This window comes from Rhinolophus sinicus, chromosome 1, assembly GCF_057876585.1.
Source record: "Rhinolophus sinicus isolate RSI-liver-muscle chromosome 1, RSI-T2T, whole genome shotgun sequence".
In the NCBI taxonomy this organism is placed as follows: domain Eukaryota; kingdom Metazoa; phylum Chordata; class Mammalia; order Chiroptera; family Rhinolophidae; genus Rhinolophus; species Rhinolophus sinicus.
In genome coordinates, this window is record NC_142501.1 from 106,254,409 (window position 1) to 106,370,731 (window position 116,323).

At 40.8% G+C, this 116,323-nt stretch overlaps 3 protein-coding genes, 1 long non-coding RNA gene and 1 other non-coding gene across 7 annotated transcripts in view; 2 read left to right on the plus strand and 3 right to left on the minus strand.

The window, feature by feature from the left end:
- The window catches only part of LOC141568457 (uncharacterized), an 18,060-nt gene extending 17,543 nt beyond the window's left edge, over window positions 1-517 (minus strand). Inside the window, exon 1 of the long non-coding RNA XR_012491588.2 lies at window positions 309-517. This is a non-coding gene — a long non-coding RNA (uncharacterized LOC141568457). The remainder of the gene's footprint in view (window positions 1-308) is intronic.
- Window positions 518-38,123: 37,606 nt separating this feature from the next.
- Window positions 38,124-40,960, plus strand: UCN3 (urocortin 3). Its single transcript, XM_019738186.3, has 2 exons — window positions 38,124-38,365; window positions 40,100-40,960. Exon 2 carries the CDS (start codon window positions 40,106-40,108, stop codon window positions 40,586-40,588), a length of 483 nt encoding a protein of 160 aa, XP_019593745.3. The 5' UTR covers window positions 38,124-38,365; window positions 40,100-40,105; the 3' UTR covers window positions 40,589-40,960.
- An 11,310-nt stretch (window positions 40,961-52,270) lies between these two features.
- On the minus strand, window positions 52,271-61,878 carry TUBAL3 (tubulin alpha like 3). Of its 2 annotated transcripts, XM_074325041.2 has the most exons (5): window positions 61,825-61,849; window positions 61,399-61,466; window positions 58,062-58,305; window positions 55,335-55,487; window positions 52,271-53,873 (listed from the first exon to the last, which is right to left on the minus strand). In XM_074325041.2, the coding sequence occupies exons 3-5, from the start codon at window positions 58,162-58,164 to the stop codon at window positions 52,909-52,911; spliced, it is 1,221 nt and encodes a 406-aa protein (XP_074181142.1). In that variant the 5' UTR covers window positions 58,165-58,305; window positions 61,399-61,466; window positions 61,825-61,849; the 3' UTR covers window positions 52,271-52,908. The 2 variants fall into 2 exon arrangements, with proteins under 2 accessions (XP_074181142.1, XP_019593741.2); XM_019738182.3 differs by lacking the exon at window positions 61,399-61,466 and having other exon boundaries at window positions 61,825-61,878.
- Window positions 61,879-68,587: 6,709 nt separating this feature from the next.
- On the plus strand, window positions 68,588-106,343 carry NET1 (neuroepithelial cell transforming 1). Of its 2 annotated transcripts, XM_019738261.3 has the most exons (12): window positions 68,588-68,852; window positions 76,600-76,666; window positions 81,341-81,400; window positions 99,502-99,609; window positions 100,022-100,189; window positions 100,599-100,661; window positions 101,000-101,096; window positions 101,229-101,305; window positions 101,978-102,235; window positions 102,681-102,851; window positions 103,826-104,012; window positions 104,361-106,343. In XM_019738261.3, exons 1-12 carry the CDS (start codon window positions 68,725-68,727, stop codon window positions 104,765-104,767), a joined length of 1,791 nt encoding a protein of 596 aa, XP_019593820.2. In that variant the 5' UTR covers window positions 68,588-68,724; the 3' UTR covers window positions 104,768-106,343. The 2 variants fall into 2 exon arrangements, with proteins under 2 accessions (XP_019593820.2, XP_019593821.2); XM_019738262.3 differs by lacking the exons at window positions 68,588-68,852; window positions 76,600-76,666; window positions 81,341-81,400 and adding an exon at window positions 94,119-94,387.
- TRNAT-GGU (transfer RNA threonine (anticodon GGU)) lies at window positions 96,619-96,692 on the minus strand. The gene has a single exon. It is a non-coding gene; the product is annotated as a tRNA-Thr (tRNA).
- Window positions 106,344-116,323: the final 9,980 nt, after the last annotated feature.

Below are 116,323 nucleotides of genomic sequence, written 5' to 3' on the forward strand. Positions count from 1 at the left end.
CATGCTTTGTCTTCATTCATTCATTCGTTCATTCATTCATTCGGTGAATACCGCATGAGAGCTCTGTGTCAGGCACATAAAGAGGGTGGGGGGAAAAAAGAGAAGGTGGACACGTAGAGCACCTGCCTGCACAGAGGGCTTGTGTACCGGGGGAGACCATGCAGTGTGTGTATGTCTGAATTTAGGGTCCCTAGAAAGACCCAGAAACAGAGAGCTCCATGCAGAAGGTTTGGGGAGAATATTCTTGGAGGATACAGCTGTGAGGAAATGAGGAAGGCAAGATGGAGCTGAGGGAGAAGCAGACCTACAAAGCAGCTGAAGCCTTGGCTATTCCTGTGAAGAGCTCTGGAGTGCGATGGTCCTGCTGAGCTGTCGCAGGTGGAGGCAGGGGGCTGCTGGGTCTTCGGATACCAGCATCAGGGGTCCTGGCCGTGAACGCCTCTGCAGGGTGGGCAATTTCCTGCTTCCAGGGGCAATTCCCAGTGTGGGGCATAGCTGAGAACCATCCTGCCAGCTCAGGATGTCTAGAATTATAGACAAAAGTCATCACACACGGTGGCCTCCCCCTCACACTTCATGAAGAGCAATGGCCCAGGCAAATGGGACGGACTTACCAGGACCTTAGAAAATTCCAATGAGTAGGGCAGCCAACTAGCATATCCCTCCAGGCAAATGAGAAGTCAGATAGCCTGATCTAACGCTTCCCTGGCTCTGAGCGCTTCATCACCCAGCAGAGCAGCTATTGCCTCATGAACCCTCTGGTTGTGACCACTACAGTTAGAAGAGCAAACAGCAGCTGGAGAAGGAAACACCACCTAGTCACCCAAACGGTGAAGATGGGGCCTGCAGTGCCCACAGATGGTACTTACCTGGGCAGCAAGTTGTCAGCTAATCCCACCCAAGTGAGCCTGGTTGAGAGTCCGGCTGTGTGTTAAACCAGCACTCAGGGGAAGGGGAGCCAGACTAACCCGTTTAAGTAGTTAAACCTCTCAATGGCAGCCACCCAGTGCCCCCTTTCTTTTTTCTGCTGAGCAGCAGTCTGAGAATATGATAGAGTCCAAGCAGACTAGTCTGTAGCACCTGAATGTGTGAGGGGAGGGTGCTGGGCGGGGGCGGGGGCGGAGGCGGAGGTGGGGTGCGAGGGTGCAGAGAGAGAGAGCGCTGTGTTCCTATGGCAAATATGTTGGTGAGCAGAGCTAAGTCCCGCGGAAGAACGAGCTGTCAGGGGAAGAGCAGGGGTTAGAAGCGATTCAAAATTTGTCTAGTGCACTCCCTCATTTGATAGAAAAAGACACTAAAACCCAGAGAGAAGAGTTGACTTGCCCAAGGTCACACGGCTAACTTATGACAGAAGTCACATTAAAACTTAGATTTCCTGATTTCCATTCCAAGTTTCTATCCACCTCTTCAAAGAAAATGGAGGAAAAGGAGAGAAGTAGGTGACAAAGCAAGTGAAGAGATAAAACTAGAACTGAAAAGAAAAGGGTGAAAAATTAAACTGGGAAAGAGATACAAACAGGCAAAGAACAAATACTCATAAAAATTGACGCTGATGCTAAAATTCACGTACACAAGAGGAGCACTGAAGCTAAATTCCCAAATTTTCACTTTTATGTTTAAGCAAATGAATACATGATTTGCCACTATTGTAGTGAAGTGGGTCGCTGGGACCAAAAATTAGAGACCAAACAGCTGCCTGGGACCTGGGGCAGGGAGGGATGTCTGCTTGTGCTCACATCTCAGCCCACAGGTGGGGTCAGGAGGGCACAGTCAGAGCTGGTACCGGAACCAGAGAAGGGGAGGGAATCTGACCCCAGGGTCCACATCCCATCCCTCCTCCGTGGTGCTCAATGCCACTGACACTTCTGGCTGTCCCAGACCTGGCGCGGGGGGCGAGGGTGTGAGGTGGCTTCGCTGCCAGGTTATCTCATTTTCCAAACATTAGTGATGAATCTATTTTGGGTTGGCAAGTGAAACAATTACATTCTCGGTGGCAAGTTCACTTAGTGCTAAGTGAAAAATCTGACTCTGCCAGACAAGAGAGACTCGTGTCGTTACTCACATCAGGGTCCCCACAAGCCTGCTGTCGCTGTCCTCACCCACCTCCATTCCTTGAGCTGACTCATTCTTCGTCTCATTTCTCTGTGCAGAGTTTCCGGAAAGGGTGCACTGGGGGTTCAGATGGGAAGGAAAGTCATTTATGTGTTGGTTACCCAGGAAATTTAAAATATGCCATAGGACTAGGGCACAAAGAGTGAATTTGTTTCCTGTGATGTTCCTGGATCCTAAAATTACTGGTGAAATAATGTCAGAAACAGGTTGGTGCAAAAGTAATTGCGGTTTTTGCAATTATTAACCTTTTAAACTGCAGTTACTTTTGCACCAACCTATTAGTAAGGCTGACCGCGCAGAAGTTAACTAGCAGAGCAGGGAGAGGTGGAGGGAGGGTCAAGCATTCGGTGGGGGGGCGGGCGGGGGGGGGGGAGTCAAGGCCTTTGATCTCTTGCATCCCTTGTGAATCTGTTTCTACCTTTCTAAGTTGTTCCAACCTTAAAACCTGAATCCCAGGGGTCTCCCCTGTCATGCTGCCCTTGGCTTGATGATCGAATCCTCTGTGTTCCTGACCCGACGTCCTGTTTCTGTCCTAGGATTCCCCGCCCCACTGCTGATCCAGTAACAGTAACGTCATTCAGTGCTAGGCACAATACTAAGCACTTTATACAAATATCTCATTTAAAAATTCTGGGTCTCTGGCTTCAGTAGTAAATGACCATAGACCCAAGGCCTGCCTCCCCTGGGCAGTTGGGGCTGGTGCAGCGGCTCAAGCAAGGCCTCAGAATCCCCAGGGGACCTTTGGCAAGATATACATACCGGGACCCGTCACAAGCTGAAATAGAACCTATTCCTACGAGTTCCCTGTATGGTCGGAAGGATGCTCCTGGTTAAGAGCTGCAGATCTGGACTCCAGAGAGCACCTGGCTTTGACTGATCCTGTCACACCAGGAAGACACGAAACTCCTTCTCCTGACACGGAGCCCCTGCAGTGGCCCCCATCTGGGTACAGAGTGCATCTAGCTTCTTCCTCAGACCTTCTGCCACACATTTCATTCCAGAGTTTTTAAAAAAGTGATTTGGGTTAAGCATTGGTTCAGGCAATCCCCATCTTGACTGTCCTTCTTAGACTGTGCTCAGAAACCCCTTTGGCAGAGACCATCTGAGTCCCTGGGAGAACTTTTGGGCATGCCACACCCATCACTCAAAAGGTCTTCAAAATAAAAATGCTAATGACAACTGGAAATAGGATTGCTCTGCCCCCAGATTTCATGGTAATAGGAGACAGCTTGTGAATCGTTCACCTAAAGGGCAAGGGGAGGGGAAGTTTGCAGCAAAAGCGAGCGGGAACCCATCACCTGATAACACACCCAACCCACTAGTCTCTTTAATTAAACATTAAATAGGACAGTAATTAAAAATAATAATAACAGCTGGGCTGTGATGCTGGGAAGAATGTATGGGAGCTGAGGAGGTGGTGCCCTTGACCTCATCCACTAGGAGAGCAGGTAGGAGTTCTGTAAATGTGGAAGCCACCCTGAGCAAGGTGTTGAGGGGCAGCAGAGAAAGGGGGCAACTTCCGCTGTTGCCCGAGGCAACAAATGGAGACAAACCTGCTGTAGAGCAGAACAGTCAAGAGCAATCAGGATCTCAAACCAGATAAGTCTGAATTCCAATCGCAATCTCTGCCCTTCCTACCCAGGTGATCTCAGGGAAATACACAGCTCCTTCATCCCTAAACGGGAAGAATCATCGTACCTGTGTCACGGGGCAAACCTTGTGTGTTAATAACCAGACAACTTAGCTTCATTAGCAACTTTAAAAGAATATGTGTAAAACCTTCCCTCAGTGCTTAGCACTGGGTATGAGTGCGACAGATGGTTGACAATGATTACGATAACACAGGTGTCCCTTCCAGATTTCCGCGTCTGAACCCTGATGAAAGCGAGGCTTCATTACTCAGAGCCTCGTTTTCTCCACACACACACGAAAAGGAGAATAATTACCTTTGACCCCAATCCTACTCAGGTCTTTCTTTCTCCAAAGGGTTAAGATATGTAGGGCAATACCCAGGAAAAAAACACCATTGACCTTCAGCCTTAAAAAAGGAGACCCTGCTGTTTGAGACAACATGGATGAACCTGGAGGATGTTATGCTAAGTGAAATAAGCCAGACACAGAAAGTCAAATGCCGCATGATTTCACTCATACGTGGAATCTGAAATAGTTGAACTCATAGAAGCAGAGAGTGGAATGATGGTTGCGGAGAGTGGGAGGTGGGGGTGGGAGATGAAGACATGTTGGTCAAGGGGTACAAAGTTCCCTTATACAACATGAATACATCGGGCAATCTAATGTACAACATGGTGACTACAGGTGAAAACTGTATTGTATACTTCAAATTTGCTAAGAGGGTAAATCTTATGTTCTCACCACATACACAAAAAGGAAATAGTAACTATACGAGGTGATAGATATGTTAATGAGCCTGATTGTGGTGATTATTTCACAACGAATATGTATATCAAATCATCAAATCATACACTTTAAATATATCCAATTTTACCTGCCAATGACACCTCGATAAAAAAAAGATATTGACGGGTGTGAAATGGTATCAGCATTCCTACATTTATGTGACTTCTAGCAACAAGATATGAATCCCAGGGAGCCAGACACACAGAATATAGCACATTTAAAGGACCCAGGAGCCAGAGAGAGGAAGTGGTGAAACATCAGGAGTACATGCCTGATGAGAAATACTGTTGGAAGAGAAAGATGAGCACCTCAATAAAAGCAGGGCGTCTAAGGAAATCAAAGAAAAGCACAAAAAGACTTCCAGGGGCATACCCAAAACCGTGTTTTGAATTTTAAAATTTAGCATAGGAAAGAAGAGGATGGTCCTTCACTGTTGAGACCAAATGTAAGAAATATGGCAAAACAGAGAAGAAATGAAATAAAAATCAGAATGAAAAGGAAGATACTGTCAGGGAGGAAAAACTTTACTCTTCTCAGTTCTCCTGGTTGGTCTAAGAAGTAACTTGACATCAGACAAATTAACAGGAGAAAATCAAATTTAACTTTGTACGTTTGGGGGCTCCATAAGAATATGAGTCCCCCAGGCAGTCAGCTAATTGAGGTTTATATGCCATCCTGAGCTAAGAGGAGGCAAGTGGGGATCTGGAACTTCAAAGGGAAGAAAGACAATTGGGGGGGTGGGATGGGGAAGAGCAAATGTGATCTGCAGAGACAAAGGGACATTGAGAGGAATGTGAGCAAACAGGTCTTGCAGCTTTCCCCAGTCTGCATAGCCCATATTCCTTGTAGGTCACTCTGGTGATAGCTCTATTCTGGGAGCGGACTCTTTATCTAAATTCTTTCAGGCACTTAAAGGGGAGGTAAAAAGAAAAGCTTCTTAAGTCTTCAATTTCTTAAAAATAGTCAGCCTTAAGTAATCTTTATGCCATAGCAACACATTTTGGGATGGCAAATTTTGTTCCCCTACAAAATTTAAAGGACAGTCCAAGAGACCTAATAGTTGATGACTAAGATTTCTAGAAGAAGAAAAAGAAACAGGTTATGAGGGAATCACAGGGGCCACATTTACCCTTCTGCCTTAAGCAACTAGGACACCAGACAAAATACATGACATGTATTACAGACAGTGGCTAACAGACAACACAGGACTGCCAGTTTCACCGGAGGGTGGCAGTTGTAAGACTGTAGATTACTAATAAGTCCCAACTGTCCCCACTTTAGAGCACACATGTCTTAATATTCTGTGTGACAGATGGAAGTACACCTGCAAACCAAAGCACAGGCTAGTCCTGAGGAAAAGCACATATGCAACTGTTTCAATCGAAAACTGAACATATCACTTTTTCCAGGCAGCATTATTTTCACCTGAAAGAACAACTGACAGACAAACTATGGTTGGGTAGATGGCAGACATATTCTCATTGCAAGGAAGACAACTGACAGTATTTGTTGCCAGGGATAAAGTTTGAGCTTTCCAGAGAAAACTATAGTTTCAGAAAACTTGTATTAGCCACTAAGAGCTCACTCAAGAAGAAATAGCTAATGTGACTAGTCCTTTACTGATTAATGAAATTGAATTCATAGCTAAAAATATTCCCACAAAGAAAACTTCAGATCCTGATAGCTTCACTGGTGAATTCTACCAAATATGTAAAGATGAATTAATATTATGTCTATACAAACTCTTCCAGAAAATAGAAGAGAACACATCGCAGCTTCTGTTTGAGCCCAGTATGCTGATACCAAAGCTAACGATATCACAAGAGAAAAAAAAGAAATTACAGAATAGTATCCCTCATGAACACAGATATGAAAGCCCTCAATAATAATATTAGCTAATCAAATCCAATTATGTTAAAGAGGATAGTACATCATGATCAAATGGTATTATATCCCAGAAACCAAGAAAAGATAAAAATAATTTTAAATATGATTGATTCTCATTATTTTGGGGTTTTATGTTCTATAAAGTTGTTGCAAACATTGAATGAGTGGATACTGGACCACTTTCCCAGGGGGAATACAAGGTTAGTTTCCTGCTAGCCTTTGGTCACAGCATCCTCATCACTGATCAATATATAACTTTGTTTTATGTGTGTTTCTGCTTAAGGAGATCTCATTTAATATACATTGATTCATTAATATTGAGCTCATGACCAACAGCACTATGTCATACCTGAATGAAACTCTAACACATGTATTTTGTCCATAAGACACATCTCATCCTTCTTCTGCTTAAACACACTGGACAGCACTTCAGCATTAGGCTGGAGGGGCCATTTTAAACAGTGTAACCACCAACAAGGAGCACAAAAAAGCTAAAAATAGACCGTGAAAAGGACCCTGTTCACAGCATGAGCTGAAACACGAATGCTCAGTTGAGAATGTGTGCACAGGGTGACTCAAATTGTTTTGCCACGATGCGTGTCTGCAGATGACCACAAAGCAAACAAACAAAAAACTCCACAGGTATTGACTCTGAGGTTAAAAATAAATTGTAGCAGGTAGGAAAATTTGCAAAAACAGAACCAGTGAATAACAAGGATAGATTGCAACGGATAGAAAAAAAAAAGTCTGTAAGTTAAAGAAACACCTTAGGCTACGATTAAAGGGCTCACTGAACCCTAGTTTAGATTGATGAGAAAAGACACATAGGTGAGCATATCCCAATAAAGTTCTTAAATTTTCATGATCACGAGAGAAATCTGCGAAATTCCTGGAAAATAACAAGTTGGAGGGTGGGGATCTCACCTGCCATGGACTTCTCAGTGGCTATCCAACAAGCTGGCACATTTCTGCTGAAGTGTGGACCATCCACCAGCAGCAGCTGCATCACTGGGAGCTTCCTGGCAATGCAGAATCTCAGGCCTCACTCTATTCCTACTGGATTAGAATCTGCATTTTAACAAGATTACCCCCTCCGGTGATTAGTAGGCACGTTGAGGGAGAAGATGGTAAGAGAGCATCTAGAGACTTTTGAGACAGGCTGCCACCCGAGTGCCCTTTAAGCAGCCACCATACTATTTGCCTATCAAGATAAAAAGAGAGAGATTTAATGACAGACTCGAACTTAGAAAGTTTACCGCCTCTGGATCCCATCTGAGAAAATATGTGAGAGAAAAAAAACTTGTTAAGCAGTACATGAATTAAAGAGAAAGATTTCAAGATGGGGGAATATGAAGAAGAGGGAAAACAGAGGGAGCCAAGAAACTTACAGGATAATTAAATGTTGGTGGTAAGAAGAGATTCTCTGAGAATGTATAAATGAGAACTTTTATACCAGGAGAGATGTATTAGATGTATTATAAGGGAAATTCTAATAACATGAAGTATGGAAAACTCTGTACTTTCTGCCCAATTTGGTTGTGAGCTTACATTTGCTCCAAAAAATAAGTATATATTTTTTAAAGTTTTCAGGAGGAAAAAACAGTGATTAAAAAAAAAAAATCAGTTTCTACCCATTGCAGAATCCTAGTCATGTCAAAGCAAATAAATGATCACATCAAACAACTGTGAACTTCACTGTTTTTGATTTGGAATTTGACTATAAACAAACAAATAAAACTCTGTGGCCATATTTTTATAAGAGGTTAACTTAAAACTCTAAAATGAGTGAAAGAAGGAGAATATGCGCGCTGTTGCTCTTAGGAGTTTGTGAAGTACGTATGCTTGATAGGGGCTGCTGGAGCTGGGAGGGCCAGGGCTTTCCGCATTCCCGCGTCCAGTACTGGGACGCTGATACCTTCTGAGCAGCCTATGCAGTAAATGAAGGGAGGTCTGCCCCGCCATAAGCTACATATTAAACTGCTAGGTAAACTTACATTTCATATTTAAATAGTTACACTGTTTATAAAAAAGAAAAATGGGGATGGGAGACACTGAAAACCACATACAATCCAATCTCTTCTTTGGAACTTGAAATACTGATTTCTTTTTTCAAACAAAGTGAAGGAAGTGTTACTTTACCCAGTGGGCAGCCAATCTCTGGAACTTGTTTCCCTTGGGGGTGTTATAGGTTGAGAAACACAACGGCTCACATATTTATCCAGTGTCTACTCTGCCAGTGTTACAGTGTCAATAAGATATCCATGATTCCTACTGTATGGAGCTTATATTTCTAAATAGAGTTGAAAGAAAATCATGAATAGAGGTCCACAATTAGCAAAGAAAACAAGGTGATATCTTCCCACAAAACATCTAAGTCAGAAGCTCTGACAGCCTAGCTTATCCTCTTACCGTCCAGAACAACCAGCTTAGAAGATAACAAGACAGCAGTGTTTGTAATTGGAGCCATCCCTGGGCAAGATTGTGAATCTGTTCTGATTTGTCTTGGATTGACTCTTAGCTCCTCTCCTTTCACTCAAATATGCCTTGTCCCACTACCTCCTCGTTTCGCTGTTCCAGACCCCTGCTGGTGATGGCCAAATCACTCTTCCCATAGCACTTGCATCTAAGTCTGAGTTTCTGAAGACTAACAAGCCTCAAGCCTCAGAGCAGAAAATCTCCAATGATTTGATTCCAGACAGCATGGTCCCCAGTGAGAGAGGTGCTTCTGAACTAGGCTCCTAAAGTGGCCGCAGCAGCGTTCACTGCCTTCTCTCAGGTCTCCTATGGTGGGGACGCAAAACAGAGTCCCTGGTCCTGAACCTCATGTGAGATAAGGCCATCTGTCCCAGGACTCCACACTCACTTTATTTTAAGCTCTATTATAAATCCTTCCTATAAAGCCTTGTCCCCTCTCCACACTCACTGAACTAGTACCACTTCCTTCCCCTACTGATGAAAAGTGATGGAGATGGCCAGGAAAACCCATGCCTTAAATGAGTCTTTGTTCCTCAGTGATGAGATTTGACTCTGATTTTATTTCCACGTGCAGAGAACACAGATCAATCAGCAGGCAGGGATTAATACAATTGAAATCCTTGTCTCCTGCCCACGTTCTGATGGGGGCGGGGGGTGGACCAGAAACCAGTAAGGTAGAGAAAACTTTAAATACGTGTCTGTCCAGTCATCCCAGAACAGAGAACAAGAGGTACGTCAGGATGTGCCTTCCTTCTTGCTTTCATCAGAAACCACAGCCCCACCTGGAGATTGATGCCTGCCTTCCCTGAGACATGAGGATGCTGAGACGGATATATGTTCAGTAAGCAGGCCCTCTCACAGCAATCTGCATGCAGCGGGGTCCCCCACCTGCCACCACCCTCAGCTCCAGTGCATCTCCCCACTCCTCTGGCAGAGGTTTTCACCACCTGTCTCACTCCTTTCCCTGCTGTTTGATGCCTTTCCAGTTTGAACCCCAGTTTTCCCCATCTGTCAATTCCTTCTACTCCAACTGTAGCTGGCCCATGAGATTCTGAACTACTGTCTGCTCTGAGGGCCACGGGACCCTCAGCAGTCTTTCCTTTGTGCCTCAGGTGCTGTCTCCACATCCTTTTGCCCATGTCTGTTCATGTGTTGGCCCAACTCTACAGATCAAATAGGGTATCACATGAGAATACACTGGAGAGGTGAGCTGAATTGCCCCAGCCTCATCAGCCGAGCCCCACACTTGTAACTGAGCCCAGTCGGGACCCAAAGGACCACCAGCCCGAATCGCTGACCCACAGAATTGTGAACGGAAGATATGGTTATGATTTTAAGCTGAGTTTGGGGTGTTACATAACACCATTTGTGCAGTCGGTAACTGCTAATATTTACCAATGTGATGATTGCTATTCACCAATGTAACGTTCAATGTTTGAACTAAATTTCCTTCTGCTTGTATGTTCCTTGACCTGTATTCTGTTCTTATTACAGACCTCTGTGCCTTTCATCTCCTTCACAGTAAGTAAGCCACACACCCCAAAGTCTCTTTCCTTTCCCTACCATCTGCTAAAGTAAAAAAGGAGATTAATACACGATTTTGAAAGAATAGTTCAAAGGACTATTGGAAGAAATAGGTTATAAGTAAAAACTAGTTATTGATGACCAAGTGTTTATTGAGTTTCAAATGTGGACTCAACATTTTTGATAGAAACAATCAGGTTATAGAAATACATAACCCACAGTCTTTGGATTCAAATAACTGAAAATCTTAAAATTGAGGAGGATGAGATTATTAGAAAACAATGACGAGCTGATTTGCATGATAAAGGCTAGATACACAATAGGAGTTTGTAGAGGAGAGACTGTGCTAGAAAAGGAGGGAGGCTATTCTTTGAGCAGCAGCAAGGGGGGAGGGCGTTGTTTGGGAAGTGCGGTGGGAACGTCAAGATAAAGGCACAGAAGCGGGAATGAGGACAGTGAGCTGGTGCGAGCCGCAATCAGTGGGAGGCTGTTCCACTAAAGCACGAAGTGCACGTTGCTGAATAGTAAGGACAGACGCTCAGTTGTGAGGCTCAGGTTTCCCTGGGGCGTTGGTGGTACAAGCAGTAGCCGCCAAGATGTTATGCTAGGACACAACTACACTCAGCCTTAGGCATTTATTCCCAAGCCAGTCATTCAAAAGCAGAAAAAAGCTTTATTCAAAAAGGTACTTTGTACCAAGGCAGTCACAGGAGAGGAAAAAAGCTTTAAATACAAAATGCCTACCAGCTGACGAGTGACAAAGCGTGGAGACTTCAAGAAATGTTCTACAGCCATTGTAAAAAGATACATGAAGACTATAGACAAATAATGTAGTAATAAATAGAAACTAAGTTATATGGAATTTATACAAATGAATACAAGCTAAAATCTATATAGTTTATAAATTATGGCATAAGTATTCATATGGGAATATATTAAAAGGATACTTTCATAATTAAAAATAGCTATATATGAGTTTGAGACAAATTTTAATCTTTTAAAATGTTATACAGTTTAAAGGTGATATAATAAAAACTATTTTTTGAATTTAAAATAATGAGTTATATAAAAGAAGTGACATAATGAAAGTGGAAAATTTTAGCCAAACCACTCTGGACAGCTCTGTGTTCATATTTTTGAGTGCTACATAATCATACTAGATCATGATTTGACCCTCCCTCCTCTGTGCCTTTCCTTTTAATTACTTCTGTAACCTTTAATTGCTCTCTTAAACACCTTTAAAATACGCTGATAACACAGGACGCCCCAGAACTGTATCCCTGAGCTGCCATTCCTGGTGATGAGTTTGGAGGCGCTGGTCCCAACCTTCTACTGATTCTCTCTCCTTGTTAGTTTGCAGGATTCAATTTAGAACCTTTCCTCAATTTAGACCTTGCCAGTAAATGGACTTGTGTAAATCTATAATTTTGTGCCTACAATACCGACCCATTAATGCAATGGCAAATAAATTTAGTCAACAGATGAACATTAAATAGCAGGCACCATGTGCTGGACTCTAACCCTATAATTCTTTCTCAACAAGGTTTTGATCCATGTAACTTACAGCCCATCTAACCCACCCATCCTTTCCATTGCCCTGGGACTAGGTTCTGGGGATGGCACACAATTCCACTGCCCTGGGGCACTTATAGTCAAGATAGGAGTGAGCTAAGGGGTGTGCTGGTGTTCCTGTCTGCCCCCTACACCCACACATCGCTCCTCCCCACCCTGTTCTGTGGCCCCAGAGGTCGACCTGTATGCACTCCATCAACAGGCTCCTTTGCCCTGAATCCCAATTGGATTTGGCCAAGGTAGGGCACAAATTCGGTAACACTAGGCAAGTCAGTTAGCTCTCTGAGCCTCATTTGTACCCACTGCATTATGGGATGTTGAATGATCAGGTGAGGGCCTTCATGTATTCACTCGCTCAGCAGTTCGTGTTGAGTGCCTACTGTGAAATTCCATGCAGGACTGGCTTCATGGTTATGTCGTCTGTGCCATTGCACACAGTCCTGCGCTCAAGAGCACCCCACACTTGGTTTAATGCTCTACTGTCACGATCTTGAAAATCTTAAGAATTTTTTTTTTTTTAAACAAGGAGCCCCCTGTTTTCATGTTGCAATTATGTGGCTGTGTCTACTCCTACATGCATTCTTCTAAGAGCTGGGGATACAGCAATGCACAAAACAGACAAAAACCCCTGCTTGCATGAAGCTTTCATTCTGCATCTGTTAATTCTTTTAAGAAATGTTCATTGATCACATACTAAGAACATTTCAGAAGAGAATTGCATAAGCAAACAGCTCAGGTGGAACGATGTTTGCATGTTAAAGTGCAAGAAAAACAGTATGACAGTCTTCTCCCTCTCTTTTCTTTTCTTTTTCTTTTTTGTCTTATGATGCTGAGTATGACCTCCAACATAACATTGAGTACAAGTGGTAATAATAATCATTCTTGTCTTGTTCCTGATTTTAAAGGGAATGCGTCTAATCTTTCTCAATTTAGGCTGGTGATTTTTATAGATTTATTATACCCTTTATTCAGTGAAAGAAATTCCTTTCTAGTCTTAATTTAATATGTTTTTTAATCAAAATTTATGTTAAATATTATTAAATGCTTTCCTATAGCTACTGAGATAATCATATCATTTTATTCTTTAATCTGTGCATGTGATGAATTACATTTAGAGATTATTTTTAAAGATCCAGATATGTTTTGAAGATCTGCAGGATTTGCTGACAGATCAGATGTGAGATGTGAGAGTAAAAGAAGATCAAGTATGATGCCAAAAGCTTTGGCCAAAGCAAGTAAATAAATAAAATTGCCATTTATCCAAACAACGAATGCGAAGGAAGAATGTTTGATTTTTGAGGGGTGGGGAGGGAAGGTTCCAAATCAGAAGCTCAGTTTTGCACAAGTGAAATGTGAGAGGCCTGAAAGTCATCAAATGGAGACGTAGATGAGGCAGCTAGATGTACGGTACAGTGAGGGGACAGTGACAGCCAGAAGATAGGAGCATAGGAATTTGGGAGTGTCAGCCTTTGTGAAAACTGAACTGAAGGAGACATTCTGCAGAACCTACAAATACAGGACAAAACAGATCTCAAAATTACTTGCAAAATGCTTGCCACTTCTCTTATTTAGGAGAAAGCACACATGCAGGCAGAATATCAATCATGTGCTATTATCCATCGGGTCCTCCTGCTCTGGGCTTCAGTGATATTCCTCCCCACACATGTAAGTTTTTCCTGCTAGTAGTAATTCTGCCTGATAAGTGGCCTTCAAGAGTCTATTGAACTGCTCATCACAAGAAAAAGAAATCTGTAACTATGTAGGGTGACGGATGTTAACTAGACTTACTATAGTGATCATTTCACAATATGTACAAATACTGAATCAATATGTTGTACACCCGGAAATAATACAATGTTCCATGACAGTCATATCTCAATTTAAAAAATTTTAAAAAGACTCCATCGATCTGTAAAACGTGATAGAGATGTTGTTATTTGGTAAACATCTTAAACTCTCTCTTTCTCTCTCTCTCTCTCTCTCTCTCTCTCTCTTTCTCACACACACACACACACACACACATATTTTCTGAATGTAAATTTTAGTTAAAATTTATTTTAGAAATGCCTCAGCTTCAGAAGTTCTGCCTTTGAAGTTTTCCAAAGACACTAGTCTGTCTAAAGAGAAGGCATGGACTCTTTAAGTAAAATGGAAGGTGCTAGTATTTGTAAAGTCGAGTGGCCTGTGACTATGGATTTCTCCTTATTACTTATATTGTCTGAGCCAAAGACACTGTCCTCCCATTGTATAGGTTCTTGGATCTAAATTTATACCGTAAAACTGAAGACTGGAAGTGGCCCTGAACGCTTGCACATTGCCCTGTGTCTAAGTAGCACACCAAAGCCACCTCCACCATCACACATGTCCCTGTGGATCGAAAATTACCAGTCATTTCTATCATACAGGTGTGGGACCCACGGTCATGAAAGTTGCCAGGGATAAATAAACTTCTTTAACATTTAGCAGGATTACTTCAACATTAGTCACAGTTGCCCTGCAGTCTTGTCTTCAATATCCTTTTCTTTCCTTTCCTCAAACCCGACAAATTTATTGGATTCCTGATGAGATTACTCTGAATCCCACATCCTCCCTCTGCTCCTCCCAGCCCTGACTGATGTGTGACCTTTTTTGACTGAATTATTGAAATCTGTTAATGGCTTTATTGCTTCTGATTGCCGGCATTTGCCAAATATAATGTGGCATTTATCAAACTCTTGTTAGCCTGGGCAAGAATCACTTCCCGCGTTGATTAAGATCCACAAACTAATTTTCCTTAACTAGCGTCAGCTCAGCGCCAACAGACCTGACTAATAAGCGACTAATGAGTTTGCTATGGAGTTTGTAACAGAAAGAAACACACAGAATTAGTGGGTATTTGGCAAAGTTAAAAGGCCCTGGACTTTCAGAAAAGGATGTCATTTCTATAGAGCTCTGACAAGATTTGGGGCAACAAACCCCACTGGGAGTCCAGAGCACTGTTCTATGTAGGACCTTCCTACAGAAGGGGCTGGGGAGGGGGGGTGGGCAGGATGCAGCTTTACCCCTGAGGGGGGGGGTTCATATCCCCCTTCCCTTAACTTTACCCACTATGTCTGCATCTAAGACAACTTCTAATAAATCCACAGCCCAAAACAAGAAAGGCATTTATGTCAATGTGAAATAGTTGGGAAGTTGACTCATTCCTGCGAGAAACCTCGGGCAGATCCCTTCACTTTATTGCTCAAGTAGTTTCAGAGAGTTTGAGAAACGAGTCCTGCCTTAGAAGTCAGGTTCTTACTAGCTGTCTGGAGAACCACTTAACCTCTTAACCTTGGGTCCAATTACACCTTCAGTAAAATATGTAAGGATAATAAAACTTTTCCTGCTCCCAAGAACAGAGTTTGGTCAGATAAATTCTGCCCAACATCTCCTCCATGAATGAAAGGTGGGGACCCATAGATTTTTACTTGGTTGCTGTCCTAATTCCAGTACTCACCTCTTTCCTCATTTTCAGAAGGTCTCAAGCTTCCTTCCTCGGGAGCTGGAGGGCTTCGATGACACCATGTGGAAAGCGTGGTTTTCATGCACAGCCAGCCAAAGTCCTCCAGATTTGAAAGGGAAATGACCTCTGTGATAAAAAGCAAACCCAAACCCTCCCAGATTTGAACAGAAACATGGGTGGGGGGGGTAGGAGAAGCCCCAGGTGACAGGAAAGCGAGATGACATTGAACTTGCAAGTGCTTGACGCTTTCTTCCCATGGCTCTGCCCTCGCCACAAGGCTTCTCTCACTTTGTCCTTGTCACCACCAACAAAGTTGGCCCCCAAATACACCGTGCTCCTTCTAACATTCACTCATTCACATCCAGTTAGTACTTACTGAGAGCTTCCATCTCCTAAGTACTGGCTTTGAAAAAAAAATAGTTCCTGATGAGCAAACGTAAGATAGCAGAGGAGTAAGCTGGGCAAAGAGATAATTACAGTAAAATGTGGTAAGTGATATGATAGTCCACACAAGGTGATGTGGGAGCATTAAGATGGAAAAGATTAGCCCTGCAGAAAACTTTCATAGAGGAAGTAACTTTTCTACCAGGTCTTAAAGGATGAACTGGAAGGTGCTATGTACTCCCAGCGAACCTGTCAATCTCTCTGGCGTAGCACTGACCACCCTCTGTGTGATCATTAATTAACTGGTCTCCTCGGCCAGACTGTGAACTTCTGGAGAGCAAGTATTGTCTTGTTCATCTTCCTGTTCCCTGCACCCTGCACAGCCCCCGGCACGTGGGAGGACCCCAACCAAAGGGGGTTGGATGAGTGAACAACAAATTAGCAAAATTGCTCATTTCTTCTTCTTCCTCTTCCTCTTCTTCTTCCTCTTCCCCTTCCCTTTCTCCTCCTCCTCCTCCTCCTCCTCCACCTCCTCCTCCTCCTCCTCCTTCTTGCTCTTCTTCTTATTCGCCTAGAAAAACATGACTATTAAAGTAATAAGAGCATGACAGAAAAGCAACTAGAGCAAGACCCAGGGTGCCAGGGGTTTTCAACTGTTTGAGTAAGTTGTGCCCACAGACAGGGGTAGGAGCTGGTGCCGAGGGAAAATATGAGTGAGAGAGATCCTTGGAGAGATGAAGGGACCAGAGCACAGAACTGACCCTTTGGAACAGGGGCTGGGTACCTTTTACTTAGCAATAAGAGTAAACGGGGTAAGAAATGGATAACAAAGTGCTAAGTGTTTGAAACCATTGTGGTGTAACAGCCTGTAAGGGGTAAGGAATTAGGAAATTCACTCTTGTTTCTCTGTGAAGTAAAAGCACTAGCATTTGCTGGGGCAGTAAGGTTGGGTTGTCCTTACCCCGTTTCCTGATTAGATGTGCCTTCTGGCATCTGGGTTCTCAGAGCCAGCCCTTATCCTCTGGATGACTTTTAAAAGCCACCTTGGGGCCGGCCCGGTGGCTCAGGCGGTTAGAGCTCCATGCTCCTAACTCTGAAGGCTGCCGGTTCGATTCCCACATGGGCCAGTGGGCTCTCAACCACAGGGTTGCCAGTTCAACTCCTCAAGTCCTGCAAGGGATGGTGGGCAGCGCCCCCTGCAACAAGGTTGAACACGGCACCTTGAGCTGAGCTGCCGCCGAGCTGCCGCCGAGCTGCTGCCGAGCTCCTGGATGGCTCAGTTGGTTGAGAGTGTCCTCTCAACCACAAGGTTGCCTGTTCGACTCCCGCAAGGGATGGTGGGCTGTGCCCCCTGCAACAAGAAAAAAACGGCAACTGGACCTGGAGCTGAGCTGCGCCCTTCACAACTAAGACTGAAAGGACAACAACTTGACTTGGAAAAAAGGCTTGGAAGTACACACTGTTCACCAATAAAAATCCTGTTCCCCTTCCCCAATAAAATGTTAAAAATAAATAAATAAATAAACACATGGTTTAAAAAAAAAAAGCCACCTTGTTCAAAGAATCAAGTTGACAGAATGTTTTCCATCAAGTCCTTCACAGGGTGACATCTGAAAGGGTTTAAATGTTTGAAAAATGACCATGCCTCCAATCGCAATGGTTTGAGAAGCTGGTCAGCAGGTACAAAAATCGGCTTAGCTAAAGGAAATGTTCTTATTTCCGTTACAAACAAAGTTATCTCTGATTTTCCTGTAGGTTGCCAGCCAGATGTATTTCTTATCTACAGTCAATCAGAGCAGCTCTTTGACAATATAACATAATGTGTGTGCGCACATGTGTGTGTGTGTGTGTGTGTGTGTGTGTGTGTGATTGTGTGATATTCACTCATGGTTATTCGTGACCTCAAATGCCAGATCAGTTCTCTGGATGACAAAGAAGCTTTTCTTAGCTCTCCACTGACCCACTGTCTGATCTACTTCCACTTTGAAGAATGACCATCTTTTTCTGCCTGAGCCATTCTGGATAGGAGGAAATAGATGAACTTCTGACAGGGCTGATCACCAAAGGTCCCGGAGGATAAGAGGCTCGGAGCAGATAGAAAAAGGGGTTAGAGAGCAGAGCCAGAGGCTGGGGAGTTCCAAAAGGGGAGCAAATAATTACTAGTCAGCTCAACTCTCTGATCTTTCTTCTCCCATCTATGCTGAGCCCCGTGGGAGACCCAGGCAGAGCATCTTGTAAAGGCATCTGGAAATGCTGAAGCCCTGAGGACGAATTAGGAGTTTTAGGTCAGTCCCAAGGTGGGAAAACAGTTCAGCTCATATGAGCCCAAGTTAAATGCTTTTATTTTTAGGCTGGGAAGACCAACAGCAAATGGAAATGTTATCTCCCTGAACAGTCTGTGCACCTAATGAAATAATATGATGAAAACAGGTGTTGGACCTTTTAATGCTGTGGCAGGAAATCCATGCACAGAAGTTAACCCAATCTAAGAATCTGGAGAGTGACTAAAAGTCAATCGTAGGGAGAAAAGAGAGAGAAGGCAATGACTCCCCAACATGGGGACTGGCCGTCTGTCTACCCAGCCCCCACGTTGCATCAGTCTCATTCCAGAAGCCAAGTGCCTTTCTGATGCCCCATCTCTATCCCAGGAAAGCAGCCTTACAAATGGCCAAGAAAATGGACGGAAATACACTCTCGGGAACTCTGAAGCAACATATGTGAGGAAGTCCCTTTGGGTACCGGGTCCTTTTCCTTGCCCTCAACTCCTACAAATCTGTTGATGACCAACCAGAGATTTTCTCTTTTTTGTGTGTGTAAAATTCTGTTTAAGTTTTGTTAAATTCCCTTTTAGGTTTCTTCAGTAAACTTCCTTTCTGTGTAAAGGAACTAAAAATCCTAGCTCCTCCCTCCCTCTTTCCCTCCTTCCTTCTTTCCTTCCCTTCTTCCTTCCTTCCTTCTTCCTTCCTTCCTTCCTTCCTTCCTTCCTTCCTTCCTGCCTGCCTGCCTTCCTTTCTTCCTTCCTTCCTTTTTAATGTATTTTGTGCCCACTATGGACCAGGCGTCTTGCCAGCTATTTGCTGGGCACACTCTCCAGACCACTTCTCTCCACCCCTCCACTGATTCATGGCACGTAGACTGAGCCCTTAGATATTCATGGCACTGAGCTATGTACCAGGAACTTGTTCACCCTTCATCCTTACTGAAATGAGTGAAAGCATCTTACCCCATTCCATCCTACCACCTCCTCTCTACCACCCTTTTTTCTCCAACTGGTAATCCATATCCCCAAGTACTCTCTAGACTGTGTGATCAATGGCACCAAGCCCATATAATCATGGCTTCTTTCACTGGTAGACATTTGCTCCTAGGAAGCTGATTCTTTGTACTAGGCTGTAAATCTTCATGCTTTAGCTGTCATACCCAACACTATTTGTAAACCACAGTTAAATGAATGAAAACTATATTTACCCTTTTATAAAACTAGTTTACAAAAACAATTCTTACCCTATTGGAGCTTTTGACACTAAATAATAATGTATAATAATAATAATATCAAACAATTATTGGACACTTCTATGTGTCCAGCATTTTTCTCAACAACCTTATAAAGTAGTTATGGGATTAAAGAAATGGATCTTGTGGGAGAGGTGGAAATTGAGTAGGCAATGTGATATTCAATAAATATTTAGATAAATATTAAGATAGTGATACAATAAATATTTAGATAGTGATTAATCCCATTACGGGAGAGGAGCCTAAGAATGAGTGATCCAACTTTCCAAAGTCGCACAGCCAGCTGGACCAGAGCTAGCACCGGAACTCAGGTTTGTCTGCCTTCCCATCCTATGCACTTCTCCTCTACCACACTAACTCCCTGCTTAGTTTTGGGTGGCAATTTGACCCAAATGTGACTGTTTTCCCCTAACCTCACTCATCACTTCTGTCCCCATCAAACCAAGTGAAAGAAGCCTGTCTGGTTGATGTCTCAAAAGAAGGACCTCTATAGGACCTGGCATGGCCCCTGTGATCAAATCCTTGAGTAATGTAGGCACCAGGCGGTACAGCATCTGCCACAGTCCACCGGCTGCAGCCTGTGAGTGAGGGACTGAGCTGCTGGGGGTATGTCACAGGACTGAGGGCTGGGGTTGATGTTACCACATGTGCTTTGCCGTAAGCATCAGCGGGTAGCTACAGGAGCCACTTGGGAACAATGATGCTTGGAAAGTATTAGCATGTATAATTTTTTAGATTAGTAGCACCATATTATCAATCCAAGTATTTATATGATGGGTTTACTTGGTGGACATAAGCACAATTTCTTCCTTAGGAATCCTGAAACAAAATAAACCCCATGATGCTCATCTTTAAAAGACATAACACTGTCCATTCTCAAAGCTGCTGCCCTAGTTAAGACTCTTATCACCTTTTCTGAAATTCTTATGGTTCTCCTGAGTCTCACTGCTTCCTACTCTCCACTATTAACCCTGACAGAGTCATCTTCCTAAAGCACAGCTATGCCCACACCACAAAGCCTGCTTCTTTCCTGTTAATATACCCTACATTGTAAACTCCTTAGCTGCCATTCAAAAAAGTGGCCTCCACAAAAATGTTCTATCTTTCCAGCCTTATCTACAATCATATCTCTACCCATCCCAACACACCAGCCAAAACACCCTGGGCTTTTGCTCACATTCTTCCCTCTGCTGAGAATATTTCCCACATCTTACACCCACAATCTTTGTCTTTCAAAATTCTGCCCAGATGACAAGGCCTTGCAAAAACACTCTCCACTGTGAAGCTTTTGATAGCTTCTTACTCACGTGATAGTTCCTCCTCTAAGCCTCCATATCACTTTGTTTGGAATTCTCCCGTGATCCTTGATCCTTGTCTTATTAGCTTTGTGACCCTGGGAAAGTCACTTAACCATAAAGCAAGACTAATACCTACTTTCCATGGTTGTTGAGAGGATTAGATAAGAGTAACATAACTTTGAGCAGTGCCTGGTATATAGGAAGCACCCAATCTATGGTAGCTTTTCTGGTGGTTATCTTTTGTCCTCTCTCTCTCTTTCTCTCTCTCTATCTCTCTCTCTCTCTCTCTCTCTCTCTCTCTCTCTCTCTCTCTCTCTCTCACACACACACACACACACACACACACACACACACACACGATATCACCCAAGACCAGTTAATCTTTGTATCCCTTGCAGAGACTGTTACATGGTAAATCCTCAAAAAAAATTGGTTGAATTGAAAACACCAATATCCCACATGGAGATGACAATTCTTAATGTCCAGAGAGAGAACTTTTGAGAAGAGGAATAACTTACTTACCTCATCAACACATCTAGCCTTTGTAAATATATTTCTTTCCTTCTTGCGTAGTTTGTTAATGATAGGAGAGATGATATCTTTCCTAACAAGGAAACCAGCATACAGCCAATTAATATAATAATTGCTCAATTTTTAGAGCATTTAAAAAACTTAATGGTATTTCTTGTGGACTAAATTATGTTATTTCTATTCTCTCCATTTTTCTGTGGGGCATGGAGGACAGTAGAGTGGCTCTATCATATCTGTTTTTGTTCCCGCGCCCTAAAACAAAACCCGGTACAAAACTGTGCTCCAGAAAATGCTTTCGGAACATCGCCGAACCAGATTCTCACTCACATTCTTCAGCGAAGCCCCTAAGGAGGAGAAGCACTAGATAGTCTCGGCACCAGGGATAGCTCAGCCAAGCCCTGACCGGGTCCCTCCCATCTCAATCCTGCCATTACCTGATTACCCTCAGGAGAGTTTGCTCAGGTTTATTTCTGCACAGGCCAATTAGGGTAAAGGTTCTTGGATGTCCTAAAGATGTCAGGCTGTATTAAGACTTGTCCTTAAGGCTCCACAGAACATACTTAGAGGCAGTTCTGTTACTTCGGTGCTCACAGAGCTGCTTTTCTAATCAATGTATCAGAAGCTGATGCTAGGAGGGATATTAAACCATCCATCAAAGGTCTTTGCTTGAGGGACACTCAATCATAATGAACGTATTTGTTAAAAGTGCTTCCTTTTTTAATGCATGATCAAGAAACAAAACAAAAACCAATCACTCTATGCAGAGAGGTGGGAAATCTTAATTGTGTCTGGGATCTGAGTGGAAAAACTGGAAGTCTTCCAGGAGAATTTACAGCCATGGGCCCATATGAGCTTCGATGTCTAAGAATCTTCTGGTGCCCCCAAAGACAGGACAAGAGACTCCTGGGGATGCCCTCACAGGACCCCGGGCTTCCCCTCTTGCAGCAGCTGATCATCTCACTGTCCCTGCACTGCCTCTTTATCCATTTTCAGCCCACACCAGCTCACCCTGCAGGTGATTCAGAATCAGTGGGCCCTAACCTGCATTCTCACATATTGCTGTTAGGAGTAAATTGGTACAGTCACTATAGAAGGGCAGTTGGCCATATGTTTCAAATATTATAACACCTTTTAAAATTAGAAAAGTATAGATCTTTGATCCTACAGTTCTTAGACATCTAACCTAACACTTAATCTGAGAATGGAAGAATGAATAGGAATTATCCATTCTTAGCCGGAAATGAGTTCATCGTTTATTCTGAGAAATGCTGCTCTGAGAGCAAGAATCATGACTGTCCCCTTCCATTTTTAATCTCTAGCATCAAGACTGTCCCTCACACTCACTGGCAGTCAATAAACACTTAAGTGAATAAATGACCATACCAAAAATTCAGATTTTTTTTGATGATATAAAATCTACTTTTAAAACCCCAGCCTGTTCCTTTTCCAAATGGGACAATTAACCAGTTCGATAATTTTGAAATGACAAAGCAGGGCATCTCTGAAGCACTTCCTTTGTTGAAAACGGAAACATATTTATTACTGACATTTAAGTTTTCTCCCACCTACTCCCTTTTTGCAAATATTTCTGAAGAAAATCCACTTCTGGACACATTTATCCTCATTTACATCTAATTCTCCTCAGACTACACTCAGTGGAGGAGTGTCAGAAAAGGTTAGGGCACTGGAGGAATGTGACAACCGAAGAATCAAGCAAATGTAGAGCGTTAATCGACAATTAGTCAGAATGAAGAACGAGACAAAGGAAGCAGATGCTTGTTCTAACATGCGGCAAAGAACTATCCATTGGGACTGATAATTGCAAAAAACAGAGAAAAAGGATTACCTGTGTGGGACTCCAGCTCTATGGACACACACCAAGACAGCAAAAAACTCTAAGGCAACACCTGAACAGGTGATCACAACAAGATGACACTCATTAATAGGGTCAGAACCATATAATTCCCAACTCGCCTGGGGAAATACAGCTTCCTTTCACTCAGCGTCATTCTAGAATAGAATGCTTCTAAAGCTCCTGCTGCCATAAGCAGTACTGTCTATGAATCTAATAAGTAACCATAGCAAGAAATTGGCACTTAAGGGCCATCTGAGAGCCTGTGCCAACCCAGGCATTTAATGAAACCAAATTATCTGAAACAACCTTTCCTTTATGTGCACAAGAGCCTCTCCCCATAGAACACTTGGCTGATACAACCACAGATATGGCTGGTGCTGGACTCCTATAATATCTCCTATCCATAACCACAAATCTCAAAGTTCTTGGTCTCAGGGCTCCTTTACACTCTAAGGAGAATGACAAACAGCTTTTGTTGATGTGAATTACATCTATCAATATTTATCATAATCAACATTAAAACAGGCAAATTTTTAAACTAGGTACTAATTCATTTAAAAATAACAATAGCAAACCTATCACCTGTTAACATAAATAAAAACAACTTGTGGAAAATAACTATATAATCCAAAATAAGAATTAAATTTAGTGAGAAGAGTGTCATTGTTTTATAGTATTGCAAAGCTTTTAAACATTTGAGAAAGTTCTTTTACAAATATTGGATTCAAGTGCTTTGTCAGAAATGTGATTTGTAAATATTTTCTCCTTGTCTGTGTCTTGTCTTTTGATTCTCTTATTAGTGATCTTTGAAAAGTAGGTCTCAATCTTGATGAAGTCTAATTTACCCTTTTGCTCAATGGATCATGCTTTTGGTGTTGTATCTCAGAAATCTTTGCCTATCCCAAAGGCAGGAAAAGTTCTTTCCCATGTTTTCTTCTGGAAGTTTTATAGTCTTAGGTTTTTATCCTCATTTATATTTACAATTTAATAATCATAGACCTAATTTACAATTAGGCCTATGATTCACTTTGAGCTAATTTTTATATATGGAGTTATGTGTGGATTGAGAGTTATTTTGTTGCCTATGAATATCCAATTTTCCAGCACCATTTGTTGAAAAGACTGTCCATTCTGCATTAAAATTGCCTTTGCTCATCTATTGATCATATATGTATGGGTCAATTTCTGGTCTTAATTCTCTTCCATTAATTTATATGTCTATCTTTTCTCTGAAATCATGATCTCTTGATTACTGTAGCTTTATATCAAGCAAAGCCAGTCCTCCAACCTCTCATTTTCAAAGTTGGTTTGGGAATTCTAGCTTCTTAACATTCCATATACATTAGAATTGGTGAATTGGTCCATCAATTTTTTTTTTTTTATCCTGCTGAGGTTTTCATTGCAATTTTGTTGATTCTATAAGTCAGTATGAGGAGAATTACTATTTTACTATATAGTCTTCCAATCCATGAACATGGTATATCTCTACATTTATTTAGGTATTTGAGTTCTTTCATTGGTGTCTTAGTTATCAGCATACAAATCTCACACCTAATTTGTTAGTTTTATGTCTAAGTAGTTTTTATTTCAGGTACTACTTTAAATGGCACTTTTTATTTCAATTTCTAATTGTTCATCACTAATATATAGAAATACAATTAATTTTGTATGTTGACCTTGTATCTTGTGCTTTTACTAAACTAACTGATTGGTTTTAGCTTTTTTTATATAGAATCTTTGGGATTTTTAACACAGAAACCATGTAATTTATGAATATTGTTTTATTCCTTCCTTTACAATGTATGTTTTTATTTCTTTTTCTTGCCTTACTATCGTGGTTATGACTTTTAGTACATGAAATAGGAAGAGTGACAGCAGACAGCCTGTTTTTTTCCCAATCTTAGGGGGAAAACATTCAGTTTTCACCATGAAATACAATGTTAATGTAGATGGCATTTATTAGGTTGAATAAGTTCTCTTGTATTACTAGTTTGTTGAGACTAGTTTTTTCTTAATTATGAATGGATGCTGAATTTTGCCAAAGGTGTCTTCTGTATTATTGAGACGATCATATTGTTTTTCTTCTTTAGTCTGTTGATATGGTTAATTACATTTATTGATTTTTAAATGTTGGACCAGCTGTGCATTCCTAGGGTAAATTCTACTTAGTCATAATGTATTACCCTTTTTTAATATATTGTTAGATTTGATTTGTTAGTATTGGTTTGAGGAATTTTGCATCTATGTTCATGAGGGGTATTGTCTGTAGTTGTCTTTTCTTGTAGGATTTATAGAATGAGTGGGAAGTGGTCCCTCCTCTTCTATACAGGACTTGTGCAGGGTGAGTTAACCAAGGCACCCAAAATGCAATCTTTATAGTAGCAGTCCCTCACCGGTGCTGAACCTGCACTCACATAAGGTTTTTCTTGCCTCACTCTAGTCCCAGCCCTGCTTCTATATTCTGGAATAGTTTGTGTAGTAGTATTATTTCTTTTTTCAGTGTTGATAGCATTTTCCTGTGAAGCTATCCAGGCCTGGAGAACTTTCTTTGTTGGAAGTGTTTTAACTACAAATCAGTTTCCTTACTAGATATAGAAATATTCCAGGTATCTCTTTCTTCTTGAATGAATTGTGGGAGTTTGTGTTGTTCAACAAATTTTTCAATTTCATCTAAGTTGTTGAATTTATGGGCATGCATTTGTTTGTAATATTCATTGTTACACTGAAGGGTCAATAACAATATCCCTTTTTCATTCCTGATATTGGTAATTTGTGTCTTCTCTTTTTTCATGGTCAGTCTAACTAGAGGCTTATCAATTGTGTTATCTTTTAAAAGTACCAGCTTTTATTTTCATTGATTCTCTCTTTTTCTACTCTCAGTTTTATTTATGTATCTTTGCTATATAATCATTTTTGGTTGCTTTGGGTTTAACTTGAATTTGTTTTTCTAGTTTTGTATTTTAAAAAAATGAATAGGAGCATGTCAAAGGACACAGGAACTAGCTTGAAGGGTCACCACTGGACACATTTTGAATAATTTGAGAATAAAAAATATATAGTAATGGATTATAACACATGGAATTTTAAAAATAATTTATGTGTCTGTGGTGATATTCAGACATGAGGGAGGGAGAGGGAGAGAGGGAGGAGGGAAGAGAGAGACAGAGAGAGACAGAGAGAGAGAAAAGATGAGGGATAGGGAATTCTCTGTAGGAGAGTGCCAGTCAATAAATGTAGAAGGAATTATGGAATTTGAAAATCACCATTTGCAATCCCCAATGTTACAATTTATTCAATCAAATGTTGTCAATAAATGCTAAAACCATTGGGTGAAAAGTTATTGGAAAACAGGATATTCACATGCTGTCAAAATATCAACATACAGGTTATCGATTAACTAGAAAGGAGAAAAGTTTTCTTAAAATGGAGAAATCTAACAAAACGATCTTAACTAAGTGATCAAAATTAAAATGAGCTTAATGGAATAAACTGTTATCATACACTTTGTGATGTGATGTAGTAAGAAGTACATAACATCACAAATGTGGTAATCTTGCTAAAAATGCTAAACCTGAATCTAAACATGAGGCAATGAACAAATCCAGAATGTGAGGCATTCTACCAGTTACCTGGCCTGGATTCTTCACACACATACACACACACACACACACACACACACACACACACACACACACAATCACAATGTCAACAATTGGTGAATTTAGGTAAAGCGTACACCAGTGTTCATTAAACTCTTGTGTCTGCTTTTCAGGAGATTAGAAAATTTTTCCAAATAAAATGTTGGGGGTGAAAAACCTGTGCACAGGGAGTCATTTGGGCAACTCACTTAGTTCACAAAGGGGGAAGTGGAGTTACCTTCATGGCAGAGACTGACAAACCGGCCATCTCTTCAATAACAAAGTTTGGATGTTTGAAAATAAGCCTAGGTGAGAAGGATCGGCCAGTGGGCAATGAACAATGAATTATTGCTCGGGGAAATCTCATTTTCACTTCTGAGCTGCTGCAGAAAGACTGTAGAGAGCAAAGGTGTGCTCATTAGCAGTGCAAGTTCAGCCCAGATTTCTCTGCATTCTGTAAGTTAGCGATCTTTTCTGAAAGCACTGGGACCTGAGCGCCTGCCTGCTGCTTACCAAGATGACTTTTCAAACCTCTCTTTCCCACAGGCGAACTGAGGAACCCCGTGAAGCTCCGTGAGCCATGCCCTGATACAGAGTGTGAAATGGGAATAGTAACGTTATTATCCTGCTGACAGAGTGAAAACCTAAGCCTCCGCTGAGCAGAAACAGAAGCAGACTTTTTAAATGCTCGAACATGCAGAGGGCGGGGGAGGCAGCATATAAAATATCTATGCCCTGGCTGTAAATGCATGGAACCCAAGTGTTCCCAGGCTACAAACCCATGCCCGTGCTCTGGTCTGAGTGACTGGTACTTGCGGTGCCACAGGGCTCCCAAGGCCCAACACGCTATTTCTGGGGATGTCTTACGTGAACTACTGAGCAGTATTTTTTATTTTTCCGCTTCCAGCCCCCACCATGATAACATAGACATCCTTCACTAAGCTACAGAACCTAATGGGACTAAAGTGGCATTATTCCCCTCAGCTTTCACTGCGGTGAAGTCAAGCTGGGTTCCACAAAGAATCAAAAAGCCGATGGTTTCTAATCTTCTTGAGAGGCTCACTTCCGGTTCAATCGCCTGAGTCCGCAACCTTGTCTACTTTATTATATTTATTACTTTATTATATTCCTATAATAAAGCCACTTGTTAGCGCTTCCCGTAGCTGCTCTCCTCACCTGGGACTCTGGTTAAAATGCAGATACTAGTTCATTAGGTCTGGAAGCTAAGATTATGCATCTCTAACTACCTCATGGGGGGATGCTGATGCTGCTGGTGCATGGACCACATTTGGAGCAACAAGGCTCCTATGGTACTTAGTATTAAGTACTAAGTATTACCACTAAGAACTTAGTACAAATACTAAATGCTATAGTACCCAACACTTATGTTCCTTGTACTTAGTAGGTATCCAATAAACATGTTTTGGAGGGGTGACTGAATTTATTGACTGTTTCTATAATAGTAGAATGAAGAAAAAAGGTTTATCAAGGTATCTGCTGTTCATCCTACTCATGTTGGTCTTTTTTCTTGGAGTAAGGAGGCTGGGGCATTAAGTGGTAGCAGAACTGGCAAGAAGGTGTGTATCTTTAGGCCTGTGAAGCAAAACAAGAAACAGCAGCAACAGTTGGGGGCCTTTCCCATTCCGCCCCGTGGTCTGGCAATGCAGAGTGCACCTGTTTTTCCTACTTGTAGTGGTTCCCCTCTTACCCTCATAACAATTACAGGCCAAAACTGAGATTTATTTGTTGATTACTCTCCCTACTTTCTGTATCTTGAACAGACACACATATGTACACAAGCATACTTCTTTTAATTTAAATTGCTTCTTCTGCTTCCATAATGGAAATTAATTATATGGTCTTATATTATCAAAAGCAAACTATTAGAGGTAGTTTGTCTTCTAACCTTGCCCTAGGTCTGCAGAGAAAAAACACACACGTTCTTCATCCTTTTTGATTATTAGAGATAAAATGTAATCTCAATGTAGTCCGACTCCCTACACTTGTCTTTTTGAATAAATATCTAATAATCTCTCATTTTTATTTCATTTCAATCATATTATCTTCAATTATAGGCTCCATGTCTAAAACACTCACTCCCTCTCAAGGCAAAGTACTGTTTCCTCCTTGGGGTCAGATATGCAGCGCATCTAGCTTTGTAAAAAGTAAGACCCTCAAGAATATTCACGTTGGGAGGCTGAGCTCCGACAATAACCTGTGTGTAACCCTAAGTAATTTAACACATCCGTGCCTCAGTTTCTTCTTCTGAAAAACGAGGAGGCTGAATTAGATTATTAGGGCTCTCTTAGGCCAAACATTCTATGATTCTAGAAAAGATCACAGAAACAAAAGCATTGAAAATACCTAAAATATATCTCTTCAGGTATATGTGATTGATTGAAACTATACTATATATATACACATACACACATATATATATAATTTTGTTATTTCTACTTTCTTCTGGATTTTACAGATTAAAACATATACCTCGCAGGTCATCATTGCTCCTAGGAATTAGGTTTCTGTGAGTCTCTGGTCATGTTTTCATCAAATGATCAATACAGCACCTTATCCTATTATCTAGAGCTTTTCTCTCCTCTCTTAATGTGGACACCAGAATTTAAGCATCTGTAATAATGAAACTTTACAAATAAAAGTATCATATCTATTGAGGATCTATTGAGGATACCTTCCCAAGTATAAATATCTATTTTGATCTTTGGAGTGTACTTCTGGGTTCATCTTTCAGATGGAAAACTGAAATCCTACTGTGTTTCTTCACTCATTGTAGAAGTAAGTTTATACTCTCAGGACTATAGGTTTCCAATATGCAGTAAGCACGCAGTATTGAGTCCTGCCCCACTGGTGCTACCACAAATGTTCTTTTTAGAGGCTAAGGATTAGAATATTTTTTAAAAGATCCTGCTTCTACGACAAAGAATATTCTCCATATTATTTGCTCTCTACTGTCTGAGCAATCAATATCGCTTGTATGGATTACAGTACATGTTCTTTACCACAGTTACAATAAGGAAATTAATTGCTCTGCAACCAAATGGGATTTCTAAGGAAATGAGGGAGAGAGTTTACTGAGCAAAGGTCTTGCTCCCACACATCTATGTAATATGTGTATATTTAGAAGGATATTATTCTGATGTATTAAAGTCTTTTTTCCCCTCATGACAGCACATTTTCTTTCCCCATCTCCCATTTAATCAGTTTGGCTGCATCTTGTCAGTTACTTAAGGGAGGGATGGGACAGGCATATAAATGAGAAGTCTTGGCTTTGGTTTCCAGAGACCCACGCATAGGAGAGAACAGAGGGGACATTTTGGCATTAAAAAAACAACAACCATAAAGAGTTAAAGTAAGGGTCTCCCCTACAAAAATTTCACAGGTTAAAAGCAGGTGGTGTGTGGGAGGGAAATGGGATACAAAAGGAAAGGGGAAGAGAATAGAAAGGTTAGTGGGGCCCAACGGGAAACAGAGACGTCATGGCAAAGAGCCACAAGGAGTCCAGACTCAATTTAAGTAGGCACCCTCATCTCCTGCCCCCAGGACACTGCTAGCTAGCTAGCTGTCTTTCCCAGCTCCTATCTCCTGGCTGGTAGAAATCACATTCCAATTTAATGTAGGCTTAATTTAACCATTTTAACCTGATCTTAAACATTATTCCTGGGCATATCCCAGATTCTTGAACATGTATCTTGACCTTTATCTGTGACTACTTTTTAAAAAGATTTGGAGAAAAGAAATTACTGATTAAAAGGATAAATAAGCTTTTTAGAAATTCTTGATGAAATCATTTCAGAAAATTTTTATGGTACCACCTGCAGTGTCTGAAAGGTGTTTAGCCTCATTAATACAAAGAAAATCGAATTAAAACAAAAGAGAAAACATTTTTATAACTTTAATTTTCAAAGTTGGCAAGGGTATGGAGAGATAGGTTCTCTCACACTGTGACATTATTGACTGAAGTTAATGGACCTTTTATTTCAGTTGCCAAGAAGGAAGGGAGGGATTTACATCCCGTAAGCACCTTTCTTAGGCTAGGTACTGGGCTAGGTGGTAACACACACTATCTCACTTAATTCTCACAACAACCTAACATGGTGTGTATGATTATCCTCACTTTTGCTCATGAAGAATCTGAGGCCCGAAATTCGAAAACCCTGGGCAAAGATCATCCACATTAAAATCTAGCAGAGACAGTTTGTAAAATCAGACTTGTCTGATTTCAAAGTGCAGGGTCTTTTCATGGCACAGTTTTGACTTTCCCCAATAGGACATTATTTAATCTAGAACAGCACTGTCCAGTAGAAATATAACCTGACAACATTATATGTAATTCTAACTTGTTCAATCGCTAAATTTTTTAAAAGTAAAAAGAAATAAGTCAAATTAATTTGAATAATGTATTTTTACTTAGCCCAGTATATCCAAAATACTATCGTTTCAACATAGAAGGATTTTAAAAATGATTAATGAGAAATTTACATTTTTTTGTACTGAGTCTTTGAAACCAAGTGTGTCACACTCAGAACCATCTCAATTTAGATTGATCACCTTCCAAGTGCTTGATAACCACATGAGCCTAGTGGCCACCACACAGGACAGCAAGAGCTACAACATCAGAACAAACTTTTCTTAGAAAGGTTGTGATAAGGAATTCTCGTTATACAAGTCCAGGGGTGTTGACTAGGCAGCCCATCTTTCCAAATCATAGAGGAAAAATGTTCTACCATTCCAAACCAAATGTCTTAATTTCACCAGTTCATTATTCACTTTTTACAAGGAGCCAATTTTGCATTCAAGGCATTTTACAGTTTTCATTTCCACATTGATTTCTCTCAGGGAGGTTGTGCCCCTGTAGAATGCTGTTTGCAGGGGTCTCAGTTCTAACAACTAACCTTACACAGGCACAAGATCCTCTCCCCTGATCCCAGGTGATTGTTAAAACCAACGTCCCTAAAACCAGGAGCAGTAATCTTTCCCCATGAGTTGATGTGCTTCTAACTCTGATTTTTAGTTCCCTCATGTCCTGGCAGTGGAGGATACTCTCCACCCCCTTTTTCCTTGAAAACTCAGAAATGCATTTAAAAATGATGTATTTTTATCCAGAATTTCCATGTGCTCATGGTTGGAGGGTTTAGATTATCGCAGTCTGTTATTTTGCCCAAATCAGAAGTTCTTACATCTCTTCTGTTATTTCTATTGTACTAGGAGAGAAGCAGAAAGATAAAGGAAACTTGGTGTTACAAAAGAAAAATCTTCGATCATAGCTTCTGATTTCCTGTTTTCATTCATTCACTCATCACATACAATTGACCTTCATTATTCACAGATTACCTAATACAATTATACAACTTGCTTACTGTATTGTATATATAGTATTGTAACGTGTTACAATATTATATATATATATATATAATATGTATATTTATATGTATATATGAATTTTCTGTAAATTATGATATTTTAGAGTCTTCTCCTGGGGCGAGCCAATTCTTAGAGACAGCACAGGGCCCAGCCAGGAGCAATCTATCTGCAGACTAATCAATCTGGAGCCAGCCCTCCTCTATCTGGTCCATGCACCTCAGGAGGCAATATTCTTCTGCGTTAATCATCCCAAGGCCAGCTGCCAGGCCACTAGGGACCACCCGTAGAGCCCAAACCAGCTGAAATTATTCAAACTAGCCAGTCCTAAGCTCTTTATCCCGCTTTGCTGTGCCTTTCCTGCAGAAACGCCAGTGAAACTGTGACTGAGGCTCTCCCTGGGGCGGGTATCTGCCTCTGGACCAGCCTAGGGCTTCCCCATGTGGCCCTGTGTGGTGGGCAGGCCTCCTGTCTCCAGCACCATGAGTGTAATAAACTATTATTTCCTGAGCCCCTCCTCCGTCTCCTTTTGTGGCTGCACCTGACTGGCCATCTCACAAAAGAATGCAAAACACTTTTTACTGTTTATCTGTAACTCCAAAATTAATACTTGCGACACTTTCACGGTCATTGAGGGACATGCGTACATGCAGAGTGGTGAAAATTTTGAGTCACCCAACACATTTCCCAGCTAAGGTAGAACAAGGCAATGCTCTGCCTTCTGGTTTCAGCTCCAACTGTAAATAGGGTCCTTTTTGCAGTTACTTATTACCATGTGTTTTGCATTTTTGTGCTTTTTGTTGGTGATTTCACTGTTGAAAGTGGCCCCTGAAGTGCCGTGTATTGTTCCTAAGTGCAAGAAAGCTGTGATGTGCCCTATGGAGAAAATATGTGTGTTAGCTGAGCTTCGTTCAAGTATGAGTTACAGAGCTGTCAGCCATGAGTTCAATGTTAGCAAGTCAATAATATATATTAAGTTTTCTTTAAACAGAATCACACATAAAATAAGGTATTGAGCAGTTGTTGAAAATGTGACCAGAGACTCAAAGAAACCTAATTCCTAGGAGCAATGATGTAGTATTTGCTAATTCACTGTTCACGAACTATACAGACCACAACTGCCTTGAATAAGGAGAATCCACTTCACTTATTGAGTCTCTACTAATGTTCAGCCACTGTGTAAGTTGTACCTGTCCCTGGGGATTCAGGGCTAGAAAAATCTCAGCCTCAGGCTGCTTGCAGACAAACAGACAAATATAGGAACAGACCATAGCCAGTCCCAAAGCCTAAGTTTGCCAAGAGAAATGGATTCAAATTCACAGCAGATCAGACGTACTGGTTTTATTTTTATTGATTGATTGAGCATTGTACCTGATTAACCTGCAGGTGCGTACATAGAGCCTCCAAAACACACTGGTGGGGGAGGCAGCTAGAAGAGACGGAGTGGCAACAGTGAGTTTATTGAACTTGGAAGCACTGTGGTCACTTTGGCCACCGTTACTCCTGAGTTTGTGTCTCCATGGAGAACCGTGGAGAACTCACAAACCTGGACCTCTGTCTGGTAGCATGCCCCATCTGTTGCTTGTGTAGGAGTTTTAAAGAGTTTACATTTTTTTTGTCACTAGAGAAAACATGTCCTCTGAGTGGATTTGTTAGAAGTGATCATTTTATCTACACATCAAGTAAACAGAGCACTGTGATTGCGCCCAAGTTTGGGAAGGTGGCAGTGGGACAGCCATGCAAGGCTACCCAAGAAGGCACATGTCCTCCCCTATCCTGGAGAGAGACAGAAAGCTTTTGATTCTTTTTCTTGTGGCCCTGATGGAGACAGCTGTCTCTCACCCATGGCCCCTAGGAGATTTGCTCTCTGAATCAATCAGCCACGAAAAGTCCATTAGAAAGGACCATAAAAGGTCTGATGACTCCTCAGTGCACCTGGACATGGAGACATGCCAGAACTTTCCGTACTTGTTTCCATGGCTGCTCGTTTCCAGGTGGATGCAAAGTCCCATGTAAACAATTTCTGATAGGTCTGGAGAGGAAGTGTTGAACAGCCTCTATCAGAGAAGATTGGACACGGCTGTAGTGTAATGGGGATGCTATTGCTGCAGAACTACTAAGTGTTAGTCATAACATGGCAGGAGAAACATGAGCCAAAAGAAGGGTTTACCCCACGCAACAGACCAGAACAATTTCCCCTGGTTACTCGTGGGCTCTGCTCATTTTTTTGTGGGATGCAGCGAAAGCAGTGCTTGGAGGGAAAAGTGTAGTTTTAAATGATTATATTATAAACTAATAGAGGAAAACGTGAAAATGAAGAATTAGTCAATCCAGCAGAATACAGAAAAGGAAAAACAGGAATAAACAGAAAAAAAACAAAAACAAAAATGGGCCAAATAGAAAACACAATGGAATAGAGGGCAGAAAATAATGCAAATACATCACTAATCACTATTAGTATACATGTGTCAAAGGCCTTGTTAAAACAGAGATTATTAGATCAGATTTTTCAAATTTAAATATATACCATTTACAAAAGAATTTTGACACAGAAAAGACTCGAAAAACTCACCAAGCCAATGTTAACCAACAGAAAACTGAAATAGCTATTTTGACATCAGGTAAATCAGACTGTAAGACAAAAAGTGTTATTCGGCATCAAGGGGTTTACAGTGCATGGCTGTCCCACTGCCACCTTCCCACGTGGGCGCAATCACAGTGCTCTGTTTACTTGATGTGTAGATAAAATGATCACTACCAACAGATCCACTCAGAGGACACAAGTTTTCTCTAGTGACAAAAAAAAAACTGCAAACTCTTTAAAACTTCTACACAAGCAACAAATGAGGTAAAGGACCATTTGTATGCACCCAGCACTCCAAGCATATGATGCGAAAATAGACAGACTTAAAGAAATTTACAAACCCACAAACACAGTGGGAGATTCACCCACACTCTTCAACAACCAAGGAGTCAAGTAAACTAAAAATCAGTAAGAGAAAACAAGGGGAGAATTGAAAAATAAGGATAATAATAATGTTCTGTGTCCAGGTAAACCTTGATTGATTTCTTACAAATACTATTTTGACATCAACCTTGTTAGAAAAATAGGGAAGGTACACTGATCTATCTTCATAAAACCAGAAACAGGAGCAGAGAATCTAAGTACAGTCCCAGCCAAACCGCCAAGCTAGCAACAGAGGCAGAAGTGCAAACTCTGTTTGCCGACACCAAGACAAAACCTCTTTCTTATAAATCAAGTGTTCGTACAGTTCCCTAATTCCTTTTCCTATCTTTCTCTTTTATGGCCTATCTCAAACGTTGAGAAAATGCGTTATATGAAAGTGCTTTGAGCACTTTGGAGAAATTAGTTTTATAAATATAAGCCATTCATTTCTGATCAGCTTTTTTCTTCCCACCCTGGCCCTCCATACTCTCTACAGAATATTTACATCCCTGAACAACCTTTCTATGCTGAATCCACAGAAGATACCAATAGCTCACATGGCCAGAAAAAGAGCAAGCAGAGCAGAATGTTACATGCACACTTCAGTGAGGGCAAGAAGGGAAATAAACGATTGTTTACTGGAAATGACACCCTGGGAATTTTTGCTCACCAATCATCCTGTTTCTGTCCAAGACCGTCTCCAACCCTCCATCAAATGCAGCTAGAAGATGTTTTGAGTTGCAAAGCAAATAGGCTACTTCTTGAGGTTTCAATCACAAGTAGCTTTAGGACAGCCCCCTTCCTCACCACCCAGGTCTGTGAGGGTCCTGTGGGGAACCCTGACTACTCTATGCGGAAGCTTCTGGGAGCTTCGGCCGATCCCAAGGCCTACCCAAGACGGGCCAGTGGGAATCCGTGGGCCCGCCTGTCTGGAGGAGGACGTGGTGGGCTTAGAGAATAGCCCCCAACACCAAGATGCTTTGGCATCGGGTGTGGGGTGGGGAGGGTGAGTAAGTTTTCTAGGAAGTTGAGAAGAGACAGGGAAGATTGGTAAGAAAAGAAGTCAGTGTTTATTGTCTCTTTCTTTTTTTCTTTTCTTTTTAAAAAAACTTTTATTGGAAACAGTGTGTTTCTCCAGGACCCATCAGCTCCAAGTGAAGTCGTCCTTCAATCTAGTTGTGGAGGGCGCAGCTCAGCTCCAAGTTCAGTCACCATTTACAATCTAGTTGCAGGGGGCACAGCCCACCATCCCATGCAGGAATTGAACTAGCAACCTTGTTAAGAGCATGTGCTCTAACCAACTGAGCTAACCAGTGCCCCTATTGTCTCTGGCTAAATCCCATACTCTAGGGCAGTTGTTCCCAACTGGGGGCAATTTTTGCACCCAGGGCACATATCTGAAGACGTTTTTAGTTGTCACAGCTGGGCAGAGGAGGATGTGCTACTGGCATCTAATAGGTAGAGGGATGCTGCTAAACACCCTACAATGCTCAGGACAGCCCCCACAGCTGTATCTGGCCTCAAATGTCAACAGTGCTGAGGTTGAGAAACCCCGCCCTAGGAAAACCAATGGTTGGGGTTGGTATCTTCGCAGGACTGCCTCCCGGGTACTCCAGAGCTCAGAAAGGTAGCAAAGGGAGTTAAACTCATTTTTGCAATTATTACCTTCAACCTACACAAATGCCATTACTGCCTATTTATCTGAAATGGGGGGTGGGAAGGAAGCTGCCACGGAGTAGAATATATTAATTAATTAATTAATTAATTAATTAATTAATTAATTTTGATTAGATCTCCCAGTTTCGTGTGTCCAGTAATCTCAAGAATCCCAGCAGACAGCTGCGGAAGAAAAAGTAGGAGTGAGGTCCAATTCCTCACATCTGTGATGAAGGCTGAAACTGCAGGGGGCTTGGACTCCTTCTTGACAAAGATCTTCCATTTGTTCCACAAAATGCGTGTGAGCATTAAAGAGTTCCAATAACTCCAGAAGTCCACTTACCTCTTCATCTGGAGGAATTTCAAGGGAAAAGAGTGCCCATCCAGGATGGGGACTGTGGTCTAGAAGGAAGGCCTGGAGAGAACATGAGTCTTGCATGGCCCTTCAGAGGGGACAGTTAAGCCCAAGATTCCAGGTGGATGTCAAAAGAGCTTGAGGCCCAGGTGGGATCTGGATTCTCACTCTGACTTTGTCACCAAGTGCCTGTGTGATCTCTGGCAAGTCACTTCTTTCATAACCTCAGTGTCTTCATCCGTGAAATAAGGGGTCACTTGCTTTAATTACATTTAAAATAAATTCCAAACCCCCTAGCCCGCCTTTAGAGGCCTTGCCCGTGTGCAACAGCCTCCCAAGCCCTGCGGCCTGCCTATCTCCACCCACCTGCCTGCCCACCAGTCCCTCTCGTGGTATTGGTTCTTTCCATCCAAACCTCCTTTCTGTCTGAAACCCTCTGATCTCCTCTTGGGGCACAAGTCACCTGTCTTGAGTCTCCAGGACAAGGATACTCCCTTCTGTGCTGTGGCATTTGCTCTGTGTTTACATATCTTTCTAAACTGCAAATGCCCTGTAAGAACACGGGCAGCAACCTTTTCCTTGAATTCCTGAGGGCCCTGGCCATACCTGGCACTCAGCAGGTACACCAAAATGTTGGCAGGCTGGAGAATAAATGGGTAGAATTCAAGTGCTTTCCCATCAAAAGCTCTAGGTGCATTGTGTCTGCCCCTTCGCGAGCCCTTTGAGAAGACGGATATATTGAGCTTTCTGAGAAAACACGGCACGTCAGAACCCACAAAAATTACAAGACAAGTGACCTTCAAGCCTCATTCTCTACCTTCAAAGCAGGTCCTGATTCTAGATTTCCAAAAGGTGGGTTGGGGGATGGGGATGTAGGAAGGCTGAAATTAGTAAGAACTAAGATCAGTAATAAAACCCTTCAAAGAAACTGCCTCTCAGTTTAACGAGGTTTTTTCTTTTTATCAATGAAGCAAGTTGCTAGGGCAGAAGGGGAAGGGGGAGGTGGGGAGGGCTGGGAGGGAAGACAGGTGGGAGGGGTCAAGGATAGAGTGCCTGTCATCTCCATGACGCGGACAGCTGGTTCTGCTTGTATTTTAAACAAAATTGCATCCTAGTGTAGACACTACGTCTGGAATTACGACCCACCCTGTGATCTATCACTTTTATATACACACGAAGGAGTGGAGCGGTCTCCATAGAGAGGAAACAATACAAGAAAAGGAGCCGGCGACCCCAGCAGAGACAGAAGTTCAAGGGGATGGTCCCAGGGCAGACCTCCTGGTCCTGAAGCTGTGCCTGCATCCCTGAGCATCTCCACTCCAGAGGGAAGTCCACTCTCGGTAAGATTTTGTTTGGGGACTTCTTTATGAAGGATAAATATATTTGCCCTAAATTAGGCAGGAGGTGCTGGGGACTGGACATAGGTGAGAGATGAGAGCTGCAAGGCAGTGTAGAACACCACAGTGCTTGAAATAAAGAGCAATGGCCCCAAAGAGACCATGGGGAAGTTTCTTAGGGAGCAAATTGATCCTCTTTGTTGGTACAGAGACACCAGCTTTGCAAAAGGTAACAGATCAGAGACAGAATGGGTTCTTACAAATCTATTTTTCTAAACAGAATTCACTTGTGAATGTGAAAAGCGGCCCTCAGTAATAGTTTACAAATGGGGACAGGGGCTGGGGGAGGAGGGGAGGGACAGAGATAGAAACTACAGAAGGTCCCCCACCGCCTGCAGGAGCAGGAGGATGCCTGCATTTATGGCTTTCATATGCCAGCATCTCTCACCTTTTCATCTCCCTTCATTCTCTCAATATACCTGTGAGGCAGGTAATGCCTCCTTTTTAGGATGTGGCCACTGAGAGGTTAAGAAATTCACCCAAGGCACTCAAGAAGGTGAGGGAAGTTTCAAACCGAGGTCTTCTGCCCTCAAAGCCCAGAGTCCTTTGCCCCCCGCTACACTGATGGAAGGAGACAGCTGTCTGCAATGACGAGGTACCACCAGTGAAGGGGAGGGACCATAAAGATGAATGTTTGATGCTCAATTTTCTGAGAAATCCTCTTTGCAATTTTTTCCTCAAACATAGCAATCTAGCAAACACACACACACACCCCACTTCTGAGAATGGACTAAATAATACAGCAGTAATATGAATACTGCCAATGACCAGTGTTACCTGTAACATGTCAACTTTTCCTGGTGTTCCTCCTTCTTCAGGGGAAGAGCCCTTCAGTTATAAACCCTCACTGCTCACTTTGAGGGTGACTTGCTTACAGGTGTGTGTGTGTGTGTGTGTGTGTGTGTGTGTGTGTGTGCATGTGTGTGTCACACAAACACTTCCATGAGCCTGCAAAAAGAAAACAGATCACTCTTACACTCATTACTATACCTCTTGAAATGCTTAAATGTCCCCTAGATTCTGTAGCCGCTGTTTTATAAAATTCTTCATTTTTTAAATTCAACTTCTTCCCAGTGTTTGCAGACAAACTGAGTAAATGGGGACTAACTCTGCCTTCTCCAGCCTGGGCAGAGCTATGGAACTGCCACCCCCCACACCCTCCCACCCACTCCCCCACCCTCCCCATCCCCCCACATAGGTACTCTGAATTTCCAGCTAGCCCAGGTTCCCAGGACGAGAATCTGTCACAGTTCTCAGAAGCAAATGTATATCTTTAAAGCATCCAGAGAAGGTACTGCTGGAACCACCCTAAAGAATGGTTGAGTTTCAGGAATCCAAGTGGGAAAAATATGGCCATAGAGCCTTACCCAGCAGGTAGCAGGGAGACGTAAACACTTGTGCTGTTTCACTAGAGGTGACAGCCAAAGTTCCCAAAGAATGGAAGAGGGGAAAGTTGCTTAGGAATTAGACTTTAGTGAGGAGCAAAGGACGTCTTTTCTTTGTAGAGTTTCTTTCCTTTCACCCTGCAAAGGCCCAGATGCTGTTGCTGGTCCCAAGATCACACTTTGAGAAGCGTTGTCGTAGAACATAAACAAAGCCCAACAGGATTTGAACCCAAGTCCTTCTGAGCCCTGAGCCCCATCACAGCCCTTCCCACTTCCCTCCTGTCCCCTACAGGGAGAGATGCTGGTGCCAGCCCACTTCCTGCTGCTGCTGCTGCTGCTCCTAGGGGCACCCAGGCTGGGCCTCGCCCATAAGTTGGACAAAGCAGAGTCCATCTTCCGCTGCATCAACACAGCCCTGTCTGAGGCTAAGAGCAGCCAGCTGGAGGATGCACCCCCGCTGAGCAAGAGCGGGTTCCCCTACCTGCCCAGCCAAGACCCGTCCTCAGGAGAGGACGAGGAAGAGGACAAGAACAAAAGGACCCTCCCTGGGGGTGGCGGTGGAGCTGGAAGGCCCCGGTACAAGTACCTGCCCCCAGCGCAGCTCAGGCAGAGGCTGTCCCAGGACAAGACCAAGAGTGACCGGCGCTCCAAGCTCACTCTGTCCCTTGACGTCCCCACCAACATCATGAACATCCTCTTCAACATCGCCAAGGCCAAGAACTTGCGAGCCAAGGCAGCGGCCAACGCCCACCTGATGGCACAGATCGGGCGGAAGAAGTAGGAGCGAGGCCGGCGGGAGGGCAGCCCCTCACGGACACGGAGACGGGAGGTCAGGGTGGAGGGTGAGGCTGTGCCCACCCGACCAGTTTGTATTTTGTGGACAGTCCAGTTTTACAGGCTGCCTCACTGCTAATCCCTCTGATCCTTTCCTGCCTCCAGCCCAGCTTCCTCGTTCTCTGAACATAGACACAGACACACAGTATTGTCGCACCTTCACCGCTCCGAGGCCATTAAGGTCTCTCCCTGTGCTCTGTGTCTCCTTTCTCCTTCCCCACACGTCTCCCCGAGGCCCGCATGCCTAAGAGGGTGCTCAGGGCTCCTGTCCTGTATGTACACCAGCCCTAGCCAAGGCTGGGAAGCGAGCAGACGCACTGCTTACCATCCCACCACCCGGTCCCTTCCCTACCCACTCACCCCCCATTAAAACCAGTGGCTTCTTGAACCCCTGGCTTGTCTCAGTTCCTCTTCCTTCAGCCAGCTGCCTCCAAACCTCTGGGCAGGAGTAAGAGGGAGGGTACATGTGAGTTGATTCCCCATCTCTCCCAGGACGTGAATGGTTCTTAGATGTCTTAGAGGGAGTAAAGAGCCTGGGAAAGGCCAAGCTGGCAGGACTGTCAGCCATCTTTCAATCTAGAGCCATCTCTATGGCCTGGTCCCACGCAAGGGGCACATCCAGGCATCTGCTGGGCTAGACAGGAGAGGGAATTTTCCGTTATCCCTCTTGGGACACCTCGCGTCCTCCATGGCCTTTAACTGGTACCCACTAAACCCACAGTAACTGCCCAGCACGGAGCTGGGCAGCTGGGAGGCACTGATACATGAGGCAAGTTCATGAGTCAACACCTACGTGAGTAGACAAAACCAAAACCTGAAAAGAAGCAAATTCTGCCAGAGTATAAGTGAGGAAATGCAAAGTGATAGCAATTAGTGTGTAAAGAATATGAGAGTTCAGAGACAGAGGGTTTCCCATGAGTAAAATCCACAAACAATGGATATCAGCAAGAACTCTGACGGCCTCTGGCAGCAAAGCCTGAAGGCCAGATTCCCAGAGAGGGGCTGTGGTTCCACTCCTGCATGGTGGTAAGACATAAATCCGTAACATGGACTTCCGCGTGGTAAAATAACCAACAGACACACACACCAGCAGCTAATGCTGCTGCCAGCAGCAGCCGCAAAGTCAAAACACAAGTGAACGACATATTTGGAAAAATGTTTGCCACTCAGAGAAAAGACACATGGCTTATTAGTCAAATATATAAAGAACTACTAGAAATTGAGAAGAAAAGAACAAACCCAAAAGAAAAGTAAGCACAGACCTGAATAAGGTCCCTGAGAAAATTTGTCAATTAAAATCCTTAAAATAAAATATATTAAATTTATAAAGGCAATATAAAATATTTAAGAATGTTGATCTAAGATTGCAAAGGGGACCAAAAATCCATGAATATTCCCTTTAAAAATTATTATTTAAATTTGCTAGATTTCAAAATAATAAGGTTCATAAGCTGAATTTAAAAGTTTAAGAAACAATTAGGTTTTATTAATTTTAGTAGATTATTAATTTTTAAAAAGACAAACTTGTAAATGGTCCTTTCTGAGTGTGTGAATGCACACACATGCAAACACACACACACACACACACACACACACACATTTCTCTCCAGAAAACCAAAACTCATGTGAACTGAGCAGTTATGTAAAGCATTTCACCAGTGCCCTCCAGTGTCTGAAGAGAGAAATAATACATCTACATTAAAGAAAAAATTTAAATACTTAGTAAATGCCTAATAAAAGTTCAAAGCACTATGCTGGACATGCACATGGAAAAAATTTTTCATCACTGAGTATTTACTACAATGCTTTCGATATAGTGAGAGATTTCAACCATCCCTGAATACTCAGTTGGGAGGAAATGGACGACACAGTCTGCTCTGCTAAACTCAAAGAGGTGCATGGGAGAAGAGGCCCAAGCAGCTACCTGGAACAGGTAACATCTGAACAGGATTGTAGTAGGAATTTCATCTCCTGGTCAGAGGAAAGAAGAGAGACAGAAGTGAGAAGGAGCAAAGGCAGAGGACAGAGAGAAGAATCTGTGCTGGGAAATGGTGAGAGTCGCATTTAAATAGAATGCAGGACAGCAAAGTAGAGGATGGGATTTTAAAGTGTGCAACAGATTACACATAATGACAAGACAATGGGGAATCACTGAAGCTTTGTATCGGGAGCAGAATAATCCCTTCGGAACATTCAGTCACAGAGTAATGAGTAGGATGGGCCAGGAAGACAAAGTAAAAGGCAGAAAAGAATTTAGACACTAGTGTGCGAATTACAGGGACAGAATTTGATGACCTGAGCTAGGATGGCATCAATGGGAAGAAAAGGGATTCTGGAAACATTACGGAAGCAGAATTGACAGGACTTAATTCTGTGCAGAGAATAGTCGACAATGAGGGTGTTGCTTAGAATCTGCTTAAAGTGGGGACATGTTGACATAAATAAACAAGTAAGAACACCAAAGAAAGAACAGCTTTTGTTTTGTTTTTTAAGGAAAATGATAAGTTCTTCTTGGGAGAAGTTAAATTTAAGTGAGGCAAAACATCTGGGAGGGCAAGTCCAGCATATGGGTGGAAATTCCAGTACAAAACTCAAGAGAGAAGGAAACATAGAGTTTTCACAGTCACCCATGAAGAGCTAATGTGGTTTTGAATAAGACAAATAAAGGCCAGAGGACAGGACCAAGGGTATCTCCATTAGGGGCAGGCAATGGAGAAAAGGAATCTGTGGAGATGTTAAATGAGAACCACAGGAGGCAAAGGAAAAGTTTCAAGAAAAATGAATTACCAAATGTTTAAGGTAAAAAAATCTGAAGGCTGACAAGGTCATTGTTTTGATAAACCAGGGATGATCAATGATCTCCAAGATAAGTTTCAATGGAATGGGGCGGGGGAGGGAGGGAAGACACCAAATCACAAAGGCTAAGAGTGAGCAGAAGATGAGGTATAGGTATCAAACAAATATTCTTTTAAAAAATTGGAGGGAATATAAAGACATGACAGTATGTTACAATAGTAATAGAATCCAAAAAAGGGAGTTGATTTTTTGTTTTTGTTTTATAAACAAAGATTTTTTTGTTTGTTTGTTTGTTTTTAAGATTTTATTGGGGAAGGGGAACAGAAGTTTATTGGGGAACAGTGTGTACTTCCAGGACTTTTTCCAAGTCAACTTGTTGTCCTTTCAATCTTGGTCGTGGAGGGCGAAGTTCAGCTCTAGGTCCAATTGCCGTTGTTAGTTGCAGGGGGTGCAGCCCACCATCCCTTGCAGGAGTCGAGGAGTTGAACCGACAACCTTGTGGTTTAGAGCCCACTGGCCAATGCGGGAATTGAACTGGCAGCCTTCAGCGGTAGGAGCACGGAGCTCCAAACGCCTGAGCCACCAGCCGGCCCGGGAGTTGATTTTTTAAATGAGAGACCTCGACATATAAGAAGGGAGAAGAAAAGAAGTCAATGGGGAAATGGAGACAAAAACATAACAGGGAGACTGAAGGAGCAAAGTCTTCTAGAAGATAAGAGTCATGGGGAGAAGGTGCAAAATAATAAATGGCCTTGGAAAGGAGAGGACTGTCCTCTGGAATACTAGAGGATATGTAAAGATTCAAAATAATTTTAAGGGGAAATCAAAGAGGAACATAAGAAGTTAAAGTCAGATGGATGTGATTTAAATAAAGTAGGAAGTGAGTTCATCTCCCAGTGCTTTTCAATCTAATAAATATTGAGTGCCTGCTCTACGCCTGACACTGAGAGACACAGATGACTAAGACAGAGACACAGGGCCTCAAGATCACATTTAATTAATGCTCACAGTCCTCAGAGTTATTTCAATCATTAGCTCAGGTGATCTCACTTTTTGAGGAAGAAAAGGCAAATATTCCTTCTTGATCCCAATCCACTTAAAAAAAACAGTTACAGGAGTTATTCTGTCTAAAGGAAAATGATGCCTGGTGGAAATATGGTGATGCAAGAAGGAATGAGCGTAAGTATGAGGGGAAATCTAAGCAAACATCCACTGTTTAAAAAACAAGAATAAGAATGTCTTATGGGGTTTTAAATAGGGATGGCATTAAAATACAAGGTGACAATGCACAGAAGTCAGGAGTACAGTAGATGAAGTATCCTGTGGTCTTTTCACTGTCCAGGAATGGGAAAAACACTAACATGTGGTGGATGCAATGAGTCAAATTTGAATGTTGCAATTTCCAGTGCATTCACTAAAAGAAGTTTTTAAATGAATATTTAAGAAGCTAATAGAGAGGAAATATGAATAATAAGGAACAATACTTGGTAAATCTAGTATTTATGTATGGCGTGTAGAGGCAAACAACATCACAACTTAATCAATTCTTAGATTCACAAAACCTTGGAACTGGAAAGGGCCTCAGAGATAACCTTGTCCAACAAGCCCAAAGGAGATCCAGCCAAATACTTAGAGACTGAGGACTGAGTAAAAATTCACTGGTAGCTGTGTGGGCTGGAAAACCATTCCCTCACAGGCATTGAAGAGTATCTAAATATCATTTCCACCAAACTGTGGTCATTGGCCTCCATGATGACAATGGTTTGAGTTGAAAACAGGCACAATGGGACACCGTTGAAATGGAGCTCTTGAAGGCCGCACCTCAGGACAATGATGTTAGCACATAAAAGCGCCTACCAGGAACTTGTTCAAGATGAAGCAGCAGTTGTGGGGCCCAGATGGCACATTGGCATGTGTAAAGAACGTGTGGCAGTGCAGTCTGATAAATCTCACAGTAAGACAGTTTTACACATCCAGCCAAGGCTGTAGGGCCTACTGGACCAAAAGCACTGACTATGTCAAGGCCAAGAGAGAATAACTGGAGGACGAAGGTGGAAAGGTAAACACCACAGATGAATGAGGCCCCTGAAAACTATCTACCTTCAGCTCAAGAGCAATGCCAGCCCAAGTGACACCTTTGCACTGTCTTGTTCACCTTAATTCCAACTATTAGCCAGACTAAACATCATGGATTTAAAAAATCTAGCTAATGGTTTTAAATGAACTTATAGCTATTTTGTCCATATTATAATGAATTATAACTCATTTGAAAAGGGGACTGTTTAATATCAAAAATTAATTCTACTAAATGTTTTTTTTTTTTAATTAAATTTATTGGGGTGACAATTGTTAGTAAAATTACATAGATTTCAGGTGTACAATTCTGTATTACATCATCTATAAATCCCATTGTGTGTTCACCACCCAGAGTCAGTTCTCTTTCCATCACCATATATTCGATCCCCCTTACCCTCATCTCCCACCCCCCACCCCCCGCCCCCGTTACCCTCTGGCAACCATTAAACTATTGTCTGTGTCTATGAGTTTCTGTTTCTCATTTGTTTGTCTTGTTCTTTTGTTGTTCTTGGTTTATATACCACATATCAGTGAAATCACATGGTTCTCTGCTTTTTCTGTCTGACTTGTTTCGCTCAGCATTACTCTCTCAAGATCCATCCATGTTGTCACAAATGTTCCTATATCATCTTTTCTTACGGCCGAATAGTATTCCATTGTGTATATATACCACAACTTCTTTATCCATTCATCTATCGAAGGACATTTTGGTTGTTTCCATGTCTTGGCCACCGTAAACAAAGCTGCAATGAACATTGGAGCACACGTGTCTTTATCTCTAAATGTTTTCAGATTTTTTGGGTAGATACCCAGAAGAGGGATTGCTGGGTCATATGGCAATTCTATTCGTAATTCTTTGAGAAACCTCCACACTGCCTTCCATAACGGCTGCACCAGTCTGCATTCCCACCAACAGTGTATGAGGGTTCCTTTTTCTCCACAGCCTCTCCAACACTTGTTACTATTTGTCTTGTTGATGATAGCCATTCTGACTGGGGTGAGGTGATATCTCATTGTGGTTTTGATTTGCATTTCTCTGATGATTAGTGATGTTGAGCATTTTTTCATATGTCTATTTGCCATTTGTATGTCCTCTTTGGAGAAATGTCTCTTCAAGTCCTCTGCCCATTTTTCAATTGGGTTGTTTGTTTTTTTGTTGTTGAGTTGCATGAGTTCCTTGTATATTCTGGATACTAGCCCCTTATCGGAGGCACTGTTTGCAAAAATCTTCTCCCATTCAGTTGGTGGCCTCTTTATTTTGTCAATGGTTTCTTTTGCTGTGCAGAAGCTTTTAAGTTTCATATAGTCCCATTCGTTTATTTTAGCTTTTACTTCCATTGCCTTTGGAGTCAAGTTCATAAAATGCTCTTTGAACCCAAGGTCCATAAGTTTAGTACCTATGTTTTCTTCTATGCAGTTTATTGTGTCAGGTCTTATGCTTAAGTCTTTGATCCATTTTGAATTAACTTTGGTACATGGTGACAAATAGCAATCCAGTTTCATTCTTTTGCACGTGGCTATCCAATTCTCCCAGCACCATTTATTGAAGAGGCTGTCTTTGCTCCATTGTATGTTTTTAGCTTCTTTGTCAAAAATTATCTGTCCATATTTATGTGGTTTTATTTCTGGGTTCTCAATTCTATTCCATTGGTCTATGTGTCTGTTTTTCTGCCAATACCATGCTGTTTTGATTATTGTAGCCCTGTAGTACAAGCCAAAGTCAGGAAGTGTGATACCTCCATTATTGTTCTTTTTCCTTAAGATTGCTTTGGCTATTCGGGGTCTTTTGTGGTTCCAAACAAATCTGATGATTTTTTGTTCTATTTCTTTAAAATATGCCATTGGGATTTTGATGGGGATTGCATTGAATCTGTATATTGCTTTGGGTAATATGGCCATTTTAACTATGTTGATTCTTCCAATCCATGAGCATGGAATGTCTTTCCATTTCTTTGTGTCTTCTTCAATTTCTTTCAAAAAAGTCTTATAGTTTTCAGCATATAGGTCTTTCACATCCTTGGTTAAGTTTATTCCTAGGTATTTTATTCTTTTTGCTGCAATTGCAAAAGGAATTGTTTTTTGTATTTCTTTTTCTGAGATTTCATTGTTAGTATATAGGAAGGCAATGGACTTTTGTGCGTTGATTTTGTAGCCGGCAACTTTACTGTATTCATTGATTGTTTCTAATAGCTTTTTGGTGGAGTCTTTAGGGTTTTCTATATATAGCATCATGTCATCTGCAAAGAGTGATAATTTAACTTCTTCATTCCCAATTTGGATGCCTTTTATTTCTTTCTCTTGCCTGATTGCTCTGGCAAGGACTTCCAACACTATGTTGAAAAGCAGAGGTGATAGAGGACAGCCCTGTCGTGTTCCTGAACGTAGAGCAAAGGGCTTCAGTTTTTCTCCATTAATTATGAGATTAGCAGAGGGCTTGTCATATATGGCCTTTATTATGTTAAGGTATTTTCCTTCTATACCCATTTTATTAAGTGTTTTAATCATAAATGGATGTTGTATCTTGTCAAATGCTTTTTCTGCATCAATTGATATAATCATATGATTTTTGTCCTTTATTTTGTTTATGTGATGTATCACATTGATGGATTTGCGTATGTTGAACCATCCTTGTGCCCCGGGGATGAACCCCACTTGGTCGTGATGAATAATCTTTTTAATGCATTGTTGTATTCGATTTGCTAGAATTTTATTTAGGATTTTTGCATCGGTATTCATCAGAGATATTGGTCTGTAGTTTTCTTTTTTTGTGCTGTCCTTACCAGGTTTTGGTATCAGGGTAATGTTGGCCTCATAAAATGAGTTAGGGAGTACTGTCTCTTCTTCAATTTTTTGGAAGAGTTTGTGCAGAATTGGTATTAGATCCTCTTTGAAGGTTTGGTAGAATTCACTAGTGAAGCCATCTGGTCCCGGACTTTTGCTTTTGGGAAGGTTTTGGATGACTGATTCAATTTCGTTACTGGTGATTGGTCTGTTTAGATTTTCCAGTTCTTCATGATTTAGCCTTGGAAGGCTATATGTTTCTAAGAACTTGTCCATTTCTTCTAGGTTGTTGAATTTGGTGGCATATAGTCCTTCATAGTATTCTTGGATGATCCTTTGTATTTCTGTGGTGTCCGTGATAACTTCCCCTTTTACGTTTCTGATTTTGTTAATCAGTGTCTTCTCTCTTTTTATCTTAGTAAGTCTAGCCAAGGGTTTGTCAATTTTGTTAATCTTTTCAAAGAACCAGCTCTTTGTCATATTAATTTTTTCTATTGTCTTTTTGTTCTCTATTTCATTTAGTTCTGCTCTAATTTTTGTTATTTCCTTTCTTCTGCTGACCTTGGGTTGTACTTGTTCTTCTTTTTCTAGTTCTTTAAGGTGTAACATGAGGTTATTTATTTGGGAGTTTTCTTGTTTCTTGAGATAGGCCTGTAATGAGATAAATTTCCCTCTTAAAACTGCTTTCGCTGCATCCCAAAAATTTTGGTAGGATGTATTTTCATTGTCATTTGTTTCAATGTATCTTTTGATCTCTCCTCTAATTTCTTCTTTGACCCAGTCCTTCTTTAAAAGTATGTTGTTTAGTCTCCATGTATTTGTGTTTTTCCACGCTTTCTTTTTACAGTTGATATCCAATTTCAAAGCCTTGTGATCAGAGAATATGCATGGTATGATTTCAATCTTCTTAAATTTGTTGAGACTGATTTTATGTCCCAATATATGGTCTATCCTTGAGAATGTTCCATGTACACTAGAAAAGAATGTATAGTCTGATGTTTTAGGATGAAGTGCTCTATAAATGTCAATTATGTCCATTTCATCTAATGTGTCATTTAGGGCTACTATTTCGTTATTTATTTTCTGTTTGGATGATCTATCCATAGCTGTCAATGATGTATTTAAGTCCCCTAGTATAATTGTGTTTTGGTCAATTTCTCCCTTTAGTTCTGTTAGAAGTTGCTTGGTGTATTTCGGTGCTCCCTGATTGGGGGCATAAATATTGATGACTGTTATGTCTTCTTGTTGTACAGTCCCCTTCACCATTATGAAATGTCCATCTTTGTCTCTTGTTATCTTTTTCACCTTGAAGTCTGTTTCATCTGATATCATTATGGCTACACCTGATTTTCTCTGGGTACCATTTGCTTGGAGTGTCAATTTCCACCCTTTCACTTTGAGTCTATGTTTGTCCTTGTAGCTGAGATGTGTCTCTTGGAGACAGCATATGGTTGGGTTTAGTTTTTTGATCCAATCTGCCACTCTGTGCCTTTTTATTGGTGAGTTCAGTCCATTTACATTTAGAGTAATTATTGATATGTGAGGATTTCCTGTCATTCTATCCTTAGTTTTCTGGTAAGGTTGTGTCTCCATTGTTTCTTTGCCTTTTTGTTGTTGTCTATTATTTCTGTGTGGTGGTATTCTATGATGTTTCCCTCTGTTTCTTTTTTAATTTCAGTATGTATTTCAATTCTGGATTTATTTTGAGTGGTTACCCTTAAGTTTATGTAAAAGAAAGTTTGATATTTAGAGTATTCCATTTTCTTCAGCACGCTTACTTTCTCCATTCCCATATTCTGGTTCAGGCCTTTACTCTCCCCCTTTTTGAGTTTTGTTTGCCACAAATTGTCCCTGTTGATGGTGGTCGAATGGCCTCCTTTAGTATTTCTTGTAGTGCAGGTCGTGTATTAGAAAATTCCCTCAGCTTGTGTATGTCTGGAAAGATCTTTATTCCTCCTTCATATCTAAAGGATATCTTTGCTGGATATATTATTCTTGGCTCATGGTTTCTCTCTTTCAATAGTTTGAATATTTGGTTCCACTCCCTCCTGGCTTGTAGAGTTTCTGCTGAAAAATCTGATGATAATCTAATGGGCTTTCCTTTGTAAGTTACCGTCTTCTTTTCCCTGGCTGCCTTGAGGATTCTTTCTTTGTCGTTGATTTTAGCCATCTTCAATACAATGTGCCTTGGAGAAGGTCTGTTGGGATTGAGGTAACTAGGTGTTCTATTTGCTTCTTGGATTCGAGGGTCCAGTTCTGTCCACAAATTTGGGAAGTTCTCATCGACAATTTGTTTGAATATATTCTCTGTTCCCTTCTCTCTTTCTTCTCCTTCTGGTATGCCCATTATTCTTATATTGCTCTTTTTGATGGAGTCAGAAAGTTCTTGTAGAGTTCTTTCATTTCTTTTAAGTCTCAAGTCTCTTTCTTCTTCAATTTGTGTCATTTCCAGGTTTCTATCTTCGATGTCACTGATTCTTTGCTCCATCTGGTCAACTCTACTACCTAAGCTGGTTATTTCATTCTTAATTTCTTCTATTGAGTTCTTAATCTCCAGAAATTCTATTTGGTTCTTTTTTAAGATTTCAATCTCTTTCGTAAAATGTTCATGCTGTTCTTTGATTGAGTTTCTGAGTTCCTTTAACTGCCTATCTGTGTTTTCTTGTATCTCGTTGAGTTTTTTCAGAACTGCAATCTTGAATTCTCTGTCATTTAAGTCACATATTTCTGTATCTTTAAGTGCCTTCTCTGGAGATTTTTCACTTTCTTTCTGAGCTATCTTGTTGCCTTGGTTATTCATGGCGATTACTGGTTTACTATTTCTCTTCCTAGACATCTACAGGAGTGACTTCTGCAACAGGTTGATAGAAAGCGGTCTTTCTTTTGTTTGCCAGTACTTGTTGGTAGAATGTTTTATTATTTCTCCAACTGCAACTTATTTTTCTTCTCCCACACAGTAGTGCTATGTTTTCTCTGCACTATTCCAACTTCTCACGCAATGGGGGGGATTCCCTGGGAGACGGGCTTCTCCTCTGTTAATAGTTCGTCTAGGTCACAGGGCGCAGTGTCCCGGTGGGTATGCGGAGAGCTTTTGATGTTCGAAAGCTCTTCCAGCTGCTGATTCAGAGCCCGTATATTTCAGCAGTTCTGTTTACTCCTGCAGGGATCCGCCCAGATAGGTGGGGTCAGGGGCGGGGTGAGTTGTGAGAGGTGGCCCAGAGCAATGGCGGCGACCACCACCACAGCCGGTCCTGCTTACACTGCTCTCTCCCCTTTGCTGGAACTAGTTGGGCTGTGAATTTGTATTTGCGGTCCACAGATCTCAAAACAGCAAATTTTCTGTTGTTTTGATCCGACACCGCTACTGTTTCGCTTCCAGCACCGGGCAGGTGGGGGCGGGGCGAGCTCCGGGAGGGGAGGGAGGGGCCGGCTGGTCTCAGTGCCGAAGGCTCCGTTCTCTGCTCGGCAGTGAGGGCTTAAACCACTGTTTTCAGCCTTCTTCCCTCAGTCTTTTCTCCGAGGTCTCTGCCGTGAGCGTTGGGTTCAGCCGTGTTATATGCTGCCCCCTCAGCCCTGTGGAGCCCTGGCGGAGCCCTAGCAGTCCGATCTCCCGCAGCTGCGGTAGCTCCGGGAAGCTGCGAGCTCGGAGCACTGAGCTGGGTCTGCGTCCTGTGCCCGCGCGGCTCCGTCTCCGCGCGCTTCTCCCTTTCCTCCTCCTTCCACTCGCGCGAATCTCCCACCTGTAGGTGATTTCAGTCGGTAGTGGGCCTCTTCGTCTTGCCTGTCTGCTGTGCAGGGAGTCCTTTGTGGAGTTTTTGTTGTTCGATTCTTTGTAAATTCCAGGGGAGCTTTACAGAGGCTCACCTCACGCCGCCATTTTTCCGGAAGTCCTACTAAATGTTTTTTAAACTTCAAATCTTTGGGTTACACCCCCTCCAATCCCCAGGGCTTCTCATCTAGCAAGTCCATAGTGAAGTTCAAGAGTCTGCATTTTTTCCTAACCTTCTGAGATGGTTCTAAGGCAGGGTCCTGCGGGCCACACTTTGAGAACACCTCCTCAAGAAAGGGAAACTGAAAGAGATCACTGTTACCTTCTGACCTGCAGGACACAGAGATTCCGATCTGTGAAAGAATCGGAAGAATATCCTTGTTGTTTGTTTGTATAAAAAGCAAACTGAGAGTGTAAGTCCCACATTTGGAAGAAGGAAAAGAATCATACTGAAAATGTTCATTATTTAATCAATGTACAAAATATATAGACATGGGGGAAATAACATTAATAATCAATATTGTGTTGTTTTCTACCTCAGGCACAAGAAAGGGAAAGCATTAACTTTAGGTTTTCATAGTCTCTTGGTCAAAAAAGTAAAGAATAAGCCAGGTTCCATTCTGACAAAAAAAAAAAAAGATGTGACCCAGAAATTCAAAGGACTCCAAACCTTAGAAGATTCACAGGTCGCAGTCCTGAATTACATTAACAGACAAGGGAAGATGTTTTCACTGTTAACATTGGACCATTTAATTTAGTGTAGGACTTTGGGTCTTGCTTGATTTGGTTTTATTCTTCTTCTAATCACTAACTATATGATTGAAAAGAAAGCACGACACTTCAACTTAATATTCATTTTTACCATCATATCTGAGACTTGGGCCCATTTCCTCATAATCCCTCTCCAGAGCTGCCAGATCCTCCCTGGCCTCTGAGAACTCCCATTCTTCCATGCCTTCTCTGATGTACCAGTGGAGAAACGCCTTCTTGGCATACATGAGGTCAAACTTGTGGTCTAGGCGGGCCCAGGCCTCCACAACTGCCGTGGTGTTACTGAGCATGCAGACAGCCCGCTGGACCTTGGCCAGGTGCCCCCCTGGCATCATCGTGGGCGGGTGGTTGTTGATGCCCACCTTAAAACCAGTTGGACACCAATCTACAAACTGAATAGAGTGCCTTGACTTCATGTCTGCAATCGCTGCGTTCACATCCTTGGGGACCACATCCCCCCTGTAGAGCAGGCAGCAGGCCATGTACTGCCCCAGTCTAGGGTCGCACTTGACCAGCTGGTTGGAGAACTCAAAGCAAGCAGTGGTGATGTCTGACACAGAGAACGCCTTGTGGTAGGCTTTTTCAGCAGCAACAATGGGGGCAAAGGCTGTCATGGGGAAATGTATTCTTGGATAAGGTACTAGGTTGGTCTGGAATTCAATTAGGTCCACATTCAAGGACCCTTCAAACCGGAGGGAGGCAGTAATGGAAGACACAACCTGACCTACCAGCCTATTAATGCTCGTGTAAGAGGGGCGTTCAATGCCAAGTTGATGATGGCAGATGTCATAGAGGGCCTCGTTGTCCACCATGAAGGTACAGTCCGAGTGCTCCATGGTGGAATGGGTGGTGAGGACTGAGTTGTAGGGCTCTACCACAGCAGTGGAGATCCTGGGGGCTGGGTAGACACAGAACTCCAGTTTAGTCTTCCGACCATAGTGTATCGAGAGCTGCTCCATTAAGAGAGATGTGAATCCTGATCCAGTGCCTCCTCCAAAGCTCCGGAAAATCAAAAATCCCTGAAGTCCACTGCACGGTTCTGCCTGGAAAAGGAAATGAGATGTGGGAACTCAGCCAAATAAGCTCAGAGGCAGTGGCAAGGGTGGTGGAACGCAGCAAGTTCAGGAAGCCCTGGTTTACCACAATCAACTACACTACAAACATATCTACTTGGAAATGTACTTGAGTGGTTACTTCTGGGGTGGGAAGGCATTTTGGAGGTTTACTATAAGCAAAGCATAAATATTCAGCCATCTTTCGCTGGATTTCCCTCCCTGAGTTTATCTGTATGTGATCTAATGCAAGATCTTTATCAATAACAAAGAAAATGACTAGAAAACATTGAAGCCATCTAGTCCCCCCCACCATGTAGATGAAGTACCTGTCACTTCTGTGCCCAGTCTACCGGGCTGGGGTAACGGGCATTGTATTACCGAATCATTATGCCAAACACCAAAACATTTACTCGAAAAAGGGTTCTCCAGACTCAGGTCCTTAAAGAATTAACTGTCAGTACTGTAACTATTCTCCAGGTAGGATGTGTCTCCTGTTAACTTTACAGATAGTAGTTACTATTGGAAAATGACAAGTTTTAGAGTGCTGTGGAAGTCTCTGCTAACAAGATAAACCATGAGTTAGAAAAAGCAAGAGTAGATGAGGACTAGTCATAAGGAGGAGGAGGAGGAGGAGGAGGAGGAGGAGGAGGAAGAGGAGGAGGAGGAGGAGAGGAAGAAGAAGGAAATCCTGTCATTTGCAACATGGATGAACCTTGGGGGCATTACGTTAAATGAAATAAGTCAGACAGAAAAAGACAAATACTGGATCATCTCACTCGTGTATGGAATCCAAACTTGTAGAAATGGAGACTAGAATAGTGGTTGCCAAGCACTGGGGGGAGGGAGAAATGGAGAGATTTTGGTTAAAGGGTTCAAACTTTCAGTGAGAAGGTAAATTCAAGTTCTGGGGCTCGAATGTACAGCAGGGTGACTCTAGTTAACAGTATTGTATTGTATATTTGAAAGTCGCTAAGAGAGTAGATCTTCAATGTTGTCACCACAAAAGAAATAAATGTAATTATTTGAGGGGATGGATGTGCTAACTAACCCTATTGTGGTAATCCTTTCACAGTACATGTGTGTACAAAATCATGACATTGTCCACCTTAAATTTACACAATATTATGTCAATTATATCTCAGGAAAGCAGGGGGGAAGGGAATACAATAAAACATTTCCTCATAAATCTAACAAGACAAAAAAGAGTAGATGGGGCTGTACAGAAAGTGTGAAGGCTTCTGCCACCCTTCCTCGGTAACCAGGTGTAAGCAAAGCCCACATTGGGACACTTCCCAGCTGTGATCATCACAGTAGGCTCCAAGGAGACAGGTTGGGTGGTGATGCGATGATGTGGGTGGTAGAAATGCTGGTGATGCTTGGGAGGTGTCCTGCTGGATCCCAGGCACTCAGGCCCCGCCAACCCCAGCTGAGGAGATGGGAGCCACTTGCCAGCTTTCGGATCCTCTCTAGCACAAGGTCGATCATCTCCGACCCCACAGAGTAATGGCCTCGAGCGTAGTTGTTTGCAGCATCTTCCTTCCCGCTAACGAGTTGCTCTGGGTGGAAGAGGGAGCGGTACTTGCTTGTTCGAATCCCATCTGCAGAGAGAAAAGCAGGTCAACCACTCCACTCTGCCCAATGCTAGCCCTCTGCGAGTTCTCGCACAGCCCTGGACGGCGATTCCCTTCCGTCCCACCAATGTTGTAAAGCAGTGGATTTAAACTGCTGACATGGCCTTCCTTAGTCTAGGAAAAGGTATAACTAGTCCCTATAAATTGGAAGTATGTCTTTCCATCATACACTCTTTATTAGTTTCTTAGGGCTGCTGCAACAAATTACAAGAAACCTGGCAGCTTAAAACGAGAAATTTATTATCTCACAGTTGGGGAGGCCCATGGTCCAAAATCAAGGTGTAGGCAGGGTTGTGTCCTCATCTGAGGGAGAAATTGTTCTGGACCTCTCTCCGAATTCCTGGGGACTGATGACAATTCCTGGAGTTACAGGCTAGCAGCGGCATCATTCCTTTCTCATGCAGGTCCCTTTCCCTGTGTGTCTGCTCTTCTTATAAGGACACAGATCGTTGGACTCAGCCCACTCTAATCCAGTGTGACCTACCTTAACTAAGGACATCTGAGAAGACCCTATTTCCAAACTAAGTCATATTCTGGGGTTGTGGGTGGATGTCGATTTTTGGGAGACACTATCAACCCACCACACACCCTGTGGCATTTGGGAATTTTAAGACAAGTATTTCTAGCCACAAACTGCCAACTGTGTGGTGGAAAAGCATACCAATCTAAATTATTAGCAGGATGCTTTAAAAGAGGCTTTAACGAAGAAGGGGTGGCATGCTCAAATGCCCACGTGACTCAAATGCAGTTAACATAGATGCACAAAGCAGAAAAACCGATGGGAAGATGTTGGGAGCATTCAGTATAACCAAGGTCGCCCTTGCCTGGTTTCAATGCCTTTTCATGGAATCTCAGAATGTCACCCTGGTTACAGCAGGATGCTGCATAGTTAGCGGCATGTGTTCAAGAATCAATTTCCTGCAGGTATATCTTGCCTTTCTCACTTAGCTATAGAGCAGGTACTTATGTCTCTAAGCCCCAATTATTTCACTCCCCAAATAAGGATAATAACCAGATCCACCCCACTGAGTTATTATGAGGATTAAATGAGGTCACGATGCATGCCCCATAAAATAAGAATTATAAATAATAATGATAAAACTGACTTCCCAACATGCATTTATGCAGATTTGTCTCACTATATGCCATTGGCCTGGGCCCTATAGTTATCTATAGTTGGTCCTAGAAGCTCACTGCCTAAGAGGAAAAGCACTAATTTTCTAAGACCAAGATGGCTCTCAATTCACCTTGCTCTCCTGCATATGAATTTCTAAACCACAATTTTGTACATCCCCAAATCTTTAAATGTACTAAAATTGACTTTAAATGACTTTTGACTAACACAGTAACACACACACACACACACACACACACACACACACACACACACACACGACTACCAAAGCTGGGATTTTAAAAAGATAGATTTATAAACAAGACATAAGTGGGCTATGACTTTGGGTGGACTCTTTGCTTCTCACCAGAAGCTCTAAAGCTGAGTTCAGTACAAGGAGGGAATTTATGGAAGTCTGCTTCTCCATGGTAATGTCCAGTTGAGATCTTGAGGGTAATTAGTTCCACAAATCTTTCAGTGAAACCCACTTTCTTGGAGATCAGCCCAAACCATCCACTGCAACTTCCTGGCACTTTTACACGTTGCTCAGAGACTTTAGTACCTGGCCCAGCATCTTGAACCAGCATCCTCAGGGACTTCCATGGGTTTTTAAATGATGATTCGATGGTGCCTTCGTTTTCTTACCCCCAATGTCATTCAGCTCCATTCCACTTGAAACACCATCACTCAAAACTGTCCCTCCCACCCCCGCAAATCATAAATTTGCAAAATCCTGTCTCTGAGCACACTTCCTTACTTCCCCCTACGTAGGTCCACAACTCAGCCCTGACTATCCTTCTAGCCTCCTCACCCATCACGGTCCTACTCACACCTGAAGTTCCAGCCACACTGAACTCCTGCTAAACTCGCGTGGTCCTTTGTGCTTCTGTGAATTTGCAAATGTTGCCTGAGGAGACCTCTCATGACTCCCCACGTACTCACCCTGCCTCGGTGATACCTCTACACCTCGCAGAAATTTCTATTATTGTGACATTGCATCATACGAAGTTGACATTTTTCAAGTAAAAAAATTTTGTATGGCTTAACTTAATACATCTATTACTACTGTTATAACTCTTTACATTTTCTTCTCTACTCTGCTTTTCGACACTGCTTTTCTATTAAAAGAGAATGGCTTTTATGAGAAGGCAACCGTGGGGTCAAAGCCAGTTGTACCCTCAATAACTCAATGATCCAAGGCAAGTTCCGTAACCTTCCCAAGATGCACTTTCCTCATCTATAAATGGAGGATGACAACAATGTTCCCTGACAGAGCTGTTAAAGATCACTTGAACCTTCCTGGCTGACACCACATGATCCTGTTCGGAGAGACTCATATCACCTGACAATCCCACCCACTGACACCTGATTTGTTAGTTTTGATTGTGGACCTGGTCAAGTACACTGGAACATAAAACTTACATTACCTATAACAGTTGGCTCCAGGTCCATGAAGAATGCTCTGGGCACATACTTCCCAGCTCTGGTCTCCCAAAAAACGGTATCGAAAGAGGCAGCCGTAGGCGCCATCTTAGCATTTTCCAACCGATCCTTTTTACTGTCGAGAACAGTGCCATCAGGCTGGATCCCATGTTCCAGGCAGTAGAGTTCCCAGCAAGCATCCCCAATCTGGACTCCAGCTTGGCCCACGTGAATGGAAAGGCACTCCCTCTGAAATAAGCCATAGTAAGTTAGAACTGAGCAGGCCTTTTTAGATCTCATGAGCCATGTCCCTCAGCACTTCTGCTTAAAACTGACAGAGACCACGCCAGCTTATGCCAACAAAAGAAATTTATTATAAGGCTAATTGAAAGTGTCTCATGGAACCCCAAAACCAGGATACAGGCAAGCTTTAGGAACAATTGAACCAAGGACTCCAATCCCATTAAAAGGTTTCTTTCAACAACATAAATTAAGCACCTATTGTATACTAGGCTAAGTATGAGTTAAGACTGTCTATAATTATATCTGTAAAAAATCAAACTGTCCCACTCAGAAAAAAATTAGCTAGTTATTGGAAAGGAATAAAACCAAAATCAATGTATAGCCTTGACACATATTTAAACCCATTACAGATAAAGGTGTTACCTTTTTATATCTTGAGATTTTACATTTACTCTTCATATGTGCTCTAAACAAGGAAGGATGTTCTAAGTTTAAAAGTAGTAGAAAATTTACCAAGGAAACATGCAATAGATTTAACACCTAACTGTATATAAGGCACTTTTATATCCATCAATTAAAAAAACAACCCACCTTGAGACAGCTACTAGATAAATAGGCAAATGACATAAACAAATGATTACAAAAGAAATAACCTGAAATGTGAAGATTTAGGCACAATGGCATTCACAGTATTATTATTTATAAGAGTAAAAACCAAAACCCAACCTACTTAACCATTCACCTATGTTGTTGGACATTTAAAGGTCCGTCAGTACAATGGCATGTTATATAACCTTCAAGTGTTTACAAAAAAAACAGTATGACACGGGAAATGCTTATTATGAAATGTTGAGTAAAAAGTATGTAAATTATGTAATATATGATGTCAAATACATTTTTAAATAAGCATGAAAAAAGCCTTTAAAAATGCATCAAAATATAACTAGTTACACCTGGGTAATGATTACTTGTTTAAACTTTACTGTTTTCATTCCCCCTCATGGGCCTCCATTCTCCTATCCCAAAGTACCATTCACATTTTTTAAAAGGCAAACAGTTTTTTTGGTAATTTGTTAAAGAAACACAAATATCTCTTCATCTGAGAATTGAGTTTTGATTGCTACCGTCATAGAACAAGTCTAAGCAGGGGAGTCTTATCCAATGAGATGCCTGTTTTTTGCATCATAAGGGCCCCTCAAGCTGTTTGCCAGATATGCAGATAGGCAACACTCCCATAGTCTAGGGCTGCACTTTCCCAAGGTCTGAGCTTCAATTACAAAAAGACCTCTAGTCAGAGGGAGGGAGGGAGTCCTGGCCAGTCACACCCCTGCAATCTGGCTTGGACTCTGTTCCTGCTGGGGCATCAAACCCTTGTACTTTGTCTCCTCAAGTCACGAGGCATAACACAGCCCTCTTTGCTTTATGAGGAATTCAAGCTCACCTCCTGGGTACTTCCCTCTTGTTTCCTCTCTGTGCAGCCATCAGTCTCTCATGACACTTCACTTTGTACCAACCAATGTTCCAACCTCTGAGGCATATAAAACTCAAAAAAGAATTCCACCATAACAACCTTTTCACACACCCATCTTTCCTCCTGTTGGACTTCAAATGATCTCAGTACATCAGCTACTGTCATCAGATCAAAAGCTACTGAAACCCCTAGATACGGGTAAAAATTTAAAAGGGAGCAATTCATAGTTTCTACATCATGAAAACCACTTATATGTAGATTTCTCTCAGTGTCTGTGGCCTGTGCTCACAACAGTCACAATAAAAATAATCACCAACATAAAAAAAAAAAATTGTTGGTCTTCATGTGGCCCATGTAGATGGAAAAGGGGTCACATGTTAAACCAACAAGCTCAGGAGGCCAAAAATAAACACGTAGGATTTGCGTGAACATAAACATTCCTAACGAAGGTGGGCCATGGCAGGAAGTCACATCTTTAGCCTGAAGCTTCCTTAGGTAGTGAGACTGTCAGTTGTCTTTTTTCACCTAAGATAACATCCTAGGAATGTCAGTAATCCCTTTTTCCAGATCAGAGCAGGAAACTACAGAATCCCTTATTGTTATTCCTGTCCTGATTACCATCTCTATGTGCTATAAAACGCGAACTATTACCATCCTGCACCCACCAATGTAAAAGACGTACCTGTAGCTTCAATTTACTTTTATCCAATCCCAGAGATTTCCCCTTTGCTTTCGCCCTCCCCCTTAATCTACCACCAATGGATTTCATGTACCCCTCCTCCTTTGATTCTACCTATAAAATAAGCTGCACACCGCCATTTTGCAGAGCATTTTCTCAATCCGTTGAGATTTTGCTTCCTGGCAATTGTCGTCAGTTTGGCTCAAATAAACTCTTATAAGTTTTCTCTTAGACTGGATGTATTCTCGTCGACATTCATTACCCAAGTGGTCCAGACAGAGGAGTGATATCATCCTCGGCAGGAGTACACGGCCCAACAAGGACCAATCTTGCCCCTAGGGGCTTGAGAAGCAATGGAGTTTAAAACATAAGGGCACAAAAAGCTATTTTCACCTTTTTCTTCTCTTAGTCTTTTCCTCCTTTCCAAACGATCTGTTAAAATATTAAGATCAAACTATAAAATAATAAAAGATTGTAAAATGCCCACTGAATATCAATATTGATAAGTGGTTATAAAAAATAATACAGAAGATCTCCTGTACTCCTTACCCATTTTCCTCAATGGAAATATCTTGCAAGACTATAGTCAATATCAAGCCCAGAATACTGAATTGATACAGTCAAGACAAAGAATATTTCCATTGCTACAAGGATCCCTCATGTAGGGAGGCATAATTTTCAGAGCAAAACAATTTAAACATCCTTAAAATGTTGGAGAGAGTGTCTAGTGGGGTGAGAAGATCAAAGATGAAAAAGCGATTTGAAAGATTGCTTCCATTTAAGAATTAAAAATTCTAAGATATTAAATATTACTGTGACTGGCACATAAGAGGTTAAAAGGAAAGCAGATCTTAAAAGGTGGTCCCCAAACAGAATTATTTAAGTAACTATTCATTATCGTCCCCAAGCACTAAACTCAAGAGAGGACAAAGATGTCAGTGCATTTTACCTCGCAGCACGGATCAGCTTAGCGATGGTAACCTGGGTCTGAAGTCCCCAGAAACTCTAAGAGCATAACTGAAAGCAAAGAAATTGATTGCTATAGAAAAAATCAGCACACCAAGTCTCAAACAAATGAAAAACTAAATGCTTCAGCACTTCAATTAAAGGAGGTGAACAACTGCAAACCTACTAAGCTTCCCCCCGCCCCACCCCAAAGCAGCAAAAACTACAGCTGAATAGATAAAGGCTTATTCAAATCTGCTTCAAATGTGGCCATTGAAAGAAACAAATGGCTGTTTAAAATTTTCTTCTCTCATATTAATAATTTATTAAGAATTGCTTGGTGGAGAAGAGGGCCAAATACAATTTGTAAAATTTGCTACAGCACCAAAGCAACACTGTCAACAACATACAAGTAACCGTGGCCACTTACCATGCCGATCTAAAGGTGCCCCCAGTGCCCCCTGGTAATGACTGAGGAGTGTGCCCAGGTGAGCCTTATCACAGGACAGGAAGTGACTCCACCTGCGGGCTGAGCCCTGGTTTCACTTAAAGCAGCAACAGCCTCTTTTCAGTTTTTCATCTTTCTAGTCTCAAAATAGCTGTAGTGGCCTGAATACCCTGAGATAAAGCTGTAATTAACTGAGATTTGCAAAGGAATTAAAAGAAAACGAGAAAAATCTCTTTTGTAATGTAATTTTTTCAATGAAACTTTTTTTTAAAGTAATTTCTTTTTCCCTTGAAAAACTAAGTCTGAAAAGAAAAAAGTTTCCTCAAGTAATAATAATTGGAATTTCAAGTCTGGAGAGGTCTTCTGGTGTGATAGTTTTATGTGTCATCTTGGCTAGGCCACAGTGCTCAGTTATTCAGTCAGACACTAATCTAGGTATTGCTGTGATGGCACTTTGTAAATGTGGTTAACATTGACAATCAGTTGACTTTAAGTAAAGACTGCCCTTGATAATGTCAATGGGCCTCATCTAATCAACTGAAAGGCCTTAAGAGCAAAAGAGCAGCTTCAGCTCCTAAGCAAGAATTGCCAGTCTGCCAGTCTGCCCCACCAATTTCAGTCAGACTCTACAGCGCCCATCAACACATAAACCAAATCCTTGAAACAAATCTCCATATATAAATATACTACTCCATTATCTCACATATATAAGTATATAAATAAATTTCCATATACAGAGGGTGCCAAAAAAATGTATACACATTTTAAGACGGAAAAAACTATTAAAATGGTAATAATATACACCAATAACAAAAGATGAATACAAATCATGTTTGACTTCTGCAATTACAAGAGGTGCTCAAAGTGGTTACCATCAGCATCCAGACACTTCTGATTATGGCAAACTACTGCTTGAACAACGTTGACCAAAGTGTCCACTTGTATACTTTTTTTGGCATCCTCCATATATATATATATATGTACACACACATACATATATACATATACATATATATATATATATATATATATATATATATATATATATATATATAGTATACTGATAAAAGTGAACTGGTATCTTAAGATGATTAACCATAGAGCTGGGAGGACTATGGGTTGGAGCTGGGCCCCTTATTAATTCTCTAGTTCTGACTTCCGGTTAAACTTTGTGGTAACTTCTGTGGCAGGGATTCATATATATATATGGAGAGATTGAGAGAGAGAGAGAGAGAGGCCATCTTGGGAAGTCTCTCTCTCTTGTTTTTGCACGTGCATTCACACGCTGCCGTGATGGTCTCATTTCTTTTTCTTTTCCCAAATAAACTGCTCATTTGGTGAACTACCTGGAGAATTATTTTGTCCAGTCAACAACATATACATACATAAAAAGTCTTAAAAGAAAAAAGTGTGCGTGTGTGTGTGTGTGTGTGTGTGTGTGTGTGTTGTGTGTTCTGCTTCTCTGATAGAACCCTCACTGACACACAAGGTGGCTCTCTTTAGGTCCTGAAAAAGAGTGAAAAAACTTGCAAGCATTAAAGTTTGGTGTCTACGGTTAGGATTTCAAAATTCCTTTCTTAAATCTTTTTTAATATAGACTAGTCAATTACTGGCTAAGGTAATGAGAAAAGGAAATTCTTCTAAGAAAATCTCGTTAAAAAAAAAGAAATCCTCAGCTCTGAGAAATAATTCCGAACGATGTTCTGACATTTCAGAAGTTATCTTTGCTAATTCTTTGTTGGCAGCCCTGACTGCACAACCCAAATCACTTTCCATTGTCATTCCCACACCCACAATGCTCACATTTCTCTCTTTTTCCTCCCCATCCTCCTCTCCCATTACTAGCATAATTCAGTATTTTAAAGCTTCACTGTCCTCTCTGTAAGATAGTGTAAACATACAATAAATTAGTCTCAATCGACTTCTAATTAATAGTGCTTTTTCTGGCCACATGTTTTTCTTCTCAAGTTTTAGTCTCTTCTGAAAACCTACAGTAAACACTCCAGTTTCTAATTTTTTGTGTGTCTTTCATTGGAATATCTGAAAACAAACCTTTAGAGAAAATAGATGATTGACAGATGCAAAAAAATGAAACAACATCCCCTCTCCACCACACACAATAGATTTTAAGAAACAGCAAACCTTGGGAGAATTGGATAGCCACGTGCAAAAGAATGAAACTGGACTGCTATTTGTCACCATGTACCAAAGTTAATTCAAAATGGATCAAAGACTTAAGCATAAGACCTGACACAATAAACTGCATAGAAGAAAATATAGGTACTAAACTTATGGACCTTGGGTTCAAAGAGCATTTTATGAACTTAACTCCAAAGGCAATGGAAGTAAAAGCTAAAATAAACGAATGGGACTATATGAAACTTAAAAGCTTCTGCACAGCAAAAGAAACCATTGACAAAATAAAGAGGCCACCAACTGAATGGGAGAAGATTTTTGCAAACAGTGCCTCCGATAAGGGGCTAGTATCCAGAATATACAAGGAACTCATGCAACTCAACAACAACAAAACAAACAACGCAATTGAAAAATGGGCAGAGGACTTGAAGAGACATTTCTCCAAAGAGGACATACAAATGGCAAATAGACATATGAAAAAATGCTCAACATCACTAATCATCAGAGAAATGCAAATCAAAACCACAATGAGATATCACCTCACCCCAGTCAGAATGGCTATCATCAACAAGACAAATAGTAACAAGTGTTGGAGAGGCTGTGGAGAAAAAGGAACCCTCATACACTGTTGGTGGGAATGCAGACTGGTGCAGCCGTTATGGAAGGCAGTGTGGAGGTTCCTCAAAAAATTACGAATAGAATTGCCATATGACCCAGCAATCCCTCTCCTGGGTATCTACCCAAAAAATCTGAAAACATTTAGAGACAAAGACACGTGTGCTCCAATGTTCATTGCAGCTTTGTTTATAGTGGCCAAGACATGGAAACAACCAAAATGTCCTTCGATAGGTGAATGGATAAAGAAGTTGTGGTATATATACACAATGGAATACTATTCGGCGGTAAGAAAAGATGATATAGGAACATTTGTGACAACATGGATGGATCTTGAGAGAGTAATGCTGAGCGAAACAAGTCAGACAGAAAAAGCAGAGAACCATGTGATTTCACTGATATGTGGTATATAAACCAAAAACAACAAAAGAACAAGACAAACAAATGAGAAACAGAAACTCATAGACACAGATAATAGTTTAGTGGTTGCCAGAGGGTAAGGGGGGTGTGGGGTGGGGGGTGGGAGATGAGGGTAAGGGGGATCGAATATATGGTGATGGAAGGAGAACTGACTCTGGGTGATGAACACACAATGGGATTTATAGATGATGTAATACAGAATTGTACACCTGAAATCTATGTAATTTTACTAACAATTGTCACCCCAATAAATTTAATAAAATAAAATTAAAAAAAAAAAAAAAGAAAGAAACAGCAAACCTGATTTCAAATTTTCTGCCCCATTATGCCAGAAACACTCTTCAGCTTAACAGGTAAGATTATTAAAAGTTTTTTTCATAAAATAAGTTTACTGTAGACTAAGCTTCCCATGGGCAGCTTAAGAAATCATAGCTTCGATATCTTTAAAGCATTCTTCTAATTCTGATTTTTCTGTAAAACAGGAGTCTGATGAAAGAACTGAAATATCTATGATGCAGAGTGGTAAATCAGATTGTTGCAAGTGGCAGAAGACAAAAAAACACGGAGCTCACGAGAACTGTGAATTGCCAGCATTGTCCCTCTAAAATCCATTATAAAACAGCTGGTATATATTGTGTGACCTTACTGGTTGCTACAACCAGCATATGTATCACTTGGTAAGCAATTTTACAAAAATAGAGTTTGACTTACTTAGATAATGTAAGAGAATAATTTTTAGAATTATTGATATACATATTAATTTATACTAGTATAATAGTTGTTGAATATGTTTAATATCAACCTACATGATGAGTGCTGTCATTGAGTATGGCTGAAGATTTTGAAAGTGATCTTTGAGGATGTCCCGCAATACAATATTTGTAAATCTACGGTTGAAGAAATTTGAGTAATGTTTAGGTCCAATTAAGATAATGGGAATATCTTCTCAGGGAGGGAAATGTAGAGTCTGATTTTTATAATATATATGAAAGCTGAAACTTAATCAATTCCCTCAAACCTTGCCCTAAAGAATATGTTAATAGAGGTGGATGGTTTGCATGGAGCTGGAAAAAAGAGGAGATTCAGGGAACATTTGTCATATATTCAGGCAGAGTTCTAGGCAGAGTAAGATGTTGCATTTAGGGGCAGGGATGTTCAAACACCAGAAAGTTTACCTCTTGTAGGATTAAGATAGTTCACTGGATTTTACCATGTCTCCAATGACCACCCTTCAGAATAGTCTACTTTCCTTTGCTCAGCATCTATGGTACCAAGCAATTTTCTGATTAAAATTTGTCTCCTGTTAATTCTTTCTCTAATATCCAACACAGGGCCTGGTGTACTATAATAGGAATTCACTAAACACTTGTGAATAATTGAAGAAAATATAATAGTAAGTTCCCAAGTATCTGAAAATTGGAAAGAGATTCTCAGCAGTATTCTGAGAATCCCCACTCAGTTGATGTGGGAATTCTCCACACTGAAGATCCCTACATCAACATCCGGGATTATCTATCACTTTGGGAACTGATTATTAAAGTTCCCAGAGAACTGACCATCTCTAATTATACCATCAAAACCAGTTTCAGGACCTGCAGAGCTGACAGACTCTAAATTCTGGAGCTCTCACTAAAATATAAGGTTGAAATGATGAAATTGCTGCTTTGAAAATGTCAAATGTTGGAGATTTCACAAGGTATGATCTAAATGCGTACGTCCTATAAAGCTCTGTCTGGGTAGAGATCAACTCCCTAGGTGGCATGTCTGTGTTGTTTTACTCTAACAAAGCAATACTTTCTTCTTTAATTTTGGGGGGTGGTAGGATAAGGTAAAATAGAGGTGGATCTTAACTATGGGCATCTTACTCCCTAACTTCTTACCCTCCTTAAAACTAAAACATATTTTCCCTTGTGTTATAAATGTGATGTGCGTTCACTACCTCACAAGTAAAAAAATTATACATACAAGAAATTAAAAAAAATTTAATACCCAAAGTCTGATCTCCTAGAGACATTTTAATACATTGATTTCATATTTTTCCTTTGTTAAGTCTCTTATGCATAGCTCTGAATATACAAAATATACCTTTATATTCCATTTTTTTAAAAAACTTTTATTTTTTGTGTTTTTCCAGGACCCATCAGCTCCAAATCAAGTAGTTGTTTCAATCTAATTATGGAGGGTACAGCTCACAGTGGCCCATGCAGGGATCAAACTGGCAACCTTGTTGTCAAGAGCACTGCACTCTAACCAACTGAGCTAACTGGCCACCCTATATTCCATGTTTTACTTAAAAATTACAATACACTATTCTATAACACACTTCATAGTTAATTTTTACTGGCTGAAAATATTCTTTCCAGTGGATCAACCATAATTAACCATTTCCCTACCATTGTTTATTTAGATTGTCTTTACTTTTTCTGATGCCATTAAATAACAATGCCATCAATAACTTCACATTGTAGGGAAAACACAAGTTTACCCTCAGGGTGTCCAACTCAGCATGAGAGTTAAAATGACAGATAACAGATTAACAAAAGAAAAGCAAACAGATTTTTACATGAACATGGGAGCCCCCATAGGAAAATGAAGACCTAAAGTGGCAAAATCTAAGTGCTTATATACTAAAACAGAGGAAGAGAGGCAATTGGGGAAAAGTAACTAAAGTATATGGGGAGACCAAGGGAAGATAAGAGTTATTTTAATAAGGTCTGTTTGTACAGAATTTGGTCTCCCTTGACTCCCCGCCATCTCTGCTGATAAATATGTGTCTTTCCTCTTAGTATAGGGAGGGCAGCTTTCACGTGGCTTTTAGCCCCTGCTTTCAGGAAGAGACCCAGAGGCCAGAGTGCCCTTCCCGCACCTGGTGTTCGTTAAGTGCCTGTAGTTCAAAATGATCCTAACGCCAAAGTAGCACATGTGGGGCTGGCATATTCTGCCACCCTTCACTGCACATACAATTTTATTTCCTAGGACAGATTCCCAGGAATAGAATCATAGAGTCAAAGGAGAGGTTACTTTTAAAGCCTTGGTCACATAAAAAGCGATATTTAAAATCAAAGAATGTACTATTTAGCATTTTTTTATTTGAGAAAGTCCTTATTTGATGTTGTGCGTTTTGCTGCCTTCTTTATTCTTTTGCTGACTGTCTCTTCTGCACTGGGAGACAAAGGGGCTCATGATTAGATTTTAATCGTTTCCTAGAGACAGTCCTGAAAACACATTTCCATTACCTTTGGTAATTGGGGATTTATCTTACATGAATAATTTAGCATGTAGGTGGCCAATAAACAAACCTCATCTTACGTCATTACTTTCAACCTCTCTTGTGCCCTGGCCTGCGGTGAAAGTCCTAGTAACAGTGAGAGGTATCAGGCCTTGAAGATTCAGGAATGGAGTCAGAATTAAATCCAAGGCAACTCACTAATCTGCAAGGATATTCCCTCCAACCATCCTTCCTTTCCTGTTTCTGCTCGAGCGACAGGAAGGGAAGGAAGAGGGGCGGGACTCATGTTTCCTAGCAACTGCCCGTTGTCCCCTGATTGGCTGGCCGAAACGCGGCCGCCATTTTCAAACCCCAGAAGATGGCGGCGGCGGCGGCAGCGCGCTCGTGACTGAAACTTTTCTGCGAGCAGGAGTGGTCCGGCGCGGTGCCCGTCCCTGAGGGCCTCCCGGGCACCCGGCCACCGCCCCACCCCACTCCGTGCCATGGAGCCCGAGCTGGCGGACCAGAAGCTGCCCCAGCCGCGGAGGCGAAGCCGCCGGGTGTCCGAGCTCTGCGCGGGCGGCGCCGCGGGGCCTTCGCCGGACAACCCCTGCCCGGAGCCTGCCGGCAGGTGAGCACAGGGAGCAGCAGCGACTGGGGACGCAGGCAGGTGGTCCGAGGCCCGGGAGCGGGACAGGGGATTTAGGCTGGTCGCCCTCCTCCTCCGACCTCCCTCAAGTGGGGAGCGCGGGCTGACCGCGGGGGGATCGGCTCTCCGCGGCAGCCGGGTACTGGCTGGAATGGGGGCGGTTCCGAAACATGCAAATGAGGAGGCTGAAACTGTCCAGGAGCCCGTGTGGTAGAGGGAGAGGGATAGTCACCCGAGCGCGGCGACTTCTAACAGACACCCAGCAGTTAACAATGCCGGAGCCCGACTGCCTGATGTGAATCTTGCTTCTGTCACCGACAAGTTAGGTAATGCATGGCCCCAGCTTCATGTATGAAGTGGGAGTGGTCATAATACCTGTCTTGTAGAGTCGCTGTGAGGATTATGAGTTAATGCAAATAAGTCATATAAGCATCTGAAATGCTTAGAATAGTGCCTGGTCCATAGTAAGCATCCAGCAAAATTTGTTGCTGCTATTAGAGAAAACCATTGACTCATCCATTTTAGTATTGAAAGAGGAGGCCATGGAAATTAGTACAACTTCTTTTGTATATTAGGTTTTTTAAAGCTGAGTGAAATGTCACAGCTAAATACTGGGCATATTTTGTCCTGTATTTCCAAACTCCTAATGTTCTATTTGCCATGCGTCCTCCACTGTATGTCTCTAAAGATTTGTGTTAGTAATATTAATCAGTGAAGCAATTACTTTGACTCACATAGCCACTTTCAAGGAGCTCTTCCTTGCAAACATTATAAATATTTTAATATTTACATAATTCTGTTTCTGCCCTTTGGGACCTTAGGAGAATCCATTGAACATTACATGTCACCTCTATGGCTGGAATATAAATATATAGTGATCCTTTTAAGTGTTTTGTAATATTTTCCTTTTAACAGACTCTATCCATTGGTAGAAAGATAATACCGTGACCTATGATCTACCAGTAGTGATGGACTTACTCTTTAAATTTTGTTTTTCCAATAAAATAGATGACTTGTAGAATGAATATCCAGGGTTTTAAGGTAAAGTCTCAAGCAAGCTAGCTGTTTTATAAACTCAGATCTGAGGGTTTCTGTTTCTTTTAAGGAAACTTAACTTTTTGGGTGGACTGTTTTTCAAAACATTTTAAATTAAATTAGGGCCTATAAACAAAAAACTGAGCCAGGACTGTCATTATTATTACTATTTGTTAATATTAATAGTTGCTAAAAATAAAAGGATGTCCACTAGCTCCTAAGACTATTTGCTTCCACATCAGCTGGCTGCACTTTTTAACAGTTTGAGATGTTATTTGCATATCATAACATTCATCCATTGTAAGTATGCAATTCAGTGATTATAAGTAAATTTATAGTTGTGCAACCATCACCACAATCCACTGTTAGAACATTTCGTCACCCCAAAGATGACCTCAAGTTTGTTGACAGTCCCCACTCCCACCCCCACGCCTAGGCGGCCATTAATCTGCTTTCCATCTCTATAAATTTCTATTTCTGGATATCATATAAATGGAATCACGCAATATGTAATCTTTTGCATCTGCATGTCTTTCCTGTTATCCATTATTAGGCATGCATCAATATTTTCATTCCTTTTTATTGCTAAAGAGGATTCCACTGTGTGAAATGAATATTCCACATTTTGTTAGTCCATTTACCAGTTGTTGGAGGTTTGAATTGTTTCCAGTTTTGGTTATTACAGATAATGCTGCTAGGAACGTTTCCATGCAGGTCTTTCTGTGGACATGTTTTTGTTTCTCTTGGGTAGATTCCTAAGAGTGGAATGCTGGGGCACTTGGTAAACTTATGTTCACCTTTTTAAGGAATTGCCAAACTGTTTTTCAAAGTCTACTAGATTTTTTAATGACGTATGTTTTTAGATATTTTTTTATTACCTACTGTTACTTGTTGCTGTCATTGTCCCTTGTACCCTTGCTCCTGAATTTGATGCTGTGGGCAAGGCAACCTGTAAGTATGTTAGAATTGCATAATACAAAGGCTCTAATGGGATGTTTGGAATGTGTGTGTGCTTGTTTCTACACGCTTAACTGTGTTCTAGACTAGAGATGTTCTAAGCTGTATCTGTTATTTGGGACTCTCAGAGACAGGTGACAAACCCCATGTGGTAAGGGATACATGATTATCAGCTCTCCCAGAATCTTTATGAGGTAGGAGAAGAGACAGTTCCTTAATTACAAAGACGCTGAGCAGCCAAAAAAACAGGAGACGTCTATTACATGAGACTGACCCAAATAAATGAATTGTTTCCGTGATAATTATCTTTTTGTTTTGCCTGATTTGCAAAGAAACTGAGAACCGAATAGTTAGCATCCCCGAAATCAGCAAATGTTAACGATAGAGAATAGTTCACTATTTCTAAATTCTTTCTACATTCATGGTAAAATGTTAATCTTAACATTTTTAATTTTAGCTTTTTTTCAGTTATGTGTAGTATTTTGTAATTAGGCTGAGGTATTTATTTGAGTTGCACTTGTGGTGTGTGGGAGCAACTTCCTTAGCCCAACAGTTACATTTCAGTACTACGGTATTGTTTTCACATAGGAAGGAATTCTCAATAGATCTGGAGGCGTCCCAAATAATTTTCAGTTATACTTTGTCATATTTTGGGTGTCCCTATGCTTCAAGTCTTCCTTCTTGCTAATTTCAATGACTTACACTGCTATAATCCTATCATTAGTCCTATTTTGCTTGCGTTTTAAAAACTTTACTTTGCTAACTCATTTTGGTTGTTTGTCATTGTAAACCCCTAAATATCTTCCTTATTATAAGCCAGTGTCTTTATGTTTTTGTAGCTTGTTTCCTTTGTAATTGGAAGAGTAATCTCACTTATGTTGTGTGGTACACTTTATGAAAATATTCATTGAGGTACCTTTCCGCCATTTATAATTCCAATTCAGCTCTTAATTATCTACCATGATAAGGGAGGGCAGTGACACAAATCATAACCTCTGAAAATATCGTTTGGCTTAAGAATGAATTAACAGGATAATTCCCTTTTTGAACAACTTCATCAGTGCTTTCTTTAGACTAACACTAACTTAGTGTAGAAATAATATACATTGTTAGAAAACATACCAAATAATATGAAAGGAAGTATGTTAGAGGCCAAGGAATAATCCCAAAGAGGTTAATAATAGGAAACACAATTTTATATATCCTGCTAGTTCCTTCATGCCTTAAGTGTTATAATTATTTAGATGTATGTAAAAGGGATTTGGACAAAAATTCTTGAAAAGAGGAAAGACCATCCCTTCTTATTTCAGCCTTTAAACTCCCCTCTAAATGGACTGTATTGGGTATCTTCTAGAAAGGGCAGTTATAATCGTAATGCTTTGTGAAATCAAAATTTTTTTTTCCCCACAAGGATTTAAAATAGCTATTATATTTTGAGTATGACCCCTGTGAAAAATGACTGTGTCTTTCCAAGATTTTTAAAGTTGGCAGTGTCTCACATGCTTTCTGGACACAATTTGTTTTTTGGGTTACTTTTTTCCATGGGTATTCAAAATAAATAGTTACTTGTTATTGGAATGGGAAAAAATAGCATTACTGTAAAGCTGATTATAGCTAGTGCTGGAAAGAATCTTGCCATCCAATTGGAAATATTTTTTCCAGTTTAACCTGTTTAAAATTCCTAAGAACTATTTTTCTTTCCAGCTTTCAGACATCGAATTCATTCTGATGTCAGTATGGTCAATTCTAGGGAATAAATAAAAAAAGCTTTGGTTTTGTGTTCTCCTTAACACTTGTCTTATACCTAAAAGGCAGTGTTTATTGAATATTTTAAGTGCCAGTATGATTACTACTTTGTAATAAATATTTGTATTAAATTAAAAATAGTTTGAGAAATCACAATTGCTGCTTTCTCAGCCCCGTCTCCAATTGAAGGCTCTGTTTAACCATGTGGTAACACTTCCCTCGAGCAGTGTTTTTTTTGTTTTGTTGTTGTTTGTTTTTAGTTTCAAGTGTACAAAATGTAATAAACATTTATATCCCTCACGAAGTGATACCCTCCCCATCTACTACCTCTCTGACATTGTATATAGCTGTTAACAATAATGTTGACTATATTCCCTATACTGTACTTTACATCCCGTGACATATATATGTATATATGTATACATACATGTATTTAATTATAGTTGACATACAATATTATTCTACTTCAGCTTCAGGTGTACAGCGCAGTGGTCAGGCATCTACACAGTCTATGAAGTGGTCTCCCTGATGAGTCCAGTACCCATCTGGCCCCCTACATAATCTTTACATTATTGACTGTATTCCCCATACTGTATTTCGCATCCCCATGACTATATTGTAACTGCCAATTTGTACTTTTTAATCCCTTCACCTTCTCCCCCTCCCATCTAGCAACCATTAGTTTTTCCTCTATATCTCTTAGTCTATTTTTATTTTGTTTGCTTGTTTATTCTGTTCTTTAGATTCCATATATTAAGTGAGATCATAATGGTATTTGTTTTTAAGAAGTGTGATGTATGGACTTGTGGTATGAAGGTCTTGTTTTCCCTATAATCTTGTAGCATTTATTTATAATACAGCTATGTATGTTTAGCCATATGAATTATAATGTATTTCAGATGTCTTTTGTGTTTAACTTAAACACCTTGTTCCAGTGTTTTATCAAAAATCATACTATTTTCGTCATTGTTGCTTGACTTTTCTATAGTGGCATAATCATTTCCTTAAGTTAACTTGCTCCACTAAAGAGACCCTTTTGAGCTCCAAGAGTAATACAAAGCTTACTGTGTTTTCATTTGTTGAATAGACACAACAGACCCAGAATGGAGTCAGTTGTGCCAAGCTCCACATCAGCAAACTAAGATTTACTACTTAGCCTAATTGCAGTTTCAGCTTCCCAGGAATGTAACCTTTTAACCAAGTCACATGGAATTACCTGGTCAGCACTAGTGAGGTGATCTGTCTGATAGGATAGGTCCCTTCCCCTCAGGAGGGTGACTGCCTGAAACAGTGCTTTCTTTACTAATAATGTCCTTTTTCCACCCCCTTTCTGCCTCTAAAAACCTTCCGTTTTGTACAGCTTTTGGGAGGAGCTTCTTTCTATTTGCTAGATGGGATGCTGCCCGATTCATGAATCGTTCAATAAAACCAATTAGGTCTTTAAAATTTACTTGGTGGAATTTTTGTTATTTAACAAATCTTTCCCAAACAATTATTTAGGAAATACTTGCTTTAAATACCTTAAGATCTTTTTGCATCTGTTTCTAGTTATTATTAGTGACATCATATTTCACTGTGTTAGGAACCTTGGTAATAACTGAGTAGCCATAGGGAGGAAAAGGGAAATCTACCCGTGTTGTCATGGAGCCCTGTTTCTAATTTCTTCTCAAACCTCACTGCTATTGCTCAGCCCCTTACCATTATTGTAAGCAGTATTGGAGCTGCCTCCTGACTGGTCTTTCTGACCAATCTTGCCTTCTTCCAATCCATCCTTCTCCTTACTTAGAATTCAGTAGCTGATAGCAGCCATGCATACTCAAGATCAAATCCATACATACTCTTTAAGGGTTGTATGTAAGGCCTTTTATCATGATCTAGCCCTTCCTTATTTCTTTTGATTCTCAAGCATAAGGGACTACTTGCAGTTTCCTGAATATAATTCATTTCACTCCTTAACACGTGCTATTCCCTTTGTACAAAGAGCCTTCCTGGCTCTTGTATGCTGTGCTAATTGCTGTTTCTCTTTGATTCAGCATTAGTATTACTTTATTAATCCTTCTGTGAAGCCGTTCTGACATCCTCTTTCTCCTGTAGCCCTTTTCCCTGTGCTCCTTGCCAAAATATAAACAAACTTCGGCTTTATATTTAGCTTTGAAAACTGTAGGAGCCCTTGTATTTGATTTAAGCTTGTAAATTATTATAGGAAAACACAGCCATCTGTGGTGTTTCTATAACTTACAGTGCTAACAAAGACCATGAGGATCAAGGATGGAGACAGAATATACAAATGGATAATGGACTTGATAATCCAAGAAGTTAAACAATAACTTCTATAACAATTGGCCCCAAATGACCAGGATTTGATAAATAACTACCAGCTTCCATAATTTTTGTTCTCCCTTCTAACTTAGAACCAACTAGAGTAAGCCATACTGCACCCTTAATCAATCACGTAGGATGACCTCCTTCTATTAGGTTGGTACAAAAGTAATTGCAGTTTAAAAGGTTAAAAATTGCAAAGACCGGGGGTGACCGGTTAGCTCAGTTGGTTAGAGCACCAAGGTTGTCGGTTCAATCCCTCCCTGCAATGGGCCAACCCCAGTTACTTTTGCACCAACCTAATAGTTAGCCTGCCTGCAGCTCCCCTGCTACAGCCTCGAATCAGGGCATATGGGAAGTCATCCCTTTTTTCTGCTATAAGGCTTTCCCTCTTCAGCCTTTTTTTCTTTTTTTCTTTTTTTTCCCTTTTTTAAGATTTTATTGGGGAATGGGAACAGGACTTTATTGGGGAACAGTGTGTACTTCTGGGACTTTTCCAAGTCAAGTTGTTGTCCTTTCGGTCTTAGTTGTGGAGGGCGCTGCTCAGCTCCAGGTCCTGTTGCCATTGTTGTTGCAGGGGACACAGCCCACCTTGTGGAGTTGAACTGACAACCTGTGGTTGAGAGCTGGTGCTCCAACCAACTGAGCCATCTGGCACTGGCCCATGTGGGAATTGAACCAGCACCTTTTGGTGTTAGGAGCACGAAGCTCCAACTGCCTGAGCCACCAGGCCGGACCCCCTCAGCCTGCTTTTGAGTTTGCCTGAATGCAGGCGATGGTGGCTGACTCCCTTGCTATAGCAAGCTTTGAATAAGTAGCGTTTGCTTTTCTCATTTGGTTCATCTTCATTTATTTTTATAAGGGAGAAAAAAATAGTATGTTTATTTACATCTGAAGCAATTGACAATAAGTATAGTTTATAAACTATCATCATTTCCTGTGCTCGTTCTATTTTGCAATTTTTCTGTGTGTTTTATAAACAGAGGTTTATACTTTATAAAAGGTGAAGACAGGTTTTTGTCATAAGGATTCTCTTTATTTCTTTACGTTGAATGAAAAGATGACACAAGAAAAATCTGTCACTTAATAAAGAACAAAATTCTAGTCAAATTTTAATCTAACCAGAGTCTGACCTTTATCTCAGATGTAGTATTCAGAGCTTTTTATTTGGTTTATTAAATCATAATTTTGAAAAATCAGTACATGAAAGAGGTTTAATATGACATATAAATTAAATGCATTTGTTTTATTATATTAAAGAGTATGCTTTTATTGTTTTTAAAATATTAGGCACAAATGTTAAATTTTATCAAATAATTTTTTGCGTCATTTACTGTTTTTGTTTAACTTATTTGTGCAATATATAATGAAATTTCATATAATTGAACCATGTATATGTTCCTACAAAAAACTGCTTGGTTTGGTGAATTATTTTCTTTAAGTACTCTTAATCTATTCACTCATTTTATAAAGGCTCTGTCACCTCTGTAGAGATTCTGAGAGTAACCAAAACCTGATTGTTTTTTTTGCATACCCCCCCCTTATTGCTATAATTGGATGACTATTAAACGACTACTTGAAACAGTTTTGAAACTATGAGAAGGATAGCTTTTTATCTGTCTAGTGCTTTACTAAAGTTACTCTATTTATTGTTTTTATTTTCTATTAACAGATACTCCCTTCGGAGAGATAGCTCCTTCACATTTTTAACACCTGGCCCACATTGGGACTTCACTTTGGTGAGTATATGCCTGGGTGTTTTTATTTCAAGACATTAGGTAGAATTAACTCCTGGGTTGTCTTTCAGTCTGGTGTACAGCTCATTTGTCTGTACTTCTGAATATCTTGAGATACAGAGTTCTTGACATCTTTGGCAGCCTAATTCTTTCCTGCAAACAAACTGAAAGAAATTTTTATTTCAATTAAATATAAAATGTATTTTGAAAAGTATTAGATATATTCACCTTTAACTCTATGTAATCCTTTCTCTTATTCTTAATGGTGTTAAAATTAAGAGAATATATTATGAAAGGTGAAGTTGTTTTACTGTACATACTCTAACAGCTTTTTTCTTGGTTGAAAAATCTAAAAGTATATATGATGAATGAATTGTTTTTTGTTATTAATCATTTTAGTATAGAGGGACTACTTCATTATTTTTAGAATGAGACTTTATAGAGGCATCTAACTTTGTGCAAAGTGACACCAGAAAATTGATTCTTTTGTAATTAAAAACTGATTATTTCATAGTACTCATATTAATGAAGTATGTACAAATAGAGCATGATTCTTACGCTTTTCTTATTTGGGGAAATAGCAAAGATCTGTTTCTAGTTTGCCAAACTTCATTTGTGCGCATGTGTTGCTGATGGGTTCAGCAATGCTTATTTAATTTGTATTCTGTTCTTTGTCTTTAATTTATATTTCTGTTGGGGACTCCTGTTCGAGATTCTTGTACTCTTATACTGATTACATGCATTAATTCGTGAGTAAAGCATTTATAGAGAGTCTTCTGATTTTAATACAATTTTACATTTTCCTTTGAAACTTTTTCATCTTGGTCCCTTTCCCTTACTAGCTGACGAGCCTAAACTTAAACAGAAGAAGTTTAGAAGTGTCTCCAAACTTGATTTTGCAAGCCTATCAGCAAAACTGTTTTGACCCCGATACATGTACCCCGATACAATTTTTATGTGTGTACCACCATTATTAGCTAGTATCTTAAAGCACAGTACTCACTGAGAGTGAGGTTAATGATAGTGGACGTAAATATATATTTCAAATAGCCATGATAATTTCACAGTTTGGGACTGTTTCTTACTGGATCTAATTAGATCGCCATTGTCTTTAACCTTATCATGTGAGTGATGATGAGCTCGTCATCTGTATATTAAATATTAGTAAAACTTTTAAGGATTAAGAAATACATAAAAATAAAAATTCTGATATTTTCCTCGTGTACTCCAGAGAAGATATCCTGCATATCCTCTGGGAAGGGTGCCTCCCACTTGTGAAAACACTTTTGTAGAGGTTTCCCGTGACAAAACATATCTCATGGTTCATGTATTAAAACTTTTGGAATGCAGTTGAGTTCTAAGAAGATTTACAATTTTTAAATACATAGTTTAAGAGAACAAAAATTAAGCATCTAACTCAAGAGTTTAGACAAAGAACAATAAAGTAAACCAAAGAAAATAGAAGGAAACATAAGAGTGGAAAAAAATAAAATCAACACCCAATCATGATAAAATTCTTGGCAAACCAAGAACAGAATAGAAAACTTCCGTAATCTGAGACCTACCACAAACAACATACATAATGATAAAATGGTTTAAACATTCCTTTCAAATTTAGGAAAAAGGCTGCTGTCACCGTGTCTGTTCAGCATTGTATTAGTGCTCCTCACCAGTACAGTAAGACCGGAGAACAAGTCGTATACAAACTAGAAAGGAAAGGACAGTGTGAGGACATTACTTAGAGAAAATGTGTAGAAAAATTGTCTATATAGAGCATCCAAGAGAATATTAATAGTAGCTGTTAGAACTAATAATAAGAGTTCAAGAAAGGTTATTGGCTATAAAAGGTATAAAAAGAAATCAATAGAATGTATATATACTAGCAATAAAAAGTTGTAATTTTTTTTTTTTTTTAAAGATTTTATTGGGGAAGGGGAACAGGACTTTATTGGGGAACAGTGTGTACTTCTGGGCCTTTTTTCCAAGTCAAGTTGTTGTCCTTTCAATCTTAGTTGTGGAGGGCTCAGCTCAGCTCCAGGACCAGTTGCCATTTTCTAGTTGCAGGGGGCACAGCCCACCATCCCTTGCGGGATTCGAGGAGTTGAACTGGCAACCTTGTGGTTGAGAGCCCACTGGCCCATGTGGGAATCGAACCGGCAGTCTTCGGAGTTAGGAGCATGGAGCTCTAACCGCCTGAGCCACCAGGCTGACCCAAAAAGTTATAATTTTTAAAGATGCTTTTTTTTTTTTTAAAGGAGGGCACAGCTCACAGTGGCCCATGCGGGGTTTGAACCAGCATCTCTGGTGCTATCAGCACCACACTCTAACCAACTGAGCTAACCTGCCATCCCTAAAGATGCTTTTACTGAAATAAAAACAATTTTGAAATCTAGGAATAAATCTACGCAAATATCTGTGAGACTTTAATGGGAAATACTGGAAAGCATCAATAAAAGAACACCTAATTAAGTGGAGACATACCATACTCATGCAAGGAAAGACTCAATAGCATAAAAATGTCAATTCTCCCAAAATTAATGCATAAATTCAGTGTAGTTCTGATAGAAATCCCACTGGATTATAATAGATCTCATTCTACAATTCAAGTGGAAAAGTAGAAGGTCCAAAACAGCAAAAGTGGTATACAAGTTGGGGAGCATATGACTTATTTATTCACTGTTAAGACGTATTGCAAAGGTGCGATAATTACACAGCTTAATGTGGGTGCAGGTATGCGTAAGTAGACTGATGGAACAAAACAGAGACCCCAGAAACTGACCACATATATATGAGAACATACTGTACCATAAGCATTATGAAGGAATGGTGTCGGGTGGGCTGACATGTGCTATGTTACCTCACAACACATACATACAAAATAAATTCTAAGTGGATATGGGGGTGGTAGATGAGGGTACAGGGGATCAAATGTATGGATGGTAGGAGAACTGACGCTGGGTGGTAAACACACAATGTGATACATAGATGATGTATTACAGAATTGTACACCAGAAATCTGTGTAGCTTTACTAACATTGTCACCTCAATAAACTTGAATTATAAATAAATAAATTCTAGGTGGATTAAACATATAAATAGGAAAATCAAAATTAAAATATTTAAAAGAAAATACAGTAGAATGTTTAAAATCTTAAATTTCTTACTACATAGGCCCACACATACAATTTTATATAAATGCATAAATATGATCATGTAGCTCATGTGTATACTTTCTCCCCTCAGTACAGTCTTTTTGCCTGACAGTTTCCTCCTCCGTTCTCTTCCCCATATAAGTCCTTACACCCCCCCAACCTTCAGTCTAACCCATGTCAACACCACCATATGTTTCCCTCTATATTTTGCTCATATAGTTACTTATGAATATATACTCAGCCTCACAGATAAGATACACATATGCAGAATTTTTGCTTAGTCTGCTTTTCAAAGTTAGGATCTTATTATACTTTTCTGTATCTTCTGGGTATGACCTTAAGATCAATAAAGATTTCTTGAGTTCTGTCACCTCATTTTTTATTTTCTTTTCACTCTGATTTATATTGTTCTTTTATGTCTTATATCATTTTCTTAATGTCTTACCTAAACTTGAAATAGTATGTTATAGTTTTTCTCTGCTTCTTTGAATGTTTCATCCCCTGTAGGAATGTTATTCTGCCCCTTATTCTGTCTTGTTTTTTTTTTTTTTAGAGTTATTTTGTGTAAGATTTGACTTGGAGAATTTTCTGTTCATTTTAATGTGAATTTAGTTTTTCTGAACTTTTCACAAGGAGGCTTGGTTCAGATAGCTTTTCTAACTTCATAGAGCTCCTCTTTTGTTGTTTTCATAGTGGCTTGCTTCTGAGACTAACTGGTTCCATATGTTTTCCCCACTTCTGTCTGGATTTTATCTTTTCTTTATTGTTCCTGTCTTGCATGATTTTGATTCTGCTCCCACTAGTTTCGCCTCAAGGTGGGGCCAGGTCCTAGAAGAGAGCTCTGGCTGGTCAGTTTTGAGAGTTCACAAGAGCTAAGATGTATCACAAATATCTGAAAAGATATTTTGGGATGTGGGAGAATGAAATGCCACTTAAAGATTCTTCTTCAATATTGATTAAGGACCAGAAATTAAAGCTGTGTACACAGTTTTGCCTCTACTGGTGCCATTAGGACTGAGTGAAGGCAATGAATGACTGAAGGTATTCCAGGACGAGTATATTCATCTTCCAGCTGATAAATCTCACTGCAGGCAACAAATCTTAATTACTTTAGGCCACAAGAAAAGGATATTTTTTCTAGTGAAGACACCTCCCTCGCATAGAATAAATAATATGTATTCCTTTTTAAACAAAACTTGTTGCCTTTATATATAAAACATATTTACTTTTTCTCTAACGAGTACAGACAGCCCTTGACTTACAATAAGTGTTCTGTTCTGAAAAACTTTACATAAGTAAATTTTTAATAGGGTGGAATCACTTCACAGAGAGATGATTTAGAGGGAGACCTATTTAGACAGTATATTTGGTAGAGATAATTTATGAGCATCCCTCACAAAAGTATTCTTATAAATAGAGCCAAAGGCTCCACTTTTTAAAGTGATTTTTGAGGTCATATGGAGTGTTTGCTTAGTGGAGTAACATTTATTCCTTCTATATAAGGATGACTTTTTTTTTCTTACAGAAAAGAAAACGAAGAGCAAAAGATGATGATGTTGTAAGTCTCAGCAGCCTTGATCTGAAGGTAAGCCTTAACCGCTCTGTCAAAAAAAAGCATTTACAAATATGCAGATAGCATTTATTTCTGTGCTAGAAGAAGAAAGAATGCTGATACTTTTTTTTTTTCATTTTGAAGTATAAAACTGAATGATATTGGCTCTTACCGCCTCTTTTTTCCATTCTACTTCTTTGTTAAGAAGGGGGAGGAAACCTTCCTCAGAACAATGTTAGGCTATAACTGGTGATCACAAACTCAAAAGTCTGAGGAGACCAGGCCTATAATATGTGCAAAGAAAGGAGGATCGATAGGGGCTGTGGTGAAAAGGAGAACGCATACCCCTGCTGAAAAAGGCAGCTGGTACTGTGCTGTAGCCCATTGCTGCATGTAGCACTGTTGAAATCTGGATTTTATGTGAAATCTCCTGAATTTTAAATGTCAGATCAAATTTTTTTCTATAAAAAACCATGCAAGCTGAGCAACTCATCTACAACTCAGATGTGTGTGACCTATGAAAAACTGAAACTCAGTACACACTTAAAAATAATTTTGTCCTTCAGTGTAAAACTTGGTATCTTCGGAATTACATATTCCATTTTCTGTCATTGGACAAATTTTATGGACCACCTTGGTTCTGTAAAAAAATTTTAAAAAGGAACCTTTTTAAAATGATTGTTATAAAAAAGTTATACATTTTTAGAGATTAAAAAAATAGTTTGACATTGTGTTTAATGATGGCAGATGCTTTTACTTCTTAAAGACAAGATATTTTCTAAAAATTAAATTTTTATAGGTCTGCCCCATTAACATTTTAGCGAATCCAACAAGCCAGATTTTGTTGTGTGTGTGCGTGTGTGTGCATGGGCGCGTGCACGCGCACATAGGTTTTATAGAAGAGTTGTAAGTGTTAGGTCTTTTGCAAGACAGTTTTAGTTACATTTTTTAAATATTCAAAGAAAGCAAAAGTATGAAGTGGCAACCCTGAGTGTTTTTAGGTATGCTTCAAAACAAATCATTACGGAAATAAGACAGTGTTTGTAGTTTGCCTCAATAAAATCAGGGTTAAATCTAATTAAAGACAATCCTTGTCTTCACCCCAGTTTCAGCAGTTACAAATATGCAATCAGATAGGTCTAGTCTCATCTCTCCACTTACCTCCGCTCCCTTGGATTATTTTGAAGCAAGTCCTATTGTGTCATTTCACCTCTATCATCAGATTCAGTTGTTCACTTTCCTGCGTTGTCTTACACATTTTTTATTTCATTTTGTCTGTTTAAATTGGAATTCATATAAGGTCCATACATTGTGTTTCATTATATCTCTTTAAGTATCTTAATCTACAAGTTTCCTCTCTGTTTTCTTACAATTTTGTTGTTGTTGAAGAAACCATGTCTTTGTTCCTGCAGAGCTTTCCCCAGCCTGAATATTTAGGATTGCATCCCTATGTTCCTCTATTCCCTGTATTTCTGATAAATTGGTGGTTAGCTCTAGAGATTGCTTTGGGCTGTGTACTTCCTTAAGGGGATATATAACATCTTTCTGTGATGTTTTAAAAATTAATCATCATTGCCTAGATCAGTTTATTCGCTGGAGGTTGCAAAGTTGGGAGATTGTGCTTTTATCAGCCCTGTGTTTATTATCTGGGATAGTTCTATAAAGAGCAAACACCCCTCACCGACCATTTGGTTACTCTGAGGTTCTGATTTATAATAAAGGTGGGACAAGTGCTTGATTCCTTTCCTTTATCAGTTTTCAAAAATAATGCGTTTTATTCATTAACATTCTCTAAAAGTGATTAATGATTTTTTTTCTTCATAATATTATGAAATCATGGATTTGAACACATTTGTTGTGTTTTGATCCATTTTGGTCATTACTCTATGATCCAATTACCCCTTCTTTGCCCGCTGGACTCTGCTTGAGGATGGCTTCTGTGTCCTTCACCGACCCCCAGTTTTATTAAGATATAATTGACAAATAATTATGTATAAATTTAAGGTGTATAGTGTTTTGATTTCCTATGTCCTTTTGATGTGACGGGAATATTTTGAGGGGGGTTAATGGCAATGTGTCTTTTACTGTAATAAATTTTTTAAAATTTAAACATTCACTGTATTTTGTGATCACACCTCATACCTTTTTTTTTTTTTTTTTCCTTTGCTCCACACTTGGAATCAGTCATTTCTAAAAGTCTTAATTTCCTTAGGAAGTGGTAGAGGCTAAAATCTGGGCATTGTGAACTACTTGCTATTAGATTGATCATTGTCTCTAGGCCTTTTTAATGGACAAAGGTAAGAAATACAATTTTTTAAGGTAAAATAAATTATGAGTTTATATTGATACTTCAAATTCAAGGCTAATGGGTTTTTAACTTAATCTCATCAACCTTACCATCTGTATCTCTTTCAACTGCACCAAAAATCTGGGTTCTGGGGGACACTTGACATAATTACTCACTTGATTTACCCAAAGTTCAAGAACAACAGTCTACATGACTACAAATGATACGATTACTGAAAACATTTTATATTATTTATATTCTGCCGTTTTTTACACATACACTATAGTAAGGATATACAAAGGATGTACAAGGATATACTCTGGTTTTTTTGTTTGTTTGTTTTTTGTTTTTAATATTATTGGGAAATATTGAGGAAAAGTGTGTTTCTCCAGGGCCCATCAGCTCCAAGTCCAGTCACCGTTTTCAGTCTTTAGTTGCAGGGGGCAGAGCCCACCATCCCATGAGGGAATTGAACCGGCAGCCTTGTTGTTGAGAGCTTGCGCTCTAACCAACTGAGCCATCCGGCTGCCCCACCAGCAGCTGGTTGTCTTCAGTCTAGTTGTGGAGGGTGCAGCTCACTGGCCCATGTGGGAATCGAACCTGTTGTTCAGAGCTCACGCTCTAACCAACTGAGCCATCGGGCCGCCCCAAGATATACTCTTTTTAAATTATTGAACTAGTTCTTTTCTATGTATCATTAGGTCAACAATTCACTTGTTTCTTTTTATTTTCAACTTTATTTTTCAATTTTTAAGAATTACTACTTTTTTAAGTTTCATTTTTCTTATAATTACGTAACAAAATTATACAATTTCGAAGTCAGTTCTTTAATATTCTTGTTTCTATCCTGGCTCTTCTACCTTACTCCTTTCTTCCATAGAGAATCTTTTTTTTTAAATGGTGTATGCTCCCCTTTAAAAAATATAAGCAATTGCAGGTATATTTGTAGATCCCTCTTTCTTGAATAAACAATAGCATGCTCTCTTTCATTATGTGTCCTCTTTTATTCTCTCCTTTTTTGTTTTACTTGCGTGCTTTTCTTTTGATTTATCTTTCAATATTTAGGAAGGTTCATGTTTTAATTCTATTGGTTATCTTTATATAACACCTTTAGTGTCCTCTTTGGTAGTTGTGAATTGGCTCATTCCTATCAGCATTATTTTAATTAACTAGCACCTCTTCTTCCCTGATTTAAGCAATATCTCTTTATTCTAAATTAATACATTTAAAGTAATAGGTACTTTTCATATACACTCACCATTCTCCATTTTTAAAAATAGTTCTGCTGCATCTAAAGGGCCAGAGCATTTAGCCATTACAAACTATGCTGTGTACTCTGATAACCATCACTAAGTCTTAGTTCTACAAGTAAATACATATTTCATGCTCAGCACCAGTCCTTATCTCACTACCTTCCTAGGTTTTTGGTTTACTGAGGTTCATTCTCTAGTACAGGGGCCAGCAAACTGTGGCCCATGAGTCTTGGCTGCTTTTAAAAACACTACAATGGCAGAAGTTGAGTAGTTGTGACAAAGACCACATGACCTGCAAAGACTGAAATATTTACTATTTGGCCTTTTACAGAAAAAGTTTACTGACTTCTATTCTAGAGTTGAGTGAATTCAGAGGAAATGTTCATGGGAACCATATTCCCTGAGTTAGTGAATGTTCCTATCAGTTTGTTTGCAGTCTTTCTACTTGAAGGTTAGTTTGGATGGATGTGAGATCCATGGCTCACATTTTCTTGCCTTGAATATGTTAAATATTTTACTGCATTGTTTTCTGCCATCAAGTCCACTCTGAAAAAGTTATAAGTGAGTAGTTTCGAGTAATTTTTTAGGAACATTTTCTTCTTGAATTATAGTTTTTGGTATTTTTTTCTATTTTGTCTTCCCTCTCTGTCCTTTATACTTAGCTTGGATTTTTAAAAAATCTTTTATATTTATCACTTTCTCTCAAAACATTTTTTAAAATCTCTTTATACCTTTTTACTTATCTTCCTTTTTGTCTCTTTTTTCTCTTAATGCATTAGTCATTTGTTTCATTCTGAAATAATTTTTCTTTGATTTTTAATTTTTTCCTTAGTTCTATAGGTTTATTTCACATTTTCTTTTCTCCACTCACCTAATTTCAGAGTTTTTATGTTCTTTCATAGCTTGTGTAATTTTCATAATTAATTTTATGCTATAGAGATACTCTACTCCACATTTTCTGTTTTCTTTATAATAGTTTTAAATGGGACTCATGATTCTTTTCTGTTGCTCATTTTTTTTTTTTAACAAATCTATATAGTTTTATTAAAACAAAAACTGACAGTGTGGTATGAAGTTTACATTTAAACAGAGTTTTCACAGAAGCCAAACACATGCCTAAAAAGATTTTACAATGGAGTTCTAGATACAGGTCTAGATGATGTCAAGAACTGATGGATTTCATAATTCAAGACAGTATTTTGGGTATTAGTTACTTCTTAGGATTAAAAAAGTTTTGTGTTTTAAAGTGAACCACTGCCCCAGTATGAAAGTTGAGTCTTCTCCTGAGACCAGGTCTTTTGAAAAAATCCAACTCTTGAAGTGATTCGATAAAGTTGTGCTGTCAGTGACTGAACCCTGCCACCAATGGTTTCATAGTTCAAGGTTCAAAAAACATAGAAGTTCCAAGAGCATGGGCCCTTCCCTTTACTCTCACACCTCCCCCCTCCTCTTCCCCTCCCTAAATCAGCCAGTGGCTTGGATGGACAAGCTAATATTTATAACTTAACAATTGGAAAAGGGACTTCTTGTCAATTTTAATAATAAGCACCTCTAAGACAGAATGATCTGCCTTTGTATACGCTCCAATAAAAGACTTTCCCTCCTTAACCAGTTTCCATCCCAGCTTTGGTAGTCTTTTGTTGGGAACAGCATTAAGCTCAGGCAGGGAACACTGTGGCTTATAAGTTACAGGCATTCACAGCTTCTAAACAGTCTCTCACAGTCCTCATTTAGATTGCCAATGACATTTTGTGAAAAGATAAAATATTTTGGACACAGAACCAAATCATTAGTTGTTGGTTCTTTCCATTGTTTCATTTCCCCGATCAGGCCCAATTTTAACAAAAACGATACTACCTATCTCCCTTCCTTCCCACCCCATCCCTCCCACACCCAAATAATACACCAGTAATAGCCAAAAACTACACACATGCTACGCTGTAAAAATGCAGAGTTAACACTATTGGGAAGAAGGCTGTGGATTGTGGAGATGCTCTTTGAAGATCTGCAGTACCTTCTTGCTCTCCCATACACCCATTCTGCAAGTTTTGTCCTTCATAGAAGGCCCTTTGCTTCTCTCAGCGAAGTGCAGAACAGGCTGCCTTGAAACACTTATCCTCCTTCCCCTCCACTGGGATGAGTGTGCAAACTATACAGCATGGAGCGGCTTTAAAGCACTTAGGCTGCTGTAGGGCACAGAAACTATACTGGCTCTTCAAAGGACATCTTCTCAAGCCACCTCTATGGTGTTGCTCATTTTTTAAGTGCAGTAAGTTTTCCTGTATTTTCACGTGAGAGAAGTGGGCCAAGAGAGCCTATTTTCAGCTTCATCAGTTCCCTCTTCTATTGTTTTCACAAAGTGATTTTAAAAAATGCAGGCTCATGCTTTCTGAGATCTTTCTTTTCTGCTCCCTCTCTCTTTGATCTGGACTTTTTCTTATCTTTGCTGCTATTGTCCTATCATGCTCAATTTGGATCCTACTCCTAGCAGTTTTTCGCAGAGCAGTGTTAATTTCACTGCTATGGCCCAGATTGCTTTAGCACCTATAAACCCCTTGCATGTCAGTGTTCTTGCCCTCAGCCTAAGAATTTGATCCTTAGAGTCTTTCCCAGGTTAGACTACTGTTCTCAGACTAGCATGCCATTGTGGGGGTTCCCCTACTCTCAGGACCATCAGAGAAGCCCACTGGCCTTCCCGTTGCTTCTTTGTGCACAGACTTGATATCGTGTGGGTCTCACAGCTGTCTGGTTCGTCACTGAACATTTCTCCTCACGTTGTTGTAGATTGGGTTTTCTGTTTTGCTATTCTAGTTGCTCTCTCTGCTTTTTTCTTCCCCTTAAAGAGTAAAGACCTGTCAAAGATGTACACATAATTAATGTATTAATGAGTGAACTAACCGAATGATAAAGCTGGTCAAAGGACTATAGGAAGTAGGCTTTCCAGGGCCGGTAGCACACCAGGAGCTGCTGTCCACACAGCGAGTGGTGTCCTGCCATGGAAAGCAGAGCCTCGCTTCAGTACGTGGAGATCTGCGTTGCAGTCCTCCCCTGGCCTTGCCAGAGACATCACCCAGTATCCCTATCTGCCATGGATGCCGCAAGCCTGATCAGAATGCTGGGGCAGCTCGCACCACAGCCTGGACCTGCTACAGAGCCTTCTCCCCTGGGTCCCACTCAGAACTGCCAGCATTTCAGAGTACCCCATTAATGGGTCAGCAGAACCTCCAAATGCAGTACACGTTCCCTCCACCAGGTAGAGCCCTACCTAGTTAGTGCCATGCCTCTTCCTACCCGGGGATGCAAAGTGCAACATCAGGCCATTGGACCTATTGAAGCTTCTCTAATGTTGCAGTGCCTGAATTTTAATGGCATGCATTTGACTTCCTAGGGTATCCACAATACTTGCCATTTCCTGTTTACCAGGTCCTGTTAGTATGATGTCATCAGTTTATTAGACTAACGTGTTCTTCTGTGGATATAGAGGTCCTTGTGGATACTCTGTTATAACAGAAAAGTTAACAGCCTTGGGACATAGAATACAGACTGCTGTCCTTGCCACGTAAAAGTGCTTTTGATCCTCCTTACTAATGGGAGTTGAAAAGAATACATGGGCCAGATCAATAGCCATATACCAAATGCTAGAGGATGTGTTGATCTGTTCCAGTAAAGCTTCTACATCTTGCACAGTAGCTGAGATTAAGTTTACCCTAGTCCACTGTTAGCCATCACATTTCCCCTCATAGCAGGAGGCACCCAGATTAACTGAATGGAGCTACAGTGGAGACTACCACTCCTGCCTGCCGTAACTTCGATGGCTATTTCTGCATTTTCTCCTGGGGTGCACTTTTCCTTCTATTTATTATCTTGGTCCAGGTGGAGCGGGTGAAATTTCAGGGGCTCCCACTTGCCCTTCCCTGCAATAATGACTGAGAACATTATGAAGGTACCGGCTGCTTTTTCAAGGCTTTTAAAGCAATTAACAAAAGCCAGCCAGCTCAACAATCCTTAACAATTACTATTGCCCCTCTGTTGTTCACTTGCCACCACTGCTACCTGACTTCGCCTCTGCATCTGGACGCAACCCACATCTGTAGTCCTTCTCACCATTTTACCCATGAGTGACCCATCCAGCATCCCATCCTGTGTGTGTATTCTCTAGGGCCAGTCTCGGTGTCGGTGTCTTAGCCAAGGTTCCCTCCAGAAATCAGAGCCTGAGTTTATGTAAGTATAACTAAGCTGGTCACCACTGTGGGCAACCGAGGCTTGATCTTGCTGGGACCTACTGAAGAGCCGTGTAAAATACCCTGCAGAGTTGCCTTCTCAAGGGACTGAAAGGGGAGCTTTTATTCACCAGCTCCTGTGCTCCATTTTCAACAGTTGCCTTGGGGGGGTGTTAATCCCTCACACTACCAGGCTACACATGTAAATGCCACACTCGGACCCCGAGAAGCCCAGGGTGGAAAGCAAGCACACACAGTACAGCTGAGGCAAGGTGCTGCCGTGGAGCTGGTTGCTGTGGCAATGACCAAAGCAAAAAGTGGGCTGAGATAATAGGCTGGAACAAGACGCAGCATTGTTCATCTACAGGTTTTGGCCTTAGCTGAGTTTCAGGGGAAAATCCTACTCATGTAACATCCTGTTACATGAACATAAGTGATCTTACGTTCTACTGGAAATTATTTGTTATCCTGTGTACTTGAGATTAAGTCACACCTAACAGCACCAATACCCCATTTTATATGCCTTTGTGTTATCATTGCCAAAAGAGCCATGGTTTTGATAATACCAAACTTCTGAGCCTGTCAACTATTCTGTTTATAGTATTTCTAGTAGTATTTAATTGATCGAAATTGATCTTGTCCCAAACCAAATTTTTGGTAAAGCTTGGAGACACTCAAATTTTTAACCCAAATAAGTTTTAAAAATTCAGATCCACATGTAACTTCATTATCAGCTTCTTACATACTCGTCCAAATGCAATTGCCTTTTTTGTTGTTCCTTAAACTCATTACTAGATAGTTTAGAATTCTGGTTTCTCTGAAGTTCTATTTTGTTAATACTTCAGTGTTTTTTTTTAGTAAAATTTGAAATTCTTTTTTTAACTAACCTATTTTTAGTGAGATACATAATAATTATTTATAATCTTGAACTCTAGAGTTTTAAAGTGCAACATAGTTTTCTTATATTTAGATAAAGCCCTTGAAATGTTTCTTGTGAACTGTGGAATCCTTTTATACCATCTATGATTTTTAATTATATGTTTAACATAGTAATATAAAACATGAGAGCTACACGAGGGCTGAAAATACAAAGTACTGTCATGCATATTTCTCTACAGAGTAAAAGATTGTTTATGTATTCCTCTGTATAAGATCCTTACATTAATACCGTGTTGAAAAAAGCAGGTTGTCAATTGCATTTCACAGTATCCCATGTAGAGGGCAGCAGAGAGCTTGGATTTAGTTTTCTCTTTACCCATAATGGCTTTCCTAGCCTCATTTCTAATTACTTGGGGTTTTTTTGTTCCAGACAAAAGTGAATAAAAAATAATATCTAGACTAAAAAAAGTAAAGGTTATTCTTCAGCTCTAATTTATTTCTAAATTCCATACTTCTAATTTCACATTAAAGGGAGAAAAAAAGGTAAGTATAGCCTAAGACTCCTTTTTCTATAGAGAAGGGAAATAATCCTATCTTTCTCTTTGCCTTATTCATATTTTAGGAAAGAAAATATTGAAGCCCCCATAAAAGCAGAAGAACAGGCACTATAACTAGAGCTGGTCTTTGGGAACCAGCAATTTTACCAAAAACTTGATATCTTTTGCAAAGCTGCATTGTTATTTTTAGATAACTCAGTTAAGTTTATAAATTCTAGGTTTTCTATACATAGAGAAGACACTTAACAAATCTTCAATTATGTCATTTATAGAAAGTCTTATAAATAGTTGCTATTAATAATATCATTAAACCATCAATTGGAATAGAATTTCTTCTAAAACGTAAACAACTGGAACTATTTCATTATCTTTTTATGTACCTGCCTTGATATCGAAAGGCTAGAAGGCAAGAAATCTCTCAGTGTCATTGATTAACCGTGCAACTCTGAACAAGTTTCTTAAATTTCTGAGTCTAGTTTCCTCCATCTGTAAAATGGAGGTAATAATACATACTTCATAAAGTTGGTTATAAGATAATATGCATAAAGCTCCTAGCATAGAGTAAGGACTAAAATTTCCCTTTCGTTTTTCACTGCTGTCCTTCAATTTCCACCTACACAAAAACTGAGGAGGCCACAAACCGAAACATTCCCAATGGAACTAAGATTTCAGGATTGGTGAGCTGTGGTTTTGTGCTGTGACTATCCCCATTGGACCCTATTTGGCTCCTGTAGGCTTTTTATTTTTACATATAAAGACTTCTATCTTTACCTTGTGGGTCGTCAGCTAAAGGCGGAAATGAAAGATCTTCCTTCCCCTCATTATCTTGGCCTTATCTATATCAGAACTGACACAGTTTGGAGAAAGACCTCAGGTAAGAGAACCATGAGAATTCCCTAGAAGCTTCTTTCCTCTCCCTGTGCATAGATCCTTTATTCCCTTATGAAACTAAGTGGCCATAAAGTATTGGCCTTACTTGCACCAATTTTTAACTGATGAAACTAACTGAACCAGACTACTGGGGTCTAGCCTGTCCTCTTACTATCTCTGATGGGCTTAGGCAGATCAATGTTCTTACCTATAAAATTAGGGAACTGGGTTCCATGATTGCTAAGGTGATTCCACCTTCATGCTGTGTAGAACTGTCTTCTACAAGCAGTCACTCTTAAGGCCAACTGCATCATATACACACTGCCGAGGTGTGACTGGGTAATAATACAGGCTAGATGATGAAATGTACCCAATCACCATTAGGTCTCAATGCAGAAAGACAAATAATTAACATCATCTTGAATACAAAACCCATTGGTGTTTACAGAAGGGCAGCGTTGGCCCTTCCTCAAGAAGTAACACTGTCCTGCAAACCTTAGTAAATTTTTTTTTTATAGATTGTTTGTCATTATAAATAGTCAGTGCCCACTATTGATTTGTTCTCACTCTTCAACCTCTGTAATAGGTCCTCATTAAACTTGTAATCACTAAGATTCTTTCCTTACCCTTCTTAACCTTTGCTGTAATTAACACCTTTTCTCCCCTTGGCATCTTAGTTTGTCTCCTTCTGAGTGTTCCTTTTCAAAGTTCTTTTTCCCTTAGCATTTCCCTAAAGTTAGATCCTCAGACCCTTGTTCTTTTTTTGTCCAGATTTTCTTTCCCAGGCATCTCACTCCCAAAGTTGCGACTCCCTGTCTGACTCCCCAGTTTAAACGTTCTCTCTGGTCTCTTCCAAGTCCTTGTCCAGCATTTCCAAGTACTAGCTCGGTATTTTCATTTACATGTTTTTCCACCACCTTGGACTCAGTATTTCTAAAGTGAAACTCAGAATTTTCTTTCAAAGCTTATTCCTCCTTATTTATTTGCATTAACAGTTACCCCTCCTAACTTTAAAATCATAGGCATCTTTGAGTTCTTGCATATGTTTTCTCTTGCATATTTCCTTTTCCTATCTTACACAGAGTTCTTGATACCTGATTGTGGTTTTTGCATGTGGTTTCTAGTCCTCTTTCAAACCATCTTAAACACCATCTTACAACATCACTTTTGCAGATGACCAGTATATCTGTGTCTTGCATCTGCTCAGATAAAACCCTGTGCAACCCTGTCTTTACCCACAGCTCATGAACTCACTACCTCATGTTCCTTTGAGAAAATCTTGCACTTTTCCCTTGCTTAGACCAATGAAAAACATAACATGGCCTTCAAGGCACCACTAAAGTAACATCGTAAAGCCTTGCTCGTCTCAGCTTGGAAGACTACCAGAACTGGCTTCTCCTTCTGAACTCCCATAGTACTTGCTTTGTTTAAATATATACCGTTGGGATAAAAATCCTACCTTTTAAAACAGAATACAGTACTTTCTGTTAAAGAAGAAAGTGTGCTTTGTAACAAGCCTACCAAACCAACAGAAGAAGTGTTTTTACCAGAGATGAAAGGATTTAGACTAGAAAGTTAGAGACTGTCACGAGTATGTGGCTTTTGGCAGGTCACTTCACCTCTGTGAACCTCATTTCTTCACCTGTAGGTCTTTTGACCCTATTAGGACTATATCAGGATTGGTTAATTTGCAGTAGAGGAGGACCCTGTGATACATTTTTAGAGCAGAAATCACCTTTTAGGGCCAGCCCAGTGGCTCAGGCGGTTGGAGCTCCATACTTGTAACTCCGAAGGCTGCCCTTTCGATTCCCACATGGGTCAGTGGGCTCTCATCCACAAGGTTGTCAGTTCAATTCCTTGAGTCCCGCAAGGGATGGTGGGCTACGCCCCCTGCAACTTGCAACAGCAACTGGACCTGGAGCTGAGCTGCGCCCTCCACAACTAAGATTGAAAGGACAACAACTTGACTTGGGGGAAAAAAATCACTTTTTATGTATTTGCTATAAAACATCTATTACACAGATACCAAATTTTTAAAACTTAGAAAATAAAATATCTGCCTTTAAGTCTAGGACGTACTGAACTTTAAAATCTGTAGCCCAATTATACTTTACCCATAACCCTTGGGAGATTCACTTCAGGAGCAGAATGAACTGAAGTGTGCATACTGCATTTACTCTGTGGTCTTAAGAAAAATGGTAGGAACCAGTTTCTGAACACTCAGATAATTTTCCAGTTGTGAGTATACTTGTACTCATGCAAAACAAAGGCAGGGTTCCTGGGTAAGTAGGCTTTTCTTTAGTATGTACACTTATTTACTCCGAATTACGATTTTCTTATTTACAGTTGTCAAGTTGTCTATACTAAATTCCTTTCTAGGTAATAGGGTTTTGTCTGTGATAAGTACTAAAGAGTAGGTAACCTAGATGAGCAATTAGTTCCCTTTGGGAATGCTTTTAAATCAGGAAAAGCCTTACATTAACCCAGTTTTCTTTTCCCTTCTCATCTTACTATAGAAATTCCAAACCTCCTCTTGATAAAGAGCTTTCTCTTGCCCAGCGAAAACTGAGAAGCCTAGGTGTGCCCTGCTGACAGTTAACTGGAGTCACGTGTCCCTTAGGTGCCCGCCCACTGGAGCCTGGCCCGCAGTTGGCCCCGCCCACAGAGCCTAGAGGTCTGTGTGCTTGTTTCCTGCCGCTCCCAGAGGCAGTTAGCTCCACCACGAGGAGGAGGCCTGGGCAAATGGCTGCCAAGGGTGGCTGAGCACTCAGAAGAAAAGCCTGTTTCTGTGCAGTGCTGGGCTGTAGGGCTGACTTGGATGTGGATTAATTCTAAAGATTTGGAGGGATACTCGGTAAAGCATGGTGGCACATGATGAGATTGGAGGTCTCCTACCTATTAAAAGGACTATACGAGTCCTAGATGTGAATAATCAGTCCTTCAGAGAACAAGAGGTAAGACTTTCAGAGAAAAATGAAGCCTAAGGAATGTTTTCTAACTCCACGGACTTTTAAGATTTTTTTGACAGTTTCTTCACGGTATGGTTTTAAACTTTTGATCTTGCTGAGTGTTAAAATGTGTGACTAAAGGCACGTTTGAAATGTGTTTAGGAACTATGATGTAAGTTTAGGAATTGTGGTATAGTTAGGTTTATACATAGCATGGCGTGAGTTACACAAACTTTTATTTAAAAAAAAGATTTTAAATGTATATGCTGCTCAATTTGGTTAAACTGGTCACATTTCTGATGCTTAATACAGTTTAATACAGTTTCTTTTCTTTTTTTTTTTTTTAACTTGCATTTATATTACCTAGTCTTAGGAATTACATTATGGAGTAAGAAGACTTTTCCTTCCTTGCAGGTTAATGCTAGTAAACACATAGTAACTAAAACGTGTCTGATCCAGTGCTCATTTTTATTTTTCTTTCCCTAATAAGTTCAGTCTGTGTGACTTTTTTTCTTCAGAAAGGAAAGTGTGTTAAAATATTTAAACCAGTGAATCATTATTTAGGTACTGCTACCCTCCTTGCTTTAATTTTCTGAAGTCATTGTGCTTTTTTAAGAGTCTTTATGAACATTTATCAAAATAAGTGATTTTTTAAATGCCACTTTATTTAATTTTGACAGTTTTAATACTATATGGATATTCCATTTATACTATACAATATATACTATAGTGTTCCTCTGTTCAATTAACTATGCTACTTATATTGATTGTGGTGATGGTTTTGTGGCTATATACATATATCGAAACTTATCTAATTATATATTTTAAATATGTGCAGTTTGTTGCGCACCTCAGTAAAGCTGTGTATCATACATATACCTTTTGGTAGTTCAAACAGCTGCCATCTTTAGGAGGTATGCTTTCATTTGGTGTGGTTTAGCTATGGTTTTTGTTTTTCTGTTTGTTTGATTTGGGTTTTTGCTTCTATGTTTCAGTTTTCTCGAAATGTCTAAGCATTTCCATTGATTAGGGCAAGTCATAGTGGTCATCAGTGTAAATACTGAAACTCACATCTTTTGGACCATCAAGAAGAACTAGTCTTTTTTTGTTTGGTATCAGACACTAGCCATGTTTCTGACATACCTTTAATACCTTTATTCCCAAGATTAAAAGCACCAGGAATGTTGTCAGGTTTTTAGTACTAGCAACACAGCCTTAAATAACTAAATTTGACTATTTCTATTACTAAGTAGAAAGGGAAGAAATCCTATGTGATCATAACTCATTTTTATCTTCTTATAAATAACTTCTTTTCATTCTTATTTTAAAATTCTTGCCAGATAGAGGAGAAGATTATTTATCCAGTAACCCAAATGAATAAACCCAGACACACACAGTTTTTACTTAGGTGTCTTGGTTTGGTTGACTATAGAAGAGACCCTCCTGAAATACATACTCTTACATTACACCATTAGTAGAAAAAACCTTTTCACAAGAAAAACTAAGTTCACAACAGAATTTTTCCATGTTGTTGCTTTTATATGCAAGGTACATCCCAATTAAAAAACTTTGAATTGATATTACCAATTTTCTCTTTATAAATACCCAGAAAATGCTTTAAGGCGTAACATCTGACTACAAGTGGATTAGTAAAATAGATTGACTAAAAACTCGCTCTCAGGGCAGATCCCCCACAGAAATACATGTGATTGCCTAGCTAACTAGTCTGGTTAAAAGCTAACCTAAGTAAACATACATATATGTTTGAGGGCGTTAGATGTTTATTCCCCATACGAGTGAACTTTAGCCCTGGTGAAAGGTTGCCTGTAGTAGGAAGTTCCTTGAGCATGTAAAACTTGTTGGTAGTCTTTGTTTATTCCCAAAGGTTTTCAGATTGTCTTTTGAGACTGTGTAGTTTCAATAGCTAAACTGGTTCTCTAAGCTTCTTGTATTCGCCATAACGCTATTAGCAGTGCTCCAAAACAAAAATAAACAACAACAGCAAAACCATTATGTAAGCCTTATTTTAGCTGGTGGTAAGCTAGGAGGGCTCCTGCCCACCTCTTCTTTCATCACCTCCAAACACAGTACCTGCGTCCTATATATGTGGAGGGGCAGATGTAGGTGTGATACCAGTTCTCAAAAGACTTTGTCTTTGCAATATAATTTGTGGCAGTGCTAATGTTTAGGTTCTTTTTTTTTTTTTTTTTTTTTTTTTTTAAGGAGGGCGCAGCTCACAGCCCGTGCCGGGATCGAACCGGCAGCCTTGGTGCTACCAGCACCACGCTCTAACCAGCTGAGCTAACCAGCCACCCCCATGTTTAGGTTCTTAATAACCAAACCAAGATAATTAAAATGGTTCATGTGGACCCCTAAAGAAGCTCACATGAGCCAAATCCTAACCTATATTTTAAAGAACAGTATTTTATCTCAACCTTGTGGGTGACCCATGAATGCCTGATCAATCCATATTGCTTTTCCACAAAAGTTTTCTGTGTGATACTTTTTTCAAATAATGTATCCTGAAATTAGTAGTGAACCATAGTCAGCATTACGCCTTCACATTTCAATCACACTTTTTAACTTTCATTGAAATTTTTCATACTTTTGAAATATATGTGCTAAAAGTTTGTGTTGTGTCTGCCAAACATTCTTCACATACGTCCTTTTAGTAAAGCAGGAAAGTTACTGTTGGATCCCCAAAAGTATGTGTGAAAAGTACAAAGATGTCCTCCTACCACCCCTGTTTCCTGATTTAGTACCATGCTTTCTTCCAAGCCATTTTAAGAGCCTCCTTCTGTACTGACTGAGCTAGCCAGGTGCTTTTACCAAAGACATTTTAGATTAGATAGACTATTAAAACTAACATCCTTTGTGAAGAAGTGAGATTATAGATGGGTTTCTAGAGGACTATGGAGCATATTTAACCACCAAATGCTACTACTTATGATACCCTGCCGCCTTAAAGAGACTGCAGAAACAAAATCCACAGTAGTTGCACAAAAATGTTTTAGATATCTTTACGTTTAATTATCTAACACTAAATTCTGTAGTTTTTATTTTAAATATCACATAATTTTGAGTTACCAGGAAAATAGTTGTACAGTAACTCATCCTGTGAAGAACTTTTTATCATTAATTTTATCTTATGTAATAAAACATATCAAAAATTCCTTTCCTCCCAGCTAAACAAACTTTTCCTTTCAAATTCATTGGGAAGAGTACCTTTTAATAGACTTCTAAATTGAAATGAAGTATTTTGTGATTTACTAGGAAGTCAAATTTGTCATGCTTTGAAAAGGAAGAGGAATTAACCTCTGTTTCCAAAAAGTGGAGCAGAACTTTCTGACAACTGCTTGTTTCTGGTTAACGGTGGCATATCTTACTTTGTGAGGTAATTATATATGCATTCAAACAGGAGACTCTTTGTACTGTCCTTACTAAACAGAAAGGAATGCCTCATGTGGTCCTTCTGCCCGTGCATGTGTCACTTCAGTCTTTCACAGATGGATATTGTAAAGGCATTCACACATGTCCTTGGCCACACAGCGTGTCATTTTACTACATATCTTGAAGGTTTATTTTACAGTTCATTGAACATTTGCACATTAGTGGCTTTATATAAGTTTTACTTTGGAGTTAATTATTTTGGCGTGGGAAGGTTGGTCTACAGCTCCACCTTTAAGGCTTTCAGAGGCCTGACTTGATTATCTGCAGTCTCCTTACCTCAGTGGGTCTCACTCCTTTCTGGTATGGATGTGTATACCTTTAGGAGCTTTAAGAAGTCTAATTGCTTCTTTGACTATTCAAATCATTTAAGTTTCTTTCCAGAGAATTTTAACTCTTTCTGCCACTTTATTATTAAATTAAGGGGATTATTTTGACTCAATTTCCACCCCTTTACTTTTTTATATGACTTTAGTCAGATCAAAGAATTTTTAGAAAAAATGTCTCATCTGTCATTTTTAAGTGGTAATTTTTGTTTTTAAGTGGGAATTTTAATATACATTTTAAATTATATATTCTTCTGAATTTTCATCAACATTATTTTGTCAAGTATGCCACAATTGTCAAAGGCATCAAATACAAACAAATAATTATACTCCGTAGACACAAAAGATAGGCCTGATTTATGATCTGGCCTTCTTTATTTCAATAGTTGTATGAGTCACCTAATGGTATGCCTCCACTTTTTTAGCAGTAAAATTAGAATAATGCAGTTTGTAAAGTTTTGAGATCCTTGAATGATAAGTGATGAATTTGCTATAATTATTTTTAAAACAATACATGTAGAATGACAACTACTTCTGAATTTGTATATATTTTTCCTTTAAGTTAATAAATTAAATGCAGGAGAGAAGATTAATTATTTATAAATCCCAACATTTACATAGCAAGTAGAAATACTCCTAAGAAAAAATATTAGTAATAGCTAAAACTTAGTATGTTCTAAGCACTGTTCTGAGACCTTTAAACATATTTAATCTTCATAACAACTTTAAAAGAGAAGTTCTAATGCCAGCGTCATTTTATAGATGAGCAAACAGGCCCAGGATGGTCCCTCGCAAGGACCAGAGCCAGGATTTGGGCCCAGCCTGAGCCCAGAGCTGCCCCGCTCCCTTAACCACTGCCCTGCCTCTGTCTCAGCACTTCCCAAGACAGGGCCTCACTGCCTGCAGAGCTGACCATTCCAATGCCAGACATGTTCATTTAAAAGCAATTCTCTAACTATTTAAGAATGAAATGATACAAAGCCTGGGATCTGCTTTAAAATATCCCAGTAGGGGCAGACGTGAACAAACTTCACACCAAAACTGATGAAGCTGAGTGATAAGTATTTGGGGTCCGTTATTCTAGTCTCCACTTTTGTGTGTGTGAGAAATTTTTCATAATAATGTGGGTTTTTAAAAAGTTTATCTCTATATTAAACTAAAAAGTTCTATAGAATTTTAGAATTTAATTTCTTTGTGTTAATTTTAATTTTTCTTCTGTTTAATGATATATTCTCAGTGGTATTCGGATATTTGACTGGCCTTTCTTATACCACTTATGTTTTAATAAATTACTGCTACTCATTAGTGTTCTAAGTATTTTAACATAATCTGTTTTTGTTTTTACAGGAGCCAAGCAATAAAAGAGTTCGACCTCTAGCTCGGGTCACATCTTTGGCAAATTTAATCTCTCCTGTAAGAAATGGAGCAGTCAGACGTTTTGGTCAAACAATACAGGTAAGTGGGGGAGGGGATGGGAGCGAGTAATGTAGTGAGGGGACATTTTATAGAAGCCTTAGATTTGTACTTTTTGGGGAGGGGCGGGTTGTACAAACAGGTTTGCATTAATATACTTAAACATAAATATTCTTTTTGGAGTATGCTGGTAAATGTTGTTACCAGAACATATTTATATAACCTCGTTATATTAGTTTGCATCTTATATCAAAACATAGTCTTGCGTAGTTTTTATTCCCAAAGTAATTTTGGCTGATAAATATTTTAGAATGATAGAGTGAAGCTTGGATAAGTGATTGTTCTACATGAGAAATTCTCAGAACGTTGTTTTTTAATTTGTCTTTAAAGTTTTAATAAAAAGAAATAATTACTATATCTTCCAAATCTTTTCTCTGTTTTTTTTTTTTTAAAGTCCTTTACCCTTCGTGGTGACAACAGATCCCCAGCTTCTGCACAGAAGTCATCGAGCAGATCATCAGTGTCAACACCTGCCAAACGGAGAAGCAGCGTACTGTGGTCAGAGATGTTAGACGTCAACATGAAGGAGTCTTTAACTACCAAAGAAATCAAACGGCAGGAGGTATGCTGACATTCTATAGCAGAACCGCGCTCATTGACGTAACACTAACAAAAAAACAACGCCCCCCCCTTTAAACATATGTGTTGCCAGAATAATAGCGTATTAATGCCTGTGACAAAATCAACTACGTTTTGTGTTTTTGTATTTGAGTGGCGGCGGTTCGTGACGCATGCTGAGCAGCACTTTGATGGGTGCCAGTGGCAAATGTAATAAGTCTAATGAAAGGGTAGGATTATGAAACATAGGCAGCCTCTTATTTGAGATTCCATTCTGAATTACAAATTCTAGACTGAGTCACTTTAAAAGGGCTGTTCAAAACATCAGTTAAATAATGGTAAATAGCATTTGTATATAATTTTCTTTTCTCGAAGGAAGGAATGACCTATGATGTTTGCTGGATTTTTTTTAGGCAATATATGAAATGTCGCGAGGCGAACAGGATTTAATTGAGGATCTCAAGCTTGCAAGAAAGGTCAGTAAATAACTTTTTGTCATATACCCTAGTTTTTTAAACATTATATTTCACAAATTCTAACAGATAATTCATTTACTTTTAGAAGGAGGAAAGTAGAAAATAGCTACTGGTGAATACTTTTTTTAGATGAGGTGTCAGACACATCTCTTCAGATATGAATACCAGTAAGAGAGTCTACTTGGGGATAAACATATACTTTAATTTCTTTTATGTGTAACAAATAGAATCCACACTAGCTTTTATATAGTTAGTCATGCTTGCATTCAAGTACAGATACCTCATCATGTTTTATTTGCTTGATCTCTGTGTGTGACGTATTGCTCCCCCTCTGATAGGCCTACCATGACCCCATGTTAAAGTTGTCTATTATGTCAGAAGAGGAACTAACACAAATATTTGGTGATTTGGACGCTTACATACCTCTGCATGAAGGTAAGATATGCTTCTTAATTTTCATTAGTATCTGAACAGCAGTAACACAAGTCATTTTAAATCTACTAATTTAGTGCTAAATTATTCAAAAAATAAACCTATTATTGGCATTTCTGCTTTTTTATACTTCAGCTTTGTTGGCAAGAATAGGAGAAGCAACCAAGCCTGATGGGACAGTAGAGCAGATTGGTCACATTCTTGTGAACTGGGTGTGTAGCGACTTCTTTACTCAATTGTGTTTTACAGATGTGCCATACTTGTCATTTTTGATGAATTTATTTGATCTAGTAACTGGATTCTAAAAGCAGATAAACAGGGCATTAAAACTGAACAAATTTATGTAGCTATAAGAAATTACACTCTCTGTTTAGAAAAATACTTCATGAATGATACAGTTTTAAAAACCTGTTCCTCCTTGGACAGAATTCCCACAGTCTATGCCATTAATTATGTTTCATTCTTTCTGGTGACACTTGCGTGCCTTCCAGGTGCTTGGCACTGTTCTGGGAGGGATCACTGGAGACTCAGTCTCTGTCCTTAGCATCTAGTGAGTATAGGAATAGTCAAGGTTGGTGATGACTGTGACAGAGGAGCATCAGGTGTCCTGGGAATCCAGAAGACGAGTGTCTAACCGAGGGTGGGAAAGGTGGAAGTCACGAGTCTTTGGTTGGATTTAGCCAAGTTAGGACACTTGGAAGAGGTTGTTCTGATGTCAGCCCAGAATACTATCGTACGCCCACTATCACCTGTAGGAAAATATTCACAGCTTGTTAAAACTTTCAAGAATAGCTGTAAGTTTTGTGTTTCGTCTTCGCAGCTAACTAATGGACTAAATCGTAACAAGAACTTATCATACATTGTTTTCTCATATTGCTCTGCAGTTGCCAGGCCTGAATGCCTACAAGGGCTACTGTAGTAACCAGCTGGCAGCCAAAGCTCTTCTTGATCAAAAGAAACAGGATCCAAGAGTCCAAGACTTCCTTCAGCGATGTCTTGAGTCTCCCTTCAGTCGCAAACTAGATCTTTGGAGCTTCCTAGATATTCCTCGAAGTCGCTTAGTCAAGTATCCTTTACTGTTAAAAGAAATTCTTAGGCACACTCCAAAAGACCACCATGATGTTCAGCTTCTCGAGGAAGCTGTAAGTAGTCCAACAAGTGATTCATGTGTTTTGTAGATTTACATGTTAACTTGCCTTGGAAAGGTGTATGATGATATTGTCAAATTTTATGCATATTAAATCAGCACAGTGAAGTGTTCTGTTGTTTTAAGTGCCCAATAACAGTGCCCTGTGCACTAAGAAGTAAACAGATGTAGCACATATTTATAGTATTTTAATCAAAAGACTGGATTCTACTCTGATCTCTTTCACTAGTTAGCTGTGTGACTTTGGACAAATGACCCAGTTTGGCTGAGGCTGTTTCTTCATCTGTGAGATGAAGGGACTGACTGAATTAGCTGATTTCTAGAGTCCCTTCAAGCTTCAAACTTGCATCATTTTAATGAGATGTTTTAGCCCTGTACGGAAGCGAGATAAGTTGATATGCTGAAAATACTCTATCAGTTGTTTTTTTAATCATTTTTAGATATTGATAATACAAGGAGTTCTCTCTGATATCAACTTGAAGAAAGGTGAATCCGAATGCCAGTATTATATTGACAAACTAGAATATTTGGATGAAAAGCAGAAGGACCCTAGAATTGAAGCAAGCAAAGTGCTGCTTTGTCATGGGGAACTGAAGAACAAAAACGGACATGTAAGTGTGTTTGAATGCTAATGTGAAGTGAGATTTTATTCCCTTTTCACATCCTGTTTAAATTTTTCACATAAATTATGAAGCAGCTTTGTTAAATAAATTCATCACAAAATGAAGGTTACTGGGTTTTATGTTACCAGCTTTAATAAGCAAACATTTGGATTCTGTTTTTACAGAATGATTGAAATGTCTCAGTGGAGAATCAGTAATACTTTATTTTTTAGTTTTGAAGCATAAATCAACTTGTTTGGCTAAGGGTTTCTGCCTAAATAAATTAGTAGTTTCATGTTTAATAATAAAGCGTATTTAAAAAGATTTTTGTAGAGTTGACTTTATAGTGACAGAGTCATTTTTAGCACTACTAAACAAATTTCTGCAGCAAATTGAATGAGAGCACACTTATTTAAAATCTTAATTACAAAAGTACCTGCTAGATCTAAGCATAAGCATGGATGGTATTTTTGTTTCACTATGTGCTTTTTAGGAGCCAAATTTATAAGTTGAAGTTCATTTTGGAAAAAGTTGCAATCTGATATCTCTGGTTTCTATCACGAGGTCTCATGTTCTTAAAAGTCTTAAATTTGTGTGGGACAAAACAACCATTAATATTTTTACCAGCTTCCATTTTTTAATCCTCACTTTGTTAGAAAACTGCTGTGCAGTCCTGGTGTTTCCAGTCGTGTAACTGCTGGTAGTCAGGTCTTTGTGGGGAGCAGTGTTTACTCAGCTGTTGCCGAATCTAAGGTTACGCACCAGTGAAAGCAGTTTTATGGAGTCTGCGATTAGAAAAACTGGCCAAGTGGGATATGCACAGCTTTCAAAATCACCATCTTCATGGGGTCACTTGGAAGGGGGTCTTAGTAAATAAATGTGATGAGATTAATAATGTCAAATCAAATTATTGGAACAACGGATTTCAGTAACCTAAAGTCACAAAGTTCCATACTTAGGAAGCACTGTTCCCGTTTTTCCAGAAACTTTACGTTTTCCTGTTTCAAGACATCTTGGTTTTGACCCGGCCTGTGATACGAAATGAGCGCCACTCTTACCAGGTTTACCGGCAACCGATTCCCGTCCAAGAACTGGTCTTGGAAGACCTGCAGGATGGAGATGTGAGAATGGGAGGGTCCTTTCGAGGGGCTTTCAGCAACTCAGATAAAGGTAAAACTACTAGCTTTAAAGTGGTGTAAATAAACATAAACCCAGAACCGAAGTGACTTTATTTAAATCTTTTAAGAATTCTGTCCCTACACACAAAATTGAAAATGAAATGTGTTGATTGTCCAGTATCTGCTGCACTCATTGAGTTGTCAGGTGCTTGCTTCACTGCTCTAACACCATCAGGTGTCTGATAAGTAACGTGTAGGTTTATATTTCCTGTATCTACCTAATAGATGTACATGTTGTATAAATACTGGCACCCGTATTAACATGGTATGGCCACTTCATCCCAAATAAACTTTTTCCTAAATCTGCTTTCCCTTTTTTCCCCCACTTTTATTTCTCCAGCTAAGAATATCTTTAGAGTTCGCTTCCGAGATCCCGCTCCAGGCCAGTCTCACACTCTACAAGCCAATGATGTCTTCCACAAGCAGCAGTGGTTCAATTGTATTCGAACAGCCATCGCCCCCTTCCAGCAGGCCACTGGTCCAGCCGAGCTGCAGGGTCTGCTAGAGCTGCATGAGGAGTGTGCAGAGAACAACCCCTCTGCCGGGAATGTCAGGGCCCAGAGAAGGGCGTCCACGCTGTCGAGTGTGACTCAGGTTGAAGTGGATGGAGACGCTTCAGAGTGTGGCTCCCCGGTGCACACAGCAGATAGCATCAAGAGTGTCAAAGCGCACCGAACACAGTCTGGCTTCCGAAAAGCAAGGGACAAAGCCAAGTTCAGTGGCAAAAAGAAAGAGACTTTGGTATAAAGGAAGCTCTGTGTGTTAACTGGTGGAGAGACTGTTTATTTATAAATGTGTACAGTTTGTTTTTTCTTGTAATGTGAGCATGGGAGCATTGCAGGGTTACTTAATACCAGTCTTAACATTTTTTATGTTTTTGGTTGGTTTTGGTGGTTGTTCCTATTTTTTTTTTTTAATGGCAGCTAAACATATATATATATATATATATATATATATATACACACACACACACACACACACACACACACACACACACAGATTACTGTTAAATTGCAATCTTTTTTTTTAGATGTTTTCTCAGATTATTTAGAACATTCAAGCCTGGTATTTTTAATCCAATGAAATGGGTTTTCTCTTCATTCTGCATTCATGATTTTTCATTACCAACCAATTGTGATATTTACAATATTTGCCAAAACTTAAAAAAAAAAACTGTTTTTTTTTCCAGTGTTACTTTGATAAGCGTTGTGTGCAAAATTTGCAATTTTTGACATTGGCACCTAAAATCTTCATGGAATACATGGACTATTTCAGAATTTATGTTGGAACATAACTTCATTGGAAAACAAAGCATAAAACTTGCTATGTTTCCCATTTTATCAACTGGAATGCTTTCTGTCAGTTTGTTTTTCACTGCACATTCCTCATTTTTCATTCATTTAACCTGCCAATTATTTAATTTTTTTATTATAGTTTTTAGTATTTGCTTTTATTTTTTTACTTTGATGCCTTTTCAAGTTGGCATGTCTTTAAAGTATTTTTTTCCCTTGAGTAAAACTGGGTGTGTGTGTGTGGGTGTGTGTGTATGTGTGTGTGTGTGTGTGTGTATGTGTGTGTATAAACGTATATATATATATTTTAAATCATTAACTTTACCAAGTGAAACCAAGCCATACTGTTTTTGAGCCAACTAAGAAAATTGCCATTTTTAAATTGTATTTCGGGATGGTTAAACACACGTGAAATGACTCAATATACTCTGGACTACTGAAAGAAAACCACCTTAAAGATTTTGTTGAAAGTTTTAGTGTTGTCTGAAAAGCAAGAGGGCAGAGGGAAGGCAGTTGACTGGTAATAAGTAAGAAAAAAATAATAATAGAGGGAAAAAGAGAGTAGTTTCGTCTTAAAGTAAAAAAGTCTGGTTGTGCCAGAACATGGAAGGAGATAGTAAAAGCTAAACTTGAGAGTGTGTAGTAAGTTGTAGAAGGTTTGGGGGAAGTGAACTTTATTTGTCTTGGTTTATAATACCTGCAAATAATGGGTTTGATAAGAAACAATGAGGTATGTTGAAAATTTGACAATATATCAATTTTGGTGGATTTATTCATAATAGGGAAAAATATATGAATTTTTTACTGTAAAGTTTCTGTTCACATGAAATTATAGTCTCTAAGGGTGGAGGAATAAAAGCCCTCTGTCATGGTGGATTTAAAATGGCAATCACTTCAAGTAAATGTTGACTGTTATATGAACTATATTTGGCCAATGAAATGAAAATTGAAAAAGACTGTAAATAGATCAATCCAAATGATTTCTCTGTATAAATGAATTGTACAATTAAAACGAAAAATCACACACATCATCACCCTTAAAGGTTTCTTGGCTGGTGGATGTTTGGGGGACGTTTGCCAGAATATGTTGCTACGACAAAAGAGGTAAGGCAAGCCAAAGTCTTAAAAAAAAAACCAATATATAACTTAATCCTTTGAAATTCACTGAGGAATAGAGAACGACTCAGGTCATTTGGTGCATCTTATTAAACCATTTAGAATACACTGTAATCAGAAACAGCAATTGGATTGAAGACAGCCGAACATCTGGCTACTTTGTGATAATAGTAAAACTGATAGTAACACATGATTAATTTTTGATTAATTTCAGATTTGAACTTAGGTATCTCAGGTCCCTAACCAAGACTTAAGAGATATATTAAACAGTTGCAATATATGGACTTCATTGGATCCTAAATCGAGGAAGCTGTTTTAATAAGACAATCGGAAATATCCGGTCTTTACTGGATGTTTGACAGCAGTACTATGATTACAGTCCCTTTAGAGACAACGTACTGAACTATTTATTGATAAAACTGGATGATGTCTAGGATTTCCTTCAAAATTAAGGGGTAGGAAAATGGTTGGGGATAAAAATGAAACAAGATTGACCATAAGCTGAGAATTGAAGCTAGATGAGAGAAACAGAATTCATCATACTCTGCATACCTTTCTGTATATGTTTGAAAATTTTCACCAAAACATAAGTTGAAAGGAATTCTGGGTATCTAATAAATTTCCAACTCCTTAACCCCCTCGGCGCCCAGAGCCTTCACCTTTCGAAGTAAAGACAATGTTTATCAAACACAGCTGCCTTTGCTGTCTACCATCTCACAGAAACAAACCTTTTGCCTAAATTTGACACATGTTCCCTTTGTTACAGTTTGGCAATAGTATTAGACGGATCTGGGTTCTGGTTTAAATCACATGGTCCTTTTCCTCCTCCACTTCCCTGTTCCTTGTAGCTCTCCCTGTTCCACTCCGTGTTTCTTGGCCTACCCCTTCTCTGACACAAAAATGGAACCACACTCCACATAAGCTGAGGCAATGAGAAAGGTATGTTTCCAGTGAAGCAACCATGCAGCCCGACCCTGAGAATTTCTAGCAAGGACCGATTCATTTACTACATTCCTGCCTCTCAAAAATGAGCTAGCATTATAATACCTGATCATGTTTGTGTTGAGTAGACCAGAAAGTAAGGCAAAATTAGCTACATTCAAAGAATTCTGATAATCTGCCATAAAATTCCGATTTCTCCATGCTGCTGCTGAGGGCTTGGGAAACGGTTTTCATTTCCCTCCATCACTGAGCAAGGCAGGCAGAGACAGAGCATTCCGGTTAGATCGGAGCATTTAGTCTGATCCCCTCCTTACCAGCTGAGGCATCTGAAATCTGAGAACAGCAAGTGATTTGCCCAGGACTATACAGCCAGTGTGTGGCAAAGCTGGCATGAAAGGCAGCTATGTACCAATCCTGTGTATGTCCAGCTCTAGAACCAAGCATACTTGTCACCCCAGGATTCCCGCCCCCACCCCCACCTAAGGCTGCCTCCATTCAGGGACCAGCCTCTGGTGGAAGACCTTGACTGTCCTTCACCCCGGGCCCAAGCATCTTCAGCTGACACTACCCAGTAGTACCAGCTCACTGCACCATAAGTCTTTAGCTTCCTCTAGCAACAGTTGACTAAACCCACCATGCCGCCCAGCTCCAGTGGCCTACACCTTCCAAGAGTAATTCACCAGGTTTCACTTTCCCGACAGCATATACCTTCCCCCTCCTCCAGCTCCTTCCTGTGTCAGCACATTCTTGTTCTATCTTCCTAGCGTCTTCTTTTTGTGTCCTCTTCCAGACCTCTAAATGTGAGAAAGCCACAGGGCCCAATCCCCAGACTTCTTTTATACTCCCGGGAAATCTGATCCATTCCCATGACTTTACCATCACTGACACCCAACAACTCAAATTTCCATCTCCGGGTCTCACCCTCCGTGAGCTCCAGACTCACTGCCTGCCTAGCAGGCTACCTGACATGCCCACTTAGAAGTCTTAACATATCTCACACTTGACCCAAGATGCCCATCCCTATCTCCTCCTCCCCTAATCTTCCCATATCAGTAAATGTCATAACCATCCAATCTGTTTCCTGGAATTCACTCTCATTCCATAACCACTCCACCCATAAGCCATGTCACCTCCACCTCCACAATATATTCAGAACTCTTCCGCTGCCCACCACCTTCATGGTTCCAAGCTTGTATCAACTGCAGAATTCTGGTCCCCGACACGTCACACCACTCTTCACCCTCCATGCGGCAGCCAGAACCATCTTTCTAATGCAAAAATTAGGCCATGAGTATCAAAGTAAAACACGAAAGCTTTAAAAGTAACTTTCTGATGCTAAAAATCATACAGTTCTCACCATGGAAATTTTGGAAAATTTCCAGAAAAGTATAAAAAGTTACCTGCATGGAGTGAGAAGACCCTCAAACCTAGACTCCACAGACTAGGAGAAAATATTTATAAAAGAAATCAGATAAAGGACTATTATCTAAAAGACACAAAGAAAAATCTTAAGAAAGTGAACAAATTTAAACATGGGCAAAAGACCTAAGCAGACTCCTCACCAAAGAAGACATGTAGATGGCAAATAAGCATATGAGCTGATGCTCCACATCCTATGTCATTAAGAATTGCAAGTTAAAGCAACCCTGAGACACCACTGCACGCCTATTAGAATGTCAAGATCCAAAACGACAAATGCTTGTGAGGAGGCGGAGCAACAAAAACTCATTGCTGGTGGGACTGCAATGGTGCAGCCACTGGAAGACAGTTTGGCAGCTTCATACTAAATTACAAACTATAAAACCTACCATCTGATCCAGCAATCATGCTCTTTGATATTTATTTACCCAAAGGAGTTGCAAACATGTCCACAAAAGACGCGCACACAGATGTTTATAGCAGCTTGATGCATAATTGCCCAAACCTGGAAGCCGCCAAGCAAGATGTCCTTGCAAACGGATAAACTGGGATCCATCCAGACAGTGGCATGTTATTCAGAGCTAAAGAGAAATGAGCCAGCAAGCCATGGGAAGACATGGAGGAAACTTAAATGCACGTTACTGAGGGAAGTCAATCTGAAAAGGCTACGTGCTGTGTGATTCCAAGCACATGACACTGGAAAAGGCACAACTGTGGGGACAGTAAAAGATCAGTTGCTGCCAGGGGTTAGGGAGAGGGAGGGACGAACAGGGGGAGCCCAGAGGGTTTTTGGGGCAGTTGAACTACTCAGTAGGACACTATAGTGATGAATACATGGCATTAGACATTTGTCCAAACCCACAGAATGTACAACGCCAAGAGTGACCCTAATGTCAACTGTGGACTCTGGGTGATGACGTGTCAGTGTAGGTTCGTCCATTGTCACAAATGTCCCATCTGGTGGGGATGTTGACAGTGGGGGAGGCTGTGTGCGGGTGTTGGGGGGTGGACACGGAGGATACGGGAACTCTACACTGTCCACCTAATTTAGTTGTGAACCTAAGATGCTCTAAAAATTAGTCTATTTTTGTGCATCCAGAGATCAGGGTGACAGGCTGTAACCCCAGCCCTGGCTGGCCCTGAGTGGCCCATACCTCCAACTCCTGGAGAGTCAGACTCTAAGACATGAATGTGACTGTGGGCCTGCCCTTCATCAGCAGGGACAAAGTGAGTGGGGGCAAAGCGAGGAGGGTGACAGCGTCACCCTATATAACAGTATCGGTGGCAACACCCCCGTGTAACATTTTCGGCCTCCCCAGTTGAGTCTGGGACTGAACTGGACTCTTGTTTTCAGCTACCCTGGGGTCAACCAAGCCAGGGTCCGAGGCCCACTGCCTTTGCAGCTCTCCCTTCTCTCTGCATTCTGGTAGGAGAGGAGGGCCTGGGAGTCGGGCGTGGGGCCCTGTCCCCTATCAACATGAAGCTGGCTCAGGGCTGCAGCTCCAAACCTCTTCCCGAGCTTGGTTCAGTGATGGTGTCATGAAGGACCAGGCTGCACCCCTTGGGTTGGATGCATCTGTCCCCCCTGGGCCCCATTCTCTGCAGTTCAAACTACAACGGCCTGTTGAACATGACTGGAAAGGTTGGCGTCAGGCCTCCTTCCACTCCTGGAAACTGCCCTGCAGGGCTGGAAAAATCTGTTATCTGACATCACGTACCTTTGCCAACCCTCAAGCATAGACCTCGTCTGTCTTCTCCCTGGCAGACTCCTCTCTAGCCCCCAACACACCCCCGCCCACGGGGCCCATGTAGGTTCTCTGGATCTTGGGTGATTTCCAGGTGTGAGCTCAGCCCTCACTGCCCAGCCAACTGTTCAAAGGAACACTGGGGAGTCTGGGGGAGGGGAGGGAACAAGGGGTGAGGGATTGTGGAGAGGGAGAAGAAGGGGGCAAGGCAAAGGCAGAAGGCATATCGGGATTGACTCTGTAGGTATGGGGGAACTAGGTGGAGGGGGAACCGCATGCCCTGCTTTCTTCCCTTGGTTTCTATCATGTTTCAGATGTCCGTGTGCCATGTCTACGCATGGGATAGGATGGAGGGCTTAGCACAGTCTCTGCCCCAAAGGAATACGTCATCTAAGACAGCGGGCCACAGGACAAACCTCACAAACTACATGTATAATAAACAGCTAGCACAGTTCTCCTTCAGAGCATTAGAGATATATAGTGCACTTTACGGGGTGCTGATCTAGCAGAAAACTTGACACAGCCTTTAGACTCGCCAGCATGGGCAGGCCTGGGAGCCACACGTGTTTTCTCAGACCGATGTGTGCCTGCTGACCCCAGAGGGGAGAGCGCTTTTCCAAAACAAAGGAAAATGACACACAGACACATAAATACACACTCTATCTGAAAGCAGCTGTGGAGGGGGTCCCTGAAACCACGAAACTGTGTTTGTCTCCAGGAAGGAGCGTGCAGCAATCTTTCCCACAAATGGAAACTATTTGTGCCATTCTCTGCTGTTCTGACTTATAGCCAGGTCCTCCAGGGCTGAGGCTCCTAAGAACTTTCCACTGAGTTTCTTTGTTGCAGTAACTGACAGACAAGTGCAGCCAACCGTTGGCATTGCCGGCTTAATGGCACATGGTCAAAGCATGTGAAACTTTCCATGGGTTCTGGGAGGTTCTGAAATCAGGGCACAGGAAAGAAGTGGTACCCTGGTCCAGCAATGCCCAGCACTTTGAATGCTCCCCACGAGCCAGGCTGACTCTGCTCTGTGCTTTTGCCCACACTGTTCCCAATGTGAAACACTATTCCTCCCTCCTTTCTCACTCCCTCTGCCTCTTGATCTCCCACTCATCGTTCAAGACCCAGCTGGGTCTCACCTGTTCCAGGCATCCTTCCCTGACTCCCTCCGTGGACCCATGCCCTCCGCTGGATCCCAACCCCTCCCCCCCGCCCCCCAGGTACCTATTGCTGCCCATGACTCAATACCATCCAGTTGAAGTGTAGCCTTCTCCGCTAGTCTGTGAGTTTATTGGTCTTTGTGTCCCCAGTATCTGCCACTTCTCCGGACATAGAATGTGCTCAAACACATTTGCAGAATGAGGCAGAAAGGCTAAATTATTTCAGCACTACAGTAGCAGGAGGCAGTGGCACAGGGAACTGGCTGGTTGGAAACTCACAGACTTTCAGACACGCAGGGCCCTGTGGTAGCTAGCCCTCCGGGGACTGCAGTGATCCCTCTCCTGGAATGCACACCTTCTCCAGTCCCTTCTCTGTGTATCAGCCCTGGTCTGTGTGACCAACAGAGTAACATGAGACAATGTGTGACTTCCTTCTGCCTTGCTCTGCCTTGGGTCACGCACTCTGGAGGAAGCCAGACGCCATGTTGTAAGGACACTCAAGTTGGCCTGTGGAGGATCCCAGGGGAGGAGGAGCTGAGCCCCCTGCCACAGCCAGCACCAGCTTGCCCACCTATGAGGGACCCCCTGGGTAGCAGACCCGCCAGCTCCAGGCTGAGCCTCCAATAAGCCAGCCTCACCCGCTGGCTTCCTGATGTCAGCCTCACGAAAGATGCTGAGCCTGGACCACACACTAAGAGGAATGGTGAAATGATGTGTGTTAGTTATCATTTTAAGCCATAAGGGTTTTACATAAATTTTTATGCAGCAAGAGATAACTAATGCAAGTCCTAAAAGCTCAGCTGGGTTGCAGCTATTGTGGAGAGAATCACAGCAGGGCCAGACCAGCAAGAGCTCATCAGTGCCCTGGGATTTGGACCAAACCGGAGGGAACAAACAAGAAGTAAATTTCAGGAAGAGAAACCAAGGCTCGTCTCCAGGGGCCCAAAGCAGAGGAGTTGGTCACACTAACACTGACCAGGAACGGCTGTGGTCCGAGGCCTGAGACCTGCTGCCCTCTGTCCCTGAAACCTACATCCCAGAGGACGAAGTCAATGAGCTGACTTGAGTTCCCCGGACTTGCTCAACTCCTCTTGGTTTCACAGCAGGGGAACGGACTGGTCTGTCGATGGCCGTACAGCTGCTGCGCGGCCATGGGGCTGGGAACGGGGCCCAGCTCTATCTGCTTTGGCTACACTACTGACCCACGCAAATGAAGGAACACGGAGCTCCCTCGTTGTCTCCTCCCACCCTCCCTCTCTCCTTTCCCACCCTCCCTCTTCCTTCCCTCCCTTGGCCTCTCTGTCCCACACAGAACATTACTGATCATCTTAACACTGGATGCATGATGACCATGCAAGATTCCTCAGACACGTAAACCTCTTGGTCAATAACACAGCCAGTAAGAACTACCATTTATTAAGTATCCACCATCTGCATACAGCCCGCCCCTCCTATTTGGGGGGAAAAAACTACAAACCGAGGCCTCGAGCCCAGTCTGTCTCCTTTTCTTCCCACCCCGGCTCCGTCCTGCACTGAGAGGGGCCTGGCATGTCCCCAGCTCACACGTCCACGTTCTGCCCACATTCTCCCCGCACCACCCACCTCCCAACCCACCAAACAGCCAGTCCCTGGGCCAAGGTGTGAGAATGGCTGCAGGGGTCCCAAATCACAGCCTCCACAGGCCAAGACATCCCCTTTTCAAGTCAAGGGACGTGGGATCCAGGTCACACTCGGAAAGCCACTGTGGTCACGTGTCTGTGAAGTAGGCTCCAGCAGCCCACAGTGCTCTGGAAGCCCATAGATGTTTAGTTCAAACGTCTGGGATGTGGTGGTGACTCATGGGAGCCTGCAATCACCCAGCAGGACTCCCCACTGTAATTCTGTGCAGCCCCCAAATGCCTCATTGCTCCTACTTATTAACTTTATTTTCATAATGCGATTCGGCCTCTTCTGCTTCACACGGAAGTGGCCAGAGAGGTATTTCCACTGACTTCCGGTTTGGGGTAGGGGTTGGAATGGCCTGGCATAAACTCATAGGCTGAGTAGTCTTGAAATTTACTTTGGGGAGCAGGGCAGGCATGCAGCAGACGTCTCAGAGACTGACAGTGACCCTCAGCAGCTGAGCCCCCCACCCCAAAGGGACTGTGATTGGGACACATGTGCTGGACATGTCAAGATGCCACAGACTGAGATAACAAGTGGGGGCTTCAAATATGAGCCAAGAATCACAAGTCACTCTCCAGATGGCCTGCTCAGCGTGGCAGGTACAGGTCTGTAAAAGCCTGTCCCCACAGGCGGGCCCTTCTTCGGGGAATGGCCTGTCCTGCCCTCCCTTCTGGTAGGTCTTGTATTTCACTGGGGAGCCAACTCAATATCCAGCCTGGGCAGCTGTGTAATCCTCCCCAGGGGACCCCTAGACACAACCATGTCCCTTCCTACCCTACTCCAGGGCACCTGGGAATGACTCCCACCACCCAGTCCTGGGAAATGTCCCTTTCTCCTGCTTCAGTCTCCGGAGACACAGCTTCATCAGAATCAGTGTTGTCTGCTTCTGACAACTGCTTTTCCACGAGTGCTGTAAACACAGCAGGAGAATAAGGTGCCGATAATTTGGGCAAAGCACTCACCCTCCGCACCCCCACACTAGCCTTCTATCTAGACTTCTATATACACTAGAAGCTTCCAGAAGTGACTTAGCCATAGCCTCTGGCTTCAGAGCCTACGCAGATTTACTAGATGACCCGTTTGCTGTCATCTATTCATGTTGAAAGCATGTCTTGAGTGTCTACCCTCACTCCTTCCCAAATTACTGAACTTGACCTTCATTCCCCAGCTTTCCTGGACCCAAAGGACGAGACGTGGTCCTTCTTTCCTAACTTCAGGACAGATAGTACCAGTCCTGCCTCCTTGCCTCCCTTTGGGTTGATGGAAATCTATAGGTTACGAGACAAAAAGTTGCCCCTGTGTTTTTCTCAACGAGCGAAAACAGAAGTTTGGAGGCCTCGAGGAATTTTGAAAACCTTTAGTGAAACGAATCAGGATTGGGAGCTGTGTCTTTAAAAGTTTCCCTCTGTGGCTGCAGCCAGGTTTTGGTCCTGACCTCCTTCTGGACTTGAGAAAGGAACAGGAGGTAACCCCTTAAACAGGCTGTGCCCTTTGCAGAGGTTCCAGATCTCCTCTCCTCCACCCGCTGCTGGCTTCTCCCCCTGGGCATCTGTGCCAGCACCAGTCACTATTCTGTTCTCTGTCTCTTGCATTCTCCAGCTGCCTCACACCCTGTGCCATCACGTCCTGTTTTACTCTCCTCTGGTCAAGCCCATCCCTGTGAGGCCTCAGTAGAATGGGCGGTTGGGTTCCACCCATGTTTCCAGACGCCCAGTCATTTGAGAGCCACCACCACAATTTTGCATTTTTTTGGACTCTTCTCTACATGATTGTTTTTGACGTGCACGTTCTGCGTTTAGCAAGTGTATTCTAAGTGACCACTTTATGTCACGGCGATAAGTGGAAAAACAGCTTCCCTTCCTATAAATAGAAGGAAACAATAACCATGTCCTGAAAACAAGTCCTGTCCATCAGCCTAGCCTGGACACTTCTGTGGGGAAAAGGGACGTCTGCTCTCTCCTTTGTAACGTGGGCCAGTTTAAGGCCTAAAATCACTTCCTGTATCATCACTGGTGCAGACACCGAACTTTGGTGGACAGTGAAGTCAAAGGTCTCTGGGGTCCCTTTCAGAGCTACCAGGTGAATTCTTTCTTGTTCCTGATTCTTTCTCCCCCTCCTTCCCAGCTGCTGCTTATAGCCCCTGCCGATAATTATAACACACGAACACAACCCTCTGGCCTAAAAGTACATGCTTACAAAGATAGGTCTTTGTTTTTCAGCTCCAGCCCACAGGACGAGGGACCAGCATTGTTCTGGGAGAGATAACGGGCTGTTTCCAGCCTCCACAGCAGCCCCGACTGATATCCCTGGGGTTCCTGACCGGAAATCCCCTCTATCTCATGGAAACCCAGAGAAGGAAATGCAGCAGCCCCCGTGGACTGACCAGGCTCCACCCAGAGTTGTAGAAGCAAAAACGACCATCATCTTGGCCTCGGGAGCGGATTCCCTGGGCTCTGACAACACTTGCAGCATTATAGAAGCCCGTGGGAAGACACACTTCTCACCATGTCTCCTTCAGGTGGGTTCACACCATATTTCCAGGTCCAAAGTGGTTTTGACTCTTACAACAACTTGATAATGTCTGCAGGGGAACAGGTGTTGTTAATGAGAAAACCACAACCAAGAAGTTCTGCCCAAGATCTTCCGCAAGGTCAGCGCCAAGGTCACCTTTGCTCCCTTCCTCGCCCCACCCACAGTTGGCATGCATAACACTTCACCAAATTTATCACCCAGTTCCTTCTAGAACTCCTAAAGCAAAGCCCTCCAAGGCCACTAGTGAAGTTGGCCTGAGCCCCTGGAGTGGGAAAGAGGAGAACCTGGGTCTGTTACAGGCTGGTCACCCTGTGCCTTGGTACTCCCTGTCTGTCCCACTCCTATGCCTGCAGCACACAGTCGTCCCAGGGCTTCCTCCTGACAGTGGGTGGCCACTCTGTCCTGCCTTCTGTAGCCTCAAGGACTATGAGC

What these genes read in the sequence shown, in the direction of transcription:
- TUBAL3 (XM_019738182.3), bottom strand. An exon ending in CCTGGAGCCAACTGTTATAG is followed by an intron (nt 55,488 to 58,061) that starts GTAATGTAAGTT and finishes TTCTCTCTGCAG; the next exon opens with ATGGGATTCGAACAAGCAAG. An exon ending in GAGGATCCGAAAGCTGGCAA is followed by an intron (nt 53,874 to 55,334) that starts GTGGCTCCCATC and finishes TTTTCCAGGCAG; the next exon opens with AACCGTGCAGTGGACTTCAG.
- UCN3 (XM_019738186.3), top strand. Translation starts at nt 40,106, where the DNA reads ATGCTGGTGCCAGCCCACTTCCTGCTGCTGCTGCTGCTGCTCCTAGGG.
- NET1 (XM_019738261.3), top strand. Translation starts at nt 68,725, where the DNA reads ATGGAGCCCGAGCTGGCGGACCAGAAGCTGCCCCAGCCGCGGAGGCGA. An exon ending in AAGAAATCAAACGGCAGGAG is followed by an intron (nt 100,190 to 100,598) that starts GTATGCTGACAT and finishes GATTTTTTTTAG; the next exon opens with GCAATATATGAAATGTCGCG. An exon ending in ATCTCAAGCTTGCAAGAAAG is followed by an intron (nt 100,662 to 100,999) that starts GTCAGTAAATAA and finishes CCCCTCTGATAG; the next exon opens with GCCTACCATGACCCCATGTT.